Source organism: Cygnus atratus, chromosome 5, assembly GCF_013377495.2.
Source record: "Cygnus atratus isolate AKBS03 ecotype Queensland, Australia chromosome 5, CAtr_DNAZoo_HiC_assembly, whole genome shotgun sequence".
Lineage (NCBI taxonomy): Eukaryota > Metazoa > Chordata > Aves > Anseriformes > Anatidae > Cygnus > Cygnus atratus.
This window is the reverse complement of record NC_066366.1, coordinates 53,291,163-53,401,146: the sequence shown is the minus strand read 5'-3', so window position 1 is coordinate 53,401,146 and position 109,984 is coordinate 53,291,163. Positions and strand designations below refer to the sequence as shown.

At 37.9% G+C, this 109,984-nt stretch overlaps 2 protein-coding genes across 6 annotated transcripts; one reads left to right on the top strand and one right to left on the bottom strand.

Annotated features, from left to right (window-relative positions):
- Nucleotides 1-21,307: 21,307 nt before the first annotated feature.
- WDR25 (WD repeat domain 25) lies at nt 21,308-87,847 on the bottom strand. Of its 5 annotated transcripts, none has more exons than XM_050710816.1 (7): nt 87,667-87,712; nt 84,538-85,313; nt 51,325-51,472; nt 41,397-41,527; nt 24,324-24,494; nt 22,601-22,741; nt 21,308-22,234 (listed from the first exon to the last, which is right to left on the bottom strand). In XM_050710816.1, the coding sequence occupies exons 2-7, from the start codon at nt 85,252-85,254 to the stop codon at nt 22,013-22,015; spliced, it is 1,530 nt and encodes a 509-aa protein (XP_050566773.1). In that variant the 5' UTR covers nt 85,255-85,313; nt 87,667-87,712; the 3' UTR covers nt 21,308-22,012. The 5 variants fall into 5 exon arrangements, with proteins under 5 accessions (XP_050566773.1, XP_035422703.1, XP_035422701.1 ...); XM_035566810.2 differs by having other exon boundaries at nt 21,378-22,234; nt 87,710-87,847; XM_035566808.2 differs by lacking the exon at nt 87,667-87,712 and adding an exon at nt 87,155-87,635 and having other exon boundaries at nt 21,378-22,234.
- Nucleotides 87,785-109,196, top strand: WARS1 (tryptophanyl-tRNA synthetase 1). The gene is made up of 11 exons (XM_035566812.2): nt 87,785-88,255; nt 90,854-91,068; nt 92,123-92,330; nt 98,716-98,824; nt 99,726-99,845; nt 100,431-100,613; nt 101,253-101,353; nt 102,570-102,682; nt 103,629-103,802; nt 106,839-106,979; nt 108,714-109,196. Exons 2-11 carry the CDS (start codon nt 90,955-90,957, stop codon nt 108,870-108,872), a joined length of 1,422 nt encoding a protein of 473 aa, XP_035422705.1. The 5' UTR covers nt 87,785-88,255; nt 90,854-90,954; the 3' UTR covers nt 108,873-109,196.
- Nucleotides 109,197-109,984: the final 788 nt, after the last annotated feature.

The window sequence follows — 109,984 nt, the reverse complement described above, 5'->3', positions numbered from 1 at the left end:
CTGTATTGAATTTCATTACAGAACAGTATGTAACCCTGCAAAGAATTTCAACTGAATTGATCAAAATATCTAGAAAAGTTATTCAACTTTAATATATTGATTTAAAAAAAAAATCTCTTTAATCAGAAAAACTGTCAGTAAGTTTGCATATTTTCTATGAACATAAGAAAAAATTAATAAATCACACAATTTTTCTCAGCTTTACTGGTTTAGCCAAGATTTGTTTTCTTTTCTTTTCTGTACAAGAAATTTTGAAAGATTATAATAAGAGATTTTCTCCTTTTTTTCATACATTGTTTTGATTTCTTGAGACTACCACAGAGACCTGAGGTTTAAGGCTAGGAAGGTGTTTTCACAGTTGATTTCAACTTTCTTTGTGGTAGTAGTGCTTTATTTTTTTGCTTACCTTCAGTTTTCACACTGAGAGAAAGTCATCCAATAATCCTGTTATGACTTTGATTTCAGGAATATATAGTTGAAGATATTTTAGACTAGCTACTGAATTTTCTTGGACTCCCCAGACAAAGTTCTCCACTCACCATGGTGCCTTGTGGCTTTAGGAGGGTTCGTGTACCACCAGAAAAAGTACTTGGTCCAGGTACGGTTTTAACAGTCACTGAAGTTTTAGGAGACAGCTTGGTTAAAAAAAGTAGAGGGTGGGAGAGCAAATCAACAACATCTTGTTCAGAAGGAGAAGATTTTCTTTGGTCCAAGTGAAATAGAGCTGACTGCCACAGTGTTTCTCAGAGCACTTACCTTCTGCAGGACATTTACAATGGAGAGCAACATCTAAACCATTGTTCTCAGAACATCTTACTTCCATTTTTCATTCAAGCAGGTGTGGTTTGATGAACTTCACTTTCATCATTAAGTGATCAGAGAGTGTTAAGTGACGTTCACTTAATGACAAGCGACTCCAGAAATACAAAACAAGAGACCTTCAGTCAAAGACAAGTGCCTCAGACCCAATTCCAGCGTCTGAGAATTTGCCTTGAAATAGCTTTTCCCAAGGACATAAAAGCCTGACTTCCTCTCAAACATTATAAAACTGCCAAGGTGTCTCCATGTTGCCACAAAACCTCACTTTTCCAAGCGATGACCAAAGTAATCGAATTCTATATGCAGGGTTTGTAGGTACCTAAAACAGGATTTTTGCTTTGATCAACTATTGCATTTGCCATGAGTAAGAACAGAAAGGGTGAAGAAAATATGTGACAAGTTCTTGACAGTGCAGTGAAGCAGAAGATCAGAAATGTCATATTAATGAATGAAAAGTGAAACCAAAGTGTACATGATACAAAACATTGATCACAGAAAAACAACAAAGGCTGAAAGATCAGAGCGAGGCATACCAAATCACATATCAAAACAGACAAGAATACAAAAAGATACCTGGGAAATAGCATACAATTCACTAGGAAAAATGTTGCAGAAGTATTATGAAATCATGAAGAGCAAATACATTTTTAAGATATGAAAATATTTTTCTCACAAATTAGAACTTAAAAAATCAAAGTCTCAATAAATTTGAATAACACATATCACTTCCTTTCAAACTTTTTAGAAGTCTACAAATAGATGAAATTTTTAAGTTTAAGCCATGCAAACCCCAAACTAGGTAGTTTTCAATTTGACAGTTTCTAACTTCTGCTTCCTAACTAGAAAATTTATCAAGTTAATCCTTTCTCCTTCCAGCACTTTTAATTAAAAAGAATATCCACTCCAAAATCTATCACAGAGCATGATTAGACAGCTACTTAGATTAATTTCCCTTTGTTTAATTTTAATGTACTAATTTAAAAACTTTGGAGTTTCTTATAAAATGCTTCTCCCCCATTCATGTTTACAGCCTTGTAATTCTTAGAGACTGTTGTGATACCTCTCCTTAAATACTGCTTAAATTGTGCAGATGCGGTCCACTCACTTTTTCTTTGGAAGACACTCCCTTCAGGACTCTGTTCCTAGTTCTTTTCAAGAAACATCCTCTTCACTTTTCTGCTGCTGAACACCAGAGCATTTTAATATGAACACTAAGTTGGGTTGAATATTTGGTAATGCCAAGACAGTGGAAGGAAAGGAGGGGACTATGCAGATGAGAGTGACTGCATGCATTCTGTTCCTGGCACTGAAATAGGCAGTTGGTCCGAGATATCCACAAGCAAAGCCTCACTCAAATGAAATGTATTTTCATATAATCAAATTGCAAGTTTGCATTTTGATGCAAAGAATGCCTGGCCATGTTTCTGGAGTGGGAGCTTGTCTCCTGGAAATCAGTGCATTTGAAAGGCAAGGATTTTTCATGTACTTCCCTATTGTGTCTGGTGTGGTTTCTTCAGCACTTACATAGTAACATGACGGATGCTCTCAAAAAGCTTTCGGTTTAAAGATGGACTCAAACTCTGTGGAGTTGATTTGTATTATCCTTCTTCCACCGCTGGTGAGCAATGCTGGTTTCAATTCCTATGTTCTCAAGTTTTACAGTTTCACTTGCAGGTTTGTCAGACTCCAGCGTCCCTCCTGAAGTCAATAGATCTGAGGCTCCTTAGTACCAAGTTTTCTTAGCCTGCTATTCCCATATTGCGATTTAATTTCTAGCCTTAAAGATCTACATAACTTTTTAGAAAAGGACTAAGACAGTTTCAAAAGTGCCCAGGGTCTAACAGTCCTCAGTGTAATGGTGACCATGAGCCAGACAGGTTGATCTGCATTCATTAAATCTTGATATATTCCTGTCTGCATGGCATTATATCAACACTATCAGAAGATTTTCATTGTTTTCCTAATCATTCCTTCATGTCTTCTTTAAAAACCTCATTGTTATAAAACAACTTTAGTAATTCAGTCATTCTTAATAGCCTGTCACTCATTCCAGCTCCCCTCTGCAGTTGTTTTCTCTTTGTATTTTCCTGTGACTGTATTAGCAAAGCTGTTCTTAGTCACTGTGTGTTGTTGTTCAGCTGAAGCTAAACAGAATAACTTGAATTCTCATGCAATAAAGGGCTTTGCTGCTTGTGCAGTGGATGCGCTTCCAGTGAGGTTCAGTCTTGCCCTTCTCACTTGCTCATTTAGTGTTTTCTCTCTGCAGAAAAATGTCTTTCTTTTTTTTCTTCTCCTTCTTGAGAAAGCTTCTATCACAATTCTTCTCCACTTTCATTGTAGGACCTTTTATAACCTTCAGATCTCAGAGCTGTCTACCTTACAAAGCCATATTTATCACTTCTCAGTCTATCCTAATTCCTCTAGATTTGCTTTCTAAATGAATTAATAAAAGTTCAAGGAGAAACTTAACCTCAGGATTATTTCAGTGTGCACTTCAGTTCTCTGCTGAAATTATGTGATTGGAGAGGATATACCATTATCTGTAGATCTACTATGTGCCATGAGAATTTGCCTAATATGAGCCACATACCATAATCCTTTACAATGGTAGTTAAACGTATATATGTTGTCTCCAATGAATAGCTACTAATCATTTTCATGACAAATTGCAGAATGGAAAATACACTGATGTTGAGCTTCAACTTGCTCCAAAATAGTTAAAATTTAATTTTTTTTTATGAACTCCTATTTTACAGCAACTTCTCCTATAAAGTATCCCCAAATATACACAAAGCCAACTACTACAAGCTCCTGATTAGTAGGAAAGAACGGATAAGGATTCTGCCTTTCCTAGGAATCACAAGGGAAACAGGATCCTAATGTCACATTTACTGCCATGTAACACTGGGACAACGTTTCCTAAAGCCTTGAAAAGATTGAGTTAAATTTCAGCTAACAATACAGGTCAGAGATCCAGTGAGATCCCTGAATAAAGTGACAATCTGCAACAGAAGTGGGCAGTAGGCTCAGACGGTGACCAACCCTCAGTCATCTCTGGACAGCTTTTTACCCCAAAATGTCTGGTTGGACACCAGTTTGGTGTTTAAGGCACCACTGTGAAGAACCATGTAATTTGTACCATGATAACCTCCTTGCAGGTTGTGGAAAGCTGCTATTTAGAGCACCCTGATCTGGGGTTCTGCAGGCTTCTGCAGAACTCATGCTGCAGAGAAATGCACTCTGCTTTCCGCCAGATGAGAGCTTCTCAGAGCTGCCTGTGGACTCACACCCTATACCTGTGGGAATTGACAAGGTCCCTCCTGCCCCCAAGAGGAGAGACTATCCCTGCAGAAAATTATTACATCCCAGAGTAGGGAGAATGTCTTTGTCTGCAAGGGCCAAAACTGTAATTGATACAAGATACAATCACTGAAAAAGATTCCTGATGGGAGTTAAATATCTTCTCAGCAGCATGCTCAACACAGACATATATACATTAATACTTTGTGATTCTTCAGACAAATTCATATTTTTGAAGTCAGCTCTAATGAATTCATATTTAAATTTATCCACCCATCTAGATTTTTTCATCATTATTTCTGAATCAGAGCTCACACATGAGCCACAGCAATATTTACTATACCAAGCTGAGCAATGACAGCTCTGTGATTTAGAAGAAGTGAAGACCCAGATTAATTGCATTTGTACTATCAGTGCCAGTCAGCATCCTTTCCCATTTCAGTTCTTCACATGTGACACACCAAAACAGATCAGGAGGAATAAAAAGTATTTTCAGTACGTATGGGTTATGAATTTCAGTGGGCTCCCAGTCAAGCCCTCACTTAGCTTCATTCCTACAGTAGAAAACCTCTTATTCTGGACACCAGTTGTGCAGCATGGTATGAGGAGGAAGCCTTGTACTGAATAAAGAGACAGCATGCAACCTCTCACTGGGGGGATCTTACTGTGCCACTGGCCTGGTGAGATGCAGACAGCAGCAGCAGCACTTCTAACTGAGAAATGAGCACTGACTCTAGTGGGATTATTTCTGTCAGAGAGATAAATTCAGGGGTTATGATTCACTTGACTGTAATTTGACAATTTACTTCAATGGGCCTTCAGCACCTCACAGTCTTTATCTTCCAAAGTTTAGGGAAATGCTCCTATCCCCAAAGCCCAGAGACTTACAGTAGGATGAGATGGCTAATCCCAGCAAGATTCTTGGGAGGTAACTATTTCAGTTTAATTTGATTTTGATCTTGGCCTAATTTCTACTGGTTTTGTTATTAATTGGGAAATAAAGAATGAAAGCTTGATTTCTCAAGCGCAGTCTTAGCACAAGAACTAAATCATAGTTTCTGATTCACCCCCCTTACCTGTGCTTTCAGAGCCCACAGTAGTCTGAAGGTGATGAAGACTAGACCTGAAACTGGAAGAAGGAAAATGCAAATATTAATCCTTACATCAAAACTATTAAAATGCCAAATCATTTCTAAGATGTTAGTGTTCATGTACAATAAAACACTTTTTTTTCTTATTTTGCTCAGAGATCATACACAACTGAGCTGTCCAGACAAATATGTAACTGAGGTGAGAACTCGTGGCTTGTTGTTTTGGACCACCTTGAGTTTCCCTGATGAGGTCCATGACAGATAAGGGTACAGAGGCAAGGCAAGAAAGCTCGATGTGTCAGCACAATGAAAATGCAGTAAGACATTCCACTCACAACATTTAACGTGTTCCCATGATCTTTAGGTATATTATGAAAAAGTCCCAGGAAAAACACTGACTATTTTCTTTCATTCTCATTTTGACTTTTTTTTTTCCTCTCTCTGTTTTTAAGGAGACAAAGATTGTGTAGTGCAAGTTACAGTGATATGGAGTTTTTGCTAGAACTGTTAGTCCTGCTTACAATGACCTGACTTGTGTCATTGCAGAAAAACAATCCAGAGACTAAATCAGTTCAACAGAAGAACCATGAGACAAATTATCTAATTGAAACAGGTGTTGGTAAACAGCTCATTACTGAGACCTCAGAGCCCAGGAAGCCAAGGTGTGGAAACACAACAAATCCACTGAAGTCAGACTTTGAAAAGAACATGAACATGTACTCTATTTAAAATAGATTTAGACTATCTTTTACTTTTCTTTCATGCCCTATTGATGATGAAGATGAAATGCACTTTTTGGCACTCCAGACGGCACCAATTAAACTTGATTTCTTGCTTGAGATCCTCATAACTCCACTTGTCTCTCACTTCTAAGCCAATTCTGTTTTGAGCTTTAAATTTCTGTTTTGTTCAGAGAGAAAGTATTGCTCCCACTCAAACAACCTAACTTGCAATTCATGAAAATACACACACAAATCCCAATCCCTGCCAAAAAGTTATTGTCCAACATTTGTGCTTTATTTCTAAGAAAAGTTAGGATAATTTTTCTATATTTGTATAATGTATGGTTATGAATGACGGATTGTCTCATCACTTGATTATACAGTACTTGACATGATAGTCTCTTGATTGTAATTGCATAGACCATGCATATTGCATTACCTGCCTACCTTTACCAAATATAATGTTTTCTTACCCTTTACTTTTTATCACTTTGAATGTGAAATCTGAAATGTCCTATTCTTAGGCCAGTTCCTGGGCTATGTACCTTACCACGGACACATGCATACTTCACGTACTGGACAAGGTTCAAATAGTTTCCTCTATTTCTCTGAGATCGAGAGCAAATATGGCAGACTTTGGCCAGAGCTCTTAGAGCCAGGGGACCTGGTACTACCTTTTGACAGCTCTCCAGAGTCTGCAGAAAGTCCATTACTTTCATCTTCCCAGTCCATCACTTTCTCTTCCCAGTTCTTTCTCTTTACAAAGCCCTCTTACACTGAGACATTACATTAGTGGAGCAAACATCTCAGCATACAGTATTCAGAAATTACTGGGTTCCACCTCATATTTCTACAGGCACTGACATTATATGTATCATATTTCTTAAGTCCTCAATTTATATATACTTGCTTGTAAGCCAAAACTATTTATCAATCCATACGAGAGATCTATTAAAAAAAGGCATTGTCACAAACTACCTTGACACATCTGCCCCTTCTTCCATTAGTGCCATCCAAACTAGCTAAACATCAATATTTATGGATTGCTTTGAACCTTTTGAATATTCTTCTGCTGAGTGAATACTGGTTCACACAACCATTACAAGAAAAAGCTCTTCAAAAAAAAAAAAAAAAAAAAAAGGAAGGCTGGAAGGCTTGAAAGAGGCAGAGCTACACAGAAAGTTCATTATTGGACTGGTGCAATAATAAGGCAAGAAGGAAGCACCCATCATCTGAGAGAGACTTTCCAGAGATATCCTATTTATTGCAAAGCACACTACACTCCCTGTCTTCAGCGGGTGGCTAGTATGCAAGAGTCTTGAAGAAGCCCTAGTTTATTAAGCTTATTTATTAATATATATATTATATATAAACTTTATTGAGTTTATTTAAGCCCATCACATTTACACTTGTACAAATCTAGGATAATTCCTTTTAGTCTCTCAGTTGCTATACAGATACTGCAGCATTAGTTGTATTCCACACAGGAACATTTGCTCTTTACATCAGATATGAAGGTAATATAGGCTACCTAGGCAGGTTTTGACAATTGTGACGTGCATAGGGCAAGGAACTGCACAGCTACAAATAATGAAGAAAAAAAAACTCAATGAAGAAAAAAAAAGTTAAAAAAAAGTTAAAAAAAATCACGGGAACAAAAGAGAAAAAAAGGCATGCTTACATTTGATATCTTGGGGCATACATGTAATCCTAGCCTTTGACTGCATAGTGACAAACAACACAACAAAGCGAGACACATCCAGAGAACAAGGGAGAAAACAGCAGTCAAATCTGTGGACCTCCCAGATCCTCAGGATCTAGGCTACCATTACATATACCATTACCATGCTGATCCTGCTGCCTTTTATCCAGGCAACAGAGACTGGAAATGAGGAAAGATGATCAATTGTGAATTATTAGAATTATTCGGTTCTAAATTTTCCCACAGGCTCACAGGACAACCCCACAAAAATTGTTGTGTCTCTTTGTATTGTAGACCCACATCTGCAGAGAGGACACAAGGGCAGTAGTTCCTTGGAAACATAGATGTGAAAACATAGCATATCTTGATTTCCCTCTCAAAATTTTTCCTAATTAATGGTAGTGTCAGAATTATGCTTCTCTCTTTCTGTCTTGTGCTGGCTGAATTAATCAATTTTTCTCTGCTCCAGCCCTATGTATTTCAAGCAGAAGTTACCCACTGCATTCAAATGTTATAATTTCAACTTTCGTCAGCATTTTCTCTCCTCTCTTGGCACTAGTGAAAGTTTTCATGCCATAGTTTATTTACAGCACATTCAATTCATGCCTCTAGCCATTCTAGGGACATCCCACACACCACATCTTATAAAGGATTTAGGACTCATTTTAAACATACTGATGATGCACAGAGTGTGCTATCTGGCTGTGGACCATCACATTTAATTGCCTTACACATCTGAATCACATTAGAATTATTTGGGAATTTAGACAAATTAGAATACAAACTGAAGATGAACTACCCATCTTGATCCTTGTCAGCATAACCCTCCAGTAGCTACAGCAACCTGCTCTGAATTTTATTTAACAAATGAATTTCCATTTGACTGCTGTATTACATTGTTTGCATCAAAAAATAGCAGAGATTTTTGCTGGGCTGCTCATTTATCCTTGCATGTATACACACATCCTGATTAAGAGGAAGATATTTTCTACCATAATGCTTGCTAACTTACATGAATTATTCCTAATAATGAAATTATGACAATTTTCTTACCTTAAAAACTTTCTATTAATAATTCAGATGAGTTTCAGACACATAGCAAGAACATTTAATCTGAAACCTGAGAAACAAATCTGTACCGTAAAAGCTAGATATACATTTATAACCCCAGACACAAAAGAGACATTAAATGCACAACAGGCCCCTAGCACACAAATAAAAGCCTAATTTAAAGACAGAATATAATCAGTAAGCAAAACTGTGCAATACCTTTACAGCAAGGAACGAATGTTGCAGTTAAACAGCATAATTCCTTGAAAGATGAGGAACTCATTCTCCTGAAACATTCTCCTTGCAGAAGACTTATCTGGGACAGTTGCCCATTGCAGAGTGGGTCTCATGCAGCCCAAAGCAAAAACTTCACAATGTCAGGCAGAAATTTGATGTGCTTGGCTTCCTGGAGTTTGGGATTACAGAATATTCTCCTCTTTGTAATAAAGGTGCAAGACAACTTGTTAGTTCTACTTTTTTCGTTTATTCCACTAAAGCATTCAAAACTCATCCTAAAAATATTACTGAAGTAAAAAAGTACATAGCAGTTTGCTTTCCTTCTTCAAATACTAAGTTTCTTCTGTTCCCCAGCACTTCTGCAAAAGGACGGTTTTGTCACAGGCTTAGAGGGGCTAAAGATCAACCTCTCAAGTAAAGGTATTGTAAGTAAATACCTCACCACGTGCATACCCTTTGGGACCCTGCAGGCTATGTTGCCAGTGAGGATTGACAGTGACACCAAGACTTACCACTGCAATTGCACATGAACATGTGCTAAATGTTTAATATAGGGTTTTGCACACCCTTTGAAATGATCCACGTCCAAATCCTCCAAAAGCCTGTAGGAGCAATATCCAGAGTACAGACTGAGAACTCCTATGCAAATACAGCAGAGAGGCTTTTCATTATGGATATCTTCCACCAGCCCAGTGGAGGTTGTCTCCCCTGTGGCAGTCACAGGGATGCCTCACCTGCATAAGGATGCAAGTAGATGCTCAACACACAAAGGCATCAGCCTTTCTGGAGCAAAAATCATTGGCACTGCATCTTCCAACTTCCTCTAGTTCCCCCTTCCCTTTGCAGGGCTCTGCAGATGGCAAGAAGCCATGCAAAAGCCATGCATGTCTCTTCCAGAAACAATGCATTGCCCAGACAGAGCTGGGTCTGCTCTTGATAGAATGCCATTCTAATACACAGCCTCTAGCTCAAAGGATCTGACATGAAATCCTGTAGCTGGGAGCTCTCTTCGGAAATTAAAGAGAATTGACAAGTGTATTATGCACTTCTCACCCTGATGTCTCCTCCTGGGAAGTGGTACTCTGCAAGTAGGACTTCAGGACCCCCTCTGTTCTATGACCAGTGTAATATATAAAACATAAGCTTGTTACCTTTACAGTGTGTTACAAGAAGAAAACAGAATTTCAGGCTACCATGAATGTCCTACATGCTTCATAAGGTCAAAGTATTAAAGAGAAACAAGCTTTATCATCTCACTGGTTGCACATGTCATAACACTAGAAGATGTTTATAAATTGCTGCTTGAATGAAAGGCCGTTCTGAAGACTAGTTTCTGGAAAACTAAGCACCACACCTGGATGAGCAGAAAATAATTTGCTTCATGTTTGCCTTTTTGACAAATCATCGTATTATTCAGCTGATGAAAAAAGACACTCAAAATGGAAAGATTAACGATGCCACTGTTGTGTTGATACATACTTAATAGCTTCCCAGACACAGCCACTGCCACCATGTTTAGCATGTTCTCTAGAGGCCAGATAAAACTGATGGCTGAGTCCTCCAACATCAGGGGTCTTCCTACACGATGGGAAGAGTGTACTCTACAGACATACAAAAACATGGTAGCCCTTTTTCTGAGGAGCCATTAAAGATGGACTAGCAGAGAAATATTAGATGCAGACAAGGAAAAAAAATCAGCAAAACAGAGCAATTTAAAACAATTCTTGAGATATTGAGATATATGGCAAAATATATATTTAAAAGCAAAAAGAAAAGAGCTGGTTAGACCTGCACGATGACGTTGTGTGGAAGCCTTTATCGGAATTCCTCTTGAGTCATCTCTGACTGACAGTGACTTCAGCATGGATTGGACTGTGCCCTGAGTGAACATAAAAATAAATTGCCCAGATAATGTAGTAACACTTCAAATATACTTAATCGTCATGAATTTTTCTCGGAGAGATTTAGAGTAGTACTTACTCAAAAGGGAATGATTGCAGAATTTGAAACGTAAGCATTCAGAGAGCAAATTAATGTCTAATTATGAATGCTAAAAATAAAAGCAGAGCTATTAATTTCAGGAGCAAATGATAAGCCCTTACGATATGAAGAAAAATAACAGCCCTCTAGAAAATATTTGAAGAGTCCATTGATATTTTCACCAAAATTTACTCAAGTTACTGCCAAAATTTTCCTCTGACAAATTCTGTTACAAAACTCTTTTGTATTGTTTCATATAGTTGCCACCTTCAATGAAGGTCCCAGGTTCAGTAATAACTAATGCAAAACTAACGGGAATTTATTAAGCTAGGGGAATTTGGTGAATAGCTATGTTGAGAAAAGCCCCCTAACTTGAATAAAGTCATAGAATTGTAGAATCTGTTAGGTTGGAAAACGCCTCTGAGATCATCAAGTACAACTGTAAACCTATTAAATAAAGTTGCTGTTGTAAGATTTTGGTGCAGATTGTGAAGCATACAATTTCACTCAAAGGTCTCCCTTGACAGACACCTAGGTAAAAATCATGTTAAAACATATTGCAGAGGTCAACATCCTGGGGATTTTAGGACTGTATTCCTTGAGGGAACACTTCAGCATTCTTTAGAGTATACTGAAAAGGGAAGGATAGAGAAAAGGAAGTCATCTCAGTGCTACCCACTATTTATACCTTTATTTTGTCTCTCTCTCTCCAGTGCTTAGGCCCAAATCCACCAAACACTCATACTAGAACAGGAAAGCAGGATTTTTCATTAGGTGAAATACCATTCAGAAGGCCACTTTGCATATTGAGTATTTGCATGAGCTCATCCCAATTTGAAGATAAGAATTTTGTACTAATGCTAAAGAATTGGTCAAAAATTAAGCCAAGAATTGCATTGTGCCACATTTTAATTTTGTTTAAAAGAACACATCTGCAGTTATTCTAGTGGCATTTAATTCATTTGAACCAAAGAGAACATTCATCTTAGCATAAGCAATTGTAACAGTAAGAGGAGAAAATGCTGATTCCCTCAGAGAGACCTTGTCAGACCTTGTCAGTTCTGAACCTCCCTCTCTCTGAAGGGCATTCAGAAACCAAACAGCAAAAATCCCTAAAGGTGCATAATTAATGTGGCAGTTCAGTTGGTATGTTCAATAAACAAGGAAAATATTCAAAACATCATTAATAAAAAGATTATTAAAAATTGAGTTTCTGAAGTAGAGACCCGAGGTTCTAATGTAAATTATAGCAGAAGTTTGAATCCCAAAAGCATTGTCTTTACTTTAATGATGCAATGCTTGCCTCTGCTGCCTTCCCCCTAAAGCTCTCAAAACACCAATTACCCAAGGCAGTACACGGCTCCTGAGGTGAATTCAGCAATTCACTTCACGTTAAAGCAGCCAAGACCAGACTGTGATAGCAATGACAGAGTTTACTAATTGAAAACTAAGCAGCTGCAGGGCTGTCCTTCAAGCACAGCCCCAAACTTATGGCAAATTTACATTGTGTTTTGCAGATAGGTGCAGCATGGGCTGAAGAAAAGCCCTCCATTCTGGCTATTGTGGCAATGCAGCCTGAGCAACAACACCATCTGAGAGGCAAATAAATTAGCCAGAGGCTGTCACCAGGCTGCTGCTGCTCCGCAGGTCTAGCAAACTCACAGCATGAATGCAGCAAGATCTGAAAAGGGCCATGGAGTTATCCCTACTTGCAGCAGCTTGAGACTTTGACAAGAATGGAAATGTAAAGAGGCCAAGGTCAAGGAGCTCCTAATTCATGGTGTTCACTTGCCCAGCGTTACCAACTTCAACTTGCACAACCACAGCCTGCTCAAGCTTCCTCAACAGCTTCCCTCCTTGTGAAGGACACAACAGGTCCCTCCCTAGCAGACACCACCTGTGAAATATAAATGTCTTCGCAGACTTCCCAGCTTGATGTAGTCACATCTCATATTTCTCCTCACTTTCACGGGCTGGTCTGTGTTACAGCTGTGCTGCATACCCAGCTGTGAATAGCATTAAGCTCTTCACATCTCCTTCTCATGTTCTGGGATGAGTTACCATCCATTCTGCTCTGTTCTCATCTCCCCTTTCTTGTATCTTGTCTTATGCTACCTTTCACTTGACACTACCACTCATCCTCCAAGAACAGTCTCCTTTTCCCTCTAGTCTCCTAATATTCTACAAAGCTTCCACAGGCTGTGCTCCTTACTGTGTGCTGTCACCCATTCCTCCCGCTCTAGGTGTGCACCTCTGAAGAAAGCCAAGCACATGCTCTATTTAAGCACTATTTAAAGCATTGCAGAATTGAGTCAGACTGTAGGATTTAGGGGGTTGGTATTAATCTTTGTTTTATAATCTGTGATATATAATCTTTGTTTTATAATCTGTGATATATAAATGGCATCACATTAAAAAAAAAAAAGGAATTTCTGTATATTTTCAGATCTGTGCATACCACGTATGCATCCTACAGAGGATATGCAATGACATATCTTTTTACGTTAGGATGTGATTCACCTGACTGCTTACTAACAGCCATTTAGTTCTTAAGGCATTAAAAAACAGGAAAAAAAAATGAACAGAGCTTGAGAATAGTACCAGTGATCTGAGCAGAAATGTCCCTTCCTTGCGTACTTGCAGAAGGAACCCCATGTCTTTTTCCCTCACTGGAATTACAGTCCTCTAGGAAAAGAATTAAAAAATCTCTCATAAAACCTTGTTAAATCACAGAATTAAAAAGATGTTTAAAAAAAGAAAGATCTGTGGATGAGTTTTGGGGTATGGGGTATGTTTAAGATTTCACTGAACAGTTTTTGCTTGGATATCTGGTCAAAATATTATCTGCTTGAGGCTGTAACAAGAAAAAACATTAGTCCATCATATCTGAAATTCACAGACCACATGCTTCATATTAATTGCACAAGAGCACCTTCATTTTTTGTACTCAAAGCAGTACACAATTTGAGATGGTTATTGCCTTTCAAGTAATTGCATGTATTAAAACAAATAGCAAAGATTTGCAAATTAACTATCCAGACTAGATGGGGCTACCACATCTTTTATCTTTACTTATAAGAAATTCTCTTGGGGAACAGGAAAGATAAACAAAACAAGGAAAGAGAAAGAATCAAAATAAGTCATTTATTTTATAAGATATGATATTCTTTACCTAATATTCACCTTAGGTCATTCCTTATGCACTTTGAGGTAGAAGAACTCTGCAATTTACTTGTATCACATAATAGGAAAGTAACAGAGGTAGTTATACAGTGAAACATGAAAAATAACACAGTTCACAGGTGAAGATAAATCCAACTGATATTGTGAGGCAATTCTTCACTGCTTGTTTGTAAAAGAGTAGTAGCAACCTGAACGCAAGAAAATTGATTTCTCAAGGTAACCGGGTCTGTACCAGGGACAGTATGCTTAAGCACAAGTTACACAAATTGCTCTTCTAAGGACACAGTTCCAACAGCTCGCTGGTATAAATCTTACTCAGAAGTAGAAACATTACCTGAGTTCTGTGGCCCTGCCTGATGAAAACTGGAGACAAATGGATCTGATCTGAAGCTGTCTGGACTGCCACTTCAGGCATTTTCAACCTCGGTGAATTTCAACCTCCAAAGAGCTCCTGTGAGAATTTTTAGATTGATTTTAAGAGGCACTTATACAAAAATGAGAAAATGTAGCCTGAATTACATTTGGATGAAACTTCATCATTTCTACACAATATGTAGGTATTTTTGGGCAGGCTTCTAAATAAGCCTGTGCAGAAGGATATCCAGGGACTGGCAAAGGGAGGTGAATGAGCCTAATTCCTTTAAACCTCTATATAAAGCCAGCAAAGGGAGCAATATTCCCATCTAGGGGAATCTATCCCATCCATACCCATCATTCCTGTTATGGACTAGAGTGCTCTGCCCTAACTGAGCCATTCGCACTTGCAGCAGAATCCATCAGGTTTGGGACATGGTCAGCTGGCTTTACTGTAAAGTTTTATTACTGCTGGAGATCAAATGCTTCTAAAAATGTGGCTGGGTTTTGTTCCAAAAGACTTTCAAACTACTGGCTATTTACATTAGCAAGCAGTATGACCCTACAGGAGTAAGTTTGTTTCGTTTACTTCTGAAAACACCCCATATTAACTACATGCATTTGGAGGTGTGGAGGGCACAAAAGTACTTTGGACCATCCCTAGTCTCATTCCAGCAGCTGGGAGATGTTCAATATGCTTTTGGAGCTCATCTCAGTTTCATTCAAAAGAAGTGCAGTTCGTGTGTTCTGTGAGCCAAAGCATGGTAAGTGGCAACAACCGGGAGATGTTGTTTGCTTTCTTTTTCCAAAAAGTGCACTCCTGACAAACTAAGTGGGTACATCTTGTAGGTGCAGCTATAACAGAGGAAATCTCCAAGACAGTAAATCAAAGTAATCAGTAATCAAAGGCAGAAAGAGAAGCAGACAGAAGAGAGGATAAGAGAGAGGAGACTCCAGAAGTAGGAAACCTCATTAAAGATGGAAAGCAGAGAAAAGCATGAACAGAGGTGCAGTATTCTGGGATTTCTGGCTGCCTTTCTAAGGACAGCTAGAATGAAAACCTTAAAGCCACAAGTCAGAGAGCACAGCAAAATGAGATTTCTCAAAGAAAGGACAAATACAGTGTAAGTGTATAGACTGTTGTATATTTCAATTAAGATAAGGTGCTGAAATGAAGATAGAAAAACTGAGAATTAAATGGTGAGGATGCAAGAAGTGTCTAGGAGGAGCTAGGATTGTTCTAAATTAAGATTAGGCAAAAGCAGAGCAAATATTTTTGGTTGAATGCTGTCCAAGTCTTTATATCAGGATAGTGGAAATTTTGAGATCCCACAGTTTTTTGATCTTCTAATTTTGCTCTGTTCTGCCATAGTCTTATATCTTTAAATTTAGTCTTATTGCTACAAATTTGCCTGAAATAATAAAATTTACAAAAAGAGTCATCCCATTGTAATGCCATACCCTATTTTCCTGATTAGGCCTATAGTCAAGGTATATAGTGACTCACCAACAGCATTTCATTCGAGTGAACACAATGATTCTAATAACTGTCTGCTAATTAGCAGGTTTTTGAGATAAAGACACAGTTGAATAGCTTGCATCTTCTGACACCCTAAATTAATAACGCTTCAGTACCAAATAAAAATGTGGTAGAGAATGGCATTATTACTTTTTGATACAGTACAAAATAGATTAAAATGAACCCAGCTTGTTTATGCAAAGAGCCTAACCATTTCAAAATGGTGAAGATCTCCAGCTTAGCTCTAACACACAATGCCCCAGAAAGCTCTATATAAAACTTGAAGAATTACTCCTAAAGCAAGATTCAGACATTTCTAGATTGCAATTTTATGAATAAAATTAATTAACCAACAATTCATTACATTCTAAAAGCTTCATCTGACCATAATGATCCTTGTTTGCAGCCCAAACAGTATTTGGTAATTGCAGAATGATGGAGCAATGTGGATATTTTTTGATTACAGTTCATTACATAAGATTACAAGGAAGAATTTGTCTTTGAATCATAATGAAAACTTAATTGACACCACTATGCTAAAATATTTCAAATGATTAAATTTCAGTCTCTGTCTTAATCAGTTTTATATTAGAAAGATTTTAACAAGATAATGCTGTGAACATAATTTCATTGCATTATAAAACTGTTGGCTGGATCTCATAAGTAATTAAAACTCCAACCATCTTGGAAATCTAACACAAATGCAATTCCAATTTTAATATTCTTTAAGATTATACAGTATCAAATTTCTTTTATTTTCCTCAACTACCTTTAATCAAAAATAAGCTTGGTTTTTTCCTTCCCCTATAAATGGTCTAAAATTATACTTGCAAGATAATTTCAGGAAGCATATATGCCAGACACTAGAATCATGCCTCAAGACATAAATTAAACAAGCAACAACATGGGTGGAATTACAAGATGAAGTTACTTTTCTGTACAATATGCTCAGTGATTTTCAAATACTGCTATCTCAAGATCTTTCACTCCATCCAGAGGTGCTCTCAGCTGAAGCTGAGTGTGCTGAGAGCTCATTCAGATATATAACAGTCATCAAGTAGGCTACCATGAGCTCACATTTATTTCAGAGGCATTTCTCTCTGCTGTATTTAACCATATCACAGCCCAAGATAATCTATTGTAGAGAATAATAGCATGTATCACATGGCTGCATTGGCTGCCCATCCTTCATATTAACACAATTGATTGCCAGAAGTTTTTAAATGGCAAGAGCATCTTTAGAATTGAAATACCTGGAAAGAAGGAAACAAAGCCACCCTCTTAGATAATGCCATACAGTTGTGATTCAGTCTGCCCAAAATACCTGCAACTACTACTTCATTTTCAGTTGAACTCCTCCTGAATTTATGAAGATGTTCTAGAAGAATTCCATAAACACCAGTACCACAGCTTTAATTACCAGTAACCTCTCAAATCACTGAGCAAGTTGCCTATTAAGGGGTCCAGCTGGCTTGTATATTAGAGGGACAGTCAGGAGAAATGTAAAATTCAGGCTTATGTCAAATATCTAATTGCCAAACAAGGAAGCAAAAATTGAGAACAGTCTCAAAAAAATTGCAATACCTTGCATGGATCACTAAACTCTAATACCCTGTGTTAAAATCTATCATAGCTGTTGATAAGGCTATTAAAACAATGCAGTCAGAATATTTTGATATGGATTTCAAACTATATGAAAATCAGAGGATAACTGGAAAGTTCCAGCACAGAAATTTTGGGTTTCCAGCACAGAAATTTTGGGTTACCAGCACAGAAATTTTGGGTTTTTTCACCATGGGGAGCTTTAGTCGGCACCCGGCCTGATGGCCCCAGACGGGTCCCTATCTCCAAGGGGAAAACGGATCCTAGGCCAGGAGCTGGCAGGGCTCATAGAGAGCGCTTTAAACTAGGTAAGAAGGGGGACGGGGCTAAAACAAGGCTTGTTGGAGCTGTGCCGGGGGAAACAATGGCTAGGCTGGGGAAGAAGGCGATGGCCCAGCTGAAGTGCATCTACACTAATGCACGCAGCATGGGTAACAAACAGGAGGAGCTGGAAGCCATCGTGCAGCAGGCAGGCTACGACTTGGTTGCCATCACGGAGACGTGGTGGGACCGCTCCCACGACTGGAGTGCTGCAATGCCTGGCTATCGGCTCTTCAGGAGGGACAGGCAGCACAGAGGGGGTGGTGGCGTGGCTCTCTACATTAGAGAATCTTTTGATGTTGTGGAACTCCAGGCTGGGAATGATAAGGTTAGGATCCGCGGGAAGGCCGGCAAGGCTAGCGTCCTGGTCGGGGTCTGTTATAGACCGCCGAACCAGGATGAGGAGACGGATGAGGAGTTTTATAGGCAACTGACAGAAGTTGCAAAATCGTCGGCGCTTGTCCTCGTGGGGGACTTCAACTTCCCGGATATATCCTGGAAACACAACACGGCACAGAGAAAGCAGTCTAGGAGGTTTCTGGAGAGCGTGGGAGATAGCTTCCTGACGCAGCTGGTCAGTGAACCTACCAGGGGTGGTGCCCCGCTAGACCTTCTCTTCACAAACAGAGAAGGACTGGTGGGAGATGTGGTGGTCGGAAACTGTCTTGGACAGAGTGACCACGAAATGGTAGAGTTCTCTATTCTTGGCGAGGCCAGGAAGGGGACCAGTAAAACTGCTGTATTGGACTTCCGGAGGGCTGACTTTGAGCTGCTCAGGACGCTGGTTGGCCGAGTCCCTTGGGAGGCGGTTCTGAAGGGCAGAGGAGTCCAGGAAGGCTGGGTGCTCCTCAAGAAGGAAATCTTAACGGCACAGGAGCGATCCGTCCCCACGTGCCCAAAGACGAGCCGGCGTGGAAGAAGAACGGCCTGGCTCAACAGAGAGTTGCGGCTTGTGCTTAGCAGAAAAAAGAGGGTTTATAATCTTTGGAAAAAAGGGCGGGCCACTGAGGAGGACTACAAGGATGTAGCGAGGCTGTGCAGGGAGAAAATTAGAAAGGCCAAAGCTCATCTGGAGCTCAACCTGGCTACTGCCGTTAAAGACAACAAAAAATCCTTTTACAAATATATCAACGCGAAACGGAGGACTAAGGAGAATCTCCATCCTTTACTGGATGCGAGGGGAAACCTAGTTACTAAGGATGAGGAAAAGGCTGAGGTGCTTAATGCCGCCTTTGCCTCAGTCTTTAGCGGCAATACCGGTTGTTCTCTGGATACCCAGTGCCCTGAGCTGGTGGAAGGGGATGGGGAGCAGGATGTGGCCTTCGCTATTCATGAGGAAATGGTTGGCGACCTGCTAAGGAGCTTGGATGTGCGCAAGTCGATGGGGCCGGATGGGATGCACCCGAGGGTACTGAAAGAACTGGCGGAGGAGCTGGCCGAGCTGCTTTCCATCATTTATTGGCAGTCCTGGCTATCGGGGGAGGTCCCAGTTGACTGGCGGCTAGCAAATGTGACGCCCATCTATAAGACGGGCCGGAGGGCAGACCCGGGGAACTATAGGCCTGTCAGTTTGACCTCAGTGCCAGGAAAGCTCATGGAGCAGATTATCTTGAGGGTCATCAGGCGGCACTTGCAGGGCAAGCAGGCGATCAGGCCCAGTCAGCATGGGTTTATGAAAGGCAGGTCCTGCTTGACGAACCTGATCTCCTTCTATGACAAAGTGACGCGCTTGGTGGATGAGGGAAAGGCTGTGGATGTGGTTTACCTTGACCTCAGTAAGGCTTTTGACACCGTTCCCCACAACATTCTCCTCAAGAAACTGGCTGCTCGGGGCTTGGACTGGCGTACGCTTCGCTGGGTTAGAAACTGGCTGGATAGCCAGGCCCAGAGAGTTGTGGTGAATGGAGTCAAATCTGGTTGGAGGCTGGTCACTAGTGGTGTCCCCCAGGGCTCGGTACTGGGGCCGGTCCTCTTTAATATCTTTATCGATGATCTGGATGAGGGCGTCCAGTGCACCCTCAGTAAGTTTGCAGATGACACCAAGCTAAGTGCGTGTGTCGATCTGCTCGAGGGCAGGAAGGCTCTGCAGGAGGATCTGGATAGGCTGGAGCGATGGGCTGAGGTCAACTGTATGAAGTTCAACAAGGCCAAGTGCCGGGTCCTGCACCTGGGGCGCAACAACCCCAAGCAGCGCTACAGGCTGGGAGATGAGTGGTTAGAAAGCTGCCTGGCCGAGAAGGACCTGGGAGTATTGGTTGATAGTCGGCTGAATATGAGCCAGCAGTGTGCTCAGGTGGCCAAGAAGGCCAACAGCATCCTGGCCTGTATAAGAAGCAGTGTGGCCAGCAGGTCTAGGGAAGTGATTGTGCCCCTGTACTCGGCTCTGGTGAGGCCACACCTTGAGTACCGTGTTCAGTTTTGGGCCCCTCGCTACAGGAAGGACATGGGCATGCTCAAGCGAGTCCAGAGAAGGGCGACCAAGCTGGTGAGGGGTCTGGAGAACAAGTCTTACGAGGAGCGGCTGAGGGAGCTGGGCTTGTTCAGCCTGGAGAAGAGGAGGCTCGGGGGCAACCTTATCGCTCTCTACAGTTACCTTAAAGGAGGCTGTAGAGAGGTGGGGGTTGGTCTGTTCTCCCACATGCCTGGTGACAGGACGAGGGGGAATGGGCTAAAGTTGCACCAGGGGAGGCTTAGGTTGGATGTTAGGAAGTACTTCTTTACCGAAAGGGTTATTAAGCATTGGAACAGGCTGCCCAGGGAGGTGGCGGAGTCACCATCCCTGGAGGTCTTTAAAAGACATTTAGATGTAGAGCTTAGCGATATGGTTTAGTGGAGTACTTAGTGTTAGGTCGGAGGTTGGACTCGATGATCTTGAGGTCTCTTCCAACCTAGAAATCTGTGTCTGGATCCATAGCTTTGGTACAGGCTTGTTTCTTACTACAACCTGTAGGGAACACAGACCACAAACCAATGGAGCACATTTTGCATATTTCTTAGTTGGAACATGCCCTTTGCAAGACTTTTGAAAATTTTTCCTTGAAAAATCCATTTTAATTGAGCATGTGAAAAATATTGTATAAAAAACAAACTCACTTTGTATTTGCGTCAGTCAGAACAAATCAAAAGAATATACTGTATTTATATTCTCATGTATAACTTAGTTATGGTCTAAGAGACTTTTTTTTTGCTGCAGAATAGCCATCCACAGTCTGAATGTCAAAGAACATCCCCTGCACAGAATACCATGATGACGATTTTCTATGTGTAAATGACATCAAGAAGTATGGAGAAATGCATGTGTGCTTGATTAAATCAGGGTAGCATATTAATTGTCCCACCATTCCACCATGCATCAATTTCATGATAGTCTTGAGTGTGAACTTCTGAAAAATAAGAGGAGTAAAACAGTGAAATACAGACACCATGTGTAAAAAAAAATGTTTTGGGTTGTTTTAATTAAAAACATTTACATATAGTTTTGCTTTGTTTATATACAGTCATAAGTTCAGGTTAAAAATTCATAAATGTTCAAAATTCAAAGACGGAAATGTAGAGAACACAGATTTATTGGCTTCAAAATTAGCTCCAAGTTCTTTCCCTAGAACCCTCAGAAAACATTTTACAATAAGCTGAGCTGGTAATGCCTTCCTGTTTCCAAAAGAGGCAGTCCCACCTGCCCTGTGATCATCCCCTTTCTTGCAAGTAGAAGCTGTTTTGCCTTGACCTATACTATTGCTTGTCTACCACATTAGTGACCAGGATAAGGAGCTAAACTAGTGAAAATCTGGTTTAAGAAAGCTGCAGTAAAAAGCTACATAGGAAGAGCAATACTTTTTTTCAGGTTTAGCTTCTCACATCAGGGTAGGGTTAGATGAGCACCAGAACATTGACACGAGCCAGAAATGTTTCACACCAAGGCCCAGGGAGAGAGGAAGAGCTGCTCAGCAGCTAACAAGATCATCTTAACTACATTAGGAAAGCATATGTCTAGCAGACAGAAAATAAGATGACATTCTCCCCTGCCTACAGGGCATCACAACAAAATTTCACATTGCATATCATGGTTTATTCATTCTGAAACACCAAAACCTTTGGCAAAGAGGAAAGTTATTCTGAAAAGTCTTTCTGCCTGTTATTGCCAGATCTTGATTTCTCCAGTCCAATCACATGTTGCAAGGAGTGATGGCAAGACTGGGTGAAATTTTGCATTCACACAAGCTTCTTTATGGGCAGACAGAGTGCGAATAATCCTAGCACTATGATAGTTGTAGAAAAACACTTTGCCATCGGAACTTCCTGTCACCAAAAGTGTTCCATCTGGAGAAAATTCACAGCACACTGCAAATCCTTCCACCTGTAAAAAAATAGTAACAGCATAACTCCTGTTGCTGATTAGAGAAATTCATTGTGGTAATACTGAAAATGAATATGGTACCAAAAAAATGCATCTTTAAATAAATATGCACTAAGGACTTCTCCAGGTGTTTATTAAGACACAGCTATAACAAACTTATTTAATCAAGCTATTAAGTATTCACAAAGTCTTCTAAAAATGATCTTCTTCAGAGTGTATATGATTCAAAATAGCATACGGGAAAGCAAAGGAAGGCAATTAATACCTATCACTGATTTACCATCAAACACTATTAGCAGACTTATTAAAAAGCACAGTTCCTTTTCTATCTGTCTTGCTTATGATCATTCTGGTGATAAAGAATACCTTATGTCCTTCATATCTTTTCTTTTTGTTGATTCGGTAAGGTCGCTGGGAAGAAAACAATGCCATGTAGTTCCCGTTTGTCTGAGCAACAAACACAGACTCTCTTGGGTGCAGAGCCAGACTTGGGCAAGTGTAACGCTCCTGAAAGTAATTTTAAAAAAAAGTTTTGTTGCATGAAACAAATGTTTTGCTCAAATGAATTGAGTTAACTTTTGACATATTCAAAAGACCGTAAAAGATGGGGTAAAAGACATCTCCGTGGTATACATTATATATATACATATATATATAACTCGTTACAATTAAGTATATATACTTCATTCGTTATAATCCACTGAAAGTCTTACATCACGTCAAATATTAAATCAAATATCTATCCTGTTTTGGTAGATTTCAGCTAGGTCCGAACCAATCATGAAAGAACCCCTCTTCTATTTTCAGTCTAAACAAAAGACAAGGTGCTGAATTTTGAAGCCCTGAATACAAATCAAGTGGGCTTTGGCTGTACAATATCTGCACATGAAGGACATCAGGCTGACAGTGACTACTGGACACAATGGGCTATGCAGCTGGATGGGAAGAGCAGACTGATTTTGTTACGTGGTTTGGAAGTGATGAACTGGGCAGTTCTGGGTATCATAAAGTATTGGGCACAGTAACCAAAACTGCACTAGGCACCATGCCTGGTTAGGAGTGCACTCTGTGGCAGGGCACCGTGTACTTCTGGGGGGAAACTGGGTCTAACAGGAAGGGATCAGATAGCACCACACAATCTGCAGGAGCATTGCGCTCTTTTGCTGGGTATTCAGTAGTAGTGGGTTATTTCAGGGCTCAGCTACTCACTCGATAATGCAGATAAGCAATAGATGAAGTCCTGTCAGGACCTAATCTGTTTGAGTCCACAAGTTCTCTCCCATCTTGAAGGGTTCAAATGTGACATTCGGAAAACTGAAGTAGAGTTTACCAAAATCACTGTCATTTTCTGTTTGCTTTCAGTGCAGAAGAGGGAAAATTGTCCAGTTCAGAGATACTCTAGTCCAGAGAAGGTAGGCTGTGGGGTTTTCTTGTTTGTTTGGAAGAGGACAGGGAGGGAAAGGCTGGTTGTTTGAAAAACAGCCTTGATACTGAACCTGACTGTTCTGTACTTTATTTATTCACGGGTGGTTTTTTGTTTTTTGTTTTTTGTTTTTTTTTTTTTTTTTTTCCCCCTATTGCCTATTCAGGAAGATACAAGATCTAATATTAGACAAAGACATAATTGTGAAAATTAAACATGAAACAAACCCATTAGATCATCTACTGCATGTCCTTGTCAGTAGAGAACTCTTCATTCCAGCCAACAGGCATCTGTATACAATTCAATCATATTATATTACATAGTATATTAGACTTGGGTTTTCGGAAAAGAACCAGGGAGTTGGAATTATCTGCTAACTTCCTTGGTAATCTCCTTTGAAGCTGCCAGCCTTTCTAGACAATTTAGTCCATTAAATATCTTGTCTGGACAGATTACGGAGAAAAACACTATCTGTATTGATAAGAGTAAAATTTGCCTCTGTGATTACGCCATACAAGAAATCAACATGCATGTATCAGGTTGCTATTACTATGCAAATATAAAACTCAGTTTGTCAACAACCCTCATTCCAGCTTTATTTTCTACATTATTGACAAGCATGAAATACTATATCATGACCCAAACAATAACAGCTGTTAATCTTACATGAAAAATCTGATTGGAGATTTTGGCAGCACTTTGAAAGTCCCATGCAATAATGGTGCGATCAGCTGAGTCCCGGCTCACTGCATCTGTGCTTGTGAGAAATTCTTTTCCTTCAGTGAGAAAGAGTATATCCAACGTCTGTTGTATTGCAGCTTTGTAAACTCTAGTCACCTAGTAGACAAGAAAGTTTCTCATTTCTGGACAGAGAATGATAAGCTATTAATACCAAGAACATAGACATCTCCAACTAATAATATATTATTTTAGTACGTGGAAAAAAATCATTTTTAAAAATTGAAGTAGAAGCATATTAAATAGTTTGGTGATGTACGTAAATAGTTCACACACTGAAAAATTACATGAGATATAAAAGCAGTCTAATTTAGATATTACATTTATGTATACTTCAGATTCTATTATAAATTCTTAAGGAATTAGAGTTAGATCCAAAAAGAGTTTTAGATGACGCAATGCTGTGGAGCTGGGTCTACACAAGCTCCCTTCTATTTTACAAACTCAGTGCACTCTGAGGATGAGTCTGAGGAGCTCTCCTTCCAGGAAATGTCAGAAGTTTATGTTTTCAGTCCTCTTGTTCTCAAAATCTTCAGCTAGTTATAAAGCCAGAGAAAGGAAAGCAACTAGGGTTAGTGGGGATTTGCAACTTAAAGGACACTGCAAGAAGTGAATACTCTCATGGATCATTCTAGACTTAATTATAAATCACAGGGGACGAGTAAACTGGATGATTCAGGATGCTCTCCCAGTCCCAAGCTGCTGTGCAAGGAAGCTCACACGCTGGGTGAGGAACTGCCCAGGAGGCACCTACAGACGTGCTCTGCAGAAGCACCTTCTTCACCATTGCAGAGGACAGCTCACTCTATTAAGGGCTCAATCTGACACCCTCTCCTGAAGAAAAAAAAAAAAAAAAAAAAACACACACACAAGCAGAGCCTGCTCTTCTAAAGTGCTGCCAGAGGAGGGGATGGTGGTGACAAGAGTGCTGCTGTCAAGCAGTTCAGTGCTTACGGACTCAGCAAGCATGCTGCCTTTGTCTGTAGGGACTCCTACCTCATCCACCTACCAAAGGCTCTGGCATGAGCCAGCCTCTGCTGCTGCTTTTGCTGCCACTCTGCCAAGAACAGAGGGCAGCAGGGAAAGAAAGTCATCAAACACTTCAAAGAGCTCAAACATCTGAGCTCAGGAGTAAATATTGTGCCTCATGCACTAGCTCCAATTTTGTAATTAATGCACATGGTCAGCCTCTAAAGAAGTTTGTGCTATAAAAGCAAATACCAAAGCCCCCAAATCCACTTTCCAAATCAAAAATATCAGAGTTCCCAAGTCGAGATCCTCTTTTAGGACTTATACCACAGAGTCCTGGATGCATGCAGAGATGGATCCTCAGCCACAGGACTCTGAATATTTTAACAGCTTGTGAGTTGGATCTTAAGATGTGAGACAGATTTTGAAGTATTCTAAGGAATATATGAATAATTAGAATTTCCTTTCTTTCTACCTTTCTTCATGAAATTCTGCATCTGTTGTCTACTTTGAATCTTACAAATCAATACCTTTGCTTCCTTTTCTCTGATTTACCTCCAGTGAAGAGAGACTTCAAGGCAAGTGACCAGATCAAAGCAGTCCATCTCTGAATATTCTGATCCTTAAAACTAGGACACTAAAAGACTCTTAGTTATTCATATCTAAATCTTTCTCTTCAAGATAGCTAAAACATAGCAGCCTGCACTTCCAACAGGGTGTTCAGAGGTTAGTCCTCCTTGCAACCTCACAGAAATACCAACTGAGCAGAGAGACTGAATGGAGTATTATACTGAAATGGTTCTTAACTTGAGGCATTTCAGTGCCAGTCTTATACCTGTAACAGCACGTGGCTACTGAGCTTGCATAGGTACTGTAAGCACAGGCATTTTTAGAAGAAAAAACAGGTACTGCAATGAAATATCCTGGATTATAACAGTTTTACACTTTAAACAATAAAAAAAATAATTTACAATATCAAACAATGTGAGAACTTCTCAATTCCTTGCCTCAAGATCAAAATCTATGAGTGTTTGGAAATGGTCAGAACTAGCTGATCCTGCTGTAGGGTACAGAGATACTAGATGATCTCCTGAGGTCCCTTCCAGCTCTGCTTCCTGTGATCTCAGCATGCAGAAGTAAGGCAGCAGCTGTTTCAAGTGCTTTTCACAGGCTCTGTGAAATGTAGTTTGGAAACATAATGTTTGTACTCAGTGAAGAACCTTGGTCATGCAAGCACTCTACACACACAGCAATAACATCAACAAGATGTAAACCTGTAGAACAAAAAAAACTGGCACAATTCTCAGCAATCTGCCTGTATTTTTAAGATACAGAATATACAACTGTTATTGCATAAGTCATATTTTTCATCCTAGGAATCTGCATAATATATAAAGCAATTAAACTTTGTAAAGCCAAAATTGATATTTGCATATTTATAGCCTCCACTTTGTCTATGGAGAAATCACCATGCATATCTATTTCTTCACTGAGTTATAAAAAGAAGCACATAGTTCATTAGAAAAGTAGAAAATTAAGCTATTTCATAGGAGCCAAAAAAAAGTAAAAGCAAATATACCTGATCTATAATGGCTGCCTGGAATGCAAAATGGAATACCATACAAAAATTTGACAGCTGTAGGAATTGCAGAAGAACTGAAATAAATGCAAATTCTGAGGATGGAACACAAAGGCAGAGGGGTGCTTTACCACCCCTATACAGGGGAGGAAGTAGCTACTCTGTGAAGTACCTTCACAGAGGTGACAAGATCCAGCTGGGAAAAGCAGAGAAGCACAGACATGAAGCAATGGAACACAGAAGAGGCAGAAATGAAGGTCAGTTCATTCCAGGAAATGTAAAACAACAATATAGAGTAATAAAAGATTAAAAAAAAGTCCTAAACAGTGATTCAAGGTAGTGATTCTTTATTATTTCCTTCTTTTAAAGATGGAACAAACTCAGACATACTGCTTGGGTCCTCAGCTACGTGAAGCCTCTAGAAAAACCCTTGTGAAATATATGTATGTATAACCCATTTATACACTGTCCAACACTGTTTGGGGTTAGTTTGGGGGCTTGCTTTAACATGTTTTTGGAGCAGGAAGAAATTGTGAAGACGGCAATGTAAGCATACTTCTTAAGTTTTGCTCAAATTCTGTAGGGCTGTTACCTAAACTCCCACTATCAATTTAAACATTTTCACTGCTAACTATTAAATATATCTGCTTGTCTGCTAGTCAGTAAGATATCCAGCCAAATTACTCTGTGCAACTTAGCACTGTTTCAGAAAAAATGTCCACAAAAATTAGTATAAAATAATTAGTATAAAACACTATCTTTTTCTATACCTTTTACATGTTCCTCAGAAAAACTATGCTGTTTAATCACCAAACCACATAGTAAGAACTGACTCAGAGAACAATAAATTAACACTTTGAAAAGCAGCTGGGAACTTGGTATACATAGTATTTAAATTCCTCCATAAAGATGGCTTTCAAAAATAACTAATTGCAACACCCCTGCCCTGAAAAGTACTCACAATTAAACCTGTTTGTTCTACCTTAGACAATTAATTCATGACATGCCTGAGGAACTTACTTTGGGAAAGCACGAGTTTTCCTACCCTGCTGGCTTTAGTTTGTTAATAACAGCTTTTGCTCTTTTTCTATTTGCAGGTTTATCACCCGTAAGCACTGGAAAACCACAATCCACTTGTTCAATTGAAGCACTTTCTGGACATAAATGAAATCCTTTCAAAAAGGAGGCCTAATAGTTTCTGGTGTCAACAAAAGCCAACATAATAATAAAGCTTCTTTACAACAGCAAGAGTTCATGGCTTCAGGCGTTCAACAAGAAAGGTAATTTAGGCAAATTAAATCAGTTTCAAATAGATTCTTATGGCTCTGGTGATTTGAGAAGCATGCTGTGATGCTGAATTCAAGGTACTTGTTTCGTGTAGATGTCCTATAATACATCTCTGCACAAAGCACAGGCAGTGCCTTTTGCTTCTCAGGAAAGCCCGGAGCATCCATACGAGCATTTCAGCAGCCGGTGCTGTCCCCAGCACCGCTGGTCACCCACCACCCACTGGCACTTCGCTTCCCTCAAGTCCCCTCCGGCTTTAGACAAGAAAGAAACGTGCCTGCACATCCACTGCCCTGAGAATCTGGAAATAAGGTCTCACAACAAATCTAAGAGGACTACAGGCAATCTGGAAGGTCATGGAAAATGTCATTGATCAGCCAGCACAGTGGTTTCCAACCTGTGAAATGACCGTATTTTTTTTTCCTTATTCTTCTCAGCTTAGCTTCTTAGATTGTGTGCTTTGGCACAAAATTGCCTCTTCCTACTGGCATGTTGGGTAATGCAATGGGCAACTGATTTAAGTTTCATTTGTGAAACTGTACTACTGCAATGCAAGGTATAAAAAGCATGTTTCAACTAAAAAGAAAGCTCATTTTGCACAGAATAAAAACACTTCCTCCACTGCAGTGTAAGGTGTTGTGTTGAGAGAAAATACTCATTACAAAATAAATCAGTTAAACTGATAAGAGTAAGGTGTTGAGCCACATAACTACTATTTGCTTTACAGTAACAAATTCAAAACAAAGCCATGACTATTGACAAACAATTTATGTTTCTGATCTCCATCTAAAAGCTACAGTGGCTGTTTTAATCAAAATCCATGGTAATAGCATAGACAGGAAGATCAAACTTGTTGTAGTTTTATGTTCTTTAAAGTATTTTAACATAAGACTGGTGTATAACATGAGAGGTGGTCCCATGCAAACAATGTGCCATGTTTATGTTGTCAACATTAAAAATAAAGAAATCAAGAACAAAATTTCATTGTGAAAATTCAAAGCAAGCTATGAAAGACAAAGACCACATTGGTGGTGTAGGAAGTCCCAAAACCACAAATTTTAAAGTCCTGCGTAACTATTACTGGAAATCTTGATAAATAAGTCTGCAGTGCTTTCTTACTCTATTTTTTTTTAATGCCCAGTGAGTGGCTGCTGTTGTGCTTGTTTAAAATTTGTCTAGAAATGGACTGAAACCAGAACTTCCCAACAATGCGAATACTTACTCTTGAAAAAGAAGCATTTGTTGTTCTTGGCCAGTTCTTGGCCCATTTCAGTCTCGTAAAGAGCAGTTGTGCTAGAGAGATTGCATGCACAGACAGGTCTACAGTTCTGATCCATGACAGCACCACAACAGGAGTAAACACAGCAGCAGTGCTCATGTATGTGCCAGCATACTCAGAAAGCACCCTTGAATATTAACATTTAAAAGCATATGTAATTATGCTCGTAAAAATGTACTGACATCATCTTTCTTTGAACTTTTTATCCATAAATTCCGTAAAGACTTTTCTCTGACAGTGAAAGAATAACTTCAGTTTTCTAATGCACCAAATAAATGATCTTATTTTAATTACATTGTTCTTCATAATACCATCAGTACATGACAATATATTAGCTGTTTCTATAGAAACCAGAAGTACAAGTTGTTCCACCAATTTCTACAGCCTTTTTTCATATTTATATGCTATCCAGAGACAAATTCATTAGGTCTCCTAAATACAAGCTACTTAAAATGACTGCATCTCATCTTAAAGAAGTTGCGATAGAATGTTTCCAAGGAAACAAATGCACTGCACTTGCACTCTATATTTATTAGATTTTTAAACTATGCTTTAATGACTTGGGCTTATCTCTTTATAAACTCAAGTATTAAGAAATAGATCATCAATACTAAAGAGAATCTTTTTTCCTTTTTTTTTTTTTTTAGCATAAAGCTGTAGATGATAGTTGCAATGTTGTGGCTAAGCAGTGCTCAATCCAGAGAAAACAAAAACAAGATGGGAAATAAAAAAAATTTTTAACAACATCTACCTTGGCCTTTGTTAATCATAAAAACTCTGCAGTACATTTCCAGTCTAATTTTAGAAGCTCAAAATCACAATTTTCACCATTTTTCTAGTTAATTTATTCTATATTTTATAAGGTCTAAATTTCAAAAACGGGAATTTGTATATAACTCTAAATTTTCCTTAAATTTGTCTATCACTGCAACCAACTGATTTTGTATTCATCCTTTTTGAAACCTTCTTAACAAAATGGTTATTAAGCCCAAAAGACTGGACCTTCGTATTCTTTTTTTTACTTATCTCACTTCTAATAAATCAGTGCTATTTCTCCTGCATGATATTCTAGTCCTTTATTATACATGATTTTGTTAGCATGCTTCTGGAACGATGTTCATTTTACAATACTTAGGTTAGTCTCTGCCTTCTACAGCTTACCTAAATGTTCTACCAAAGAGCACCAAACAAATTTAGAGTGATATCAGGTAAGCTTTGCACAATTTACCATCCCTGAACTCCTACAAAATTTTATTATATCACTTTTTCCTATATCTTTAACTAATCTTTCCTTTCTGTGACAGGTCATATTTCTGTGTTTCTCCTGCCTGACATCCCTTTCTCTTTCTACCTCCTTGTTTAACATAAGCAGTGAATTTGCATTTATGGAGGTCTAGAATATTTCTGAAAGTTCATCATTATAAAGAAGGAGAGCCACAGGCCTGTCATCTTTCACTTATTCCCTCTCCAGATTACTGCATGGTGCTACTTCAGGACTTTCTGTTGTGACAGCTGTAGCACATATGTCTTCCCAAATCTCCAACAGGCCTTGCAGGTTTATGAGTCAAAGCACAAGAGTGTCAATAGACAACAGTTTTAAAAACTGACTACATCCAACAGCAGAATAAATTACTCCTCCATTTTTAGCAGAGACCCCCAGAAAAGTTAACTTCCCTAACTTTAAAGCTCCATATGAAAAAGAAGCTCCTAAATGCTTACAAAATATTAAGAGTTTCATTAATCAAAGTATAATCATAGAATATCCCGAGTTGGAAGGGACCCATAAGGATCATCAAGTCCAACTCCTGGCACCGCACAGGTCTGCCCAAAAGTTTAGACCATGTGACTAAGTGCACAGTCCAATCGCTTCTTAAATTCAGACAGGCTTGGTGCAGCGACTACTTCACTGGGGAGCCTGTTCCAGTGTGCGACCACCCTTTCAGTGAAGAACCTCTTCCTGATGTCTAGCCAAACCTCCCCTGCCTCAGCTTGACACTATTCCCGTGGGTCCTATCACTGGTGACTAAAGAGAATAGGTCAGCACCTGCCCCTCCACTCCTTCTCGTGAGGAAGTTGTAGACTGTGACGAGGTCTCCCCTTAGCCTCCTCTTCTCCAGGCTGAACAGGCCCAGTGACCTCAATCGCTCCTCATATGTCTTCCCCTCTAGGCCCTTCACCATCTTCGTCACCCTCCTCTGGACACTCTCCAACAGTTTTACGTCCTTTTTGTACTGTGGTGCCCAGAACTGCACACAGTACTCGAGGTGAGGCTGCACCAGTGCAGAGTAGAGCGGGACAATCACTTCCCTCGACTGACTAGCGATGCCATGCTGGATGCACCCCAGAGTATGGCTGGCCCTCCTGGCTGCCAGGGCACACTGCTGGCTCATATTCAACTTGCTGTCAACCACAAACTCCAGATCCCTCTCTGCAGGGCTGCTCTCCAGCGTCTCATCGCCCAGTCTGCACATATATCCAGGGTTGCCCCAACCCAGGTGCAGGACCTGGCAGTTGCTCTTATTAAACTTCATGCGGTTGGTGATCACCCAGCTCTCCAATCTGTCCAGATCTCTCTGCAAGGCCTTTCTACCCTCAGCCAAGTCTACAACTCCTCCAAGTTTGGCGTCATCAGCAAATATGCTCAAAACACCTTCTAGTCCTACATCCAAATCATTTATAAACACATTGAAAAGGATTGGCCCTAAAATGGAGCCTTGAGGGACCCCGCTAGTGACTGTCCACCAGCCTGATGTGGCCCCATTTACCACAACCCTTTGAGCCCTGCCCGTCAGCCAATTGCTCACCCATCATATGATGTTTTTGTTTAGCTGTATGCTGGACATTTTGTCCAGTAGGATCCTATGGGAAACCACATCAAAAGCTTTGCTGAAGTCCAAAAAGATCACATCAGCTGGTTTCCCTTGATCGACTAGATGGGTGATCTTATCATAAAAAGAAATCAAATTTGTTAGGCAGGACCTACCCCTCATGAACCCATGGTGGCTGGGAGGTGTTTTTTTGTTTTGGTTTGTTTTCTTTTCCCCTAAATATCCCTCTATTAAGGGAATTCCAAGCACTTAAAATCTAGAAGGCTACAAAGTCTAAAGACTCTACAGCCAACAAAACAGCAGAAAAAAGCTCCAGAAATATAAGAAACTGTCCCTAACCCTGAAAAAGACTACACCTTACGTGCCTACTTCTGCTGTTTTCAGATACTCACTGACACAGGGAACTTGGATGACACATTTTCCCCTAAACCTTGCTCCATCACTTTAACACTAAGGTTGTAACTTGGATAATATTTGACATACAGGTGAAGACATGAGGTCACATTCACAGTAAGCCCCATGATTCTGCAAAAATCATAAGAGACCTAGAACCACAAAGCAAAAAAGGAAAGTAACATCATCTTCCTATCCATAAGCATATTCTAAAAATTACTCACCTGAAGAACTGCATGCAGTAAAGTAAAAAAATGCTACTACTATATAGCCTGCTTTACTCTACAAGATCCTACTAGTTGTTACCTCAAAAAGACACGCTTACCTCTCTCAACTTGGAAACACATCAGCCCATACACTCTGACCCACATAAAGAACAATACAACTGGCTGAAGGAAAAACAAAGCACTTACCGCCCCCCCGCCCCCCCCAAAAAGAGCAGCTCAGGGAAAAGGAGCTCCCTAAACCGACACCTGCGGCTTATATACCATTAGGCCCACCTGGCCCCCAACCAATCACCTGGGAAAGGGGCGACGCAAAGCAAAAAAAGTATAAATCAATCAGGGTGAGCAACAGCTGTGTTGTTTTTGTTTATCTGGCTTAGCTCAACAGGGTGCAAAGCACAGCACAGAGAACTGGGCTGTTTCTAGAAGCAGCAATTCCTGTGCTTTTGCTTCAGCTTTGAATATTGAAAGGACAATATGACCAAGGAAGTAACTGAAACTATTTCAACTGGAATTAGCTCAAACCTTTCTTCACACTTTCTTTACACTCATGGGGGATGAAGACACCTCTATATTAATTCTCTTAGATTTATAGCTGCTGTTAGCAACATTAACCATGCTTTCCTTTTGAATCTGAACAGTCTTGTATGGCAGTAGAAGGATTGCTTAATGTTGGCTGCCCATATTTTTCTTTTGGTGGCCTTTAGGTTCATTGTTTATCATTTTTAGGGAACTTTCATGCAGATAAAGACCAGGCAAGATTATGACTGGTCTTAATGAAATTAAGTACTATGAAAACTGGGAAAAGCTACTGGGAAAACTTACTGAGAAAGTTTAATACCAGCATACCAATGCAAGTGGTAAAAAAAAATGTTTTAAATACATTCATTTTCAGTGGGATCTGTGGAATAAAGGGAAAGTTATAGGGATAAGAAAATGAAACTTCCCTTAACGTGGAGAATGTTGCTTTTCCCAGCTGTATAAAATGGCATCAGCATAAACTTCTCACTTCCCCTTGGCCTTTTTGATTTTTAATCAGGTTGTTTTAACTTTTATTGTCTTATACAACATGTGAAACTGAGCACGTGGTTGCTATTAAGTAGATTAATATAGATCTAAAGATATATATCTGTGCCTTCTTTTTGACTATGTCAGAGTAAATTAATCAAAAAATGGGTTTATCCCTTTGAAACAGCACTTTGACACTTAAAAGGTAAAATTTGCAAAATCTCCAAAGTGTTTCTGAATGGATACACTCGGAAAACTTAAATTAATACATTCAAACATGAGTTCCTTTCAGAAGAGCTAACAGCATCCTTACTTTATAATATACACACGTTTGCTGGCACACGTAAATGAATCCTTTCTATTCAGTCAGACAATTCACTCATGATATAAGGAACTTTAGCTCCTTTAAAAGTAGTATCAGTACAACTGCAGTTGTAGTCTTGTTCTGATATTACAACTGTGTAATCTACAAACCCAAATTAATAAAAATAGATGTAATCTTATTTTCTTTTGTGAACACAAAGAAGTCCTTAAATGCTGAACTAAACGATACACGTCTCAACCTTTTGCTCTCCTTGGTATTTCAAGGAACATTAAAATTTCAGGTAGAATAAAATGTTGGAAAATATATTGTCTCCAGACTGAAAAGCTAATGTAGAGCAGTCAAAACAGAGTGACTGTGTAATGCAACTGGCTTGTGCTGAACATCTTAAGACATTATTCTACAGCTCTGTGAAAATGAATACCTTTAAAATACATAAGTACTTTAAGGTCTCAGTATTATTGTATGGTTCCTTTTACAGGGTTTTCCTAAGTTCAGATCTCAAGTCCAGAGGTCCCATGGAGGCTGTCCAATATGATGCTCCCTCCTCAGTTGGCACTGCAGAGTTCTGCATTGTTTTATTCTTTTTATTTATATATTTTTTAACACACACTTCCAAATTTTCCAGTCTTTTCATAAAGCTTCTAAAAACATTTTCCAAGTATTCCATAAACATCATCAATCCATTATACAGCAATATAAGGCCTCAAGAATAATCTCATCTCCAGAGAGACAAAACTAGGTTTAATACAAACAAATACCACTGTAATAAATCTCTACTTTCTATTCAAGTGCCTCCTTTATTCTTCTTTATTCTTTTTTTTTTTCAGGCTTTGATTACTTGTCTCTATAATTTTGAGATGCCTGTATACTTTACATTTCACTGAGCAGTTAACAAGCTGTTCCAGCCATTCATTTCTATGCTTAGCTTTATCTTGAAGATTTTGACTTTCTTATTGTTCTTCCATTCTTTATCTTGCTCAATATCCAAAGTTACATTTGAAATCATTTTGCCTATTTGCTCAACAGAACAAGGATAGCAATGTCTTTTTTTATATCTGTTTCTGATTAATAGCCTACTCTACATTTCTCGATGCTTTAGTAGCTGAAAGAAAGCCTCAAGTCGATCTTCATACATTTTCATTGAGACTTAAAAATCCAATTTTTATAGCACATTCAATACATGAATAAATACTAGCAATTTATGCTCATAAATTTACATTCCTGTTAAAAATCAGCTGCCAGCCAAAATCAAAATGAGGTATCAGAATTACTAAATTGGCAATGCACCACTATCAGTTATTCTATTTCATTTTCCATCAGCAGAAATCTTTGATGTGGCACAATGGCATAGGAGAGCTCATCTGAATCACTGCATATATATATATGTGTAATTGGACAATAGTTTTTTAGTAGTCATTCTCTCCGTCTCTTTGATGCTTTATACTTTTCTTTGAATTTTCAACAAAAATTCCCCCTTTTCCTGAAATATGATTGTTTTGCTATACGTAGGCTGCAAGAAGACAGCCTGTTAAAACACTGGAGTGCATTCTAAAGGATGGCCTCTGGAATTGAATTACCAACGAATGCTGAAATTGAGTTTTCAACATGCAGTGAGTTTAGGATGCTTATTGTATTGACAAAATATGCTGCAAGGCCTAAAAAGGCTATTGCTATCAGGAGTATGATGATGAGAAAAAATTCTCTCAAAGAGAATTATGACTTCACCCACACCATTGTTCCAAGATAAATGACAGGTTAAAACACGAAAAAAAAGATGCAAAACAGGACGAAAGCTACTGGAAACTTATAACAGTAAGAATACCAAAGAAAATCTTTTAACAAATTAGGGTGAAAGCACTTGAAAGATATTAAGGATGTTTGCATCAAAACAGAAACTAAGTGGCAAGACACCTCAGACATCTATTTTAGCTAAGAGCAAAATGCACTCATTAGAACAGGATAAATTTCAGCATATTAGGCAGTACACTTTATCCAATCTTGAACATGACCTTAAGTGTGTAAGATGGAAAAGAATGAAAGCAAGCTGCAGTTTGTGAATAAAGGTAACAACAGAAACAGGAATACCTGAAGAATCCATTGAAATTCCACAAAAAGAAGCAGACATGAGATACTGATGAGTGATGATTCATGCCTAACCAACATACTGTTCTGCAGCTGAGAGTTTGAAATATAACTACATTATTTTGTAGTAATGATGCATATGCGATACTCACCATTCTGCAAGAGGAAGCCAAAACCAACAAAATCAGAGTTTGATGTTTTTCCCCTTTTCTCTACTCAGTTCTGATCTTCGACATTCACTCAGTATGCATACAAACCCAGTTCTTCAAATCAAACCACATTTTTAGAGCCAATACAAAATTCAATGCCTAACAGTCTACACCCTCTGCTGAGCTACAGATACCTTAAATGGGGAAAACAAAGGGCAAAAGAAGCTCCCTCCCTCCTTTGGAAATATTTCATAGTATGAGAGTAGGCTACACTGCTGCTTTAATCAGGCACAGTACACACAGAACTTCATTGTTTTCAAAGTAACATGTCAAAAAATACATCAATATCTGTTACCAAGCTAAACCCACACCATCCACTTTCTAAGGTGATGAAACACTGCTATTATTTCTTAGAATTAATACTCCTAATGCACTGCTTAATTGGTTAGTTTTCTGACCAATGATGTTCTGCAAGAATATAATTGTTTCCTAGTGAACAAAGCAGGTAACAGCTTTTTTAAACTTCCCAAGAACAACAAGTATAGGCTCTGTACAAAAGAAACAGGATGGGTGGTTTTGTTTTGTTTTGTTTTACCAAGCTTAAAGCTTTCCTATTTTACCTATGGGAATAAACATTCATTCACTTGTTTGTCCTCTTGGAAAGTAAAATATTTCCTTGTAGTGTGGTGGGATGTTTCCTTTATCTCTTCATTAGCACCAGCTTACAGAAGCTTACTCTGAGCAGTCCAGTGTCCTGCAGTTAGAGGCAAACAAGGTTTGCATTCCTGAGTTCAAGCAGTTCTTTACAGCAGGTTCTAAAGCAGGAGCTTAAGCATTATAAACAGAAATGTACAATCAGCCATTGAGAAAAAAAATGCATTATTCTACTAGTCTTAATTTTGTTGTACATAGTAGCATGGCCACAGATTTCTGAGAAATCACATTATAAAATGGGATCAAAGGACTTCACAGCATGCAACCAGGTATATGACAACAGCGATGCTCTCAGTCAAAAAGAAAAATTCATAATGCAACAACCTTGAGTACACCCTCTACTTGGGCAACAGCATTAAAATGCGGAAAGGGGATGGCCCGTGGAAAAGGGATGGCCCATGGAAAGACAAATATCTTATCTCATTGTACCCATTTCAAACAGACATCATACCCAAATCAGTAAGTAAGGAGGTGGAAAAAAAATAGCACAGTTGGGCAGTAGAGCATAAAAAGCATAAGGACTCCCTAATCAGCAGCAAACCTGAGGGCTGTTTGAGAGTGAACATATAGTCAAATTAATAAAATGTTAAATATTCATGTTTCACTTCTACTAGTCTGTATGAACATAAATGGCTTTAACAGTGTTTGTCCTCTGGAAATGAATTATAGATGCTGTCACCCAAGACATTCACTCCTGGCTCTGAATGCAGATATACATGCAGCTTATATGTCATCCTCCACATCCTCCACAAGCCACACAAAGGTGACTCCAGCCATATCTCATTTCTCATAACTAGACAGTGGTAAAGTACTGAAAAATGCAGTTTTCCTCCACAGTTTTGCCAGATGTTGTTTACACAGTAGTTACCAGAATTAAAATATATCAGAACATCATCTCAAACCAGGCTACTGTTAGGTTTTTTTCTTGTTGTTTGTTTGTTTTCAGAATTACAGAAGATATAAATGATATTGAAGTCTACAGTTTATCAGTATGGGTTTACTACTTTGCCTTCTTTGCCTTCAATAAGTCAATACCTCACAAATTGCACATCAGCCCCTATCTCTTCATCTTCCACTGTAATCTCCATCTCATCTGTCTGCTTCTTACTGCAATAATCTCTCATGTAAACCATGTCATACACCTCTCCACTTGCCTTCTCTCTGTTCTAGCAATGCTGTTCTTCAGTGAGGGACACGATTGCATTTCTCCTCTCCTGTTGCTTTCCAGGAACAGTTTCACTGAGAAGACTCCCAGGCAATCAAACTGCCCCTTGTCAATCAGCAACCTGCAGTCTTGTAGCAAGTAGATGCATATATGTGATGGGGATGTCTTCTAGAGGACAGCAAGATCAGCTGGTTGGCAACATACAGCAATTACAGCTTGGTAGACATGCTGCTCTGCAGCCTCTTCATGGGTTAAGAAGTACACTGTCCCGTACCTGCTCCTGTTCACAAAGAACTGCTTTGTGAGCTTACATTTACGCAAACCTGAACTACAAGCAGCATTGACAGATATAAATGCACAGTCTGGGCTGTGGCTGAGCTGAAGCACTGGAATTTAAAGCCTAACAGGAAGGAGCAGCTTTATTTAAGTGATTAACACAACTAGTGTCTTCATTGCTTGGAATAAAATACTGCTTGATACTTTGCAAGGTACCCTGAGAAAGTATTGACACTGAACTTTCACAAAGAGGAAAAATGACCCAAGAAGAAAATAATTTTTCAAGCCATTTGTCTTGGCAACAACACTACACCATTCAAAGACACAACCAGAATACCAAGAATTGGCAGAGATATTGACAATAGGAGAGCATCAGACTCAAGAGATGACTCAGAACCAACTTATTCAGCACAAGCATTTACATCTGCTACTTAGCCCTTTACTTCTACTTGAGCCAATGTCAATTTAGCATAGTCTTTCAGCATAGGCTCAAGTCTTTTCATCACAATCTCTGGCATCAGAATTGCTGTAAAAAGTATTATTTAAGCATAACCCTTGGCTGTCAATATCCATTGTAAAAGATTCTTCTATTTATTTCCTTGAAAGTGAAGTGCCTTCTCCACTATCGTTATTTGAGACTGTCCCCTACCATCTGTGAAAGATTTCTCACCATATTCCTCCATAGCTGTCTCCACCAGGGAGCTACCTTCCAGACAGGCACATTTTTGCAACATACCATGTTGGCCATTTGTACTGTTTGTACTGTAGAAACAAGCAGTTACCATTTTCCATCTGTAGAGACTGGGCACCTTAGACATATGCAAGCTGGAAGTATTGCCATTTTTTTGGCAGGAACATGCTCATCAACCACAGCTGATTTCAAATCTAGAGAAAAATCATCTTTGCAGGATTTTCAGACAGTCAAAGATGTAATATCCATCATAAAGAAACAACAGGTGGTGAAGTAAAGAATGTCTCTAGCTTTGTAGACAACCACTCTGTCATTTGACTTTGTGTATAACTACAGTGTCGTTTACCGGAAAGTTTGTTGCACCAAGTTAGGAAATTTCATAAGGAATACTTTGTCACCCATATCTGCCATCTTCTACTTGACTAGGATAAAATATCTCAAATTTAACACTACAGTCAGCGATCTTTAAGCTTTAAAAAGATTATATCCATTTGGTTCCTGAAATAGTTTTTAAAGGAAATTCATCCTAACATGACATTCAATGGCTTCTCCATGTTAAAAAGGACAGCTAAGGTTTCAATCACAGACTGCAACTCCTCCCCATAATTAAAATCTACTGTTATAAGAGTCTCAGGAAAGAAAAACTGTACTCTCTACTTCATCTGCACACTATGAAACCACTGACACTGCTGTTCCGTAGAGAAGACTTCCTCTAGTCTCTCTTTTCCAGCATCCTGACAGGAAAAAAAATAATGATTTTTTCCTACATTAAATTTACAGGGTGACCTCTGACCATTTGAAATGAACACCCTTTGAACTGGCATTATTTTCCATTTGTGTGATACATACTCCAATGTTCCATAAATTGCCTATGATAAACATGGCACACCAAAATCACTTTAGTGGTAATACCAGAATACTGTATACCAGTGAAAGACAGGAATAAGGAGAGAAGAATTACTATGGAAAGTCTCATAGCTTTTTAAAAGTTACATAGGTATTCTTTATAATATGTATTTACTATTTTGCAAACTAAAACTACAATTATCTTTTGTCATGGAACTGCGCTTCAAGTATTTCTTCATATCCTTTATCAAGGAAAACGGCTCATCATACAAGTATGCATGGAATAAATTCCATCACACTTTTTACAAAGGTTTTCCCACTGATGGTGTAACTCTGAAACTCTCATTAAATTTATTTTCAGAGTAGCCTCAGACTTGGCACTCTGGATATGTACATACTAATGTTCTTTTAATAACTTATTCATGTAACGGAAGCCTAAGGTATAGAACCTACACAATTATTAATAAAAAGTCACACCACACAGTCTGAATTGTTTCTCAAACACCAGAGATAAATCCAAAGGAACAATTGCAGCACAGGAACCAAGTTGCTGATTGCACAAGAATACTGTATTTCCTTAATAGAGCAACTCCCATAACGGCTCACGTTAGAGCTCTCACACCTGAAATATCTACCTGCATCCCTCACCTTTTATGCTGTTTAGTGCATCAAGGTGAGAGACAGTGTTCGGTTAAGCAAGCTTACCTTCTTCAGATCCCTTCTGCCGTCCTCAAGAGCAAACAGATGGGTAACCATGATGAGCAGGCTCTACCCACATAGAAAATCAAAGGAAAACAAAGAACTACTCACTTTACAGTCACTGCTGCTCTTTGAGCTGTTCTGTGCACGTGGATGTCTGCCTGGCTTTTGCTTCCATTTTTGGTGAACAATACAGTTCTGGTCTTACCTGAACTCTGAAGGACAGATGGGAGCATGCTGTTCTGCGTGGTTCAAGATAAAGTAAAGGCAAAGACCATATATGCCTCTGCATGGCCTTTCATGCATAGAAAATTACTCCAGGTTTCTATGCAAGAGATACAGTTCATATCAACATATGGCAATACAATCAATGACAAATGCAAAATGCTTACAAATAACATTTCACTGAAAGACCATCTAGCAGCTTAGTAATACATAGCACATTCAACCTAGGAAACGTCTTACAAGAGAAAAAAAAATCCATTACCTTACAAGTCCTTATATCCCAAGCTTTAACTTCTGGGCTGAACCCTCCACAAACAAAAATATTTGAATCTGCAGGGTGGAACTTCAGTGCGCTGATCCTAAATTCGTTTTTGCTGCTAAATATCTGCTTCCCTAAAATAAAGTGAGAATCGAAGATTAAAATTTGATCAGTAAATTAAAATAATTATTAATTTCAACCAAGTTTCAAAAATACCTAGCTGGTCAAAAGTGAATATGTTTCTATTAACACATTTCAAGTGCCTGGGACTATTCTGGTTTCCTGAAAACACAAGATGGAACTCACTAATTTCCACCCACATGAAATCAATCCTGCTCATGGGCTTCTGCACCACCGATTGCTTCCTATTGAGAGGAGACAACGAGCGGTTTTGCACACGAAGGAGAGGAGCACCACCAAGGTCCCAGTTCAGTTGACAGCCAGGGTTCAATTTTCAGATCTAACATATGAATGTTTTCCTGAGAGAAGCCATAGTCTTTTATCAGTGGGATGAAAATAACAACTAGAAGAAAAGACTACTGTCTGTATAGAAATCCCACATCCCAAACTATACTACAGCTCTTGGGTGGTTTACTTATATTTCTGTGAAGGGAGGAGCGAACCTTCATATTGAAAGAAGGAAATAACTTGTATACCATCACATGAAGGCAATAGCTGTTCCCATGGATACTCTGTTCCCAACATTTAACTGTGCACACTAATCTTCACAGGATTCTGCAGTTAGTATCAATTGCATTTTACACTTTCAAAGGCAACAGAATTCAGCTACGTTAATTTATAGGACTTTTCCACAGTCCACTGCTTTTGTGCTAACAAATTCATGACGTTAACATACATTCACTGAAATATTATTTTGAAATAGCAGCATGGACCAAGATAAATAAATTTACTTAGTTTCATAATTTCAATGTCCTTTATATTCTACATATCACATGTAAAGATCTACATTAAATAAAATTATTGCCTAAGCCACAATGAAGAAGTGCTACAGAAATAAAAAATAAAAAACAACACAAACATACTATGACAGAAGTTTCTTAAAATATTAATTAATCTAGATTTTCAGCAAATGAGAGTTGTCTTAAACTACTGAAAATACTTTTAAAAAAATAGTGACAGGTATAAATACTTCCTGTTAGGTGGACAATACTGATAAGCATTCATATAGAATTTTTCCTGCTTACTTCATGATTTGGAGCCAATTTATTTGGTTTCAACATCAGTTCCATTTTCCCCTTCTGCTGAAATAAGCTTACATAGTCAAGAGAATAAGACTTGTCAAATAATTTATTTATTCATTGTAAAGGAAAAAAGAGAAAGATTGTACTTTATGCATGTACACTTTGAGCTAGCATTGGCAGGAAAAAATAGATTGCAGGGAATGTAAGGGGGGAGAGGCAACTGTTGTTCTACATGAACATAGGGTTTTGTAGGTTATTTTTTCTTTTTTTTTTTTTTAATAGATTATCCACTGATTACCCATGCAATATCTAAAGGGCCTCTCTGTCACAACTGAGGGGAAGACTTAATTCAGTCCCTAAAGTTCCTTCCCCAAAAGGAGAAAAAAGTCACAAGGGAAGCAGAGACCCTTCATACAAGTCGTGCAACAGTGACCATCTTTCGTCATGGGAGCTTTCAGCATCCTAACAGCTATGGCAGAAAAAACAAAGACTCCACAGGGAATGAAGAAGATATTAAAATCATCAGTAATAGGAGCAACAAGATATTGCTCTCATCTGTGCACCATTTGAAGGCTACAGAAAAGCCACATGTGCATGCATCTTACTCTGTCATCTAGAACTCTTGAGAAAACACTGAATATGCACACAGAGGCTCCCTGGTCGATTAAATAGCACTTTGCTTCAAAGGAATTTGGCTCTTACAAGTACCCAGTTTAATAAACACTCTGGGAGTATAACCAATAAGTTTTTATGGCATAGCAGCCAGAAATTAGAAAAACAACAGCCTACCTGTACTAATCTCGTCAAGTAGGACATACAGCATCAGAACAAGCAGTCACAACTCTCCAGAAAGTGCATTGTCCAAACGGTGCTAGATATAGACATAAGAGATCCAGTAGAACTCACCACCTCACATTCTGAGAAACATTAATTGCTTACCTGACTTTACTAAGATCTGGTTTTACCTCCACAAGACTTATGAAAACTGCATTTTCAATCTATAATGGATACATTTGTCTCACTATTTTGCTCTTTACAAATGTTCTAGCATTTTCTCTAGCCTAAGGCATGAGAAAGTCAAGTAAGACACAACCAAAAAGTATCTGCACTAAATATAAGATGCATTTCATCTACTGACTACAAGATCTGTTGCCTTTCCATAGAAAGAAATAAGATTGATTTGACACAATTTGTTATTAATTAGTCCATCTTTCAATCTCATCCCCAGCTACTTCCAAGTAATTTGGTCATTTGCCCAACAATTTCTGCAGAAACTTAAATTCTCTGATTCCCTACTTCATTTTCCCCCATGTTAAAGATAGATGCAGTTACTGTGTTTGCCCTTTTCTTGTCATCTTGTCATCATTTGGTTATTTACCCAAAAGCTCTCAGTGACAGTCACTAATAGTCCTGAGATCATTACAGTGCAATTGTATGAATTCCACATTACAGTGTAATTGTACAAACAGAATTCATGCAAACAACATGAGCATCTTATTCTCCTCAACACTCTTTAAGCTCCCCCCTTTTCTGATTTTGTGATTGTACCTTACTGTTTGATGCAGATGTCAACCACACTACCTTTTCAACTGGTCTGAGGATCAATTGTGATATATTAACTTTAAAAGCTCAGGCTCTCTAATTAATCATCTAAATTACACCTCTCAGTCTCATTCTTTCTCCCCTCAAAATGAAATTTAATCAAATCTCTTTTTCTGGAAGCTCAGTGAACAGCATTCTGAAAAGTCTGGCACTATTAGGTGCATACATGAATTTCATTCTACCGCCATGTCACAGAAAATGAGAAAAAGACTGGAATGTAGAAAAGAAAAGAAAAGCATGGGAGCAAATGAGAGCGTACTCAAAAGGGGAGAATCACAACAGGACAGAAAGGAAATTCTCCTATTGTTGAAACTGAAATTTATGCCCAATACACAGGACTGCTTGTCACACAAATATGCCTGAATCCTGCAACACAAACTTTCCTAACATTTATGTGACTACATTCCTCAAACTCTTTCCTTTTAGTTCTTAGATCACCAGGGCTGAGCTGCTGAGGCACAGTCTCTACGGTAATGAAATCTCTACTCCCAGAAATTTTTCAGAACCTCAATAACAGGAAAAACATCCCTCCAAGAGATGGAACACATCACTTTGGAAGATGATGTGGCAGAATATAGTTCACACAATTCAATATTTGAAAACTGTGAATTCAACTCTTACCCCTTTTTCTGTACAAATTTCATGTAGTGTGTTTTACTATTATGAGCTACACGTGTAACTGTGTTGTGATGGAAACCAGCCCCACACCTTAGCAAGTCTGCCTTTGACAGTTTCTGGAGATCCTGCTACACATTTCTAGTAATCTGTAGTTGCAATTACGCATAAGTTTGTTAACATTAAATACATATTCAATGTTTTGGAGCCTTATTTTATATATTGCAAAAGATGTCCTTCTAGTAGAAAACTCCCATATCCATAAGAGAAAACAATGGGTGTAAATCAGCAAGCTTGTATATATCTGCATTCTGTATGTATTTATTGCATTTTAGTTCCTACAGGTAGCATAACAAAGACTCAACCAACACACAGGCTGCAGAAAATTATATTTTCTGAAAATCGATTTGGCTAATTGAGGGAAAAAACATGTCACAGATCATTTTCCTCTTTGAGAAGTTGTTATTCCAAAGAAGAGAGCAAATGTTTCTCTCAATCTTTAATTTTCACAATTTCAATAACAATACCTACTACATCTTTGCAATGTGTTTTATATTCTTAAAGTGCTTTAATTCAATTCGTCACTCATTAAAGGCCCACCAGTAACATACACAGTATGAAAAAAGTCTTTAAAGAGATCTTGAACATACGTTTCTGCTCATTTCATGCTGCAACCTGCTGTGAAACTGTTCAACTATGAAATCAAATATTTTAAAGGCTATTTAACATTGTGAATTTTTCACAGAACATCAACACAGTTAATGAGCACTGGATGCTTCTGTAACTGTGTTTAGTGGTCCTAAGGTTCAAACCCCTACACGTATAATCCAAAACATTCACTTACTTACACTAATCAGTAAAGAAAAGTGAAGCCTAAAACTTACAAGGACATAAGAGTAATCTTGCAGAGTAGATTGGATTTCCCTACTGTGTTTACAAAAAGACATGAAACAATAAAAAAATCACCCTCATTACAGTCACAATCCCTGTCTCATATGCAGCAGTGAGAAGAAAATTAGATTGATCAGGTGTTATTTGTTCTTAACAAATTGATGTTCGTTGTTACTTGTCTCTTTTATCTTGCCATGCTTACAGATTGTTTGGTTTTATCTCCAGGAATGTAAGTTATACCAACTACATGCATTTATTATTTTTTTCCCCTACATAGTCACAATTTTCAGGTGCTTAAAATATTAAATCCTTTTATCTCTGACCCTTGAAAACATTTCAAAAGTAATCTTTGTCTCTTTTTATTGCAAGGACTTCATACTAGTGAATACAAAAACTAAAATTCTGTTAACTCCTAGCTGGAGGGTAACCATTAAACTATGTTCAACATATAACTGCTAGATTGGGGGTGTCTCTTTTGACCTCACAAAGATAACCGTGTGCATTCAAAAGAATGAAATGAAATGAAATGAAATGAAATGATCAATCCACTGGTCTTTTTTCTGAGGTGTCATAAAATATATGCATTAGTGAATATTCATGCACTAGCTACATAGTACTGGGAGAGCAAGTTAGGAATAGGAGGAGAAAGTCACAGCTCTCATAAGGTTATGTTTATGTATGAGCACTAAAATTTCTATTTGAACAAACAGAATTACATTAACAATAATCATGTTATATCTATAGGACTAATAAATTAAAATAGAAAAGAAAATAGAAAAGCAAATGTAGGCCATCCTCTTGGAGATACAAAATGTGCCATTAACAAACTCTCAAAATAATTTAAAATAAAACAAATGAAAGAAAAAAAAAGATTTAAGTCACCACACTATATATATATATATATATATGAAACTCCTTTCCCAGTCAACATCTTCATTTCCTGCCTATGGCAATGTGAAATCTTTCAAAATAGTTTAAATTCCCCATTATAGTTCTGAGGATCTTATATTTGAAACCAAGCTCAGTCTATGAACTAAAATACAACTGTAGCATTTGGCAACTTAGGAAAAGTGCCAACATTTGTTGGAACATTCCCCCTGTCATAATATTAAAGAATGAAAAGTGTCTATAATATGCAAATAATATTAATCCAGCCAATGTTCTGCCTATGTTGTTGTACCAATTCATTTGTGACTAATGAAAAATCCACTGATGAATAAAATATATTCTAAGAATAAAACAGTTATAAATAAATTTTAAAAATATATTTCCCCTTCTAAAGTTGGTAGAGATTCTCAGCTACATCTGGATGTAACAGATGGTAAATATCAAATGGACTTGATCTAGAATTGTTTTTAAAGCAAATTTTCTTGAAACAAAATGCTCAGTGCTCTCTGAATACAGCACTACTTGTTACTCTATGAACAACAAACTATCTGAACTGTCACTAGTAGAAAATGAATGTGAGTGTAGTGCAAGATGAACAAACCCGGGGAGTCTCGCTGGTTCACAGACTGCTGTATTAGTATCATTAGTATTATATTGAAACCTTTCAAAAGGTTTTAATTTTAAAATGAAAAATATATATGAAATAGGATGATAAAAAAATATAAATTATTAATCCTTACAAGGAAATCACATTTTTGGATCTACTAATATTTACAAAACTCCATATTGCAGCTCTGAACTTGCCTCATGCTAACTGTAGCCACAGAACTACTCGCATGAATAACATGTGAATTCCTTAAATATTTTATGCATATACTCTGCAGAATAGGTATAACAGTTTCCAAGAAAACTGTACGTATGGAAAATCTTACCTGGACAACCTGGTGTTAGGATAATGGAAAATCATTTATGATAATAAATGATGATCTATAAAAACAGAGATTAGAAGACTTGACAGCAACATCTAATTTCCTATTCACTAAACCAGGGCAAGTTAACTCCTTGCATCTCATCATTTGAATTCTTTTCTTTCCCTGTCCTTCATTATAGCATCACGGAATTATGCAGGCCGGACCTCTGGTGATCATCTAGTCTAATCCCTTACTCAAAGCAGGTCTAGTTGCAGCAGGTTACTTAGGGACCAGTCCACTGCAGTTCTGAGTATCTCCAAGTACAGAGGCTTCACGGCCTCTCTGGAGAGCCCATTTTAGTGCTTGATGACCCCTGAGTTGAGCCAAAGTTTTCTGTGTTCCTATGTTTGTTCTTTGCCTCCCAACCTTTCACTCTGCATCTCTTGGAAGGGTCTGGCACTGTCTTCTCTATGCATAATAATAAGATACTAAGCCATATTTTCAACTGTTTTTAAACTTTTAAAAGTCATTTTCTTCAGATTGTTAGGTTTCTTTGGATGAAGGAGACATAGCAATTTCTGTAACACAGATGTAATATAGAAAAAATATACTGAAAACTAAGATGAGAAAGATTAAACCTCAGCAAATGACTAGAAAACTGTTGAACCACAACAATGTACACAAGAGATGAGCACAAAGCCTTAAAGACAGAATTATTTATAAAATCCCACCAGCACGCATTTATTGCACTTAAACACATTGCTAGTTAGTTCAGTCTAGCAATGGAAGGTAATTAAGACCAAAGTCCAAAAAAGCGTGTAAAAGTCCTCTGCGAAGGAACAGTTCTAACATCTATCTGAAGTTAATCAAAGAAGAAATCATCTCAGCACTGATGAATAGTGAGGAAGAATGATTCAGTGAACTAATGTAAATCAAAATCTTATAGCTGCCTTAGTGTTTTTCAAATGGAAATGAGTCTTTTTATATCAAATTGATTTGAATTCCAGAGGCAAACTGCTTGCCCTGTTTCTCTGGAAAGAATTGACTGAAATTATGAAGAAAAAAAAAAAAAAAGAGTAACTTTACAACACAAAATAAAATGGCCTGGGCGTGTATGAAATCACAGTAAAATTCTTATTGCTCATATCATACTTTTCCAAATCAGGTGAATATCACTGAAAGTCAGATCTAAGAATCAAAAATACAAGTGCAGTTCACAGGAGCTAAAAGGAAGCTCGTGTCCTTAAAATAAGTCAGTAATGAATACCTCGTATTTTCAAGGATTCTGAGAATTCTTTTTGCCTTTACACATACAGTTTACTTAAGCAGTTAGAAATACTACATAGCTCAGAGGTCAGTAAGGAAAGAGCCATTTACAAGCTTCTCTGTTTTGAAACTTGGTAACTAAAATTTGTTATTGCTGTCACTGTCTCAAATACTAGGAATACCTTCTTTCAAATGAAGCACTACAAACAAAGGCTACTATTCCACTACCGGATAGTTATGTCTGAGAAATTTTCAAAATTAAAATATATCATTGCTATTACTTTTGGAATTTGTTCCATAGTTTTATAAAACAAGACTTTCCCCCAGCAACTCCTTTCAAATGGCTCAGACACATAAAATGTATTCTACCACTATAAATCCCCTGAATAGCCATTCTGTTTAGAATTTATAACCACTTGAGTCAAAAATTAACTCCACTTAGATTAGTAAGTTTCAGTTATATATGAGACTAGAAATGAGAAGATTGCTACAATGAAGACTGAAAATAAAAAAGATAAAAACTCTAATAAAATTAATGGCTGGGTGTATTAACCTCATGTAACATTACTACACAAGATATATAAAGTTCTTCTCACTGTTACAAAGCCTGAATATTCTGAAAACATCAATATTCCATAACTGTGTCACGTTTACATTCTCAAATTACAACATTTCCCTTCCAGCCATCATTGAATTTAAATACTTCTGGTATGACAAATCTTGAGAAAAATAAATTCCTAGAGCATGGCAGAGAATCCTGTATTGATGTGAACAATATTCACAAATTTCCTTGGCCACTTTCCCAGTCTATCTGAATAGGATTTCTGGATATTTGCATACAACTTACTTAATATTATGTAAGAGAAAATCCTCCTAGACAAAAACTTCTTACAGTTACTTAAGGATTTCTTCTGCAGTCTTCGTGTACATATATATTTATATATATATATAATGTTTGCAGGAATTAATTATTTAAAAAATTAAGTAGAAAAAAATAAAATTTCATCTCTTCAATTGCTGCTGAACTATCTCAGGCCTAATCCTGTATTTATAAACACAGAGAGATATCCTGTTATGAACGGCCCCAAAGAACTCCACTGGATGAATGCTGATAACATAGATAAAGAAGAGAAGTAATTCTGACAGAATTACTTTGGCTTGTGAAGGACACGTGGAGAAATAGAACATCCAGGATGTCACTCACTGAGGTCACAACAATCAAATCCCAAATGAAATTCACAACTGCATCAAAACAACGCAGGTTCAGTCTCAGGGACTGAGAACACCTGGATAAGAAGTGGGCCTCTATGAACCGAATGAGATTCAACAAGTCCAAGTGCAAGGTGCTGAACCTGGGTGCTGGCACTCCCAGACATGAGCACAGACTGGGAGGACTCATCAAGAGCAATCCTGCAGAGAAGGACTTGAGGATTCTGGTAGATGAAAAGCTTGACATGAGCCAGCAGTGTGCTCTTGGAGCCCAGAAGGCCAACGGCACCCTGGGCTGCATCAACAGAGAAGTGGGCAGCAGGGCAAGGGAGGTTTTGTCCCCCTCTGCTCTGCCCTTGTGAGGCCCCACCTGGAGCCCTGCATCCAGCCCTGGGCCCACCAGCACAAGAAAAATGTGGGCCTGTTAGAGCAGGAGCAGAGGAGGGCCACAAGGATGATCAGAGGACTGAAGCACCTCTCGTTTGAAGACAGGCTGAGAGAGGTTGGGACATTCAGCCTGGAGAAGAGAAGGCTCCAGGAAAACCTCATTGCAGCCTTTCAATACTTAAAGGGGACATAAAAAAGATGGAAAGCAGCTTTTTACTTGGGCAGATAATAATAGGAAAAGGGGGAATTGTTTTAAACTAAAAGAGGGGAGATTTAGATTAGCTGTTAGGAGGAAATTTTTCACTCAGAGGGCAGTGAGGCACTGGCACAGGCTGCCCAGAGAAGCTGTGGATGCCCCATCCCTGGGGGTGTTCAAGGCCAGGCTGGATGGGGCTTTGGGCAACCTGGTCTGGTGGGAGGTGTCCCTGCCCATGGCAGGGGGTTGGAATTGGCTGATTTTTAAGGTCCCTTCCAACCCAAGCCATTCTATGATTCTATGAACACAGTCCTTGAACTGTGAGTGGAGTTGTTGACCTTGAACTGTGAATGGGAATGTTGAACTCACATCAGAATTTAAGTTTCTATACTCTATAATTCTATAAGTTAGCCATATGTATAAAAGTTACTGAAGTCAACCTGAAGAGGTTCTGCAAACACTTTAATGAATGAGTATAACAGAGCATAAAAAATACACAAGTTTCATTCTGTTCATTTGTGCAGTATCTGACAACATAAAATGCATGTAATCATCAGGTTAAAGATATTTCAGTCTTCTTAAGTATCTCAAACTACCCTTAATTGCTGAGTAATTTTTAGTGGAGACGTTTCAAGAATTCTAACTTTGATCTATAGATTGTATCTGTGGTTTCAAAAGAAGAATAATGCTAATGAGATCCAAAGTTAATGGTATTCAACAAAGGTAACAAGTAGGGCTGAAATGTACTGGAGTGTGGCCTTTACCTGTCTCCACATCTGTTAAATGCAGCATGGAGTCGAAGCCCCCACTGAGGATCTTTTGTCCACAAGATGACCACTGAGCAGCTCGGACAGCACAGGAGTGACAGGAAAATGTTTTCAGACAACAGCCTGTGTCTACAGCATCCCATACCTTAAAAAGAAGGATAAGGACAACTTTAATCATAAAGAATGAGAATAATTTTTTCAATGTACTGATAAGTAGTTAGAGCTAATCATCATCTAGCTGAGAAAGCTTTGCATTCTGAATGCATATCTGCTAAGCTGTAAATATCTGAAATAATTGCGTGGTTGATTAGAATTAGGGCATTTTATTAACAAGGCAGAAATCAGTAATACATTTTCATGACTTGTATTATTTATTGAAATAACTACTTTCCTCTCAATGGCAATTCATGTTAAACTTGTCCATTCATATTTCTGCCATGCTTCTGTGCAGGGATGCATCAAATATACTTTCTCTTTAAATCACTCTTTCTTCCAAAATTTTTGCCTCTATCAGAACTTCCTTTCTATCAACAAAGAGGAATCCCAGCGGATTACAGCTTTCACATCTGCCTGTAGATAGGCTATTATCATATCTCTCAGTCTTGCAGTTTGTAATTTTATGTAGAATTTTACATTAACTTCACTGAGGAGTCAGATAAGAATATCATCATATAGCTACGTGGAAAGGACTGGTCTGAATACTCTCATTTTTCAGTTTCTTTTGGACTGAATTAGGTCAATGCTCAGCACTTCTGAAAATACACTTCTACTAGTTACCTACTTAAGTATGTAACAACTAATGTTTGCAGCATATAAATAGTTCAGATCATATTTTTTAAAGCATTTTTAAAGAGAAAGGCAATTGTTTCCAACTAGGATATTTTAGAAAACAGCTACTAGCTTTAATTTTAATGTAAATTACCAAATGTGGTTTGCAATAATCAACACCACATCATTTTTGCAGTGCTCTTTATGTCATAGTTTTAAGAAAAAATAGAAGTTTAGCAACAAATGACCCAAATAAAGATTCAATATGCTCACCTTTGTCAGAAATAAGCTAAGTAACCACATTACTTTCCTGATGAATATTCTATTTCAGTAAATGTAGGTCATAAAATATTTTATAATTGTGTGATACCCTATAATACCTGTTATTTGAATTGTTTAATAAAATACATAAATGTTACAACCATACTGGCAAATCTTCCATTATATTACTTCTAATATTAGTAGTACAAATAAATCAATGCTTTTATAGTGCTTCATGACAAGTTTATTGCCATATCTGTCAGAAAGTAAAACCCAAGGCAATTTATTGCTTTGAAGTCACCATTTCAGTTCACTGTACTTGTCTTGGTGATCAGTCATTTTCATCCTTCAAAAACTAGCAAATTTTAAATAACACTACTTATGAGATTAGAAGGCTATTCTGAATTTTGCCTATTCTAATTAACTAAATTTTAAGATTGTTCATATAATGCTGGGAACAGATTAGGCAATTTACAAAAAAAAAAAAGATTTTTTTTTAAGTGAAATCAAATTCAACCTTTACATATGTCTACATGGAGCAGTGAAGTCAGTGTTAATATACAATTGACTGTATGTCTGTGCTTTAAAAGATGTTAAAAACAAAAATAATTCACTAAATGAGGAAAAAAAGTAAGTAGGTGTGTATTTGTGGCAACAGCACAATTCACAGTACAGGAGAACATAAGCAGAAAAGCGGAAATCAAGACTTCTGGTAATGAATTTTTATTTTGAATTAAAATTTCTTCTTACTGGACAAAAAGGACTTGCTGACAATATCATTATGAGATAGTCCATACACAGAAGACAACGCTACATTACAGAGAATTATTTCATCAAAGGATCTTCTAGCACAGAGCATAATTCTGCAATGCAAAGCAACCAATTACCATTAATTACATGAATAGTCAGTTAAGTCTGTAAGCATGATGGCAGTATCCTAAGTATTCTACCCTGTGCACAAGAAAACAAATCAGGAAAATTTAATATTAAGCTGGTTTTGAAAGCAAGTTTTTCTCCTTTAATGAGTTTTAATGATTATTTCAAGCTTCACAGTATTAAAAAAGGGTTAATTGTGTCTTGGAGGGGTTGAGAAAGCAAATGAATCAAGATGAAAGGAAAAACAGGTGGTACATGCTTCAGATATTTTTCTGTCATGTTTTAGTGATTAAGTATGAAAACTCAATTTTTACAAGAAGGATGAAGTAAAGCAAGATCAACAGCACTTCTTAGCTCCAGCTTGATTTTTAAAAAGCTGCATAAATGGAAAAAGTGCACCCTATAAAGCTCCACATTTCCCTCCAAGGATTTCCCTTCAAGTCTTTTGTCTGATGAATGTAGCATGTGCCCTGCTGCAAGGACAGTGTGCACCGTATCCCCAGAACAATTTCTGTGTTTTAAGTTTCAATATCCATCTTCCACAGGAAAAGGGAAGCTCTACTTGCTATTTGTGAGAAGTGATATTTAATATTTAAAGTTAGATCCTCAGCAGTCATATAAGGGACACAGCCATGCTCATAGAATGTCACATATAGGTGTGGGATATTGCCAGGCTTGTTGATGTCAAAATACCTAAATCAGCAGAGAATTGCTGAAACTGGGCTTGAGCAGGAATGTGAGTTGATTAACATGCATATCTTGCTCATCTGGTCAAAGAGCACAACAGATGTTGGAAGTCTGCAGTTGAACAACACGCCCAGCAAACACAGCAATTAAGCGATGTCTGGGATGAGACGGGAGACCTCACAGCCTGACATTTCAAGTAAAGCTGGGAAAGCAACCTGTCTCTGTAAGGAACACCCCCTCCACCTCTTTTCTTCTTGACCAAACCATGCAACAAGCCCTGGTGAGAGCTGATCAGCACACAATAAATGACTTAGTCCCACCTCACCAAAAGTATAAATCTGGTATTCAGAAACCTCTATTTTTGAGGATGATAACTCCAATTATCAGACAGGTCAACAGGCCTGGACCTCTCTCTCTCCCAGGCAGGGATGTCTCTTTGCTAAGACTCACCTCCAACTCTGACAGATGTTACCCGGGAAAATATTGATAACTAAAGTGCTGAACAATTAACTCAAGCTTAATCTTTGCAGTAAGTGAATTTATCAACATATGTAATATCTGTAATATCTGTTGCCTTAATAAATTAACTATCTTTTCAAATTTATGAAACTGCCTCAGTGAAAATTCTTGGTAGGGCTCTGAAACAGGCAAATGTTACCTCTAATAAGTGGCTATACACATAATCCTTTATATTATAAACCATTGACCGAGTCTGGGACTAGGATTGGATCCAGCTGCACCTAGGCTCCTCTCCGAGAAGGAGTTTAGAAAGCAAGGAGGTCCTTTCTGAACCTCATGACTCAATGGGAAGGCCTCCCTCAAAAGGTGAGCCATTGAATATCAAGAAACAAAAGTGTGTGTAGCACTGAAAACAAGACAATTAAAGAACAAGCTATGCACTTTCTGTACAAATAAGAGATTACTAAAACATGGGAGCTATGAGTGCTCAACTGTAACAGCATATGTCCGTCCCAAGTGACAAAAACTCTTCCGTGCCTTGAAGTGATAGAGATGTTAACCATATCGTGTCCATAAATGGAGAATCTACTGCATTTCATTACAAAGGAAAGATGCTTCAAATCCCATCAAAGGATCATCACGAGGAAGCCATCAAATTTGCATTCTTAGCATGTCTCTTAAGTACTTCTCCATTCCTGTGATATGGTATTTCTACTGCTTTATCACAAAAAGGAAAAAAATGTGGCTAGAGGGAGTATACCACATACCCCATGACAAGCTTCAGATGAATGCTTGCTCTGTAGCTGGTGCATATTCTGTATGGGCAGCCACCATCATTAAAAAAGAAGGGGGACTGCAAAGGGATGAGTCTTTTGCATGCAAGTTCAGTTCTCTTTGCCAAACACCCCAATGCCAGATTAACAGATGAACAGGATGAAGAGCATTTTAGGTTTTTTCTTTCAACAATCTAAGAGACACTCGAGTGATTCAAGAATAACTTGTGTGTACATTTTTTCCTAGACTTTCTTTCTTGACTTTTTTGATATACTGGCTCTGACAGGATGGAGCAATAAGCCTGGAATGAAGTTCTGAAAGACCACATGAACATAACCAACAGAGCTGGTTACAGAGCTGGTAACAGAGAGAATCCAGCATATGAAGCCTGAACCTGGAAGCACGTTCTCTAAATTACCACAGTAATAATAACCACACACCAATAAGCCAGTGTAGAGTGTGACAATTCTGCGAGGAATATAGAACTAGATTACAATATAGACACTGGAGTTCAATGTCAATTTTATTTCAGGGCCGAGTACAAGAGAGTCCCCTAGGAATAAAGGCTACTAAAAACTTCCTCCTCTGAGTGAATGAAGTTGAAGACAAGCCCTCCTTCTCTGCCAAAAAGGAATATGAATTACAGACTCTTTCCCAAAAGATCCCAAACTTCTAAATGACGTCTACATACAAGCTCAGAAAAAGGATTAGCATTCAAGAATAGTCATATAACTCTTTAATTTAAAAAAATACTATTGTAGAACTACAGCTTTAATCTTAAATTGTTTTTAAGAAGTTTTAAGCATCTTAGAATTACTTGGAAAGTTGTATTTTAAATACCAAAGTTTGATGACTTCTAGGCACACCTAGTAATATGAACCTTTACAATAAAGTTTATAAAATAAACACATAGATCTATATGGAATAAAGGCTCACATATTCAGTACATAATAAATTACTCAGGTGGAGGGAGATAGCTCATTAAAATACACAGGCTGAGATATACATCCTCCTTCATAGGCATTTAAACATGTGTATTAAGTATCATAGGATTAGATGTTATCATGCATCTGCCTGGAAGGACAGATTTATACTCAATTATTTTTACCAAGAGATCAGTTGTTTTAACTATTGATGCTTGCCTCCAAAACTCAGTTCTTACTGACAGTCAGCATGGTTTCTAGATAAAATATTAAATTCTCATCAAATCTGAAGTTGCTTTTTTATGTTGTGATGTCAGATGCAATTTTAATTGCTGAGCTAAAAAGTTGAAAGTACACATTTCAGCCTGCTACTCTGAAAATACTGCTTATTGCCACATTTTCAAGCAATGTTTTACATTATATGCAGAAACCAGACAATCCTTCCCCTTAGCCAAGAATCCCCAAAACAGTGATATATGCAACTGCTACGAGGAAAAAGGCACACAGCTATAATCTCCTTCAAATCTATGGTTATTAACAAATAATTCTCCAATATTCGAAAGAATATTGGAGAGAAACAGCCAAGACTCAAAGCTTTGAAATTAGCTAGTTATTTTCAAAGATTTTCTTCAATGCATTTCTGGCATTAAGGTATCATGAACACTTTAATTGCATTTTTTTCCAATTTTATTAAAATTGGCTTTAATGTGTCAAGCTGGTTCATATTTCAGTATTAGCTCTTACTCTTTTCTACTTTGCTATTTATAACATTGTGTTTCCATTTCTTTTCAATGAACTGCTTTCACTTCTTTTCATTTCTATTATAGAGAGCATGGTGATTACATGTTTATCTGCTAGGATTAATATACAGGGCCAAAATGGCAGGTACAAACAGCCAAGTGACAAAATTATAGTAGTGATTTCTTTTAAAAAGCAATTTTCTTTTTACTTTCTCTGAGGCATGTTCTATTACAATTGCTCTTTCACATTCTTCATCATATTTGGAAATAAATACATTGGAAGTTGCTTGCTTTCCTGTATCATTTAGGAACATTGTAAAAATGCTGCAACCAGCATTTTAGGTAATATAACCAGACCTCCTCACACTCAAGATCAAAAGTCATAAAAGTCACAAATCATATAAGCAACTAAACAATATAACAGAAGAGATTTATTACAGATGGTATGTTTCCAGATCCTGTTTTCCGACTGAAATCTTTCAGGAAAATAGTCCCTGAAAATAAAGTACTTTGGGCTGAAGATAATAAAAATTCTCTTGGTAAATCACAAAAGAAAGCATGAGAGGGTAAGCATTTGATACACAACTAAATAGCAGGGACAGAAGAACATGCAGGGTTCTCCTTTACTATCAACTGGGACACAGAAAAGAGGCTTTTGTCTCACTGACAAACTAGGCATTATTTCCTAGGGGGGGAAAAAAACACAGCATCATAAGCAGAGTAAAAAAAATAATGTGAGAACTAATCTAGCATATGAAGACTGATGAATTAGGAATTGAGTATGTCCCTTTCATTGCTGCTCTATGATTATCTATAATGTGCTGGCCTCCAAGCAAATTAGATTGCCAAAAAGAAAACATAGTCACCTTACTTTTAGAAAGAGAAAGGTACATCTATTCAAATAGACAGTCATTAATTGCACGGTGAACCCACGAACAATGATTCAATTGTGATAAATTAGAGGTTGGAAGCAAGTACTAGGTATTAAGTTGTACACATATTAAATTTGTATGCACAAAGTCAAACAGCATAGTCAATCAGGAATACTAAACAATAAATTAATTTCTGGACCATGTATAACAAAATTAAAAACTTTTAATGGACTGATTCAAAATAATTTCAGCAGATAATCCATATTGAAAAAAAAAAAAAAAACTTTTCCTCCTCCAGTTTAACCACTTTGTGCCATTCTTCCATAATTACCAACCTCCTCTATCAAAGGCTTCCACTTTGTGAATGACAAGAATTTTTTTCCAACATACATTTTTTCCATCATATGTAAAACTAAATATGATGGTATTTAAGAAACAGCCCTATGCAAGGATGATCATAGAATAAGAGAGTGGTTTGGGTTGGAAGATACCTTAAGGATCATCCAATTCCCTCTCCCTTGCCATGGGCAGGGACACCTCCCACCAGACCAGGTTGCCCAAAGCCCCATCCAGCCTGGCCTTGAACACCTCCAGGAACGGGGCATCCACAGCTTCTCTGGGCAGCCTGTGCCAGTGCCTCACCTAGAAATAATTTCTTCCTAATATCTAAATCTTTTAGTTTAAAGCCATTACTCCTTGTCCTATCACTCCACTTCCTGACAAAGAGTCCCTCCCCACCTTTCCTGTAGGCCCCCTTCAGGTACTGGAAGGCTGCAATGAGGTCTCCCTGGATAGCAGCAGTGTAGTAGTGCTAACCTACGGGAAGCACGAAGTACTGTGCTTCAACTAGAAGGTATGCTGCTCCCTTCCAAAGCAGGCTCAGGTTGCTTCACAGACCTGCAAAGCTGAGGCAACACGACCTTTTTGGAATATTTCTCACTTGGGTGAAAAAAGGAAAAAAAAAATTAAAAAATGAACTGAATTTGTCTCTGGAATTTGAAATTGTCACATTTGCTACTAGGCAGAGATTCAAGGGAATGATGCTCTCTGAACCATAGTGCTTTTCCAGTCTTATCAATATCTAAATGCTGTATTTTCTAATAAATGTGCTAAAAATGAAGTCCCATACATCATCTACAGCAAATTTATTTTCTAGTTTGCAAAGCAGACCTGTAGTTTAAAAGATTCTTACAAAGCCAGTGGGTCAGATGGTTAAAGCAGACCCAAAGAAAACTTGCAAAAAGATATTTGCTTCTGTTTCAGATTTGGTAGGTGTGCCTAAGCTTCTCCAAGCCACTGTGTGTGAAAATAAATAAATAAATAAATAATATTCTTGAATAGACATATAACTTTTTTAAATTAGTAGGATAACTAGAGGAAAAATTACCATGTTTCATTTTTTGTTTCAGTTAGTGTCATCTTAAAATAATTAGCTAAATATTATAGTTTTAGTAGAAGTTAAAATTTGTTAAATGCTTAAAAGGAGAACAGAATGGACCACCATTTTTTGCACTCGTGTCTAAACTTGTCCCACTGTGCAAAAACTAAGAGCTAAGGAAAAAGGTCCAGGAAAAACTAAGAGCCAACATCCAGCTTAGTGTATAACCAGTAAGTGTTAATAAACTTATTTTCAATTGAGTAGGATGCAAATAGAGGTTCAGATTGTTATACAGAATCTGATTTATGACATTTAAGGGTATACCAGCTTGATGTGTAAGCCAAGGGTCCCAAAAAAGAGCTTTTTGGCAGAATTCTGTAAAGCTAGAGAAAGCTAGCACATTTTCAGATGTGATGAACACTTACTCCAGCAATGTTTACAAGTGTGGTAGGGAACATATTTTAAATGACATCCATTTTCCTAATCTAGACGCGGTGTAAGAAGTATATATCAGTGCTGTCATTCGAGTAAGCACTTAACAAATTTCACTAGCGTTGTTCTTGCAGCAGATGAAATTCAAAAGACAATTCTCTTATAAATCAAATGTATAGGACTAGTGGCTGATAAAAAAAGAGAACTTTATTATTGTTTTAATATCTGATTAAGAGTTTGTGTTTGGATAGTTTATTACTGGAGCACCCTCACTATTGTAGAAATAAGGAGAATGGAAAGTAGCAAAATATGACAAATTAAATTAGCTGAGACAGCTACCATAAGGTCCCACATCATTTTTCAACAAAAAGTTTAATATTAAAGTGTTTCAAATACATTTATCAAATCAATGAGATGGAAAATTTTCTCCCTACAAGAAAATGGAACAATACATTAGATATCAATGTAGGTCTTACTCTGCAGAAGATTTTATTCCGTCAGAAGCATTTTTAGTTACCATAAAAGTAGCACATTGCTAACTTGGTTAGCAGTGCTGTTAGAAACTAGTCAGTGGTATGAAAACTGATTTGCAAACTTGTCAACAAGCTTTAATTATGGTGAATATCCAACAGGGGCAGAGTTAGGTACAAGCAATATATCTAGCTTCAGGAGGTAGAAAAAGATCCGTCTGAGTACCCTGGTTACAACATCCAGGATTATAGAACTCCAGTGTTGCAGATTACCCAGATCTCATACTTAAAAACAAAAAATTGATTTAGACAAAATCATACAAAACAAGAACTGCAAAGACTGTTTTGCACATATAAAATATGTATGCACATATCTGCAAATATTATACATATACACATATAAAAATATGAAAAAATCCCCATTCCTGTCTTTACTTCTAGTATTTTTAGTTTTGTACACAAGCTTTCTTCTTTGGAACTTAAGAACAGAATCTATTTTTAAAAAGAAATATTTAAACTTACACTATTGATGCCAATAATATAAAGCCATGATAATAAATCTACAAACTTGCCAGCAATTCAATGATAATTTCAACTGAACAGTGATGTGTTTAAAGATTTCCAGAAAGCATCCAGTTAGCCCAGGAACTGCCAGCATCCTTCCTGAAGCTCTGCCTATCCTAACCTTCAGGGCACCACTGATGTGATTACAGCTCCCAAGCAGCCCAAGGACGTACGGAAACATGAGCAATGTGGAAATGATGATCTGGAGTCCTATCTCCTAATAGACCAGAAAGAGACCAGAAAGACCAAAAGAACTCAAAGCATAAGAAAGTTAAATCAGAGGCAAAGTTACATCTGACTGAAGTTGGTGAATGTGTTACAACTGCCTTTCATTTGGGTTAAATACAAGAAATCTGGCAAACAACCCAAAAATTACTCATCGCTGCCTAGACTAAGGACATCCATTTTGATCACAGAGCTCAGTTACCTGGATGAACAGTGCCACTGTTTGTATTTAATAGAAATACATGTACATGAAGGGAAGAGACAAGTCCTAGAAAGCTTTAAATGCCTCAGCCACAGAAGTATGGACACTAAACACAGGGAAGCTTTGGGTCAAGGGACTGTCTGAAAGTGATTTATTGTTATTAAAAGTGTCTCCTGTTCTTTGAACCTCTCCTGCATTTGAAAAAATATGTCTATACATTCTAGGAAAATGAATAAAAATAAAACAAATAGAGTCTCCCTGTAAACCCCCCATCCCACCCCCCCGCCAAAAAAAAAAAAAAAAAAATCAACTCCTCTGAACTGCAAAGGAAAAATTTTGTAAATTGCAAAATTTTGGTTAACTCTTAAAGACTTAATAGCATTAAATAATGAAGAAAAAAAAAGCAGAAGAGGGATAACAAAAGGAATTGTGAAAAAAACTGTACCGAGAAAAGAGAAAAAAATATAAAAGAACAGAAGAAAAAGGGAAAAGCTATACTTGGAATGAAACAAGGTAATAAAAAGCTGTCCACTTCATAGATTTGGTTGCATCTTTTAAGACCTATTAGAAATAGTTTTAAAGAAGATGACATCGTATTTATGAAGCATTATTGAAACACATGCTACTAGCTGCAGTGTCGTAATAGAGAACAAAATGCAAAGAGTCTAAATTGATAAAAATGGTGCTTTCACATAACATGGAATTCAGTTGTGGAAATTACTATCATAGGAATTCAAACTCACCATGAATTTCATAAAATGATTAAACTTTGGATCAAGATTGCCCAGCACTGCCACACATAACTGCAAAACATCTTAAGAGACACACATAAAACACGTATCGCTGTAGCTACTAAAGACAACAGCTCAGGTGTAACTCTCCACCAAGAAAGTCACCACTATGATACTGTTTTATTTCATCTCTTGTGTTCTGTAGTTCGCTCAGCCACTAGCTCCCATTAGTTCAGATTCTGCTACCTTCAGTCATACATTCACGAGAAGTCATTTACATTATAGGTATTTAACATCTTGCGAAATACTGCTTGCACCTGAAACTTTCTTTTTGCCTCCATACTGAAATTCCACACCAGGAGGAGGAAAAAATGATGATTGGGGGTTTTTGTTTTTTTGTTTGTTTTTAACGTTCTCCTAACAGTCCATGATGGACAACAACTACAAAACATTTTGCATTCCTGTTGCATATTCCAATTGCTTTCCTACAAGTTGCATCAGAAATGGGAGACTCCAGCCACAGACAGTGTTACCTCAGCACTTATGAACTGACAAAGACAGAAGTTGTTATACTACGACCTTCATCACGACTTATTAAGCATGCCCATGAAATACATTTCCAATTATTTGGTGTGTTTTCTTTTAATCTTTCCTCCCACAGAAACTCAGCAGCCCTTTCCCCAAAGAAGATTCCATAACTGCTAGTCACTAAGCTTCATTCAGGCATTTTTGCCGTTAGCAGTAAAATAAAAACTTAATCAAAAGCGTGCTATGAGCTGCCAGTATTTTGTAAAATTAATTTAAGAAATCACAAATAGACTAAGATAAAACATTGACATTTTCAGCTGGCAAGTGAACAGACAAAAGAATTAAGTAGAATTCTGTAAAAACAAAATACAACCAAACCCCCAAACTGCTATGTCAAGAATTATTCATCTTTTCATACACAACATGGGAATGTTCTCGGTAAAGCCTTAATAATGAGAGCCACTATCCTGAGTTTGTTTGTTGGCCATCTACTCTTGGATATATACTTAACGATTCCATACTACAAAAACAGACTTGCAGCACAAGGAAAATTTGACCAACTGATTGAAACTGAAAACATAAATAATTTTAAAATATATAAACTGGCTGAGATTTTGCTGCTATGTATAATTAATACAGCCTCTATGGGAGCCTTTAAAGTCAAAACTGGCAAACAGAGCTTTTAAGAAAGTTGTAAATCAAAAACGTGTAATGGTAAGAGACTGAACAAGATTAATATAAGCATTACATATTTAATTTACTTTGCAAATTAAATTTTATGTTGCAATTGTTCCAGAAACTGAAGTATAATCCTATGTGCTGTATTTTTGTCAGAATAAATGAATTCTACCTGCGAATAACATTTGTATCCATCTTCTTGATTTAGAAATGGAAAAGTAAAGAAAGCATTGCAACTAGTGAGTTCCTATTCTTGGACAGTGTTTGTGCCTGTAATTACAGAAAGACAGACAAGATGGGAAGCTGGGGTAAGACATTTCTTCCACTTAGTGGTTTGCAATATTAATCATATGCATTAATTATATGTAGCTCCTGGACAAATAAGTTCAATCCTCCAACTTCTTACAGCCCTCTCCTAGCCAGTCCTTCACTTGAAGGACTTTTTGATAGCACACACTCGCACTTTTCTTGTCCAGGTGAAATGCTGCTAAACACTTACAAGTAATGCATGCCTACATGTTGCAACATGAAATATGGGAATACTAATACTATATTTAAACTCTTGATTAAAGTAAAAAAAAAAGGTAGAGTTCTACATAGTTATTCAGAAATAAGCCCTGTTGACTTTATAAATTGAAGCTGCAGATTAGAATTAGAATCACAGAATATCCCAAGTTGGAAGGGACCCACAAGGATCATCGAGTCCAACTCCTGGCTCCACACAGGACCACCCAAAAATCAGACCACATGTCTGAGAGCACTGTCCAAATGCTTCTTGAGCTCTGGCAGGCTCGGTGCTGTGACCACTTCCTTTTTAAACCTTTTTTATTATTATTATTTTAATAAAGGATGTTTGCTCAAAAGTAACAGCCTTTACACAGTAAAACTGTGATGGAAATGAAATAAAGTAGTCAAGGTATGAACAAGTTCAGGATGAAAACCTGGACTGTCGGGTCTTTTAGGTAACAACACAGATAAAAGTTTCAGCATTATTCAATACCAGCTACTACATCTGAGTGTTTTCATGACATGGCAATCCATTGTAAAATTTTATTTTTATTATGGCATATTTGTAGATGTGACTGTTGAGTTGAAGTCAGGCCAGATTTATAGCAAACTATTTCCATTCAACACCTGGGGCTTCACCGAAAATAACAAAGCTGGGTAGGCACATTCTTTAAGACTATTTGCATAGAACAATACAAGCACTGGATATGCAATAATCTTCTTTGCAACATCTAGCTTCAGAGTCACGTATACACATGAAATAAACATGAGAAATAAACATGAGAAATGTTCTTCTTCCAGACTGGAAGCCAAAAAAAAAAAATCAATACACATATTACTGTTATTAAGCAATATAGATAAAGTAGCAACTGATTTTCATAAAACTTTATTATTGCTGAGACTACCTTATTATTGCTGAGAGACAAAACATTTAAGTATGGAAGATATATCATGCACAACAACAACAACAAAATCTAATACTTCCTTTATTTGACAGAATGGTAACTTAGAGCATTTGTTATATTTAACAAAGCAATGGAAAAAAAAATAGACGTTAGATTGTATTGCTACAGTCCATTATGAAATGCAATTATGAGAAGGTAAAATTATTTCAGTGCAAGTCCTCAGAGATGCCATTAAGGTGCCATTAAAAGACCATTATAGTGTTTAACTTCAACAGCAAAACTACTTCATTACAAGTCATACTATCATTTTAAACTGAGGAACACAAAAAGGTCTACTAGAAACAGATAGACTAAATATGATTTCTCACCATAACAGGTATTCTAAGCCAAAATAACTACGTCATCCTCATTTTGGATTTTCTATCTGCAATTTTAAAGTTTGTTAATCTTCTGCTTGCTTATGTAAGAATTAATCTTCAAGCAGTCTGATTTCCAGATGTGCTAGCACTCACAAGAGTCGTTAATGTCAGTGGAATTTGAGGGTAGGGTGTCGTTATACTAAACGGCAAGCTTCTGATTAGTTTCAAAAATCTGGATTTTAATCTCTCAATATTACAGTATCCACTACAACTTACCCTCCTAGCTGAGGAAATATTAACAATACAAATCATTTCTGATTAAGCAGTTTTATACATACATCACATAAGTGTACCATTAAGATCAGTTAGCATATTTACATCCACCTGAAGAGCAGTTGGATAGGAAAGATATTGCAGAATGACTAAGACATTCATTAAATACATACTGATTCTTCATCTTCAGGCACTGGAAATGCTTCTCTTTTAAAACTACAGATTCCATAACCTTTGCTTCACTTCTCATCTGAAAGATCATTTCCCTCAAAATCAGAATGAGTCATCCTCGTAGTAAGCTTGGGTTACCTCAGCTGCACTTCCAAGGCTAATCAAGTAGTTAATCCGATGTAGCTCTGTTGTGGTGAACTGTCTGATGGATGGTTTCAGCGGTGGGAGAAATGCCAGCAGAGCATACTTTCTGGGCACTAACGGTGTGACACTGCAGGAACACACAATGTCCAAAGAGCAGCAGAGCAGTAACCAGACAGTTTCTTACTGAATGTAATTTTAAAAGGGTACTGTTAGGGAACATGCAATAATCAACCTCAACCACATCTCTTTTCTTTGGGAAGAAAAGACAGAGGGAAAAAAAAAAAAAAAGCAATACTTAAGTGGTTTTCAATCTGTTTCCAGAACTAAAAGGCACCTCTGGTGGGGACACAATATGCAGCTACCTTAAGCCAACTGTCAAGCAACTTGCTTTTCTTAATTACTTTTTATGGATTCTTTAGGAGTGATCTGTGTTCCCAAGGGTCCAGTAATCACAGGCTTAAGCCATTACTACTACCTATTGAACGGTACTTTTAGAGTATCATTACCTTATTGAAATACAATCACTGCTGTGCAAGCTTTCGCCTATCATGGGTTATAGAAGCACTTCAGCTTTGAACCTCTAACCCAAAATAAATAATGACCAATTTCAACAACAGTTGATTTTTCAACTCAGATAATTACAGGTTGAAGGCTGGAGCAGGGTGCAACTTGGAAGCAGTGCACCTTGTTTGGGAAAAATTATTCCATACTACTTGGAAGTTAAGAGAAAAAAAATCTCATCCAACCCCAATGATGTGTTTCAAACAGGAAAAACTAAAGATTTATACAAACACTGTTTAAACACCACCTGAATACTTGGAACCAATTATACACTTAAAACTAATTATGAGTTTGGACCATATATCAGGGAGTGGAGTGATAGGACAAGGAGTAATGGCTTCAAACTAAAAGAGGGTAGATTTAGATATTAGGAAGAGATTCTTCACTCAGTGGGTGGTGAGGCACTGGAACAGGCTGCCCAGAGAAGCTGTGGATGCCCCATCCCTGGAGGTGTTCCAGGCCAGGCTGGATGGGGCTTTGGGCAACCTGGTCTGGTGGGAGGTGTCCCTGCCCATGGCAGGGGGCTGGAACTGGGTGATCCTTAAGGTCCCTTCCAACCCAAACCACGCTCTGATAGTGACAACGATATCATAAAAGAACAGACAAGGATCTCATTTTCACAACTCTATCCCATAATGTTTCTTTAAACATGATGCTTTTAAAAAATTAAATATATATATAATAAAAATACTTTCAGGGAAGTGAGCAATGAAGAGAAGCACTATGCAACCCAGTGTTCCTTAGACATCATATGAATTGAAATGCCTGCCATCCCAAGGGAAACAAACTAAAAACAGAGAAGACATTGAATAACCAGAAAACTATACATTTTTATCATTTATTTAAACTATAACCAAGGTGCAGAGGAATACAGGGTGGTGTGAAAAAGCAGCTTAGTTTTTTTGTTTTTTTAGCCTTATCCTGCCAGAGTTCAGAAACAGGTATGAAAAGATGACTGGAGGCTCACTGTTTGATTAAGTTCTTGCAGTAAAGGTCTTCAAGTAAGAGCAGATTTGTTCATCTCCCAGGGCACAATGCCGCTTGATGACAGGCAGGCGGGTTGTTTGAGTGACACTGGGGGTCGGGCTGAACTGCAGTTGTAGCAGGGACCTCAGCTGGCTTTGGCACTAGAATCAAATTAGTCAGGACAACAAGAGAGCACTGAAAAAGGTGATTTGTTTTGATAGCTTACTTAAAACAGAGGATAATTATAAGCTGCTCTTAAGAATACACCTGTGACTGCGTTGTCACAGGGACAAAGGCCTCTGGTTCGGTCTCCCACCTTCCCTGGAACAAGCTGATATGTCCTGATGAAAGTTATTGCCATCCAACACCCACAGTTAGTGGCAGTATGTCAGTCAGATGCATTTGTTTTCTATGTAAATTAAAGAGCCTTCAGACGACACCACACAGCACTAAATTGATTTCCAGAGTCCTTGCTGATGTTCCTCTTACAGAGATCAACACAAGAGCCAAATCTCTCTACAGCAGAAATTCCTGCTTGGGTGACTCTCTACTGAATGGCATAAGACTGTTTTTGTTCAGAATTAAGTCTGTAAAAATACTGTTAAATCCTGAAAGCTGGAGAGTATTTCAGAACACACTGAGATACAAGGCATCGTCACGTTACAGATGTTTGGTTTTCCTTGTCACTTAGGAGAAGCGCCTGTAGCATTGGGAAGTGTAGATGCTCTAAAGACCTTGGGATTTCTCAGAGGCTTACGTTTGGCTCCTGGGATGTAGCAGGCACTGATTCAGTGCCTGCTATAAGATCTGCTGACTCGAAGCAAATAGTCTGCACCACAGATGGGAATGGCTGTCTTCCAGAGCCTACATTTTCCTTAAATGTGCACAACGGTGCACAGAAGAGGTATTCCCTCAGCACATTCCTGCCATTTAGATGCTGTAGAGACACTGCTGACTGGAATTTCTTCTTTTTTCCCCTGATTTCCCTCCAAACACACACCACTCAACTCAATTTTCTTCACCCAACACAGACACCACCACAACTGTGGCCTGGCCCACTGGTAGGGCACCACGCAGCAGTGGGCCAGGAGCCTTCCTGTGACTGAAAGGCACCTCACCTCACCTGCCCTTCCAGCTTCCCCCAGGTCACCAACAAAAGTACCTCATTGCCACGTTTCTCTCCAGCATGCTGGGGCCATTGCACTGTTTCCTGCCCCTCACATCTGCATTTATCCATGTCCAAGAGAAGGGTACCATTCTGGCTGTTTTCTCCAGTTGGTACAGCCCAGACCAGCCTTGCACTGATTGTCTCAGGTTAAGTTAGACTTGACTAATTCACAGGAATTTTAGCACAGATGTACAACATCAGCTGTGTCATCCTACTTTCTTTTTAAGCCTGTTCTCTTTTCAAGTGAAGTGATTACTGCAGTTCCTCTAAGCAATTTACACAATGTCAACACGCATCATTAGATTACTCAATTTTTTTTTTTTTGGAGGGAATTCAAGTATCTACATATTAACATCTTTACACAAAACAAAACTGATTAGCTTTTGTTATTTCTCCTTTGCATATCTATGCAACCCATTAGACAGAAAGAGGCCTGATACTCATATTTGCAATCTTCTGTTATGAGGCGTATGTTTAATATTCCTCTTTGTAATATAGCTTGGTTACTATAAAATCATTTTGTTTGCCCTGTGGTGCTTCTGCACATTGTCACAGGGACAATTTAATCTCTCTCCTGCTAAATGTTGAAAAGCAAGCTATTACAGAGTCGACCCAACAGAAAGTTAGACAGATTTCTTGAAGCCCTTTAGGATAAAGGGTACTGATAGATGATTTGCAAACCCAATGCGTGTCTATTCAACAAAACTGGCTTTGCATGTTCACATATGTTGTCCTAACGCAGTACAGAGATCCATCCAACCAGTGCAGATACACCCATACCAGCCTCCACCACAGGTCCCAGAGTGCTCGACTCCTTGATACTACAGAAACAAGCATTTAAGGAATACAACTTGACATCAAGCAGAATTAGATTCTCACCGCAATATGACATGCTTAGGGACTGTTACTTCACCATGAGAAGTATTTCATTGTATTTACTTCACTATCACAGTAGAACTACAGAAAGAATAATTTAAAGATTAAAGGAGAACAACAAAATAATTTGCATTAGCTGTTGTTTTGATAATCCAGACTTTGTACTTAAACAATCCAAGAATAGATTTATCACCAGTCTTAAAAAGCAAAGAAAAGAGTCCCTCATGTATAAAGGACAGAGGGAGGGGGGAAATAAGTATTTTTTTTGCTTCAACCTATATGACATAGAAATGTAAATATAGAAAGTCCTTCAACATTCAGAACACTACCATTAAGTTAGATGAAGTCTATGATATTCTCCAAATACTTCGAATTAAAAACTGTTAGTTGTGAAAAGCTTGTTTCCTCCAGGTCATTCTACAACTGAAAAATTACTATTGGGAAGTTTCCTCAGTGAAGTGTTAGCACTTCCACTACTGTCAGTATTATTTTCACATAACGTTGGACCCTTCCACAAGCTAATTCATTTTTATCATTTCAGCTTCCTGTCACTCATATTCTTGTCCATGTGTTCCCATTACTTTTTTTTTTTTTTTTTTTAATAATAACACCCCAAATAACGTTCATCACTTCATTGAATATAACTACAGGTACATGAAGGCATCTCCATTCCCCCCACACAATGCATACATAATTAGTTTAATTAATCTACACGACTGTTTCTAAATTTTAGTAGCTTCTCTTCCTGTTCTCAGAATTAGCTTTAAATTGATGCCTGAGATTTCAAACATCTGCTTTCCACATTATAAATGCTGTCATGAATTTAAAACTTAATAATAAAGCATTTTATGTACTTTACAGAAAAAAAGAAAAAAGATGATTATGTAAAGTAGGTTATACATTATTGCCAGGATTTCAAGGGACACCTCATTCACACAGGAAATGCTCAAGTCTTCAGGTAAAGAGAACATCCAGTTTGTAAGTATAAGCCTAATTGACAACAGAGGCTTTCTGTTAATTTAAGCTCTTTAAAAATATTATACACGCACACACACATGTGCACATGTGAAGTGTGCAGCTGCAAACAAGGAAACTATCACTGTTAAAGATAGATTTATTTTGGAAGGGAGAAGACTTAAAGGGAATCCTTTCACATTTCAACTAAATTTCTACATGAAAGGCGGAAAAGAAAGATGGAAGAGGGAAGCTGAGAACAGGAACAGGGAGGATTTTCTAGGATCTAAGAGGTAGGGGGTTTTTTGGCTGCAGTTTAAGCTACCTTGTATTGTATGATGTTCTTTGCCAAGAAAAGCAGTTCTTACAGAGAACAACATACTGAGCATAGGCACTATGACTGGAAAAAACCTTCTGGTATTATCATAAACCATATTTCTTTAGTTGAAGGTGTCAACACACCTTTGTAACGCTTTATGATGGATTGCTACACTGCCAGTCTAATTTTCTATTGCTTCTCTCCTCTTCTTCTACTAAGTTTAACTGCTTGCTTTAAAAAAAAAAAAAAAAAAGAACAAAAGAAAGTTATATACACCATAGTTCATGTGTTAAACTCATTGCCCAGATGTAGCAGAGCAAAGAGAATGGACCAGCTGATTCTTCATGCAGCAGTATAAGATGTAAAAAGAACAGAGGGGCTAAGCAAGAGTAACACTTTAAGAATGCATTAAGTAAAATCTACTTCTTATACAGCTAAACCTTTAGAAGCAAAACACATTTTTCACAGTCAGTAAGAAATTCCAGAAATGTAAGTGCTACCTTGAGTAATTATTGTTAATTAACTAGCAATGAGGCACTATTTCCAAATGTGACATTTAAAGTACGTAATGTGATTGTGAATATTCACAAAGATAATTAAGTTCATCTGCTTCAAGTCCTTGATTTCAGCACATCTGAAAACACCTCTTAAACTATCATTAGACCTGTAATCAAGTATTTTGTTGCTCGGGAAAATTGGATACCTTTGCTTACCTGCTAATGTAGGGAATATGTGTTCAAATGCAAGTATGTGGCTTTTGTTAAGAAACTCCTCTTCAGGCAAAAGCTGATAAAAACACTAATTTAGATTGTTTTCTCAGAAGAGATAGTTACAAATAAGTTCCTCACACCATCAGATGGAAATGAAAATAAAAATAAAAATGATTGATCTCCCCTAATTACACACACATTCATAAGACTGATGTGTGTGATAGTTGTTTGAAAATACTCGTCGTGAAGCCAGGAGTACACTACTACGCATACTAAGGATAACATCCACATTAGGTTGTATATTTTCTTCTATCTTGTTTACAGCTGAGTCAAGGTCATTAGGAAAACAAATTCAGTCAAACTACAGGGATGAAATATGATATATAGCACAAAAATGCAGAAAGAAAGTTGTGCGTGAACCACTTCTAGTCCCACACAAAGCGGTCAGCAGAATAAAACCAGCAGCAGGAGGTTACGTTACACCAACATTACCAAGCAAACATTAGCCTGAAGCAAGTCGGGTCATCCAAGCAGGCATTAACAGAAGGCCAGCTGCTAAGGTACACGTCCTTAAAGCTACTGAAGATTTTAATCCCCTCAGAGAAGCTGGGCACTCTCCAAGGAGTATTGCTTTTTAGAACAATCCAGCTAGGAAATAGAAGGGGTAAATAAGAAGCAAAACTACATCGCTAGTATTGTTCTCCTGTTTTATCTCTGTAGAACTATGGCAAGATAACTTTTGACATTGCAGTGGAATAAATGTGTAAATTTCTGATACTCAAGACAGAAGTTACAGCAAATTAAGAGGAAAACATTTTAAAACATGTTTTTCACTATGGAAATTCATCTCCTCTACACAGATGGCATGACAGTATTGTACCATGCAGATCATAACCCAGTGTGCAGATTACACGTGCTACTTACTTGAATCATTTAAAAATCCACATCAAGTAATCTCTGAAGCAATATGGAAACTGATACTGAAGGAGCCTGGAGTCTAACGCTAGGTATTAGGCACTCTGAATGAAACACCATAAATTTTCAGCCAGAATATAAAAACAAAAGTTGCAAGAACAGTTGAGGCAAAGCAGACCAAACAGTAAGATTCATATGATCAGACTTCATGTGATATTTTAATTATCTGTGCCGAACAATCTGTTTTAGCTAAATTCCACTATTTGCAAAAGAAGGGATATTCTTACCAAATGCTGAATAAGACAGGAAGCCAAGAAAAAAACACCACAAGCTAGAAAGCTTTTTTTTTCCTGTTTCCCCTCTGAAAACAGGCAACCTTTGCCTTTTATGTGAGCTTTGTTTGTAATGTAATCTGTAAATAAGTACCTTTCCAGTAAAGGATACTTAAAATATTGCTTGATCAGAGATTCTGATTTTCACAACAAAGTATTTCTGCCATGGACTGCCATCTTTTAACATAGTTTGTTCTTTACTGTGCAGAAGGATTCAGGGATAATCACTCCATAGATGATTAACTCTGTGGAAGATGCTCATGCAGATTAATTTTTCAGCCACCTAAAAGCAAGATAGCAATTATACATCTATGCTGGGCAGACAGCACAAGAGAAGTAACTTCCCCTCACACACCAAAATAAAGGGAAGAATTCCCACCTATTCTGCAGTTACCCTTTAAGTGTTCTGTGATTAATCACCGTAATACAGCTAACCCTGTAGATGCATCTCAAATGGAAAGTTCCTGGAAAACTATGAAGAGAAAAGCAGAAATTACAATATACTTGTAAATCAGTTAGCAATTTAAGCTATGGTTTGTTGTATAATATGAAAAGTGGGAAATATTTTGGCAGAAGGAGAAGCCAAGTACAGCAAAAGCACTTAAAACCCCATCCCTAACTGTATACAATGTATACTAAGTTTCTGGCTTGAGAAAGAATACTAAATTCACTTCAGATAAATAAACTACTTTACACACAATATTAAGCATATTTGGGATGACATGGTTAAAGCAGAGCAGTTTGATGCACGTAATTCAAGTAATTCAAGGGAAATGAATATATAATGACAAAAATATTATAGATGACTTCAGAACACCAAATTTTCTATTGCTGTACTGTATAGGAGAAGAATAACATGGCATGAATTTGGCTGTTTCTCATTGATGTCACAGTAATAATAGCACATTAAGAATGATAACGGATTCAAAATACCTAAAAGCACGGTCACAGTAGTGGTCACTAGCAGTTAATAATTGTGCCCAAAACACTTAAGCAATCAGTATCTTGCCAGCAGGCAAAGGAGAAGAACTCCAGTAGAAGAGTATATGTATTATAACTCCCCAGGAGATGATTAGCTAAATTGCTATAGCCATTTATTAAATAATCTGATTTTCCTTTCACCTCAATGTATCATATTCATTAGCATCAATCACTTCCAAGTCACATACATCTATGCTCTTTTAAAAGTAGGGATTCCTCATAAGTGTTAAGACACCTCAATTTCAGACTTAGAGCACTTCGGAGGCAAATTGTACATTGTGGTAAGCATCCTCAATTCCTACAGGGTAATTAAGGCCTGGATAGATACATTCAAAGACCTTCTTGCACCCTGCAGATTTTGTACATCCATTACTAGAGTTAGAAATGATGCTCTATTCAGAGAATAAGTACAGTCTTAGCAACTACACTCCCAGCTTCTGAAACACTGCATATCTATTTGCTGTTGACATGTGAGCTATTTCAGAAAACAAGAGGGAGAAAACTGCCATTTACTAACCCTTTGGGGGAGTTGTTTGTTTTTACATTAAGCTTCAGTTAAACAGTGACTATTAAGTTCAAAACATACCTGTTTGGACTGTATTTCTATATTATGCTACTGTGTTTATATTAAACTTGTGATTCACCAAAGGGCACTCTACAGCTTTTTATACAGCTACATATATCAATATGATCAGATAACCATCTTTTCTATTAATGCAGTCAATAAAACAAATAAGCATGAACACAACAACCTAAAAGAAGCAATTTAAGCTGTCTCCTTGCACATGATCCACTGGGAGAAGATGACACAGCAGGGACAACAGCTATGGCCAAGCTCTGCCAAACCAAACCAGCAGATGAAAGGCAGCTGTTCTACACCACAGTCCTGCCAGATACTGCTAACAGTGCACATGCTTAGTGTATAGCACATAATAATGCATTGCTACAACAGTTCTAAAAATAATGATGTACTTGAGTACAAATCTCTACCCGCGAGAAATAGCCTAATCCCAATTTATGAGCAAATTCTGTCCCATCAACAACATAAACTGGTTGACTCTCTTATTTCAAGAAGCAGTTGCTTCATCTTTATTACTCATGCTGATTTAAAGTAATATCTAACTATGAGGGACAGTGTACGGATGATGATTTAAAATAACCATCTGAAAGCCAACTTCCAACCATGTATCAGTTGGCTTGCTCAAGTCACTTTTTCATTACAACTATTATTTTTTTTCAGTAATAAAAGCCAGCCGCACCCAATAGTATACCCCAAATCCATCACACAGCAGCAAAATTACAGAAGAAACTATGAATATCAAGTCCTACTTACAGCCAGGTTGACTACAAGAGTTTAGACCCCACAGTACATGGAAAAGGTTAAATAAGATACAAAACAAATCATTTGTGTACGTAAGCAATTACACAAAAGTCTTCCAGATAACACTTGCTGATTAAGCTGGTATCACAAACACCAAGCTGGGGCAGAAAGCAGCTAGAAGCTCCAGAAAAAGCAGAGGAAATAAGAAGCAAGAAACATCGTCAAGAAAGAGTAAGAAGACATGAAAAGTCTGGCTAGGGAGTCTGACAGTCACAGAAAAGAAAGCAAGGAAAACAACAAGGCAGCAAGGAAATAAGTCATCAGAAATATACAACTAGTAATGCACATCACCTTATCATGCTTATTCCTCTCTAAATTAATGCCCTTACATTAGCAACTTATTTCTCCTCACAAATACAAAAGCATTGTTAAAAAAAATGTATAGTTCTCAAATTTAAATGCTGACTCAAAACTATGAGAGAAATTTCCTTATGAGAAAGTAAGCACTTTTGGGAGGACTTTTTCAATTATCTGTATATGAGATGATTAAGCTGTAGGACTATAACAGCCCTATAGCTTTACCTGCTTATAGTTTGTAGTTACAAATTATATTTTTCCCTGAGCAGCTCCAGGCCAGTTCTATATATAGCATGCAGAAACCTCAATAACCAGTCAGTAACACCGTTAACTGAATCTTCAGCCCGCTATTTCTCCACCAACAGCCTTAAGCTTATCATCAAGGAAGACATATTGCTCACATGCCAAAAATTATATTCCAGCCACTAATCGCAACATTCAGAATAAGAAAAAATATTTTAGTAAGGAAATGTTAATCTAGAAAAAGGCAATGAGCCTAGAGAACAGAGTGAATTCAAAAATCTTACTTTATAAAGCAAGATGCTACACAGCTGGCATGTGTACAACATACAAGCATGTGTGGTCTTCGTTATTTCTCATTCTCTCCCACCCCATTATCTTTAATCTATTAGCCAATTGAAAAATTGGAAAGTAGAAAGTTTCTATAGTTGCATTTTAGATATGTCCTAGGGAAGAAAAAAAAAAAGGCAGCTGGGTTTAAAGTTAAAAAATAAATAAGTCTGCACATTCCATCATGCATGTACTGGAAGACAAATCAAACAGTTCCAGACCAGCCACAAAATGCATTTTTCTTTGAAGATGGAGGATTACTGCAATGAAACACGATGTGTATGATAGGAGGTGGTAAGTCATTAGTTCCACAGTAGTGAAGCAGGATCTCTAAAAGAACAAAGTTTTTATTAATGTTTCTTTTTCCCTTTAAATTAAAGGGAATCTATAACTAACACTTGTCTTTATAGCATAAATATATAAGATTGTCATTAAAGTTCTATTGGGCTTCATCTAAAAATCAAAAGGCAACGACCTTTGGTACATTTACTGATATTATAAGCTTAAAGATGCAGCAATTTTATACATGCTAAAAATAAAGTCTTTTAAAAAAGAAAAAGAGACAAGAACAAAAACATATTATACATAAGTAATAGAAACTTCAGGCAAATTGCCTCTGCTCCTGATGCTGGATAAATCCAACACAAGTAATCTCTCTATAGAACCTGAAAAAGTAGAGCAAAGCTTCTCAAAGATCTGTTTCCTTGACAACATTGACAGACCAAGAGAGGTAGGGAATCCAAGTCATAAGATGCCTTGTAGTTTTGTTAGCAGATTTTTTTTTTAAATATATATAGCAGTATGTAAGAGGCATCTATAAAGCAAGACTTCTAGAAAAGAAGCAAACTTACACTGGTGTTATTTATATTTTTAAACAGTAGAAACATTTGGAATTTCTCTACCAGTGATAAGGTTGATACTCCCACAATGCATTAAAGTAACTTGAGAACATAAAACTATTCTACCTCTGTTTTTTCCAAGTTCCAAAAATCACAACATTTTGACCAGGAATATTACTGAAGCATCTGAAGGGACATAACACCACAATATGCTTTTCCCATTTCAGACGATGTTCTGCTCCATAGAGCTGTCCACAGAGATCCTACATATAATTGGAGGGCTTAATTTATGACATCATCAGTTAAGCTTCATTAGGGACACTGCTCTGTTGCCATCTCTGGCACCGACATTTTCCTCTGCTAATGGGTTGGCTATGCTGGGGGAGGACAAGGTTGCTTACTTGTCTGCTAAAGCCCACATAAGAGACATTCAGTAAACAGTTGGAAGAGCTCTTAGCAGGAAGGAAGTGCAAAGCTCAGCAATTCAGGACAGACAGGTTTCTAAGAAAAAGTCAGGAAAACATTTACTATTTTTGATATTTCTGTAACTAATGAGTAACCAAAAACATCCTTCTATATAACATGAAGAAACAGAATCTCTTCTTCCACAACATTTTAAGGATATTCAAGAGTCATACCCCATCCTTTTGGGTTCCTGGAGAAAGAAAGGTTTGTGAAGTAACACTGCCACAAGAGCCATATCTCTGGTGCATCTCACCCATTGTCACTTTGCAGCTACCCCTCAAACTCAACCAAATTTCAGAGGTCTCAGAAGGACTTCATTGCCCCTCAAGATTTAATCAAAATGAGCAGCTGAATAAAAAAAGTAAAGACATTGCAGAAGCCCTGAAGGATGGAGAAGTTGAAGATAATCCACAGCTAGCCAGCCTCAAGACACAGCCAGACTCCATCAGTTCTACTGCTTTCAGAAGAGCTTTATTTTCTGAACTGCTCTTTAAGTAATTCCCACTTCTTTTGAAAGTATCTTTTTAGTATCATGAAGTATCCTTCTTCCCCTGCTCTTCTTCCCCAAAGCTACATCTTCAAGCATAGCCATAAAACAGGAAAATCTCACTGAGACACCACTTCCAGCATGGGGTACTCCTCTAGTATTCCTTGCAGAGACCCTAATTCAGGAGGCATTTCCAAGCATGAAGTTGTGGTGGTTTTACCTTGCTAGGCAGCTGAACACCACCACAATCTCCCCCTCACTCCCTCTCCTCAGAAGAGGAGGGGGACTGAGGAAAGGAAAAAACTCACGGATTGAGAAAAGGATAATTTAATTGAAGGAAAAAATAATTATTAATGGAAAATTATTAATAATTTAAACTAAAGTGAAAAGGGAAATGAGGGGAAGGGGATAAAAAAGGCAAGCAAAGGTCATGTGCAAGCACAGAGAGAGGGGAAAGGAATTACTCTACTTCCCACCAACAAGTGACGTTTGACCACATACTTGAAGCAGGGCCTCAACGCATCTGGCCATTGTTCGGGAGGACAGACATTTTCACAACGAGAGCCCACCCCTCCCCTTTTCTTCCTTTTCCCACCTTTTATTGCCGAGTGTGACACCATATGGCACAGAATATCCCTTTGGCTGGTTTAGGTCAGCTGCCCTGGTGATGTTCCTTCCTCACCTCTCGCCCACCCCCAGCCTGCTGGCTCTGGGGGGATTAGAAAAACTCCTGATGCTGTGCCAGTATTGCTCAACAGTGGACAAAACACTGGTGTGAAACCACTGCTGTTCTAACTACAAGTGCAGAGCACAGCACTGTATGGGCTGCTGCAGGGAAAGTTAACTCCATCCCAGCCAGACCCAGCGCAGAAGTAAAACAAATGCCCTTACAAAACTGAAAACGTAATCCAGAAGCTGAGATATTCACTGCTTTTTTGCCTTTTTTTGTTTGTTTAATACGAATTTCTGTGCAAGCATTAGGATAAATTCCAGTCTAAAGGAGTACTGAATTTAGTTCGTTAACGAAAAAGGAAAGAAAACAGTGGCCTACCAAACAGTGTAGAGATCAGGATGCTGCTGTTTATATTCAAAGAAACATACTCCTTTGAAAAATCCTTTGAGGCACAAGAGTGTGTCAACTACTAAGAACATATTAAAAACTATATAAGTCATCTCCAGCTGTGGATTCTGAGAAAGTGAACAAAGGCATTACAAGGATTTCTGTTTCCTTGACAACGGCATTGCTAGAAACAAGAAAATAATTAAAAAAATAAATCTCCATGTAACAACGATCTCCAAACGCATCTAGGTATTAACACACCAAAACATGTAACAACCCCACCAACATTTTTGTGATGAAGATACCAAAATCCACCACCCTCCCGAATTGTTCTTTATCAACTTGCATTAATGGCTTTTGCAGAACAGTTGGTTAAGAGCTGGCTCTTACCTCCTGACTTGTATTATAACCCAGACAGAATCACAGCCAGAAGCTTTTGTTCATGGTCAAGCACACTCCTTCCTGCATGATGTCCCTTTTCTTATAAAATAAGCATTATGGGCAAAAATTATATTAAATAATTTCCTTAGAAAAAGACCAAGATATATAGAGAAAGGCTTTCAGCACTCAAGAAACTCGTATTACTATACACACATGTATCAAATAAGTATACTTTCATCCTAATAATCAGCGAGCTCAAAATCCTTGGAAAAAAAATATACATAGTTCTAAATAGAAAAGGGAACAAGGCACCATTAAGAAAAGTCAGCTTCAGTATTTCAGAATAGCCTATTTAGTCGCCTCTTCAACATGAGAATGACAATGCTTTTTCCCCTCACACCTAGGTAAGCAGTACATTCTCCAAAATGAGTTTCTTTGCCACTTCCAAGATAATGGGAAGAACTTCTTGTTACTTTTACAATACGGTATTAGAAGTGCACTGACATTGAACAGATCACTTTAAAAGTTCTTTCGATTAAAGTGTAATGTCTGCATTTAAGAGAAAGTCTCCCCAAAATCTCATTTTGTGCATCAGCTACAGTTAAATGAGCATTGTCACAGATTTTAAAATCAATCTAAAAATCAGAATGCTTGGGGTACTAGCAGCATGGCATCTAACCCTGCTCAGTGAACCGCTTGAACCTAGCCTAGTGGTGACAAGGCTATAACCATCTAACAGCTACGTGTGAGTTTATAGGAAGCAAGCTGGCAGCCTAAATTCAGTCCCTTATTAACAGACAGGCATGTAGCAGAACAATGAGGAACAGTACCTATGCTGGCTCCTTCAAATGAATTGCTTGCAGGAGGTTCGAAAACAAATGTCAGAACTTGTTACTCTGACACAGGGTTAACAGTAATGTGTAGGGAATCTCTATTGCCACCAGTGTCACACATGTTATACGGATGAATAGAGGCTATCATGTTCCACTGCTTCCAGCCTGATACAGCAGGATCAAGAACAACAAATTCGTGGAATATACTACTATGCCATCTTTGTCCTGCAGAATACACAGCCACAAAAGAATAAAAGATTTTGAAAATCTGAAAAAAATAAAAAAATGCTGGTTCTATTAGTATTTGATTCACTCCAGAAAGCAAAATTCATACATTAGATTTGACCAGTATAAGTTATATAACACCCTGGAGCTAGCACCTTTAGACAAGATAGTCTCATAAGACCAGAGAAGTATCTGGCGGAGATCTACTGAGTTAGGAAATTACAAAGATTAAATGCTTTGGAGCTCAGAAATCCCCTGACTTTCAAATGAGCATTGGCTAGAGGAGGACTTAAAGACACCATAAATCTTTGCCAAGTTCATTTTCTCTTGGCATCTACTTACTGACCCTACTAGAGACTGACCGCTGGGCTAGACCCTGCTACTTAAGACAAATTGCTGTATTCAATGACAACCTGTGATTTAGGATTCTGTAATTGGGGTTCTAAACCAGAAATAACTAAACAGTGTCGATTTTCAGAAAGTTCTGAATATCCACACTACAAAACTTAGGTAGCTTTAATAACTGTGTTGAGTCTCAAAATGTATACAAAAATTACCAACCGAGATATTAAAATCACAACCTTTATGTTTAAGTCAACAAAACCAAAAGTGGCAGTAGCATCCTAAATTTCAGTTAGAGTAGTTTTTAAAACAAAAGGTATAGGGAAAAAGTATTATCCCAAGAATCGAATCCATTTAGACAAACATCAAGACAATCAAGTTCAGAATCTTTAAAATGCATACTTAAACTAGAAACAAAAGCCACTAAATATTCAGTTAGGATGCATTAGCGAAGAAGAGCACTACCACACTAATTTGAATCAGTGCTTCCAACCTAGGTAACTGGCAAAAGAGGCAGGAAACCTATCAGCTTCCCCTTTGAAAGGGGAAGCTCAACATTTGAAGAAAATTGAGGATAAAAGACTATTGCCAAAGCCTAAATATAACCTTTCTTTTTTTCCCTTACAGATTTAAAGCATGAAGGTTTCTCCTAAATCTTCTGGATTGGAAGAATTGTGGGTAATTAACCTACAATACCTATAGCTTCCCATATGAAGTTGCATCTTACTTTCAAGTCTGTATGAAGTTTACTTGTATCTTTAGCAACACATGCATAAACTTTAAATTTAATGTCTTTCAACACACAAAATGGAGGCAAACACTAAAGTCTCCCATTCTTTAAAAGAAAAATTACCATCCCTTAAAAAGTTACCATCCTTTTCTAAGATACTGAAGGGCCCCATCTGCTGGTAGGAGTATTACTCTGGAGTATTATGCCGCCGGGCTGGTAACTGATTTTTTCCAACAGTACCAGTTGATCACTGTTTTGTTTGATTGTTTTCTTAAATGCAGCCATACACACCAAAATAAATAAATAAATAAAAATCATTAAGAACAAACACGTATTATGGAAAAACAAAATCCTAGGAAACATTCCTCCCTAAATATGTAAGACATTTACACAAAGCGCTCCAGATTATCTTTCCCAACACTAGCTTATTCTTCAGTCAACAGACTGAAAACATCAACTCAATTTTTGCAAACATTGTAGTATGACTTACAGCGATTCATAAAGAAGATGGTAAAGTGCACACTAGTTAAACTTGGCAAACATAAAAGGAAGACTTATCTTCCCAGATTTAAACAGGATACATACATAATACAAAAAAACATAATCAGTTCCATTTATATATTTCAGATATATACCTGTGTGATATGGAATATAAAATATACAGTAATGATTTATTCATAATAGTTTATATGGGAATAAAGAAACTAAGATTTCTAAATTAAGATAGAAATACTTGGGTTTAGCTTTCTTCTTCTTTATGTTTAAAAAAAATCCTTTCCCAGAAAAGAAAATTCTTAGTTTGTGATGAAAAATTTAAGAGGAGAATATTTAAACACAGAAGAACATAAAAATGCAAAACTGTTTGGCCAAATAATACAAAAATTGCTTATGAGTATAGTTTAGTTTTGATTAAATAAAAAGATCTATGAGCACCACAGTCTGATCTGCTTAGACAGAACTCTCAGTTCTGAGAAATCTCCACTGATATTGGACTGATATCTTCAAACGGTAAATATCATGCTGTATAGGCTGAAGTTAAGGACTGAATCCAAGATACTTACACAAAAATACTAATTTTCAGTTATTCACATGATTAACCGGAAGCACAAAGTTTTGTGGCTCTGGATTACCTACTTGTCTCAATTGTATGAGGATTTTAGGCTTCTAACTGTTGAGTCTTATCCAAATCAGATGCTCAAAGTAAATACTGCAGACATCCTGAGTGTCGGTTACCATGGATATTCCCATTAAAAGGAAAAAAGAACAAGCTTCCACTGCCTGCATTTAAACTATTAATTCCAAGCAGGTGTTCTTGGAAGAAAACAACACAAGGAAAATCTGAAGGAAGGTATGGGATTGAAAAAATAAATAAATAAAATAGTACATTTACATCTGTGTTTTCAATTGCTTGTTTTATGCTTACACCAGAAAATGGACAACTCCAGGCAATGGCAGACAGCCAAAAAAATTCCCAGAAGAGAAACCACTGCTGTCATAGTCATTAGAGATTTATGGGCTCATGACCCTTGAAAGTTGGAGAAATTAGTTCCGTAACATCAAGACGATGTTTAATCTAACTGTGCCCTCTACTGGCTCGAAAGGTATTTGTATAAAGGTACAAACTTCAAAGATGTTACTGCTCATACCTTAAATCTTCAATCTCATTAAGAAACAGCAGTAAGAAGCATTTCTTTCTAGGTATTTCTCTACAGCTTACCTTTCAAAGTACTGAGATGCATTTTAATAGGCTTCATAACAGTTACGTTGTCACTTTACTGATGTTTTAGATTCCCATACTCTGAAGTGTGGTGAATATTAACATATTCCATTTACACTTAATTTCCATAGTTTGGGGCACCTAAAGCAAATAGATTCCTTCAAATAACAGCTTAACTGTTAAAGACTGCCTCCAAGCAGGGGTGGAAACATTGCTTTAGTAAATACAAGAATAAACCCTTCTTCCTGTTTACAAAATAAAAACCAGACAGGCTATTACTTGCTTTTTTTTTTTTTTTTTAATAATTTTAAATAGCAATGACAACTTTCATTTATATTGTTTTACCAAGTTTAGTACAATGGTGAGTGAAAGTAATTATAGATGAAGTAAGGTTCTGGGATAGTAAACAAGCAGTATCTTAAAATGTCATACACATGCTTAAAGTCAAACTGAGACATATAGAAGTCAAAAGGTACATATAATTTTGCACAACCCAAATATACAATGCAGCTTGCCAAAAACATCCAACAGCACTTTTTGCATATCATATTTTCTTTCTAAGGTTGTTGTTCTGATAGCAGTCAAGATTTAACTTACTCAGTATATTAAGGAAGACTTGCAAAGAAAAACAAGTGTACTTTTTTCTTCTGTTTTGTCTTTATGAAAAAGATGGACAAAAATATTTGGAAAGAATTACCTTACAGGTCAAAGTATTCAAAATTCACTAATGTGACAGGTTGTGCTGGCTAGAAGTGAAATTAAGAGAATAAAAGTTTAAAAAGTTAAGCCATTGAGAGGAGGAAGTTTAATTCATACTATAGGTCCTGGTTTTTCTTTTCTGTGAACACCAGTGCTTTAATAGACATTAGGGAGGGAAAGAAAAAAAAACTAGAGCTATGTCTGAGATTCAAGAACACCACTGCTTCAAAGATGTGAAATCAGCACTTATTTCACAGGGCCCCATGGCAAAACTGGGAGAAGGGAAAAGAAAAGAAACAACACTAAGATAAGAAGAATCATGTAAAAGACAAACTAAATGAAACTCAATTCTCTAGTACAAAAATAAATAGCAAAAGGACAAAGAAAACTCAATTTTAGTAAGAATTTATTGGGGTTGGGGGATCTAAATGGCAGACCAATATCAAATCAGAATTCAAATTACATTTTAAAGTTCCCTCCTCTAATTTTTTTTTTAGAAATATGCTAATACAAAGACTGTTCTGCCAGCCTCTTAAGCACTAAGATTCACTTAAAGCTCTGAATTTGAGAAGAAAGTTTTAGGGAATGGCAAGGAGCTGTGACAGAGGGTCAGGCTGGGTGTTCGGAAAAGGTTCTGCACCCAGAGGGTGGTCGGGCACTGGGACAGGCTCCCCAGGGCAGTGGTCACAGCACTGAGCCTGATGGAGTTCAAGAAGTGTTTGGACAGTGCTCTCAGACACAGTGTCTGATTTTTGGGTGGTCCTGCATGGAGCCAGGAGTTAGACCCGATGATCCTTGTGGGTCCCTTCCAACTCAGGATATCCTATGATTATGCAAGTAGAAGTAAGACTTACTGGATTGACTAAATTAACAAAGAACTGAAACCAAATTCACTAAAGTTAGAAGGAAAATACACTTAAGTATTGAGTAGTTAACCCTTGAAACAAACTTAAAGTGGAAAGATTCCCTTAGATCATGAGAGGACACCTTCCTGCAATGTAAAATGTCATCCTAGTTCAGAGGAAAGACGCACAAGACCCAGCATAGCACCTGCAGCTGTAGTTACTTGGGCCTGGCAAAGTGCTGGCAGTCAGCTGTTCAGTGACTGAAGGCAGAACCTGCACCACAGTGCTTAAGGCCACTGCGACCTTAGATAAGGAAAAAGTAACGACAACCTAACACTAATACAAATTAAAAGATATGACCCAGTACAAATCCAACTTCTTAAATTAAGATCTAAAACATATCTAATACAAAAAAAATACACATTATGAAATAACAGGATTGTAGGTACATTAAAGCATTAAGCTGAGAGTTCATAACAGGTCTGGTACGAAAAAGCATCTCCTCCAATTCTGAATATGGTGGAACTACCGAACACACTGCCGAAAAGATGCTATTCCAAGAAGATCATTATTTAATACAGTATTTTTAAGCTAGTTGATCAGTCCAAAAACCATCTTGTTTTACATTACCTTGATTGTTTTATCCATAGAAGCTGAGAGAAGCATGTGACTTTGTTCTCGCACAGGACACCACTGGATTTCATTAACCGGACTGCTGTGTTTAAACATATGAAATACCAAGCTTTTGGGGATTTCAGTTACTTTATATTTGGATCCCAAATATGGCTTAATTATTTCAGATATCTTTCTCATAGTCTGCTTTCCTGATACGTCTAGCTTCACATGACAATTTGAGCTTTCACCCTGTTCACACTCTTTTTTTCCACCGGTACTGGAATTTTCTTGACGCAGTCTTTTGGGGATATATGGTCTAATTCCCTTTATAGTTGTAGGACTGTCTTTATGCATTCGCTTTTGGGAAGTGCCATTTCCAGAGTTTCTTGAAGAGCTTGATGTCTGTTCATAGTTTTTGTAGGGCATACTTAATGCAGTATGGCTAGAGTATGCTCTCCTACAATAAGGAGATGTCAAATCAGTGTTATTATTCGGTGCATAATGCTCGGAGAGATCTTCACAAACAATACTTATGCCAAAATTGTCAGTGTTCTCAGTAGGCTGCATTTCATATGTAGATTTTGTTCTCAAACTACCAGGTGCAAAGTATTGAACAGGATTCAGAGAAGAACTCGGAAAGCTTGTTTGTCTGCTAGAAGTACTGGGGACTTCAGTCTTTTCAGTTTCTGCCTCGGGGTCTGAATCATCATAAGCAACCAGTGATGAACTCATTATGGCTTGATATAGCAGACTCCAGAAATCTCAGTGCTGGAATCCTCCAAAGCAACGATCTACAATAAAAAAATTGACCATTCAGAGCACAATCTATTATGGACACTACGCTACATGTAACTTAAAGATATAAATATGCTTTTCTTAACAAAATCCTTAAGTATTTTATTCCCATTTATTCCTGGAATGTATTCCTCTATTACAGCACATCTGTACATTCAATGGTGCGACATCATTTGCCTCCAAGCACTTTGCATACATTTTTAATGCATTGCAGAGATGCATTTGCATACCGCAAAACAAGGAAAAAATGAGTACAGAAAGGAAAACAAACTTCCACCGTAAGTACTGCAAATCACTTCCACCTTACTTGCAGTAGAACTCCTTCCTCCTCACACATAAACAAGAGGGTAGTGTAATTATGCAGTGGTTTGGGATGTTCATTTATAATAATACAAATACTACAAGTACTTTGGACTGAGAGTAACAGTAACTATTTCTTTCAACTCCTCCCTGCTGTTAAGCATGAACGGGTTCAACTGGCAACTAAAAACAGTAAATGTATTTTTGATCCACTCAGTAGTCTTACAGGATAAAGAATTTTTCCAACTACATCCAGAGGTAGCTCTACACAGCCTTTAGTTTAACGTAACAGGCATAGGTCAGAAGCTACACTGAATTCACTGTTCACGTTTACTTATAGAAAATAAAGTTCACTGTGGAGCTAACTTTTTCAAAACTTCTACGAAAAAAGAAATCACACACTGAGATTGCGCATGGAACCTGGAATAATTTACCACCGTAACAATCCCAGAAAAGTCTTTTTCTAAAAATCTGTATGGCACATATGGACTACATGCATGGTTTAACTACATTCAAATCATAGATGGTGTCTGCAAAAATAATGTTTAACCTCTGCTGTTTGCAATCAAAAAGCACGGCTACCCTTCAGTTACTAAGATTGATTAAATGGCAAACTATTTCTGCTTTGTTTTCTTGCTCAGCTGTGAGCACTCATCATGCTACAATGATTTAACCTACAACACTTCCAGATCAGTTTCTGAAATCTTCAATTTAGGTCCGAGAAGCTACCCTCAAAAGCAGCTGGATTGAGACTGCTGTCCAAAAGGCAGTATGTCTGTAAGCATTTGCAGGGTTGATGCCGCAAATGAAAGTCCTACAAACACTGCTGCTGGAGCAGTATGCTGGAACTTGTAAGGATTACTAATTTAATTTCAGAATGAGATCTATTTGAATTAAAATGAGCAGGTTTTATTTAACCTACAGCACAGTTACATCACAGGCTGCGGTCTGCATTCTGTAACAAAGTTGGTAAGCACAAACCCTATTCAGACATACACATTCATCAACATCAGACCCTTTCCAACTGATCAAAATGCTTAACTGGAACACAGCTACTAACATTTTAACACATAAAGGCATCAAGATCTCCCTCTAGAGGACATTTTGTCTTTATCTGTGGTTTATGATAGTTTTAAGTTTCAGCACCTTACAACTGCAAGAGAATTTTTTTTCCTTGAGTTTTTTTTTTTTTTGAGTTTACAGCTTCATTTGTTAAAATAGCATTTTACTTAAGCAATTTCAAAGGGAAAAATAATTAAGAAGCGTTCCAGAACAACTCATTTAAAAACATTTAAAAACAACAATAAGCGTCCTTCTTCCTTCAAGTCAACTTTGAAAGCTCTCACCAAATAAGTACTAACACTGAAGGACTGCACTTCACAAATGACAGTTAGTGGTTATTATGTGTATCACAAGGTCGGAAACAGACTCTGACCAAGATTCACAATGAACAAACAGTAAGAAGTTGACCTCTGGCTGAAAGCAACGAATGAAGACATACAAGTAGAGTGGGTCAGACTTCCAAAAGCTACTTTACTTTGTTTTTAAACACACATGGGAAAGCGGCAATGCAACGTGAGGTTCCGAGGTAAGCACAAGGCATTTCCTTGCAGATATCAGGATAAGAAATAAACACGTTACTGTGGAAGACTGGAAAGAAACTGCCGAATTACACCGGTCAACATAAACCCATCCCAGCACAACACACAACACCCACAGGCCTCAGTATTTTAGGAAAAGCAAAGCATCTGTCATCAAGCCTTCCCATACAGCTCCTCTTCCTAAAGAAAAACCCCAGCTAAAAGTTTCTTATGCCGCCCTAAAGAAAAAAGACCAGCGCGTGCTTCGTCAGAAGCACACCTTAACCCCCTGCTAACTTAATAACGGCTTGATTTAAGCGGACAGGGACGCCTGAAGACGCTTTAACAGAGCTTTGTTGCCCTGAGCTGGGAGCCGACGAGCTCCCGAGGCCGGCTCCGGGCCCGCCCAGCCCCCAGCGAGGCCCCGGCCGCTTCCCGCCCCCCGAGCCCCGCCGCGGCCCCCCGGTACCTGAGGGGCGGCCCCCGGAACCCGGCCTCCCGCGGCAGCTCACCGTTTATAAGCGCGCCGGGCAGAAACCGCTCCCCTCGCTCTAGCAGGCCGGCCTCTCGCCGTTCCCCCGCAGGCACAGCGCGTTGCGGCGGGCAGGGCTGAGGCCGCGGCTTGCTGGGCGACGGCGAGTCCTTCTCCGGGGGCCGCTGGGGGCAAGAGGGGCTTCCGGCTGCGAGTGAGGGGAACGAGGGAGGAAACGATGGTTCCGGCCGGAGCGCGTTTCCCAGCCGGAACGGGACGCGTGGAGCTGGGGAGGTGGCGCGGAGGGGAGCCGGGCGGGAGCGGGCCGGGCCTGAGGGGAGCGGCCGTGACACGATCGCGTCTGACGGGGCCGGGTCGGGTCTGACGGGATCGGGGAGCTCCGGGCGCGCAGAGGGGAGCAGCCCGCCGCCCCCCGGCCTCTACGTGAGCGACCGGTAGCGCCCAGCAGCCGGCGGGGTCTGCGCTTCCCCTTCCTCCCGGGGCTTTCCGGGGAGCTGGGAATGGTGCAGCTGTGCGGCACGCGGCGCCTCGGCCACAGCGCGGCTTAGCGACCAGCGGGTCCCTCGTAAGTCGTCTAGGGAGGCCTTCCACGGCGGCCTTTTAATTCCACGCGGTGTAAATGCGCGCAGGGCTGGTTGTGTTGTGGGAGGGGCGCTTTGAAGTCGTGCTCAGCTGCTAATGCAACTGTTACGTGCTGCTTTTTTTAAGTTTTTTTTTAATTCTGGGAAAGGGGAGCCAAACGCTTGTGTTGTTTTTTTTTTTTGTTTTTGTTTTTTTTTTTTTTATCAGCTTTTGTAATTCACTGTGGCTGAATATGCTCAGCAATGGGCCAATATGTGCTGGGGAGGCTCTCCAAATTTCACTCTGAAAGTGGGAGATGACAAGGCACTAAGCTTACAGCTCTGTTTCTTACAAAATCGTTAATGGGTAGCCACTAAGTATATTTGGGAGGCATATTCCTCCTCTAGTGAGGAAGAGACTTTTAACACGTTTCAGTCTCTGAGTATTCAGCTAGCTCTCTTTGGATACGCAAAATCCTTTGAAAGTCATCAGGGTTCTACGTGGGCACAGAGCTTTTCCCTCACGGGCAGGGCATGATAGAAGACGCCCAGGGTGGATGCTATTTCCAACATACAGCTGTTTGCAGCTCACTATGAGGTTAACTTACTATTTTAACTTTCATTGCATTTGTCACTGTCATCTCTGATTATAGTGCAGGCAAATTAAGAATCAGTGTGAGCTAAGATGACATCATTTTCTTCTCAAGAAAAAGCCCATGCAATAGCTTGGGTGATTGCATAATGAACCACGTCAGGCTGTGATGCAGCACTTTGCCACCCTGGCCAAATTGCAGTGATATTTTCCATAGAAATTTTTCCCCTCAGTTTGCTTTTCTCATTAGAATTTACACCGGTATCTCATTGTATCAGCCTCAGGTTTTATCAAATTATTTCATGCATCTCTGTGTACCTTGTTGTTGTAGCATATTCATCGCTTTGAGATAGCTGCAGTTTGACTTCCAGTGTTATTTTACAGATAGGTTTCTTCCCTATTCTTTTAGCACTTATTTTCTTGTATGTAAATATGGCAAAATCAGAATCATAATGTTTTTTAAATTGTCTCTTACCATATTAAGTTAATGCTTGTTTATCCACAGTTCTGGATTTTTAAATATTCAGATGCTTGAAGTATTACCAAAAAAAAATGGTTATTTAGCCTGCGTACTGCTAAAGAGCGTATCATTTTGTACAGGAAGCTGCTGAGCATTAATATTCTTTTTTAAATAAGGATTTCTGAAAATAAAGAGTCCCGTTTCTGTAGTTGAAATGGGTTTTCACCCATGGCAGGCTGATAACAGATTCACCAGATTTCTTAGACAGCAATAAAAGTCTATTTTTTAGATCTTTTTTAGAGAGTAGTTAAATGCAGTTTATCAAGTAATTTTGGAAAAGTCGAAGGAAGAAATTGCGGGGGCACCTTTATAGAAGCCATATATAGTAAAATATAAGTTAATTCAATGCAGTCCATATTACAGTAGTTTTCCACTCTTGGAAACTACCAAGAGGTGTTCAATGTACTCGTTAAAATTAAGTACAAGACAGCTTACTTGTAACATGTTTTAGATTAAAACTGAAGGGATAAAGATCAAGATGTTTCTGATGTAGAGTGAAAATAACCTTGATTTTAATGCCTTTGATAACCAAAACTGTACACTTTCTTAACAGCATTATTTAACCTTCTGTACTTCCTCTGTTAGCGTACTGTAAACTATGCAGTTGTAATTTTCCGGAGTCTTGTATGCTATTAATTATTTTTTTTTTTAAAAGAGTGCTAAGAAACTTTCAGACTATGCCATTGTTAATTATTACAATATTATCTGTGTTAGCCTGGGAGAGAAGCCCATTTGTGGATCAAGGGCACACTCAGTGCTAGGAAGGTTCTGTGATTAAGGTATATGTTGGACATAAGGAAGGCTGCTGTGTTGTTATTCTCAGATTTAAGCCGTCTTCCAGCATTATTTTTCTTATGTACTGCTGACAAACAAATAGTTCCTTAAATTTACAGACTGTTGCTTACGTGAGAATTGGTTGTTTCATAGAAAGCAGCATTTCTCACTGATCATAAGTTTTGTAACATCTAGAGGAAAGCAGTAAAGACAACGCTTTTCTCTTGTATGCCTTTTTTATGAGTTGAAAGATTAGATTGCATATACTAAGAGAAAATTCCTTACAATGGTTGTAAGAATCTCTTGATCATACAGCTTTTATGGAACAAAATTTGACAGGATATCGAGTAGTACAAACACATTAATCAGGAGTCAGATGCTCTGAGTCATAAATATTTTTAATTACTTTGACACCTTTTTGAAAAGGTGTTCTAGTGTTAAATGGGATACTTAGAAACAACATTGGAATGATCTGTAAATTTATTTGGTGCTCTTGTCAATATCAGTCCATTTACACATGAAACTGAATTTAGCACTCTAAACTTGTTTGCTCTCTGAAGCTCACTGTGTTAAAGTCTCTCCATTTATCAGTCTGGTATGAATAGAATTAGATATGGGGTCAGTGTAGTTTTTGTGTTCTTATTCTATTGAACTAATCTTCAAGATATATATGGAAGAATAAAACACACTTTCTTTTTTTTTTTTTTTGCCCTACAGTTCTCCTGGTTTTCGCTGCTGCGCTTTTGAATCTACAAGCCAAAAGACTGGAACTCGGATTTAGTTGAGTTGTAAATAAAAGGATCTTTTACACTGGCAAAATGGCCGATAGTCCAAACTGTGATTTGAAATCCCTGAGTCCACTTCAGCTGTTTGAAAGAGTAACTGAGCAAGGAGAGAAAGTCAGAGCACTGAAAGCAGGAAAAGCACCAAAGGTATTTCCATTCTATGTGCTGAACTCATCATTTTTCAGACTAGGTTTGTCTTTAAGAGTGCTGAAATAAGATGATTGTTCTGAGATCTATTTTGTATTACAGTCAGAAAAAAAATCTTAGTTTAAAAGATTTATGTCCGTTTTGTGGACATACCTGGAGCAAGATAGTTATTAGCAAGAGCAAAGTTGTGAAATAAGAACAGAGAGCTGTAGGCCTGGAAGGCTGCTTCAGCCAGTTGCTTTGCTACATAATGGGATCCAAGGTATTTGGTTTTCAAATGAAGTTTTTGTCATTTTCATTCCTCCCTGGTTTTAGATTCTCTGTTTAAATCTTTCTGGGAGCATTATTGTATGCACTAACAGATATGTCTTCCTTTAGCAGTCCCTGTTTAATCTTCCTGTAGTAATTTGCCATTAATTTTCAGCTCTGTCATCACTATGTTGGCAAAGAGAGCTCAGGTTTCATATGGTCTCTCTTCGTGGATTGCGTGTGGGAGTAAGCCTTGAAAATTAGGCATTGTATAAAACTTGGTGTATTTATTGCTTGCATGAGATGTTACAATAGCTTTGTATTAAAAAAGTCATAGCAATGGAAGTTGTGAAGAACTTAATGTTCTTCTTTGTTTTCAAGTCTGTCATTAAATTGTAACAAATGTTATTTTAAGGTAAACCACTAAAAGAACATTCACTGTAAAGTAAATTATACTTTACTATATCCCTGTATCTTAGAAATCTATGCTTAAAATGTTGAGCTTGTTATCCCTCTGAAAAACAGGCATTTTTTTTCCCCTTAGGCACAAATAGAGAAGTGAAACAGAGGTACTTTAAATACCTTGCCAGTGATGTTCTAAGTTCTGCTGGTTAGGAAATCGTGTCACCTGCTATTTTCCTTACTTTTACCTTTGGCAGTGATGCTGCAAGCATGTAAATAAAAGCTTAGAGCTTATGAGTAATGCATTTCAAGTCAAACCATGGATACAGAATTTTGGAGAATTGAGATGTAATTGTTTATCTCAATTGTGTCAAGTTAAACAGCTGGTTTTTTCTTTATTCAGGATGAAATAGATGCAGCAGTGAGGATGCTGTTATCATTAAAGCTGTCATATAAAACAACAACGGGACAAGATTATCAGGCAGGCTTACCTCCAACAGACCTTGCATTAATAAACAATGGTACAACTAAAGAAGAGGATGAGGATTTTGTGGACCCCTGGACAGTGCAGACATCAAATGCTAAAGGCGTGGATTATGACAAACTCATAGGTACGGCTCTTTCTTCGTTGCTTCTAAGGAATTTATGCAGAGTGGTCAAAATGACCACAAGAACAGCATATAACGAATTATAACAAATCTTGATCAACACCATTACGTGTAACAGCTTGTGTTTAATGTTAGCATTCATGTCTAAAGAATTTGCTGTAGAAGTTGAAAATGTCCCAGGCAGGGATTTCCTATGGAAGACTTAAACGTGTTGCAAACAACTTCTCAGTTTAAAATAAATCTTATTCAGTTAGTTTTTAACATATGGACTGTTATTAGAAGGTACATTAATGAAGACATTGCGAATGGGTGTATATATCTTCAGTGTTTGTGGTGCAGAACCGCTAGAGCCCAGAGCATTCTGGCCAGGCTCTAGGATTTTTCCTACCATCGCTCTGCATCTGACTTGACTTCTGCATTAGGGAGAGCAGGGATGGTCCAAACGTAATATAGAAATCTGTAAGTGTAATGACACCTTCACCAGGCATGCTATCAAACAGACTGATGCTGGCCGGGATGGAAAAGGTACCGCTCATGCCAAAAAAAATACATGTAATAGAAAATATTTCAGATAAGGAAGCTACAAAACTTGCAAAGTTCTGTAATTTAAGAAACAGGCTGTTAGTTAACTTTGTTACTTGTTTTATAGTCTATTTTTACAATTTGAGTCCATAGCATAGAAATAGGTGAAAGAACTATTCATTAATTTCTACTATTTTTGCTTTTTAATGAAATGTATGTACCTCAGTGAAAATTCTGTAACAGTTGTACGTGGCTGGTGTGAGAAACAAGCTGTTAAGCAGACCACAGAGCATACACCCTTATGTGGCAGTAACCATGTATTTGCTTTTGAGAGCTCAGTTGTTAGTGTCAGCATTCTTTTAATTCAGTGTGATGTTACTGAATGATTACATCAAATGTATGTGTATATTGGCTTAGCCTGCGGAAGGCAATAGGAGAAAGGAAAAATTGGAAAGGGAGAAGTGTGCAGAGAAAGATATATGTCAGTGGAGGGGAAGGAAGAAAGGTAATTGTTAGAATCTAGAAATGGACAAGATCACTCACCTCATTACCTGTGTAGATGTGGAGAAGACTTTTTTGTTTTCTTGGGGTGGATGGAGTTCTAAATCTTGGATAATAGTGGAAAGAGTAGAATACTTGTGTGGCACAATCTCAAAGTTTTTTTGAGAATGGCTAGTATGACTTCACTGTAAATCGGTTAGCTAAAGTAATGCTGGTCTTTTACCTGACAGCAGTATCCTTTTTTCCAGTACCTATTTTTGTATGTGTGTATGTCCTTTTCATCTACTCAACAATGGAGGGTTAGACCAGTTCTGCTTTATATTTACACTGCTAACGGATTGGGGGTTTTGGTGGATGAGTCATTTAGGTTATTCTAAGGGAAACATTGAAAATTATTCAAAGAAGAATGCTAGCCACTCCAGGAAATGCAACAGTTACTGTTTGCTCTTTATAAACTTCCTCTTCCTCCTTTCCCTTATAAAAATAGTAATACAAAGTATTGTCTAAGAGTGTAATTTAATAGCTCTTACAATAAAGGAAATTTTTGTGCCACCTACAGTCTTTTTATATGCTAGTGGTACCCTATAAAGTTGTCAATGTGTTTGTTTTTACTCAAGCATAGAAGAAATGAAAGTGCTAAAAGCATGGTGTGATTGAAAGGGGTATTATTCTGAAATGGTTGTCCTGGGTGTACACTTAAGTGCCTCCTTATGCACCAAAACAGGTATTCTGGGAAGAAAGGTTCTGTTAACTAAGTACTGGAGGTGAACATCCCTAGAGAATGTGTGAGTTTTTTGTGTTTTGAGCATAAGAAAAGAGCAGAGGGGTAAGTCAGAAGGAGCTCTGTATGTTAACAATGCTAATACTTCAGTGAGCTCAATATCGCAAGTGATACAGAACGTTTGCAGTTGGTGGGAGATCATCTAGTCAACCTCCCTGCTTAAAGCAGAGTCAATGAGAGCACATCGCTCAGCACCTTGTCCAGTAGGATTTTGAGCATCTTCAAGGATGGAGATCCCACAGCCTTCCTGGGCAACCTGTTCCCGCATTTGACCATACACACAGTATGAAATATATCTCCTTTACTCCCCCCACCTCCCCTGCTCAGATACTTATACACATTGATAAGATCTCCCCCTTCCCGAGCCTTCTCTTTCAAGCAATCATTTGAGTATGTCTGGATTCTTTTTGTGTTGAGGAGCCCAGAACTGGACCCAGCATTCCGGGTGTTTTTCACCAGCAGTGACAGAGGGGAAGGATCACCTCCCTAAACCTTCTGGCAGCACTGTTCCTAATGCATCCCACGAGGACATTGAGCTTCCAGTGCCGCAGGGACACATTGCTGGCTTGTTTTCAACTTCTTGCTTTCCAGCCTGTACCATTGCACAGAGGTACTGCTCTCCAGATTCATGACTTTACATCCCCTTTTGTTGAACTTCAGGAGATTTCTTTCAGTCCATGTCTTCAGCCTGGTGAGGTCCTTCTGAAAGGCAGTGCAACTATTTGGTGTATCAGCTACCCCTCCCAGTGTGCATCATCCACAAACTTGCTGCAAGTGCACTCTGTCTCCTCGTCCACATCATTAAAGAAGTTATTAAACAGTGTTGGCCCTGGTATTAACCCCCAGGACTACATGACTAACACCAGGGCTCCAGCTGGATTTCAGCTACTGGTCAGAACTGGCTGAGCCTGGCAATTCAGCCCATTTACAGTTCACCTCACTTACCTAGTCTGGGCTTCATCAGTTGACTATGAGAATAAGATGGGAGATGGTGTAAAAAGCCTTTCTGAAATTGAGATAAACAATATCCATTGTTCTCACGTCTTCTACTAGGCTCGTCATATCATCACAGAAGGCTAATAAGTTGGACTGGCATGATGTCCGATTCATAAATCCACGCTGACTACTCCCAGTGACCTTCGTGTCTTTAATAATGTTTGGAAATAGTTTCCAGGTTTATTTGCTCCATCGCATGCCTGGAGGTTGAAGTGAGGCTGATTGGCCTCCAGTACCGCAGATTCTTCTTCTTGCCCTTTTTCAAGGTGGGAGTGGTATTTGCTTTCTTCCAGTCCACAGGAGCCTCTCCCAGTTTCCATGGCCATTCAAAGATTATCAAGACTGGCCTGGTCAGTAAAGTTAGTGTAATAACAGAAAACTAATAATTTACTATTTGTATGCAAATATAACCAGGCAACAGCAAAAAGGAAAAGTACGCGATAAATTTTCAGCAAATGTAAATTTGCTCTTGAAAATGGCGGCTCTCAGGACCCCTTATATATAGCAAGAGTAAAGCTGTCTTTTGGGAAAAGGTAGAACACTAGAGATCAAAAGCAGAATCAAAGACAAGGGCTCTGTGTCCTTGTCAGAAGCTGGTTAGGAAGGCAGATTTCTTTCTGGACAGAGAGTTTAAAATACACTGAACTTCCTCATTAGAGGAAATATACAGGCAAGTATTACGCAGTTTTTTAACAAGGAAAATGAAGATGGACAAAGAAAAGGGAGTCACACAGTCTGTTAATGTTTAATACAATTAAGTAGGCATTTCCAGTAAAGTGTTCTACGTCGGTGGAAAGCGACTTTTTACAGATAGATAGTGACAGGACAAAGAGGAATGGTTTTAAACTATAGGAGGGGAGATGTCAATTAGCTATTAGGAGGAAATTTGTCACTCAGAGGGCGGTGAGGCACTGGCACAGGTTGCCCAGAGAAGCTGTGGATGCCCCATCCCTGGAAGTGTTCTAGGCCAGGTTGGATGGGGCCCTAATCAATCTGATCTGGTGGGTGGCATCCCTGCCCATGGCAGGGGGGTGTTGATCTTCAAGGTCCCTTCCTACCCAAACCATCTATGATTATGTAATATCAGAGAGCTTTTAATCACTTTATGTGACAGTGCAAATATTTCTGAGGTGGCTAGCCTCAGTTAGTCTTCAACATTCTCACAATTTCTTTATCGCAGAATGGTGGAGGTTGGAAGGGACCTGTGGAGGTCATCTTGTCCCACCCCTCTACTCAAGCAGGGCCACCTGTGGCAGGTCGCCCAGGACCGTGTCCATGTGGCTTTGGAGGATAACCAAGGAGGGAGATTCCAGAACCTCTCTCTATAAGATTAGCCTCTTGACATTTGTTATTGTTCTGCTGAATCAACCGTTTTTCGTGTTCATTTGGTCTCTATTTAGCATTCATCCAAATTACAATTACTTTGGCACTTTGTAATGCATTTTATTTGCTAGGCAGAAATTAAATCAGTAATTAAGGTCTGCTTGGGACAAGCACATTTGGAAACACTCAGAAGACATATGGATTAAAGTGGTGTTTGCTGAATCATGAACCAGCATTTATTTATTTTAGTGGCACTTATCTTAATGAGTCAGTGGATGGGCCTGGTGCCTCCTTTGTGTTCTATCCCTCCTGAGTCACCTCCAGTGAATGGACAGTTGCACAGGAACTTGTTCACCATTATCCAGTGGGAAACAAGAGGTCTTGTTTTCCCTCCCGTTTAGTAATGGATTCACATGACTTTAAGTGTACTGACTATGTACAAAGCCTTGTATTAATGCTGTGCATAACCAGTAATTTAGAAGAAAATGAGATAGGTGGAGAAGGTCTGAAGCTGCAGAAGCATAGTCAAGTTGATGCTTAGATTGGATGCATTACTATTCTTCTTTCCTGTCAAGAGTCTCTCCTGCTTTTCCTTCAGTGGGGGTTTCTGATTTTTGTCTGTGCAAGGCTGTTTAGTTAATAGTCCACCTAACAAAGTGCAGCATCAAACTTTAAACATACATCCCAATTTTCAGCCAGACTGTAGGAGGGGAACTCCCTGTACTCGGTATTTCGCAGCATCCCAGTGCTCCAGGGTACATGTTGGGCTTAGTCTTCTGTCCCATCCCTTTTGAGCGCTGCAGTCTCGAGCATGAGGATGGCCATGGTCTTAAATAATCCTTTTTGAGATGTATACAAAGCCTTTATTGACTAAAACTAGCCTCCATGCTGTGTTCTGAGAACCTGTGCTGTAAAGGGTTGGAAAGCCTCTTTTCCTCTTCTGGGAAAGAGATTGGTGTAGTCTGGCTGTATAATAAGCCAAGGGTATCTGAATATTTGGCTTTCCAAATTACCCCAAGTGTATTCAATATTCCTTGATGCCCCTGTAGATTAATTGTGTGTGTAAAATGAGTTGTATTCCCAAGGCAGTGCACTGAAAGAGTTCTGCCTCCAGCTGGAATCAACTTCTTCTTGTTATCCAGTGGTCTAAACTGTTACACTGTCCAGCTAAGGATCATTACCATGTGCTAGGATGTAACATCAGAAGCCCACCTGCTCCAGTAGGAAGTTGCAGTCTTTGGAAGGACGTTTCAGTTAATTACTGCATCCCTGCAGAAAGGCTTGTTTTTTGTCTTGATTTTTTTTATATATATAGATGGAGATAGATTATTATATACATAAAAATGTACATTTTTATCTATTTCGTTCTCTTGATTAGTTTGTCAATCCCATTAGCTAATACTGCAGACTGTTCCAATGCTGAGTAGCGCAGAATAGTAGCAAAGAGTAGATTCCTGTCTAGATCATTTTGAGCGGGTCAAAATCATGGAGAATTGACATGATTATTAGGGTCCAAGAATTGGGATTGGAGTATAGGAAGCTCTAATGAAGAAATAAAAGATTTTCCCAGTTCAGTTTCATCTGCAGTGGGAAAGAAATGCTGCTGTTTGAGTCTGACAAAACCCTTCTTGAATGAAATCACTTCCTCTGAAAATACTGTTTTATTTTAATCAGCTGCATTTCCTAAACTGTTTTCCAAGTAATAAGTCTTACTTGAATGCAGTGAAGGGTATTATGCATTACCTTTTCAAGCCTCTTGAGGGGAGCAGTGTCCGTAATCATGTCAATATAAATGAAAAATGAAGTTTGGAGAAGAGCATTTGGGGTTGAAAAGAGGAAAATATGATTTGAGGGCTGAAAATTCAGACATGAAGAAAGCAACATTCAGAGCCTTGCAGCCATTCTTATCCTTTGATTTACGGATGCCAAGTTATTGACCTCGATATGTTTCTCTGGAATGTTTTTTGTTCTGAATAAGCATACTCCTTGTATAAGGAGACGGCTATTATGATTAATCATAGATGGAGCAAAATGGAGATGTAGCAAATAGACTGGGCCTGCTAGCATAGAGTTAATATCAGGGACTACTGCTGGGACTCCAGGGAAGAATCAGGAAAATCTAGCCGTTTTACATTTTTCCTAAAACTTAAAGATGTTGTTCTTTTTGATCTAGGCTGCACTGGTATGTTCTTGGTAAATCCAAGATCTCTTTGTAGCTATGCTATGCTTAATTTTATTTTATTTTTTAATATTTTATTATTATAGTTCGGTTTGGCAGCACTAAAATTGACACGGATCTGATCAATCGAATAGAAAGAGCTATTGGGCAAAAACCTCACCGCTTTCTACGTAGAGGAATCTTTTTTTCTCACAGGTGAGTTTTTCTCGTTAAAACTCAAAAAGGCCAGATTAGGTGGACTTCCTGTGAGCATTACTGGGCTCACAGTCTTTGTGTGAGCATTTGCTCTGACATGCAAAAGACCATGTTCTTTACGCCAAGGTAAACCAACTGTGAATTGAAACTAGCAACTACTCCAGGTTTACCCTGTCAAAACTTGAACCACTTTGTTCTTTCTGGGTACGTGCATCTTTTTCTGATTTGTCTTCACTTATCCTAAATAGAATAAGTGTGCAGGGAATCTTTGCTTTGTACAGGTTCCATTTTGAGCCAGTATGTAAACAGCCAGATGGAGAATTTGGTCTGGCAAAAACCCCCAGGTCTCATATGCTGGCATTGCTGATTTCAGCAGGGGTCCACATGGCTTGTGGACCTATACTTCTTTATTGTTACATTAAAAAAGGCTCAGGGAATAATCTTAAGCACCAGCCTGACAGTCATCTACACTGTTTAATTGTTAGCATGCATTGACTTTTGGCCCATGGCAGCTAGCGCTTTTCGAGTAAGTGCCTGAGCATGATTGAGGGCATAACCTACACCACAGACCATTCCAACCAGGTTGCTTTAACATAACACCTTATTTGGGAAATGATTCCTAGCTCTGTTTTATGAAGCTTTAGAAATTATTATCCAATTAAGTAAATTTCTCTTTGTTTTTCCTCATAAGCTGGCTGAAGGAGACAATCCTTTTCTTAAATCAGAAAACTAATTAAAAATATATATATTTCCAGGACAGTTAAGATACTATATTTCACTTATTAATAAATTTGGCTTTAAAAGCACTTGAATTTTGAATAGAAAAGAATTACAGAAGATATTTCTTCTTAAATTCTTTGAATTGCCTCATGTTTTCTTTTGTTTGTTTTTTCTTCTTCAGGGATATGGACCAAATCCTTCATGCTTACGAAAATAAGAAGTCCTTTTACCTTTATACGGGCAGAGGGCCGTCCTCTCAGGCAATGCATGTTGGTCATCTTATCCCATTTATATTCACAAAGTAAGCTTTTTCTACAATTTTCATTAATCAAAACATTTTTTCCTAAGGAAATGTTGAATGCTGCTTATGGAACTAAATGATACATTGCAGTGAGTTTTCTTTGTTTGAGGTGAATATTGATGAACAATGCAATCTTAACATTTCATTAACATGATCACAATCTGTGTATTACCATAAAGCCATCTTCCTTGCACCTGAAGCTTGACGGCGCTCCTTAGAATTTTTGTTTTTCTTAAACACAAGTTTGTGATGAGACTCAATAACATCATTGTGTGAGGTGGTGCCTGCAGCAGCAGGACACTAAGAAATTGGATTCTGAGTCAAAAAATCTCTTTTGAATTCTTCTGTCATTGCAAATGGTGACTGCTAACATATGTACAGGAAATGAGTCTTTTTTTTTTCCAGATAAGTTGTCATTATAATCTGTATAAAGTGCTTACCTCTGCTCAGATAAACATAAGTAACTGCATATGGTGCAGTCCTTTGTATATACTTTTGTTTAAATGTATAAAAATATTTTTAACTGTGTGGCTAAAATGTCTAGTTTTAATCATTCTGAGATAAAAATTTTTCTGCTTTTATAAGGTGGCTGCAAGAAGTATTTGATGTTCCCTTAGTTATACAGTTAACTGATGATGAGAAGTACCTCTGGAAGGATCTGACAACTGAGAAGGCATATGAATATGCTAAAGAAAATGCAAAAGATATCATTGCATGTGGTTTTGATGTCAATAAAACCTTTATCTTTTCTGATTTAGACTACTTGGGGTAAGTATAAATTTCTTCAGAGTATTGAAACAAAAAAATTGTCTGTATTTTCTCTTCTACTTTGACAGCCAACAGTGTTTTAACTAGTGTATCTAGATTGGAAAGCTTCAAGACAAGCTTTACAGTGCTTAAAGTAGAAACATTCATTTTTATGCTGCTCAACATTTTGTATATATCCTCTTTTCATTCTTCTGTGTAATATATAAACAAATACTCCTGTGTGCAGGACTTAAATTACAAAAAATATATTAAAGCTGCTAAAATGTAAAAAATACCTAAACCACCAAGAAAACCACAGGTTGATTTTAAGGTGGCATCAAAATCTTTGAGATGTGTTTGTACTTTATCTGCATTAACTAAAGGCATCAACTGTTATGGTCAGTTAATTTAACAGCATGAAAGATTATCATTTGAACTTTGAGTAAACTTTAAAGGAGATTTAAGAAAAGAAACCTCTGTTGGAGCTGCCTTTGTAGAAGATCCTCTCATTATCATCTCCATGGGCCACCAAAAGACCAAAACAGTGCCTTCAGAGATTTAATCCTTCAACTTTTGTAACATTCTCAGCTTTTGGAATGAAAGCTTTTATCTGTGCTTTCCCACTCTTTGTACTTTATTTTTCCACTTTCTTTCTCACAGGTCAAGTATGGGATTCTACAGAAACATCGTCAAAGTTCAGAAGCATGTTACATTTAACCAAGTGAAAGGAATCTTTGGCTTTACAGACAGTGATTGCATTGGTAGGAAATAACATGGGTTACTGGAAGTGATCCTTGCTTTCACTTTCTGTGGCACTATTTAAGTAACTATTTGAAGAGATTGGTATCTGCTGTTCATGAAACAGATGGGAAAAACAAGATGCATGTTTCTAGGCTGATTCTAACAGGGTGTTACTGTGGTTTCTTCAGTATAGAAAACACTTGGCAGTGAAATTCCTAGGGTGTATTATTAGTAACAACAAAGTGCAAAACACAAAAGTTGAAATGATCAGGACAGAGAACAATTCTTGGTTTTTAGAACTATTGTAGTTATAGTCAACTATACTTCCTATAAATTTCTACTGCAAAAGTAGAACATTTTTCATACACGTGAGAAAAGATAAGGAGTGCTCAAAAGCCTTATTGTCATGGTGCTAGGTAACTCTGTCTTCCATTTACTTTGCTGCGATTGTAGGTTTCTGTCACATTGGCCAAAGAAAGGTTCCTTGTCAATGATGGTATTAACACATAGGTGTTCCTAAGTGCTAACGTCATTCTCTGACCAATAATTGGTCAGCTTTTCAGACTTAACTGTAGCTGAAAAACAGATTTCTATTTCTGCCTTACCAGTGTTCTAATAAATGTTGGTATTGTATTAATGACTTCATTCCATGTTTGGAAAAATCTACTACTTGGTTTCTGTTCTGAGAGTATTTTGATCAGGGAAGTAGGTTGGTCACTCTATGAGTAAGTACTATAGAAAAAGAAAATTAACCAGGTCTGAGATTTTTGAACAGCATGCATATAGCAATGATTGTAAGATCTTAGAGGAGACTTCACCTGATAAGTATCTCTATACTAATTCTCTCACAAAGAGAATGTGAGAGGAAAAAAAAAAGAGCAGCTCAGAGTAATGATACAGTCAAGTATATTTCTGTGAAGGACAGATTATTCAGTGATGAAGGAAAAGTGTAAAAAGCATGTGTTGCTGAACCTTGTCCTGAATCTTTGTGATCACAGCCTACCCCTTTTTCATTAGTACCTAAATTAGTTTTAGTTGATGGTTTGTTGAGCTCATAGAAGGTACAGATGAAAAGGTTTCCTCAGCTGAGGCAATACTGCGTGATAAAGACAAGTATTGGTCTTCAAGTGAGTATCCAAATGACTCACATGTGCATTTTACATATTTCAAAAGGTTCTCTCTATTTATCATTGCATATATTGACTTCTCACCTTTTCCAAACTTCTCGTGTTCCAGGTAAGATCAGTTTTCCTGCTATTCAAGCTGCTCCATCCTTCAGTTCATCATTTCCACAGATCTTCAATGGCAAGGAAAACTTACAGTGTCTTATTCCATGTGCTATTGATCAGGTAGGGAAATCATATTTTCATCATAGTGAGCCTTAACTTGCAGCACCAGAGATTTATGTTGTACCCTAGGGAAAAACCTTCTATCAGTAAAAGTAAAGAAGCATTGGAATAATTTGTCAGAAAGGCTGCAGAACCTTAACAACTGAGATCTATAAAGAGAGGATGGAGGAACATGTGGCCATTAAAAATAATTACCCATTATTGGTTTTTCACATCACCAGTCGTGAAGTAGCAAAGAGAAGTCCAAGGACAATCAAGAGGGACTTTAAGGCTTTGGGGAAATTGATTAAAGGACCAGGTGCATGGGTAGCAATTTCATCTATCCTTCCACTACCAGGGAACAATACTGAAAGGAACAGGCAGACCCAGGTAATCAATACATGGCCACAAGGCTGGTGTCACCAGCAGAATTTTGGGTTTCTCGATCATGGGGTGGTCTACACAGCAGCAGGCCTGCTGGTACCTGATGGGTTGCACCTTTCTCAGAGGAGAAAAAGGATTTTTGCACGTGATTTAGCATGGCTGATACATAGAGCTTTAAACTAGATTTGAAAGGGTAAAGCTTGCCATCTTGGTCGGTATCGACCTCCAAATCCTTGTAAATGTGTCTGTTAAGTGAGGGAATCAGAATGTACAGTGAAACTACAGAAATTAAAAAAAAAAAGTTGGGGGGGGGAGGATTTGGGTTTTGTTTGTTCCTCTGGATGGACCGAATTAGGGACATTGTTTAGTGGTACACTTGGCAGTGGTAGGTTAATGGTTGGACTAGATATATTAGAGGTCTTTCCAACCTAAATGATTCTGAGTCTGAGAACTGGAAATAGGTTATGGAACTTTCTTTTTTTTTCTTGAGACCACCTGTTAAGGAATGAACAATCCAACACTTATCAGCCTTTAAAACACATTTTTCAACTTTATTCTGTGCTTTTATTGATCGTTGTTCCAGGACCCTTATTTTAGAATGACCCGAGATGTAGCACCTAGAATTGGATATCCTAAACCAGCCTTACTGCACTCAGTCTTCTTCCCAGCCTTGCAAGGAGCACAGACAAAAATGAGTGCTAGTGACCCCAACTCCTCCATCTTCCTCACTGATACACCCAAACAAATCAAGACAAAGGTAAGGATCTTAAAAGCTCGAGCTCACAAAGCTTTATAACAAATAGAGGTAGTGCTGCTCATGTTTACAATGGCAAATTTTTAACGTTTCCTTTGAACACGTGGACATATTTGCAACCTTTTTCCCATACATTTCATTGCAGAGCATCTTCAGCAGTTGACCAAATTACACAAATTTAGCTAGACTATCAAATGTAATCTTTTGCCTTGCCAACTAAGCTAACAGTGCAAACATTCGATAGAATAACATACAAAACATCATGTTTGTTCATCTGATAGGTCTGAGTAATGGTGTAAGAATAAGATCTGTGGAGGCTCATGCTCTAGAAATAAATATTATGTTGCCATAGTTTTGGAATCTAACAGCCCTTGATGTAAATAAAATAAACAGCTCTTTCTTTTGACTACCTCTCCGTGCCAGGAGCACCAGGTGTTTCACAGTAGCAGTTAGAACACATGCCAGACTTTCCTTACTGCTTGGGGATCTGCTGCCATGCACTTCATCCTCAAATTTGCAAACAAATATTTTGATTTTCACCTAACTTTTAGAAGGCCTATTTTCTCCTATCTGAGTATATTCCTAGTGCCCCTTTTAGTTCAAAGGAAAATCTGTCTTAATCTGTGTCAGATGATTATGTTTTGCAAAAGTTCACATACGCTATAGTATTAAAAACAATAAAAATCAGAAAAAGGATTTGGACACGGATAGATAGACAAGATAACTGGACATGAAGTAACTATCAGTCACAAAAAGCAAAAAGATGCGAATGTTGTTTCTGCTAGGTGGGCTTGGATTCATTGTCTTGTGGTTGACAAACCCATATATTGGTCAGATTCTTCTGCAGTCATTTCATAATAATTCATTGTCTTACGTAGAAACGGATTAAACAGTACTCTTTTGAAAAACTGGAATTCTTCATGTGTTTGGATGGTAAGAATTCCAAGTTATTTGTACAGTTACACAGTTGCTTTTTAAAAAGCACATATAATCTCAGAATAGAGGATACACTGTTAGGGGTAATATTGATAATATTCTTCCATTTTTCCTAGCAAATAGGTAGTAATCTGTGAAGAGATCCAAGAGGATTTATGTCCAATTAACAAGTCCTACTTCTGCTACCTTTAAAAATGTGGGAAAAATAACAAAATAATTCTAGTTACTTGGAAAATAAAACTATAAAGAGTAAATCCGGAACACATTGTAAAACGTCAAGTAATGGAGGACAAACTGAGAATCATTTCAGCTTCTGAAGCCCATCAAAAATTAACTATGGAAACAGTGCTTGAGTGAAAGACCAAATATTTTTATGGCCAAGAAATGAAAAATTAGAGTAGGAAAGGTGATTTCTGGTGACGCATGAAGGTTAAAAACAGAGTGCTGCTGCCGTACAAAAAGAATTACTGCTTGCAGCATTTTTCAGATCATTAGTACGTTGCTAAGTAGTGAGATTCAAAACTTCCAGGTAACATAAGATGAACAATTAGTAGCTACTGGAAAAGGCTGAGAAGCTTCTGGGAAATCCATTCAAAGTTGATGAATGGCAACATTATAATAAACTATTTTATCTGTAATAATTCAGAGAAAAGATCAATGCATCACCAGGTAAATCATTCAACCCTCAAGTCAATGCCAGAATATGTAAGAAATGAGCTCAAAATTAATGTAGGAAACATTTTGTATAAAACAATAATGTGCCTTCACCTGGCGTATTTAATCCCTCTCACTTTAGTAAGAAGAGAAACTGCAAAAAATATGGATATAGAAAAAAAAGTCATACAAAGACTTTCAAAATCTAATAAGGAACAGGTATGGGGAAGTGCAAAATAATACCTAAAATCTTAATTTTACAGATTCTGAGACAGTTATTCAGGTTGTTCTACAATATAAGAATAGATGTAATGTGACAGGTGGCAGTTTATTTTCTTGAGATATTCATTGGTGCATAATTTTTGTAATTCAATGCCACAAAAACATCATCATACAGTGGTTAGAAAGAATCAAAAAAAACATGTTATTTGTGTTATATAATACAGATAATAAGAATGTTCTGAAATGGCAAATATATAACAGTTCCTAAGTACTAGAACTAGTACAATCTTCCTTCATAGGCATGTGTGTCTCCTAGCTGGTTGTTGTTGATGTCTGAATAGATAGAAGATTCAAAGAAAGCCCACCTTATGGTTGAAGAAGGCTTTTCTCCTGTTCCTGTCTATTAGCTTTGTTTATATTTGTGGCACGGTTAGCATCCTCTGAGATTTCTATACATGTAAAAAAAAAAATTAAAAATATGCCAGTGGCTTCTGAATTAGCTGGGAGTGGGATTAGCAGGTAAATATATTCACCAGTGCAGTTCATCTGCCGGTAGGAAGCTATGCATAAAAGAAAAAGTAGGGGGTTGGGAGTCAGCAAGTATTCCATTTTTAGATTGAACAATTGTGCATTTGTCTAGTGATAGCCATTCTAGCTAGCGTTTTGTAATGTTTAGCCTTGCTTTCTTTTGTTTTCCTCTTCCCTGAAAAAGAGCCTAGGTTCTCTCTAGGATTTCTTCAAAAATTCTCCACGCCTTCTTCATCTCTTTCAAAATTAATTTCTTAATGGGATGAGTATCCTATTTCTTCTTACAGAAGTACATTTTCTGTAAGTACAAAGTCCATCCAACAGGCAACAGCTTCAGCAAAAGGGACTTAAATTTTTTTTCACAAAATATGGTGTTTTAAAATACATACAAAATATGTTGTTTTAAAATGTTTTAAAATTTTAAAATATATATTAAAATATGATATTTTTGATTCTTGCTTCATTTTTGGTCTGGCTATGCAACCTGTGGAGTATGTATGTAGCATTTTTCTCTGCTGACTTCCAGTGACTGCTTTTTGCCTTCCTGCTTCAGTCTTGATGCTCTGCATTAACTTGTCCCAGTCACCCTTCAGCTTCTCCTTAATAGAGGGTTTGGAGGATTGTGATGTACCTCTGTTTACAATACAGTAATCTGCAATTTAGTAGAAATTATACCATAAAACCACTGCATTGTTTCAGATTAACAAGCATGCCTTCTCGGGAGGCAGAGATACTATTGAAGAGCACAGGAAGTATGGAGGTAACTGCGATGTCGATGTGTCTTTTATGTACCTGACTTTCTTCCTCGAAGATGATGACAGGCTTGAACAACTGAAGCATGTAAGTAGCCAACTTGAAGAGAGTATTATTCATTCTTTACTCCAAGGCTGTAACTAAGTCCTCCTGTGAACCTTCTGCAGGAAGGCAGTTGTGTTGTTATTCTTATGGTCTGCATTCCTTGCAAGTATTTATATTAAGACCTCTGTATTTTTGTTGCAATGTTCACCTTTCTCACAAGTCATTGTCTTTTTTTTTTTTTTAAAGTTTTTAATTTCCAAGCATTTTCATAAAGATCTCCAACACTGTAGGGCAGTATCTCCCCAACTTTTTAAATGATACCGCCTTAGGATTAATGTTATTTTTAATTGTATAATGAACTCTGCTTGTTCCATATATGTAAAGTACCTGAATACTCTGCAGCTCCAAAAGCTTGCTGATCTTTTTTTTTTCTTATTATCAAAAGAAAGGTTGAGGAGTTGATTAAATGAGCCCAAGCACAAGCTGCTTTGTATAGGTTACATTTCCCTAAACCTGTTTGGCAGACTTCTGTCCCTAGGGGTGGTAGCAAGGCATTTCACTGCCTTCAATTTTGGTGTCATATCAATACTAGGCAATACACCTTCTTTGGAAGGCAATATATTTAGGTAATAGTACCCACGTCATATTGGTTTATCGGCTTTCTCCTGGTGGAAACAGCTGCAAGAAGGGCAAGAGCTACAGATTCTTCTCTAACCTTCTGCTCTTTCCCACACAAGGACAGGGTTGGATAGCTACTAAACCCCTGGAAATCTGTTGCAAATTCCTTATGGAAATCTGTAGTACGTTTGACATGCTGAGCAATTTTCCGTTAGTCTCCAACCATTGAAACAAAATCAGTACAACTCCGCTACAGGGGGCGCAAAGCCTGTACTACAGTCAGCAGCTTACAGCACTGATGCCTCAGAATCAGATTAGAAAACATGAAGTTTGTGCCTATAGTGGCATTAGAGGAGCTGTTCCAGTTATGGTACCACACGGAGAAGCTTTCAGAACTGGGTACTCAGAGAAAGCAACATCAGTGTTATTGAGAAAGAGAAAAAAAGAAAAAAGATTAAAAATAAAAACTGAAATTAAAACAGTTCATTCTTGTTAAGATATTTTACTTATTTATTTTATAATACCAATTCAGTATTACAAATGGCTTAATCGCAAGGGGAAGTAAGTTTGTCATGTTTATTGTCATTTCAAATCATAGTTGAACTGCCCCAGCCATGTTTTCTAACTGGGGCTGAACCTAGTCACCTGTTTAGCTAAAGTGTTTTCAGTAGCAGAGCAATTGCATGGCTTACCCACTGTGAATATGAATACTCATGTGAACAGAGATTCTGAGTTCTTTCCTGTAAAAAGGATACTTCAGTCACATCTAATGCCTTAGCCAAACTAGATGAGGGAACAATATGAGAATTTGAGCCCAGCTTAGGGTAACTATTTATTTGAAATGGTATTTAAGGGAGAAAAACAGTTTCCTGCAAATAATTACAGGATTTCCCAGTTAAATTCTTGTGAATGTATCTTATTTATTCCATATAATTAGTCATACATTAAATTGCCTTTTAAAAGATTTAAGGCAGTTGGGCAACAAGCAATTTTTACAAGTTACATTTTCAGAGTGATACCACATGATTTTTTAAGGCATGTGCTTGCTTTCAAGACGTCCAGATCTTCATTTGCCACGGCCAGGCTTTTAAAGAAATATTTGTCACTAGGTCCTTTTCCATACAGCACCATGTTTAGCAAGCAACACTTTCTTGACAGGCATACACAAGTGGGGAATTGCTCACAGGGGAGCTGAAGAAGGTACTTATTGAAACATTGCAGCCCATGATAGCAGCTCATCAAGAGAGACGGAAGCAGGTCACAGATGAAGTGGTGAAGCAATTCATGACTCCACGGAAGCTAGCTTTTGAATTTTGAAGAAATGCTTATGTAACTTACCATTCGATGAACCAAAATTGACTGTTGTCTTCTGTTGTATATGATCATTCCCTAGTTATGTACAGCCTGCAATCACTGCTTTATAAATATTGCTCTTAGTGAGTTACTTCCTATGAACATCAGAGTACATGAAAAATTGAAAACTGGACTCGTAGCTACTTAAAATCAAAGTGTGTTAATAAAGGCATTGAATCTGTACAAGACAGAATTACCCAATCTTGCAGTGAGGCATGTCTGTCAGCACAAGACTGTATTTTATTGTATTTCATGTTGAAAATATAAATAAAAATGCCATTTCAATGATGAAGTCTAACTTGTAAATTGTTGTAGATATGTTGTTAGGAGGTCGTATCTCAAACTAATAACTGGTAGTAGCTCCATTGTTTTTTGTGTAGCTCGGTTTACTAGACTATGTGTCCTTTGGGGCTACTCGGAGCATGCTGCACACACAAAGTGGATGTTACAAAGCAGATTACACAGTAACTTAGGCCTTGGATCAATGCAACAGGAATGGAGATCTGTGAATTGAACATGGGAGAAAGAAAATCAGGCTGGTTTTGCAATCCTCTTCGTCTTTGACCTGGGGCAAGTTTCACTCTATTTCTGTTTCTATTTAACTGGTCTGAATGCCTCTGAAGGAAAGAGGCAATCACAAGGTTATGAAGTTCCTTGATATTCTCAAGTGGAAGATATTAGAGAAATGCAAATTTTAGTTATGAAAATACTAGATGCTGAATCATACTGTGAATATGAAGTTGCTGCTGGACGCAGGGATACTTACAGTGCTGCCCTGTCCTGTTCTTCTGCACCAGGTCAAGATAGGGTTACTTACATTTTAAGATGTATTTAAGAGAGAAAATACACTTTGTTAAAATACCTCATGTAATATCTCAGTATCTCCTTTCTTAAAATGATCTGTAATGTCTGCTATGATTTATGAAAAAAATTGAATAATTTGCTAATTTGTTTCTGTATGTACAGTGCTGAATGGAAACTATTAGATCTGTCTTCTATTTATATAGAACATACAGTTGCTAGCCCAGACAGCCTTATCTAAATCAAATAAAAATACCTTTGATAATACAGGTGGG

Bases quoted from the DNA above. Each gene is read 5' to 3' on its own strand.
- WARS1 (XM_035566812.2), top strand. From the start codon at position 90,955: ATGGCCGATAGTCCAAACTGTGATTTGAAATCCCTGAGTCCACTTCAG. The intron at 100,614-101,252 runs GTAAGTATAAAT...TCTTTCTCACAG, and splicing joins TCTGATTTAGACTACTTGGG to GTCAAGTATGGGATTCTACA. The intron at 101,354-102,569 runs GTAGGAAATAAC...CTCGTGTTCCAG, and splicing joins TACAGACAGTGATTGCATTG to GTAAGATCAGTTTTCCTGCT.
- WDR25 (XM_035566810.2), bottom strand. From the start codon at position 85,254: ATGAGTTCATCACTGGTTGCTTATGATGATTCAGACCCCGAGGCAGAA. The intron at 41,528-51,324 runs GTAAAGGCCACA...ACTTTATTTTAG, and splicing joins TTTAACAGATGTGGAGACAG to GGAAGCAGATATTTAGCAGC. The intron at 24,495-41,396 runs GTAATGGATTTT...CTTGTCTACTAG, and splicing joins GGGATATAAGGACTTGTAAG to GTGACTAGAGTTTACAAAGC.